The sequence below is a fragment of the Bufo gargarizans genome, chromosome 7 (assembly GCF_014858855.1).
Source record: "Bufo gargarizans isolate SCDJY-AF-19 chromosome 7, ASM1485885v1, whole genome shotgun sequence".
NCBI lineage: Eukaryota > Metazoa > Chordata > Amphibia > Anura > Bufonidae > Bufo > Bufo gargarizans.
The window spans coordinates 144,437,909-144,582,087 of record NC_058086.1 but is presented as its reverse complement, the minus strand read 5'-3'; the positions used below and the strand labels follow the sequence as shown (position 1 = coordinate 144,582,087).

At 44.7% G+C, this 144,179-nt stretch overlaps 2 protein-coding genes across 3 annotated transcripts; one reads left to right on the top strand and one right to left on the bottom strand.

The window, feature by feature from the left end:
• Positions 1–76,016: 76,016 nt before the first annotated feature.
• EXTL2 (exostosin like glycosyltransferase 2) lies at positions 76,017–105,315 on the bottom strand. 2 transcript variants are annotated; one of them, XM_044301073.1, is made up of 5 exons: positions 105,169–105,315; positions 89,739–89,788; positions 82,772–83,184; positions 81,419–81,489; positions 76,017–76,528 (listed from the first exon to the last, which is right to left on the bottom strand). In XM_044301073.1, exons 2-5 carry the CDS (start codon positions 89,741–89,743, stop codon positions 76,037–76,039), a joined length of 981 nt encoding a protein of 326 aa, XP_044157008.1. In that variant the 5' UTR covers positions 89,744–89,788; positions 105,169–105,315; the 3' UTR covers positions 76,017–76,036. The 2 variants fall into 2 exon arrangements, with proteins under 2 accessions (XP_044157008.1, XP_044157009.1); XM_044301074.1 differs by having other exon boundaries at positions 82,772–83,181.
• Positions 105,316–107,261: 1,946 nt separating this feature from the next.
• On the top strand, positions 107,262–143,217 carry SLC30A7 (solute carrier family 30 member 7). The gene is made up of 11 exons (XM_044301489.1): positions 107,262–107,582; positions 114,512–114,613; positions 116,150–116,263; positions 119,852–119,939; positions 124,265–124,394; positions 130,520–130,669; positions 132,186–132,233; positions 134,694–134,829; positions 138,441–138,531; positions 140,123–140,272; positions 141,552–143,217. Exons 1-11 carry the CDS (start codon positions 107,503–107,505, stop codon positions 141,597–141,599), a joined length of 1,137 nt encoding a protein of 378 aa, XP_044157424.1. The 5' UTR covers positions 107,262–107,502; the 3' UTR covers positions 141,600–143,217.
• The last annotated feature ends 962 nt before the right edge of the window (positions 143,218–144,179 follow it).

The window sequence follows — 144,179 nt, the reverse complement described above, 5'->3', positions numbered from 1 at the left end:
ATGGTAAGTGGCAGTTGTCATATTGGATAAAACTATTTTTAGATGTTGGTTTGTGTGGTACATATGAATTTGTCCTTTTCTATTGTTATTTGTAAATCCAGGAATTCTATTTTCGATGTACTGATGGATGAGGTGAATTTTAGGCCATATGGATTTGTATTGATTGTTGTTAGGAAAGTGTCCAAATTGTCTCTGCTGTCTTGCCATATGAATATGATGTCATCGATATAACGTTGCCAGAGCACCAGATCCGACCCCAGTCTGGGCGCTATGGTTTCATCCTCCCACTGCGCCATGAATAGGTTTGCGTAACTGGGGGCGAATCTGGTGCCCATGGCCGTTCCTTGAGTCTGTAAGTAGAAATCTGAGTTCCAATAGAAGTAGTTATGGTTGAGTATAAATTCTATGCCTCCTATTATGTAGTCAATTTGTCCTGGTAGTAGTGTAGCTTCTTTGGTTAGTTGTTTTTTAACTGCTTCTGTTCCCTGTTCGTGATTAATGCTGGTGTAAAGTGATTGGACATCTAGTGTTCCTAAATGCCAGTGTGTTTCGAATTTTAGGTTTTCAATTATTTGAATGATTTGTGTGGTGTCTTTGATGTATGAATTAATATTTTTGACTCTTGGTTGTAGAAGTGTGTCTATGTATTGTGATAAATTGCTTGTTAGTGATCGTATACCTGAAATGATGGGACGGCCAGGTGGGTTATCTTTGTTTTTGTGTATTTTCGGGAGGCAGTATAGTGCTGGTAGTCTTTGAGGCGTGTTTGCTATGAAGGGGTATTCTGTTTCCGATATGATACCCTTTTCTTTCCCTCTTTCACAGTATTGTACTAATTCTAGATAGTATTGTTCCGTTGGGTTATTTTTTAGCTTTTTGTATGTACTGCTATCTGCTAATTGTCTCATGCACTCATTATTGTAATCAGAGACATTTTGAATTACGATCGCTCCTCACTTATCTGCTGGATGTATTACTATGTCTTTTTCTTTTTGTAGTTGTTTTATAGCCTCTGTTTCCTTTCTAGATAGGTTATTCCATTTCCTTGGTTGTTCTTTCATTTTTCGTATGTCTCTCTCTACACATTGTTTAAATGCTGCCAGTTCCTGTCCTATTTCCTGTCGCGGATATTTTTTGTAGATACTTTTTAATGAGGTGTGTTCATATGTTTTGTTAATCGTGCTTTCTTTCATTATGGGATTTTTCATGTGGTATTTCTTCAGGCAGAGTTTGCGGATGAATTTTTCTATACCTATAAAAGTGTCAAATTTGTTCAGTGAGTTGGTGGGTGCAAATTTTGAACCTTTGTTTAATAGGCTAATTTGGGCCCTATTTAAAGTGACGTTACTTAAATTTATAATTGTGTCCTCGTGGTGGTCTATCTGTTGTATTTTGGTCTTGTCTCCCCTTCCTCTACGTATCTTTTTCTTGCGTCGTATTGTCTTGTTTGGTAAGTTTGGTGATTGTCTCTCCTTTGTGGTGCTTGGTGATTCTCTCCTGATTGTTGTTGTGTTCTTTTCGGGTGTTGTGAGTTGTGTTGATGATGTGTTCTGTATTCTTGTTCTTGTGATGGTTGTCTGTATCGTAGATTGTATTTGTGATTTTGAGGGGTAGGTGATGGGGAGCAGGGTTGTCTCTGTCTGGTGTGGGGTCTGTGGTGTGGGGGGGTTCGGTCTAAAAAATTATTCTGTTCTTCCAACACTTCGAATCTGTTACTCGTGGATAGTGGATATTTCTTTCGTTTTTGAGGTGCAATCTGTTGAGTATTGTCATTTTTTTCTCTGTGGTTGCCTATCTCCCTATCTATGAGGTTAGTGTTTTGTTTTTCCCTCTGTTCCTTTTTTGGGGAAATGTTGTTTCTCAGTTTTCTAACTTTTTTGTTCATGATTTCTTGTTCTGTTTTGTCTAGATTATTACAAAGTTTTTGTTGCCAAGTGTTATAGTTATCATTTTTTGTGAATTTTTTCATTTTAATCTAAATTTTATCTATTTGTGTTGTGGTTTCTTTTAACATAGTGGTTCTCCTTTTTATAATTAAGTGCATGAGTGACAGAGAGTGTTTGTCTAGTAGTGAGTCCCATTCTTCATTGAATTCCCTTTCCCATAAATCTTGGGCAGGTGTCTTGGTCAGTTGGAGTCCCTTTGGTACTTTTTTATGTTCTATGTATTGTTTTAATGATTTTATCTCCCATCTTTGTTTGAGTTGTTTTATTAGTAAGTATTCAGTTTTTTTAAAAGTGTCTAGCATGTCTGGTTCTTGATCTTCTATATCTGTTGTTTCAAAACTGTATGTCTCAGCTTTTAGACGTTTATTTTCGGAATGTTCCCAAATATTCATTTTGCCTGGGTAGTGAGCTAGCGTCTAATAGGTGATAAATAATCAAGGTAAAGAAGTGGGATAGACGGCTCTACCGCTCAGGCAAATGGTAGAGGTGCAGAGCTGCTTGATCTGACTCACCCAGTCAGAGGCATGAAATTACAATAAGATAAAGGATAAGCAGGCACACTCTTATTTGGGTACAAGGTATTAGTTTATTTATGTTCTAGTGTTAGTGAGATCTGGTGGATAGATATAAAGTGTGAATAAAAAGTTGTCCCTTTTAATAAATGTAAAAATGAAAAAATTGTAGAGTGATAGATGATCACCACTAGGTGAGAGGTGATGGATGTCCTGGAAAAAATTGTAGATACAAACAATATATAAAAATATAGAGGATACCTAGATAAAAAGTAAAAATATCTAGATAGAAATACTTAGAGGAAAATGTTCATAGAGTCTTTCATAAACAGATAAAAATACCTAAATAAATGTTCATAGAGTCTTTCATAAACAGTTTTCATATAGTGGTATATATAAAAAACGTATAACTCCGGAAAGCGCGCGCTCCTTCACACTGCACACTACACGTGCAGCAAGCACAGCAGCGCCGCAACAGCAGGACACTCTCCAGCAATTATCATCAGGTAGGCACCGATCCTCCTCCCATGCCAGCAGCCACTACAGCACCAGAACACTGGCCACAAATACCATCCAGATGCCCCATTATCAGGTTACCTATACCTTTTATCACTATAGATTAAACTTCTACACCAATGCTGACCACAAGCTATAGAAGCAAATTACTATATGACGGGCCAAAAATACATGTTCATATTGTTGTGTGCTGTTGGGTGCGTATGTATGTATGTGTATATATATGTATGTACACAACCAGGAAACCGTCCTATACAGCTATATACACCCCCAACAGGGTCTGTGTTAGCTTTTCAATTTTTTTATTTTAGATCTATAACCCATTTTACCTATATCCTTTAGCCATTTTTTTTTATCTTTTTTTATCTATTTTCTATTTTTCACTTTTATCCTCTATTTTATCATTTGTGTAAACAATCATCCAGCCAAAACACTGAACCAATTTATTACTTATGGATATATATTACGTTTATGCTTGTGTTTATGTTTATGTTTTCGTCTTCATCCATTGATCCATCCACGCATCCAAATAATTTTCTATATATAGAGATATAAATGCGTGTATGTGTGCTTGTACGCACGTATGTACACACACAGTTTCAGCTATTGTTCAACTATTAATATTAATTTTTGATTATTTATACTTTTACATTATTTACACCTTTGATTTACTACAGACCGCTGTAATATGTTTTTTCAACCATATGTTTTTCAGACTTGATAAAGGGGTCCTGAGTACCCCGAAAGGCGTCGTCTTTTCAATAAAAAATCTCGTATCTAAGCTCGGGTTGTGACTTGCGCCTTAAGTCCATTGGCTCGCCGCACGTATCCAGTGCAGACGAGACCTTTTTTATATATTCCAATACCCACCCAAGTGGCGGTTTGGCCCCCGCCCAGGGTTATTTCGGACACCATCCGGCAGCACCAACCCAGACAACCTCAACTCTTCAAACCTCCCTCCACCAAGGTTGCACCACAATCAGTGCAAACCAAACCAGGTGAGTAACTCCACTCATCTTAGTTAGGGGGAAGGGACATCTATCTGTTTACCCTCACCTATGAGCGCCTTCTCTCCTCTCTTGGCCATCTGATCATTCATATAGTGGTGACCAATGATTAGAAGATAAAATCAAGTAGAGGATGTATGGGATAGTCTTTCATAATCGCTATATAGAGGATTTTTATCCAATGTTACCCCTTTGTGCAATTGTAGCTCCGTTTATGGGCTGTAGTATAGATAACAAATTGTCGCTCCTCGATGAGTAACCGGGAGGGGCATTATATTCCTTCCGGTTGCCCCTTGGCAAGCGGCTGCCCCTCACTAACAACTATACTACCCACACAAACAGACATCTACTACTCCATCAACAAGAATTCAGTAAACACATGAGACAAAGAGATAAGAAAACAAAAAGAATTCGACACTAACTGGGTCTTTAATTCCAGGGTGTGCTGACCCCCCTACTAGAGTTGAGCGAACACCTGGATGTTCGGGTTCGAGAAGTTCGGCCGAACATCCCGGAAATGTTCGGGTTCGGGATCCGAACCCGATCCGAACTTCGTCCCGAACCCGAACCCCATTGAAGTCAATGGGGACCCGAACTTTTCGGCACTAAAAAGGCTGTAAAACAGCCCAGGAAAGAGCTAGAGGGCTGCAAAAGGCAGCAACATGTAGGTAAATCCCCTGCAAACAAATGTGGATAGGGAAATGAATTAAATTAAAAATTAAATAAATAAAAATTAACCAAAATCAATTGGAGAGAGGTTCCATAGCAGAGAATCTGGCTTCCCGTCACCCACCACTGGAACAGTCCATTCTCAGATATTTAGGCCCCGGCACCCAGGCAGAGGAGAGAGGTCCCGTAACAGAGAATCTGTCTTCATGTCAGCAGAGAATTAGTCTGCATGTCATAGCAGAGAATGAGGCTTCACGTCAGCCACCACTGCAACAGTCCATTGTCATAAATTTAGGCCCAGCACCCAGGCAGAGGAGGGAGGTCCCGTAACAGACAATCTGGCTTCATGTCAGCAGAGAATTAGTCTGCATGTCATAGCAGAGAATCAGGCTTCATGTCAGCCACCACTGCAACAGTCCATTGGCATATATTTAGGCCTAGCACACAGGCAGAGGAGAGGTTCATTCAACTTTGGGTAGCATCGCAATATAATGGTAAAATGAAAATAAAAATAGGATTGAATGAGGAAGTACCCTGGAGTCCAATAATATATGGTTATGGGGAGGTAGTTAATGTCTAATCTGGACAAGGGACGGACAGGTCCTGTGGGATCCATGCCTGGTTCATTTTTATGAACGTCAGCTTGTCCACATTGGCTGTAGACAGGCGGCTGCGTTTGTCTGTAATGACGCCCCCTGCCGTGCTGAATACACGTTCAGACAAAACGCTGGCTGCCGGGCAGGCCAGCACCTCCAAGGCATAAAAGGCTAGCTCTGGCCACGTGGACAATTTAGAGACCCAGAAGTTGAATGGGGCCGAACCATCAGTCAGTACGTGGAGGGGTGTGCACACGTACTGTTCCACCATGTTAGTGAAATGTTGCCTCCTGCTAACACGTTGCGTATCAGGTGGTGGTGCAGTTAGCTGTGGCGTGTTGACAAAAGTTTTCCACATCTCTGCCATGCTAACCCTGCCCTCAGAGGAGCTGGCCGTGACACAGCTGCCTTGGCGACCTCTTGCTCCTCCTCTGCCTTGGCCTTGGGCTTCCACTTGTTCCCCTGTGACATTTGGGAATGCTCTCAGTAGCGCGTCTACCAACGTGCGCTTGTACTCGCGCATCTTCCTATCACGCTCCAGTGCAGGAAGTAAGGTGGGCACATTGTCTTTGTAGCGTGGATCCAGCAGGGTGGCAACCCAGTAGTCCGCACAGGTTAAAATGTGGGCAACTCTGCTGTCGTTGCGCAGGCACTGCAGCATGTAGTCGCTCATGTGTGCCAGGCTGCCCAGGGGTAAGGACAAGCTGTCCTCTGTGGGAGGCGTATCGTCATCGTCCTGCCTTTCCCCCCAGCCACGCACCAGTGATGGACCCGAGCTGCGTTGGGTGCCACCCCGCTGTGACCATGCTTCATCCTCATCCTCCTCCACCTCCTCCTCATCCTCGTCCTCCTCGTCCTCCAGTAGTGGGCCCTGGCTGGCCACATTTGTACCTGGCCTCTGCTGTTGCCAAAAACCTCCCTCTGAGTCACTTCGAAGAGACTGGCCTGAAAGTGCTAAAAATGACCCCTCTTCCTCCTCCTCCTCCTCCTCCTCCTGGGCCACCTCCTCTTCCATCATCGCCCTAAGTGTTTTCTCAAGGAGACATAGAAGTGGTATTGTAACGCTGATAACGGTGTCATCGCCACTGGCCATGTTGGTGGAGTACTCAAAACAGCGCAACAGGGCACACAGGTCTCGCATGGAGGCCCAGTCATTGGTGGTGAAGTGGTGCTGTTCTGTAGTGCGACTGACCCGTGCGTGCTGCAGCTGAAACTCCACTATGGCCTGCTGCTGCTCGCACAGTCTGTCCAGCATGTGCAAGGTGGAGTTCCACCTGGTGGGCACGTCGCATATGAGGCGGTGAGCGGGAAGGCCGAAGTTACGCTGTAGCGCAGACAGGCGAGCAGCAGCAGGATGTGAACGCCGGAAGCGCGAACAGACGGCCCGCACTTTATGCAGCAGCTCTGACATGTCGGGGTAGTTGTGAATGAACTTCTGCACCACCAAATTCAGCACATGCGCCAAGCAAGGGATGTGCGTCAAATTGGCTAGTCCCAGAGCTGCAACGAGATTTCGCCCATTATCACACACCACCAGGCCGGGCTTGAGGCTCACCGGCAGCAACCACTCGTCGGTCTGTTGTTCTATACCCCGCCACAACTTCTGTGCGGTGTGGGGCCTGTCCCCCAAACATATGAGTTTCAGAATGGCCTGCTGACGTTTACCCCGGGCTGTGCTGAAGTTGGTGGTGAAGGTGTGTGGCTGACTGGATGAGCAGGTGGAAGAAGAGGAGGAGGAAGCCGAGAAGGAGGAGGTGGCAACAGGAGGCAAAGAATGTTGCCCTGCGATCCTTGGCGGCGGAAGGACGTGCGCCAAACAGCTCTCCGCCTGGGGCCCAGCTGCCACTACATTTACCCAGTGTGCAGTTAGGGAGATATAGCGTCCCTGGCCGTGCTTACTGGTCCACGTATCTGTGGTTAGGTGGACCTTGCCACAGATGGCGTTGCGCAGTGCACACTTGATTTTATCGGATACTTGGTTGTGCAGGGAAGGCACGGCTCTCTTGGAGAAGTAGTGCCGGCTGGGAACAACATACTGTGGGACAGCAAGCGACATGAGCTGTTTGAAGCTGTCTGTGTCCACCAGCCTAAATGACAGCATTTCATAGGCCAGTAGTTTAGAAATGCTGGCATTCAGGGCCAGGGATCGAGGGTGGCTAGGTGGGAATTTACGCTTTCTATCAAATGTTTGTGAGATGGAGAGCTGAACGCTGGCGTGTGACATGGTTGAGACGCTTGGTGACGGAGGTGGTGGTGGTGGTGTTGGTGGTACATCCCCTGTTTGCTGGGCGGCAGGTGCCAACGTTCCTCCAGAGGCGGAGGAAGAGGCCGAGGCGGCAGCAGCAGAATAGGCCGAGGCGGCAGCAGCAGAAGAGGTAGCAGGGGGAGCCTGAGTGACTTCCTTGGTTTTAAGGTGTTTACTCCACTGCAGTTCATGCTTTGCATGCAGGTGCCTGGTCATGCAGGTTGTGCTCAGGTTCAGAACGTTAATGCCTCGCTTCAGGCTCTGATGGCACAGCGTGCAAACCACTCGGGTCTTGTCGTCAGCACATTGTTTGAAGAAGTGCCATGCCAGGGAACTCCTTGAAGCTGCCTTTGGGGTGCTCGGTCCCAGATGGCGGCGGTCAGTAGCAGGCGGAGTCTCTTGGCGGCGGGTGTTCTGCTTTTGCCCACTGCTCCCTCTTTTGCTACGCTGTTGGCTCGGTCTCACCACTGCCTCTTCCTCCGAACTGTGAAAGTCAGTGGCACGACCTTCATTCCATGTGGGGTCTAGGACCTCATCGTCCCCTGCATCGTCTTCCACCCAGTCTTGATCCCTGACCTCCTGTTCAGTCTGCACACTGCAGAAAGACGCAGCAGTTGGCACCTGTGTTTCGTCATCATCAGAGACATGCTGAGGTGGTATTCCCATGTCCTCATCATCAGGAAACATAAGTGGTTGTGCGTCAGTGCATTCTATGTCTTTCACCGCTGGGGAAGGGCTAGGTGGATGCCCTTGGGAAACCCTGCCAGCGGAGTCTTCAAACAGCATAAGAGACTGCTGCATAACTTGAGGCTGAGACAGTTTCCCTGGTATGCATGGGGGTGATGTGACAGACTGATGGGGTTGGTTTTCAGGCGCCATCTGTGCGCTTTCTGCAGAATACTGGGTGGGAGATAATGTGAACGTGCTGGATCCACTGTCGGCCACCCAATTGACTAATGCCTGTACCTGCTCAGGCCTTACCATCCTTAGAACGGCATTGGGCCCCACCATATATCGCTGTAAATTCTGGCGGCTACTGGGACCTGAGGTAGTTGGTACACTAGGACGTGTGGATGTGGCAGAACGGCCACGTCCTCTCCCAGCACCAGAGGGTCCACTAACACCACCACGACCATGTCCACGTCCGCGTCCCTTACTAGATGTTTTTCTCATTGTTATGGTTCACCACAACAACAAATATATTATTTGGCCCAATGTATTGTATTCAAATTCAGCGGGATATAAATTTGAGGCCTAGTATTTAGGCGCTGGGTGACCGGTATGGATTTAGTGACAGAATTAGACTTGGAAATGCACAGAAGCGTGTGTGTGAAGTTATTCTGAATGACCCTATGTGCACCTTGAATATTATATACCCTTTTAGGGATAGATTTCAAATAGCTCTGATATAGCAGAAACCACTAAATTGTGAAATTGCTAAATTGGGAATTGTATTTCAACCCAGAACAAGAAATGTGCTTGAACGGACACTAAATAACTCGCCCAGCTACAGCACTAAGGACAGATTTAGCGGGATATAAATTTGAGACCTAGTATTTAGGCGCTGGGTGACAGGTATGGGTTTAGTGCCAGAATTAGACTTGGAAATACACAGTAGCGGGTGTGTGTGAAGTTATTCTGAATGACCCAATGTGCACCTTGAATATTATATACCCTTTTAGGGATAGATTTCAAATAGCTCTGATATAGCAGAAACCACTAAATTATGAAATTGCTAAATTGGGAATTGTATTTCAACCCAGAACAAGAAATGTGCTTGAACGGACACTAAATAACTCGCCCAGCTACAGCACTAAGGACAGATTTAGCGGGATATAAATTTGAGGCCTAGTATTTAGGCGCTGGGTGACAGGTATGGGTTTAGTGCCAGAATTAGACTTGGAAATACACAGTAGCGGGTGTGTGTGAAGTTATTCTGAATGACCCAATGTGCACCTTGAATATTATATACCCTTTTAGGGATAGATTTCAAATAGCTCTGATATAGCAGAAACCACTAAATTATGAAATTGCTAAATTGGGAATTGTATTTCAACCCAGAACAAGAAATGTGCTTGAACGGACACTAAATAACTCGCCCAGCTACAGCACTAAGGACAGATTTAGCGGGATATAAATTTGAGGCCTAGTATTTAGGCGCTGGGTGACAGGTATGGGTTTAGTGCCAGAATTAGACTTGGAAATACACAGTAGCGGGTGTGTGTGAAGTTATTCTGAATGACCCAATGTGCACCTTGAATATTATATACCCTTTTAGGGATAGATTTCAAATAGCTCTGATATAGCAGAAACCACTAAATTATGAAATTGCTAAATTGGGAATTGTATTTCAACCCAGAACAAGAAATGTGCTTGAACGGACACTAAATAACTCGCCCAGCTACAGCACTAAGGACAGATTTAGCGGGATATAAATTTGAGGCCTAGTATTTAGGCGCTGGGTGACAGGTATGGGTTTAGTGCCAGAATTAGACTTGGAAATACACAGTAGCGGGTGTGTGTGAAGTTATTCTGAATGACCCAATGTGCACCTTGAATATTATATACCCTTTTAGGGATAGATTTCAAATAGCTCTGATATAGCAGAAACCACTAAATTATGAAATTGCTAAATTGGGAATTGTATTTCAACCCAGAACAAGAAATGTGCTTGAACGGACACTAAATAACTCGCCCAGCTACAGCACTAAGGACAGATTTAGCGGGATATAAATTTGAGGCCTAGTATTTAGGCGCTGGGTGACAGGTATGGGTTTAGTGCCAGAATTAGACTTGGAAATACACAGTAGCGGGTGTGTGTGAAGTTATTCTGAATGACCCAATGTGCACCTTGAATATTATATACCCTTTTAGGGATAGATTTCAAATAGCTCTGATATAGCAGAAACCACTAAATTATGAAATTGCTAAATTGGGAATTGTATTTCAACCCAGAACAAGAAATGTGCTTGAACGGACACTAAATAACTCGCCCAGCTACAGCACTAAGGACAGATTTAGCGGGATATAAATTTGAGGCCTAGTATTTAGGCGCTGGGTGACAGGTATGGGTTTAGTGCCAGAATTAGACTTGGAAATACACAGTAGCGGGTGTGTGTGAAGTTATTCTGAATGACCCAATGTGCACCTTGAATATTATATACCCTTTTAGGGATAGATTTCAAATAGCTCTGATATAGCAGAAACCACTAAATTATGAAATTGCTAAATTGGGAATTGTATTTCAACCCAGAACAAGAAATGTGCTTGAACGGACACTAAATAACTCGCCCAGCTACAGCACTAGGGACAGATTTAGCTGGATATAAATTTGAGGCCTAGTATTTAGGCGCTGCGTGACAGGTATGGGTTTAGTGACAGAATTAGACTTGGAAATACACAGTAGCGGGTGTGTGTGAAGTTATTCTGAATGACCCAATGTGCACCTTGAATATTATATACCCTTTTAGGGATAGATTTCAAATAGCTCTGATATAGCAGAAACCACTAAATTATGAAATTGCTAAATTGGGAATTGTATTTCAACCCAGAACAAGAAATGTGCTTGAACGGACACTAAATAACTCGCCCAGCTACAGCACTAGGGACAGATTTAGCTGGATATAAATTTGAGGCCTAGTATTTAGGCGCTGGGTGACCGGTATGGATTTAGTGACAGAATTAGACTGGGATATGGCCAAAAAATAAACAGACTATTGCTGGTTAAATGCACTTGGTGTGACAGCTTCACCCTGATGTAGGCTTTAGCCAAAAAACAACCACACCATTGAGGGTTAAATGCACTTGGTGACAGGCGCAGCTTGCCCCTGATTTAGTATATGGCCAAAAAATGAACAGACTATTGCTGGTTAAATGCACTTGGTGTGACAGCTTCACCCTGATGTAGGCTTTAGCCAAAAAACAACCACACCATTGAGGGTTAAATGCACTTGGTGACAGGCGCAGCTTGCCCCTGATTTTGTATATGGCCAAAAAATGAACAGACTATTGCTGGTTAAATGCACTTGGTGTGACAGCTTCACCCTGATGTAGGCTTTAGCCAAAAAACAACCACACCATTGAGGGTTAAATGCACTTGGTCGCAGCTTGTGCTGGCGCACCACAAGACACAAAATGGCCGCCGATCACCCCAGAAAAATGTGACTGACAAACGGTCTGTGCAGCCTAAAAACAGTGAGCAATTGAGGATCAGCAGCTCAATGATCCACAGCTGCAGATCGATCAGTTAATCAAGTCCTTTGGAGGAGTTAATCTGCCTAATCTCGCCCTACTGTCGCAGCCGCAACCTCTCCCTACGCTAATCAGAGCAGAGTGACGGGCGGCGCTATGTGACTCCAGCTTAAATAGAGGCTGGGTCACATGGTGCTCTGGCCAATCACAGCCATGCCAATAGTAGGCATGGCTGTGATGGCCTCTTGGGGCAAGTAGTATGACGCTTGTTGATTGGCTGCTTTGCAGCCTTTCAAAAAGCGCCAAGAAAGCGTCACAAAAGCGCGAAGAAAGCGACGAACACCGAACCCGAACCCGGACTTTTACGAAAATGTCCGGGTTCGGGTCCGTGTCACGGACACCCCAAAATTCGGTACGAACCCGAACTATACAGTTCGAGTTCGCTCATCCCTACCCCCTACCACACTTCATGGTGTTCCCACATGCCCCAAATTTCGGGCTCCTATCATATTGACATTACTACCACATCCAAGGTACCCTATATCATGAACCCACCCATGCACTTTTCCCCTTGTCCTCCCTTTTTTTGAAATACACAGGGAAAGCAAACCCGGGTATTCACTGGGTCTTTTTCACTACGGACCAGTGATACAATGGACACTTCCCACTGTGTGCTGACAACTAAGATACACCAAGATTTCTAAATCTACAATGCTAAATCTTGCTTTTTAAGTTGCAGTTTTTATAGTCCTTCTCCTTTTGATACATGCAGGAATGATAAACCCAAATACTCACTGGGTCTTTCATGCTACGGACCAGTGACACAATGGGCCCATCCCTAGTGTGTGTTCACAACCAGAACACATAAGGACCACTACAAGCCTCCCATTAAGAAACATCTTTCACAACTAGAAAATACAGAAATTAGAACATGTCTGTATCTACAATAAAAACAAGCTCTTTACACCACAAATACTACCAGCAAACAAACACCTATACAGCAATTAACCCATAATGCTAAACTATATTCAGTGGTGTATTCCCATGCCAAACTATATTTAGTGGTGTATTCCCCTACACCACAGAATAGGTATTTGACACATGGGATATATGAGGGTTACTCCTGTAAAATAAAGACAGAAACCACAATACCCATCAAATCAACCAACTTGTAAAAATAACCGCCTCATTATAGGAGTGATTGACACCATCTACATACCTACACACCACTCCTAGCCTTATATATTTTCATTTTCCTATACATTTTTATTCACCTATCTATTTTCTGACAACTTGTAAATTTTTATTCTGGCCACAAACCTAATGTGCCAAACAAAACTAAAATAAAGCAACCAATCGAATATATCAACCCTATTGGTAATAATAATTGGTTGATAAATAAGTTGATCACTGCCCTATAAATATCACAGCATCCACTACAATCCTCCACTTACTGATGAAGGGATAGACTCTCGAAACGCGTTTAAGAAGCTGAGGATTACTGGAATATTCACTACTCGCAACAGAGTAGGAGAAACACTGAACAAGCTTGAAAGAAAGTTCGCGATCACGTGACCGCTTACGTCACTCTCCAGACACGCGAACCACGCCCCCCGACGTCCTAGGCAACACGAGGCACGCCGCCGATTCCTGAGAATCGGACTGGATCGTAACAGCCTCCCAGGAACAGTCGACTACTATAAGAGGATCCAAGAGAACAAGGGTCGGGAAGGGTAAGTGACCTCAGTAGCCAGAGACAGTGCGGGACGCCGCACTCAGGCACAGAGCACCCTTTCCTCCACAGCCTGATATATGGAATAAAACTACTAACAGTCATAAATTGCCATATTTGCAAATTATATTTTGCAAACACATTGAAAAGGCGCATCATCGATCCTCTGCTGAGCGGCAATTTGTTATGTATACTACAAACCGAATTCCAAAAAAGTTGGGACACTATACAAATTGTGAATAAAAACTGAATGCAATGATGTGGAGATGGCAAATGTCAATATTTTATTTGTAATAGAACGTAGATGACAGATCAAACGTTTAATCCGAGTAAATGTATCATTTTAAAGGAAAAATACGTTGATTCAAAATTTCACGGCGTCAACAAATCCCAAAAAAGTTGGGACAAGTAGCAATAAGAGGCTGGAAAAAGTAAATTTGAGCATAACGAAGAGCTGGAAGACCAATTAACACTAATTAGGTCAATTGGCAACATGATTGGGTATAAAAAGAGCTTCTCAGAGTGGCAGTGTCTCTCAGAAGCCAAGATGGGTAGAGGATCACCAATTCCCACAATGTTGCGCAGAAAGATAGTGGAGCAATATCAGAAAGGTGTTACCCAGCGAAAAATTGCAAAGACTTTGCATCTATCATCATCAACTGTGCATAACATGATCCGAAGATTCAGAGAATCTGGAACAATCTCTGTGCGTAAGGGTCAAGGCCGTAAAACCATACTGGATGCCCGTGATCTCCGGGCCCTTAAACGACACTGCACCACAAACAGGAATGCTACTGTAAAGGAAATCACAGAATGGGCTCAGGAATACTTCCAGAAACCATTGTCAGTGGACACAATCCACCGTGCCATCCGCCGTTGCCAGCTGAAACTCTACAGTGCAAAGAAGAAGCCATTTCTAAGCAAGATCCACAAGCTCAGGCGTTTTCACTGGGCCAGGGATCATTTAAAAGGGAGTGTGGCAAAATGGAAGACTGTTCTGTGGTCAGACGAGTCACGGTGCGAAGTTCTTTTTGGAAATCTGGGACGCCATGTCATCCGGACCAAAGAGGACAAGGACAGCCCAAGTTGTTATCAACGCTCAGTTCAGAAGCCTGCATCTCTGATGGTATGGGGTTGCATGAGTGCGTGTGGCATGGGCAGCTTGCATGTCTGGAAAGGCACCATCAATGCAGAAAAATATATTCAGGTTCTAGAACAACATATGCTCCCATCCAGACGTCATCTCTTTCAGGGAAGACCCTGCATTTTTCAACAAGATAATGCCAGACCACATTCTGCATCAATCACAACATCATTGCTGCGTAGGAGAAGGATCCGGGTACTGAAATGGCCAGTCTGCAGTCCAGATCTTTCGCCTATAGAGAACATTTGGCGCATCATAAAGAGGAAGGTGCAACAAAGAAGGCCCAAGACGATTGAACAGTTAGAGGCCTGTATTAGACAAGAATGGGAGAGCATTCCTATTTCTAAACTTGAAAAACTGGTCTCCTCGGTCCCCAGACGTCTGTTGAGTGTTGTAAGAAGAAGGGGAGATGCCACACAGTGGTGAAAATGGCCTTGTCCCAACTTTTTGGGGATTTGTTGACATCATGAAATTCTGATTCAACATATTTTTCCCTTTAAAATGGTACATTTTCTCAGTTTAAACTTTTGTTCCGTGATTTATGTTCTATTCTGAATAAAATATTAGAAGTTGGCATCTCCACATTATTGCATTCAGTTTTTATTCACGATTTGTATAGTGTCCCAACTTTTTTGGAATCCGGTTTGTACATCCCATAAACGGAGCTACAATTGCACAAAGGGGTAACATTGGATAAAAATCCTCTATATAGCGATTATGAAAGACTATCCCATACATCCTCTACTTGATTTTATCTTCTAATCAGTGGCCACCACTATATGAAAACTGTTTATGAAAGACTCTATGAACATTTATTTAGGTATTTTTATCTGTTTATGAAAGACTCTATGAACATTTTCAGTATTTTTATCTAGATATTTTTACTTGTTATCTAGGTATCCTCTATATTTTTATATATTGTTTATCTACTATTTTTTCCAGGACAATTTTTTCCAGGACATCCATCACCTCTCACCTAGTGGTGATCATCTATCACTCTACAAATTTTTCATTTTTTACATTTATTAAAAGGGACAACTTTTTATTCACACTTTATATCTATCCACCAGATCTCACTAACACTAGAATATAAATAAACTAATACCTTGTACCCAAAAAAGAGTGTGCCTGCTTATCCTTTATCTTATTGCAATTCTGACTGGGTGAGTCAGATCAAGCAGCTCTGCACCTCTACCATTTGCCTGAGCGGTAGAGCCGTCTATCCCACTTCTTTACCTTTCTTACAAGAGCTAGTAGTTATGCCAGGGGAGTATAGCAAATCTTCAGCGTATAGCAATCCCCCAGTGTTGATCAGTTACCCAAACACCAGCCTCAACATGATGAAGGATAAAACAGGGAATCTTTATTGAGGGCTACCCGCCCGTATTTATGCAGGTCCCCATCTGGTGGACACTCCCCTAGGGGACCAGATGGAAGACAATTCAGGATACACAGACACAATACATCCCCACAATGCATCATGGTTTCCTCCTCTCTGCCCTGGACACACCCAAGGAGCAATTCAATTATCTCTCAGGACAAAGGGAAATCGCCAATACACATGTGGGGACAACAGGACCGAAATCACCATTTAAACATACAATGTCACAAACCTTACAGTAAACACAGACATTTAACATATCCCCAGATAGCTCAAGTCTGAGTGCATATTATTAGGTGAATGGCACTCAGACTACACGAATACAATAAAATTAGCTATCTGGGTACCCTCACATAACATACAATACAATTCCAAAGACAGATTTAAGCTGTGCGGCCGGTCTGTCTTCTCCTTTAAAGTTAGTATGGGCCATAATCCTGAGGCAAGAGGCTGGTAGCCAGGCCCCTCCAAAACCCAGTGGCGAGGTTGGTTTCGCCACAACCCCCCTTTCCCAATTTTAAATATAAAAATCTGTATATAAACAATAAAAAATAGACATAACAGGTATCGCCATGTTCAAAAATGTCTATTCAAATATAAAACTATTAAAATATAAAAATATTTTATCTGCTTAGTGTACACTGTAAAGTAAAAAAATCAAAACATGCAATGATCAAAAAGTTGTATGTACCCAAAAAATGGTACCAATGAAAACTGCAGATCGTCACGCAAAAAAAATTCCTCATACAGCTCTGTGGACAGAAATATAAAAAGTTATGTCAGAAAAGGGTAATGCAAAGAAAATTTATATTTTTTCAAAGGTTATTTTTTTATAAAATGTAAAACAAAAAAACTATATGTAATTATAAGTTTGGTATCATCATAATCGTAATGAGCCGCAGAATAAGTATGTTATCTCATTTTTAGTGTGTACTGAACACCACAAAGACATTTTTCAATACAAGACATGGTAAATTAAATGATGCCATTAAAAAATACAACTTATCGCGCATAACCCTCATATGGCTATATAAACAGAAAATTTAAAAAGTTATGGTTATTGGAATGTGGGAAGGAAAAAAACTAAAATGGGTCAAGTACTTCAGGGGTTAAATCCAGCCTCATGATTGTACTGCACTGCCGTCTACATCATCATAACGCTGCATTGCCTGCCAGTTTGCGAGACCCCTGCCTTGCACATCAAAACTCATCTCGGCTAGTAATGAGCGGGAGGTGCCATATTCGATTTTGCGATATTTCGCGAATATTTAATTGAATATTCGTGTTATATTCGTCGAAATCGAATATTCGTAATTATTCCAATTATCACAAATAATATACGATTTAATTAATCGCGTATTGCGATTTTTCTTTTGATAGTATAAGGCAACGTTCCTATGACTAATTGACTATGGCTAGGCTAATGTGTATTTTACGAATATTCTAAAAGACGAAGTTAGAGCAATATTACGAATTTTCGTAAAATACACATATAGATTGTAATTTAGCTAATATAGTGCTATAATCCTTTTTTTTCTTTAATTTTTTGCCTCTTCTGAACTTAAGTTTTGTAAAATATGTACACTAAAAAAATTACTATAGCAGTATATTAGCTAAATTACAATCTGTGTGTATTTTACGAAGATTCTTAATATTGCTCTAACTTTGTCTTTTAGAATATTCGTTATATTGCTCTAACTTCGTCTTTTAGAATATTCGTAATATTCTAAAAGACGAAGTTAGAGCAATATTAAGAATATATGTAAAAATTGGAAATCGCAATTCGATTATTATAACTTGAATTAATCGAATTGCGATTTCGACTTAGCACTGCTATATTTCATATTAGGCTAGAATTAACGAATATGGTATATAGCAGTGTTAAGTTCAAATCGCAATTCGATTATTATAACTTGAATTAATCGAATTGCGATTTCAACGTAATTCTCAAATCCGACAGTACATTCTAGTATATGGAGACGTTCCCATGGTGATGGGGATGCTCCGTGAGCACGGAAGTCGGCAGAAGCGGCAACGGGCACTGACTGGAGCAGCCAGGAATCCAAAGGACAGGTAAGAACAACTTTAGGGAAGTGGGAAAGAAAAAAATATAACGATAAAAAAAATTCAAAAAAAGAATATTCGATTTCGCAAATATATAGAACTGTATTCTAAATATTTGCGAAATCTCGAAGTTACGATATTCGAGAAAAAAATTCGCAATTTGAATATTCACGCTCAACACTAATCTCCGCCAAGGGCACCCTACCTAACACTAGGCAGGAGCCATAAAGCCCGGGAATGCTCTGAAGGAAACAAAATGTGCACCTTTCCCATCACTGCACGTCCCCATGGAGCACCAGAGTGAGGAAGGAAGTCCAGAGTCAGGGCAGACAATAATCAAGCAAAGTCCATAATTGAAGTCCAAGATCCGGGGCAGGCTGCAATCAAGAAAAGTCTGTTTAATCAAGAATCAGGGTCCGGTATATAGTAAAGCAGAAACTTTTAAACACTTTCACAAAAGGAACTAGACAAGCTAGTGACCAAGATTGCTCAGGCACCTTCCTGAGGCAAGAAGCTCCTTTAAATACTTCTTGCAACCCAGCTGTAGGCTGGGGATATAGAGGGCATGTATGTGTGAAGAGACACCTAGGTATACCCTAACAAACAGTACAGGACTCAAGCAGGAAGCTCCGGCATGAAACGCAGATACAACAGTTTAAGCTACCTGCTGCCCCCCTTGTCAGCACGGCAGCAGGAGGGAGTTAGGGAGCCTTGTGCCTGCGTGTAGGGGCAGCAGCATAGGCACAGAGTGCTGGGGTAACAGAAACGAAGCATAAAGATATCCATGAAAGGTTGATTGCTGTATATGGTAATAATGCCCCTTCCTACAACCAAGTTAAGTTTTCGGGCCAAGCAGTTTAAATAGGGTAGGGAATCAATTGAAGATGACCCCCTTTCAGGGCGACCTGTCGAAGCATCTTCAGAGGAAATGTGCCATAAAGTGGAGGTCATGATTTTGGAGGATCATCGGTTTAAAGCCTGGCTATAGCTCATGAATTAGGCATTTCAGTTGGCACACTTTCCAGTATCATTTATGATGTTTTGATGATGTCAAAGGTCAGTTCCCGTGGGTGCCCCTTCCCTGCCCACACCATGCCCACAATGACTGACTCATTTCCTTTGTTTGCAATGCTCCACCCTTCTTCTGGAGTATAGCACTTCCTGTATCATGGATGCAACCAACAGGCCACATGTAACAGGGACACATATATTCTTCATGGAGCGCAAAAGAAAGTATCCTCTTTTGACTGCATAATGCTGAGATCCATTCATTCTGCTGTATCCTCTTGTCTGATGTACAGAATAAAGCAATTTTGTGGATGAACGCCGTATTGGTGAGTTCAGCTATCTGATGAGGATTGTCCGCAGTGATTACATCTGCCAGGCCAGATGTAGAGGTCTTACAGGGGATAGATCGCTATCACAACAATCTGAGTCAGAATACCTGGTGTGAGCAGGGAGAAGCCTGCACCTGAAATATGCCTGATTTAGGCATATTTCAGAATAGTAAATGACCCCCTAAGTTTAAAAAAGAAAAGGAAGAAAGATTCAAAGCTAATTAGAAGGAGTGAAGAGCACACTATTTTCTTGTAGATATTGAATGAATATATCTAGAAAGAGGGAGCGTATATAGTAATACATAAAGTTGCTGTGGACTATCTACCACTTTCAACCCCAGTTTGGTTCTGATAGTGAATATTTTTAAATCATAATAACCTCATAACTCATTATGGAAATTATATCTGTTTGAATGTAGAGTAAAACTGACTGATAAAGTAAAAACAGGCGTGTGGTGGAATAACTGGCACGATTCCCAGGAAGCAGTCACTTCAAAGAACACTTACAGACCGTTAGACATTCCATGTGCTTTAACTCAACCTATAGAAAACAACCTGCTATCTTAAACAGTCGGTGCACGTTATGCTGCTACAAAATACCACGATGGACCTCTCATGATAATTTCATGGGATTTAATGGCAACAAACCCTATTTGCCCCTGAGGACTCCCCTCTAAGAGCCAGAATGGAGAGCCGCTTGACTGGTCCTTGCATTTCATGGATAATCATTCATCTGAATGGCCACCAAGGAATACTACATTTCGCCTACAGTGGCCACTATAGGGTAATGCCCGGAAGGTGACAGCTTTTGCCAGCATAATCAGCTGTTTGGCAGGGTTGCCAGGAGGGAACCCATGCAACAAGCTGAGAGCTCTGACAACCACCTTCTAAAAGAGGATAGTCCCTTAAAAGGGTTTGTGCACTCCCGGCTACCTATTTGGCAGACTCCCCAACGTGGCTGGACATGCAGAGGGAATTATACTTACCTGATTTCCATGGCTGGGTTCTGACTTCTTTGCTCCACTGCCGCTGTTGCAGATTGGCAATCTCCCTGCGCCAACATCTGATTTGATATGGGTCAGGTGGACACTGCAGCCAATGGCTGACTGCAGTGGTGACATAACCCCCATGCGTCACGTGACCCAGAGACATGATGACCCAGGAACACGTCACCACTGCAGCCAGTCATTGGCCACAGTGATCTGCAGCGTCGGTAGAGGAGTGAATGTGCCGGAATTCAGCAGCATAGATCAGGTAAGTATGATTCCCTCTGAGGGTCCGGCCACTCTGGAAAGTCTATCCCCAAAAGGCCCAAAGGAAGTGAATAACCCCTTTAAAAGCATTTTCTGGGACTTAAATATTGATAGCCTATATTCAGGATAGGCCATCAATTTTTGATTGGAGAATTGCAACACCTAGAACCCTGCTGATCAGCAGAATGAAGAAGGGGCCTCTTGATTAACTCCACAGGAAAAGTGCTCTTCATAGGTTTGTAACTGTTCCTGGTATTGCAGCTCAGTCCCATTCACATGAATATACCCCGACCTCTTTATTTTCAGCTTGGTGTGGATTTTGGGAGTCAAATTCTCACCATTAAATTACCACTGAACCTTGAAAAATTAGACTAAAAAGCATAAAATACAGAGTGCGGATTGTCTATAGCTCTTTCTGCATGGATATCTGCAATGTGCTACAGAAAGCAGTTTTAGAAAATAGCCTGCAGTTAAAGAAATGCCCCCCCCCCCCTCCCCAGCCCCTTAATCTTCATATGGGGACTGATTCTCATCTGTTATGCAGGCGATCCGTGCCCACTGCAGCCCTTCTGTTCTTGACAGGTATGGGTGTCAGGTCACTCACTGGCTTCCTGCGTCTTTTCCAGCAGTCCATGCTTTGCAGCGTCCAGAAGACGTACTGGATTCCTGTTTTGCCTCTGTAGCCTGTGCCTCTTGCATGTAGCCTCTCGTGGGCTTGCTGGAGAGCACATATGCTCCTCTTAGACTTCTGGGGGGCCAGCTCATGCACGCCTTTGATTGTTCTCAGACTATTGCAGCCTTTCCAGATTCCTGCTGCTTCTGGTTGCTAGGTTCCTGCGAAGGAGCATCATTTTTCTGTTCATTTTTCTGTGTACCAACTCCTTCCTCTTTTCTGGATTTTACCCTTTGCTGCTTGACCTGACCTTTGCCTATTCCTTGTATTGACAGTGTGCTGCCCACCCTAATCTTTGGACTGTTTACTGGATTGCACAAATACTGCCTGCCCTGACCTCAGCTTGTATATTGACTGGTTTTGCCTGATCCTGTGGTGCTTCACATTGGTGTCTCTTAACTCCCATGGTTTAGCAGCCACTGGAAAGACTAATCCAAGAGGTATCAGCCTAGTGGTCATACTGCACCAGAGTCCAAATCCCTGTATTGGGGTTGAAAGGTGAAGGCTGAGGGAAAGGTGCCACTTAAATAACATCCTTAGGTTACTTTCACACTGGCGTTTCTGGGTCCGCTTGTGAGATCTGTTTCCGGGCTCTCACAAGCGGCCCAAAATGGATCAGTAAGGCCCCAATGCATTCTGAATGGATAAGGATCCGTTCAGAATGCATCAATTTTGCTGCGTTTGCTGTCCGTTACGTTTTTTAGACTGTCACTGAAACGCAGCTTGCAGCGTTTTCGTGACCATCTGACTATGCGGAGCCTAACGGATCCATCTAGACTTGCAATGTAAGTCAATGGGAACAGATCCGTTTTTTTCACTGACACATTATGGTGCAATTTAAAACGGATCCGTTGCCAGATTTTTGACTATTCCTCTAGTTTTCCTAAATCCTTTTCCCGTATCCCTCGAGGAACATCAACCCTGTTACAAATCTTTGTGTCATCAGCAAAAAGACACACCTTACCATCAAGGCCTTCTGCAATTTCGCTGATAAAGATATTAAACAATATGGGTCCCAGAACAGATCCCTGAGGTACCCCACTGGTAACAAGACCATGGTCTGAATATACTCCATTGACTACAACCCTCTCTGTCCCTCAGCCACTGCCTAATCCATTCAACAATATGGGAGTCCAAGCACAAAGACTGCAATTTATTGATAAGCCTTCTATGTGGGCAGTGGCGTACACACAATCCACAGGGCCCCGGTGCGAATCTAATCCATGGGCCCCCCCCCCCCCCAAACCCGCTGCCGCGTGTGTGTGTGTGTGTGTGTGTGTGTGTGTGTGTGTGTGTGTGTATATATATATATATATATATATATATATATATATATATACACTGTATATTACTATATACAAGAGGATGATATTCGGTATAACCCACGGTATTCCCACGTAAAACCAGCTCTGCTACATTATGTAGCAGTGCTGGTTTTGTCATGCATTTCTTTTGCCTTCATATAGTAAAATACTTTATTGGCCTATCAATGGCTTTATAACTAACTCTGCTATAACTAACAAGACAACAGAAAAAAAAACATTACTTCATAGCACAAGTCACCAGTCATAACTTTACATACATTGCCCAACTCTCAGCCCCCATCAGACCTCACTCTGAAAGCCGGACCGGCTTCTTTGCGCAGCGCTCTCCCTCTCCCTTTCTTTTCCGGCGCCTTCTCCCTGTCCCTGCATCTCAACGTCATGTCCGGCACGCCGCACTGCCGGCCGGGGAGGAGACTCAGGGGCAGGAGCGTACATAAAAATCACTGGGGCCCATAGCAGGAATCTAAATTGGGCCCCCATTCCCCTTTAATAGCCCCTCCCTTTGTTCCATGAACTATTCTTGCTGCTGCGTTTTATAATTTATGCCATCAGGGCCGGATTGGGATTACAAAACAGCCCTGGCACACAAAAGAGGTATAATAGATGCAGTGTGTGCAGATGTATATTATATACAGCGGTGTACAGTCATATGAGGAACGCGGTATAATATATGCAGTGTGTACAGGTATATAGTATATTCCCTAGTGTTCTGATATGTGAGGTACAGGGTATAATATATGCAGTGTGTACAGGTATATAGTATATACAGCAGTGTACTGATATGTGAGGTACGGGGTATAAAATATGCAGTGTATACAGTATATACAGTAGTGTAATATGTGAGGTATAATAGATGCAGTGTGTACAGATATATAGTATATACAGCAGTGTACTGATATGTGAGGTACAGGGTATAATATATGCAGTGTGTACAGGTATATAGTATATACAGCAGTGTACTGATATGTGAGGTACGGGGTATAAAATATGCAGTGTATACAGTATATACAGTAGTGTAATATGTGAGGTATAATAGATGCAGTGTGTACAGGTATATAGTAAATACAGCAGTGTATTGACACCTCGTACCTCACATATCAGTACACCGCTGTATATACTATATATCTGTACACACTGCATCTATTATTCCTCGTACCTCACATATATAGTATATACAGCAGTGTACTGATATCTCTACACACAGCATCTATTATACCTTGTACCTCACATATCAGTGCACTGCGGTATATACTATATATCTGTACATATTGCATGTATAATACTGTGTAATATATGCAGTGTGTGTGTGTATATATATATATATATATATATATATATACACACAAACACACACACACACACACACACACACACAGCAGTGTATTGATGTGAGACATAGAAGGTATAATACTGTAGCTGCAGTGTTTACAGATATATGTGGTCAGTTATACATTATGGTCACTGTGTGTGTGAGGTATATGAGGTAGTGGTCACTGTAAGGCTACTTACACATCTGCGTTCAGGTGTCCGCTCGTGAGCTCCGTTTGAAGGGGCTCACGAGCGGCCCTGAACGCAGCCGTCTGGCCCTAATGCATTCTCAGTGGAGGCGGATCCACTGAGAATGCATCCGTCTGCCAGCGCTCAGCCTCCGCTCCGCTCAGTGAGCGGACACCTGAACGCTGCAAGCAGCGTTCGGGTGTCCGCCTGGCCGTGCGGAGGCGAGCGGATCCGTTCCGACTTACAATGTAAGTCAATGGGGACGGATCCGCTTGAAGATGACACCATATGGCTCAATCTTCAAGCGGATCCGTCCCCCATTGACTTTCAATGTAAAGTCTGAACGGATCCGCTCAGGCTGCTTTCACACTTAGAAAAATTTTCTACGTTATAATGCAGACGGATCCGTTCTGAACGGATGCAAACGTCTGCATTATAGGAGCGGATCCGTTCAGAACGGATCCGATCGAACGCAGGTGTGAAAGTAGCCTAACTGTCTGAAGTATTATATATGAGTGAGCAATGAGTAAAAACAGGGCATGGAGGGGGGGTAAATGATGAAAAGTGGAGGACCTCCTCTTACCACTCCAGTCCAGTCTGTATGAATTAACGCAGAGCTGATTGTGAACTTCTAATACTTGCTGTTAGGGGTTGAAGGACCTGGGATGATGTCATCACAGGTCCTGGCAGATATACCTTTGAAACCTAGGAACTACACCATTTTTGGTGCAGTTCCTTTGCTAGATTCTGCAGGACCTGTGATGTTGAATATGATGTCATCACAGGTCCTGGCAGATGCACTGTTCTAACCTGGGAACTACACTTTACACTGTGCAGTTCCCTTACAGGACCTCTGATGACATCATCAAAGGTCCTTTAGCTTTAGAAAGATAAATAGGAGAAATTAGGGGGCGGGGCCTCTCCTCCACTTTGGGGCCCAGTCTGCCGATATGGTATGTAGCCACTGCTCAGGGGGAGGAGACTCAAGGGAGGGTAGGGCTGGTAGCAAGGAAACAACACTGGGGGGGCGGGCCCCGGGCCAGCCACCCGGGTTATACAGGCACAGCACTACTGCAGGGCGGGTCCACAGGCGGCCGGGGAGGAGACTTAGGGGGAGGAGACTCAAGGGAGGGTAGGGCTGGCAGCAGGGAAACTCAACACTGGGGGGCGGGCCCCGGCCGGCCGCCCGGGTTATACAGGCACAGTACTACTGCAGGGCGGGTCCACAGGCGGCCGGGCCCCCTGGAGTGCCGGGCCCGGTCGCAAGTGCGACCCCTGCGACCCCTGTATGTACGCCACTGTATGTGGGACAGTATCAAAAGCCTTACTAAAGTCTAGATAAGCGATGTCTCCTGCACTTCCGCCATCTATTATTTTAGTCACTTTGCCTGTAGAGTTGAGTCACTTTGCCTGTAGAGCTGTAAATAAGCCCCAGTTGACTGTGTACACGCTGCTTTCCTGATGCTATGTGTGTACTACAGCTGGTACTATTGGTAACACTGCTGGGACAAATGTTACTATGGTGGGTACTATGTGTTCTCTACCGCTTGTACTATTAGCACTATGGTTGGTGCCATGTGAGCACTTCTGCATGTACTATTGGTACCTTGTCTGGTACTATGTGTGTACTGCTGCTGGTGCTACTGGCACTAAGGCTCTACAGCCTCTAGGTGTAATGGCAACGCCCCCATTGCTCCTAGAGGCTAATTTGCATATATTAAAACATAATTTTTCTCAGCAGTACAGGCACATATGAACATGGGACCAACACAGATGCCTGAGAGATGCCCTATGTGGGATTACCTCCACAAGAGAGTCAATGGTAACCCAAAGCAATGTAACTCTGAAAAGAACACTTTTCTTGTAAGAGGGGTAAGGCTGTTTTCAACGCTCTTACAAGTACTAACAAAGAGTCTCGGACTTTCATACAGTATATAATAAAAGTGAACAAAATTCTCTAAGTACTATAAGACTAAGAAACTCCATAGCTCCTTCATTATGCTTTATAGGAAAAGTGTATTGGTTTTAATAAACCCTTAAATTGGCTGTGGATCCGCCGGAGTAATGAAGAGGTGCCGGACTCTACATAACTTCCTATATTGTTCACTTCTCCTGACTTCTCCAAACTCTTCACCCTTTTGTGAAATAACCCTGTGGGTGTTGTTGGTGTGTGCAACTAATGCTACTTATTCTGCTTGTAACACAGAATGCGGCGGTCAGGGGTGCGTGTAACGCAGAATGCGGCGGTCAGGGGTGCGTGTAACGCAGAATGCGGCGGTCAGGGGTGCGTGTAACACAAGGTGTGCTGGTCAGGGGTGCATGTAACGCAGGAGGTGCTGGTCAGGGGTGCCTGTAACTCAGGTTGTGCTGGTCAGGGGTGCTTGTAACGCAGGGTGCGTTGGTCATGGGTGCATGTACCGAAGGGGGCGCTGGTCAGGGGTGCATGTAATGCAGGGGGCGCTGGTCAGGGATGCATCGCAGATAGAAAAGGTACTTACAGTTCTGATGTGCTCTCTCCTAGTGCCTTCTTCCTCTAGGCGTGGTGGCATTGGGAGGGGCGCGCAACGATGTTTCCTGATGTTAAATCCCCAAGCCGCATTCTTTTCTGCCTCTGCTTGGCTGTAATACACAGGTAGCCAATGGCAGTGCTGCCCTCTCCCTCCCAGCCAATAGCAGCTAAGGTGGGCGGGGGAAGATTCACTTGGCTGCCGACTGCTGAGGAGCCCGTAGTGAAGCAGGTGGGCAGCATAGGCAGTATTTTCAGTTTGGCAAAACTGACAGATCGCGCTGTACTCAGGGCCGTCTTTAATATTGATTGGACCCTGGGCAAGAATTTACTTGGGCCCCCTGGATCCCGTCTTCCCACACCCTAGCATGCAATCACACCCTCCACCACAACACACACACACACAAAAAATCCAAGCACCTCGTAGAGTAGTAAACTTTAATAATGATGAGCGGCCACTAGAGGTGTTCCTTGGCAGTAATGTAAATCCTTCCTTTTTTCTGAAAAGGCAGTGTTTACAATAAAAAGCTTGCAGAGATATAATAGACACCAGAACTACTACGTTTAGCTGTTGTGGTTCTGGTGACTATAGTGTCCATTAATATAGAGGAGAAAAAAAGAATCAGCACAAAAGTATCAAATAAAATGGCTGCATCATTATTCTAAAAATTAAAAAAGCACAACTTCTGACACAAATATATAGTTTTTTGCAGATTACTTTTTGTTTTACATTGTGCAGATAGTACTGTACTACTAACCCCTCCATCCACCCCTACATACAGGGTAATACAGCGCCACATACCTCTTACATCCAGTGACGTCTCTTTGATGTAGATGTTCTCTTTCCTCACCTTCTCCTTTCAGACCTTCAGACCAGACCACCATTTTTCAGCCATTTGTCGTCTCTGCAGTTTGACAAACAAAATCTTAGTTTACTACTTTTCCATCATCCCCCCATCTTCTGGACAAATCATCCTACCACCCCCAATACTCTGCCTGCCGTGCTCCCCAATATTATACTGCAGAAACAGATAAACTCCCTGATAATACTAGTACCATGCAGATAGTGCCCTTCAATAATTATTGGTACACAGTGCCCTAAAATAACTGTGCCCAGCAAATAGTGCCCCTGCCACTAATAGTGTAAACATAACATCCCCCAAAAATAATTGTGGTAAGCTGATACTGTGCCAAGGTGCCCCCACAGTAATAGTGCTCCCAAAAGTCCCACAAATAGGAATAATTATCTGCTAGAGCACACAGTAGTAATAGTGCTCCTACAGTGCCCCCAACATGTCCTCACTGTGCCCCAGAAGTAATAATGCTCCCATAGTGCCCATACTAGTAATAATGTTCCCCATAGACCCCCCAGTAGTAATAAAGCCCATCATAATGCCACCCAGTAGTAATAAGTCTCCTTATAATGCACCAGTGCAAAAAAAATACCTTTTAATGCCCCCAGTTGAGCTAATGTCCCCATAGTGGCCCCATAATGTGCCAGTATAAAATACCCCTATATAGTGCCCCCAGTAAATGCCCCATAGTGCTTCTCTCCCCCCTTCTTCCTAGTGCCCCCCATAATGTACCAGTATAAAATTCCTCATATCTAGTGCCCCAGTAGATGCACTCAATGTCCCACATAATTTGCAAGCATAAAATACCCCTTCTTAGTGCCCCCATAGATGAGCCCATAGTACTCCTCTCTTCCCTTCCCCATAGTACCCATCATAATGACCCAATATAAAATACACCTATACAGAGCCCCCCATATAAAATACCCCTTCTTTGTGGCCTCAGTAGAAGCCCCCATAGTGTTCCTCTCCCCCTTCCGCCATATAAAATACCAGTAAGAAGTGCCCCATAGATGCCCTCATAGTGCCACACAAAAATTGTGCTAGTAAAAAGTGCCACCAGTAATGTGTCAGTAAGAAGTGTCCCCATAGATGCCCCCACAGTGCCCCCAATAATGTGCCAGTAAGATGTGCCCCATAGATGCCCCCCAATCATGTGCCAGTAACAAGTGTCCCCATAGATGCCCCCACAGTGCCCCCCAATAATGTGTCAGTAAGATGTGCCCCCGTAGATGCCCCCATTTATGTGCCAGTAAAAAGTGCCCCATAGATGCCCCCCAATCATGTGCCAGTAACAAGTGCCCCCCATAGATGCCCCCCAATCATGTGCTAGTAACAAGTGCCCCCATAGATGCCCCCCAATCATGGGCCAGTAACAATTTCCCCCATAGATACCCCCAATCATGTGCCAGTAACAAGTACCCCATAGATGCCCTCCAATCATGTGCCAATAACAAGTGCCCCTAATAATGTGCCAGTAACAAGTGCCCAATAGATGCCCCCACTCATGTGCCAGTAACAAATTACCCCATAGATGCCTCCCTATCATATACCAGTAACAAGTACCCCCATAGATGCCCCCCAATCATTTGCCAGTAACAAGTACTCCTATATATGCCCCCCAATGATGTACCAGTAACAAGTGCCCCATAGATGCCCCCCAATTATGTGCCAGTAACAGGTGCCCCTATAGATGCCCCCCAATAATGTGCCAATAACAAGTGCCCCCATAGATGCCCCCCAATCATGTGCCAGTAACAAGTGCCCCCATAGATGCCCCCCAATCATGTGCCAGTAACAGATGCCCCCATAGATGCCCCCCATTCATGTGCCAGTAGTAGTACCATATAAAAAAAAATAAACCCTTACCTCCATCAGGCTGCCAGCGATGCCATACAGGCCTTGCCCGGCCTGTGTCCTGCACTGTACGGCTCAGGCGGCGCAATGACGTCATCACGCCGCCTGCACTGGCCTCTGAAGGAGGAAGGGAGACGCCTCTCCTTCCTCTGCCCTGCCGCAGCACTTCCATCTGTATCGCTGTCCTGAGGACGCGATACAGATGACTATGGAGATGAGGGTGGGGCTCAATAGGCAGCTGCCCCTTTTGCCCCAAGTTTTAAAGGGAAATCAGCAGGAAGGGGGGGGGGGGGCAAGGAATAACCGAATCCCCCTGTAGTGACGCCTATAAAGGATGGTAAGGATGGTCATTATGTGAGCAAGGCTTACTATAGGGAATGAGCACATGGCACTATACTAACACATCACAGTACAACATGAGCATCAAATACAGGATACGTATAGCAGATCAATGTGTATGAATGCACAATCTGACATTCCAGCAATGCCACATTAGACTGGAGAAGGAACATGGCAGTGGATACTGCTTGTCCTTGGACTGATCTTGGAAAGAAAGATTGCTGCTGTGGGCTGAGCTGATGGTGTCAGCAAGGTCATAGGTAGCAGCCAAACTGAAGGGTCACAAACAACATCTCTTAGCAGCCATCAGTGAAAAACGCATCGCACCCGCACTGCCTCCAGGTTACATCCGGATGCAATGCGTTTTTCACTGAAGCCCCATTCACTTCTATGAGGCCAGGGCTGCGTGAATAATGCAGAATATAGAACTCGCTTGTGTGAAAGGGGCCTTATAGAATATAATATACATCACAACATATTATGGTCTGCACACAGCATTATACAGGAATTTGAAGAATTTGGGTGATGGCAGAAATTCAAAGGGAAAACTTGGATTTCTGCCACGGATTGGCGTGCAGATCTATACACAGATTAGCTCCATTGTAATTAAATGGAGCAAATCCATGGGGTATCAGTGTGGAATCCATGCCAGTAATGACTATGCTGTAGTCTGTGGCTTCTAAGAAATGCCACGTGTCATTATTCTGCGCTGTTTATTTCTGGAGTATTTGAAAGTGGCATACGGAAATGCATTGCAGATGGAATGTTGGCAGGCTCCGCAGTGTGTGAACACGGTCTGATACTATTACATTATGTTTTCCACTTACATAAAAACATTTTAGAAAAGTATCATCCTGTCCCAGGAGAATAGGGATATATGTAATGAAAGCCATGGGTGATGCCCTCCATGACATCCCTGATTGGGGAAATTAATTAACTCCTGAGTGGCCTGAGAGCAAAAACTATTGTCACAATTATTTTGCAGATACAAAACCACTTGTGAAACTATATGACGGGAGAAGACCTCCGCTGTTGTGCAGAATTTTCTACAGTCTTTGAAAGCAAAGGGCTGTTTTTCCTCCAAGTGTCACCCCAGGACTAGGTCTGACTTGGCACTGCCCTATGTAAGGAGCAGATAAAAGTTTCCGGACACCTTGTTTTATGCGTTGTAATGCAGTCAATGATAGCGGTGTGGTTTAACGGAAAACTAACTGTCCATTTATTTTGAAAGTGTTTGGAAAGTAAAGACTTGTGCACATGGATAAGCTGTATCTTTCACCGCAGAACTGAATGGTTCGAGCAAGGAGGCATAGAGAGAGTGCTAATACTATAGTGCCCCCTTGTGGATAAAATGAGCAATACAGAAAGATTTCAGCATAGGTTGTACAGACCAGTTTCAACTTTTAAAGATGTTGCGGAGAAGGGTTTGCAATTTAGCACACTTTGAGAGATCACGATCTGTTATCTGTATGGCTACAGCATAATCTTAAACCATGGTGCTAATGATGCCTAAATAATTCAGCTCTGCTACATCTGTGTTTCCCACAAAGAGTATGGTAACGTACCATGTCCGGAGATGATCTTGAATTTGAAAATGCTGAGTCATCATCAACTAAGTTTATTTCAAAAGAAAACTTTGCAATATGAAGCAACAGCAAATACCAGTATTAGGGTTGAGCGAATCGACTTTGGATGAAACACCCGAAGTCGATTAACTCATCCCTAACCAGTATGATGGTGCATTTCCAACCACACGTGCAGTTTTGTTTTACATAGTGCATATAGCTTTCTATAGACATATGTACATTGTTGTGTTTTATATATATTTTTTATGTTTGTTTTTTTTTGCAAAATAATTTATTATTTATTATTTAATAGTATAATTATTACCATACAAAAATGAATCATCAACATTATTACTTTCCTTCTTTCCCCCCCATTTAAACCTTACCCCCCTTCCTTACCCCTACCATCCCTCCCCATTGCGATGCGTCTTCTATCCCCTCCATCAAAAAGATGGAGACGGGATATCGATGAGGTGAAGGCAGGGAAGCTTAAAGGGAACCTGTCACCGGGATTTTGGGTATAGAGCTAAGGACATGGGTTGCTAGATGGCCGCTAGCACATCCGCAATACCCAGTCCCCATAGCTCTGTGTGCTTTTATTGTGTAAAAAAAAAACGATTTGATACATATGCAAATTACCCTGAGATGAGTCCTGTCCCTGACTCATGTCACGTACAGGACTCATCTCAGGGTAATTTGCATATGTATCAAATCGGTTTTTTTTACACAATAAAAGCACACAGAGCTATGGGGACTGGGTATTGCGGATGTGCTAGCGGCGATCTAGCAACCCATGTCCTCAGCTCTATACACAAAATCCCAGTGACAGGTTCCCTTTAAGACTTCATGTTTCGTTGCTTATATAGAATACTTTCATATCTCCATCTTTTTAACCAAATTTAGCCATGTAAATACAGTAAGTATCATATATTTCGTGAAAACCAGAAACAATTTAAATGACAAATTCTTCTTATACTTAGGCCCCATTCACACTTCCGCAAGTTTGGTACGCATTTTGCGTAACAGAATTGTGGACCCATTCATTTCTATGGGGCCGCACGATGTGCAGCCTGGCTCCGGAAATGCAGACCCACACTTCCGGGTCCGCATTTCCATTCCGGACAAGAATAGGCATATTCTATTAGTGACGGCGATGTGCAGTCTGCAAAATGGTGTCCGTGTTTTGAGGATCCGCGGATCTGCAAAACACGCTACGGACATGTGAATGGACCCTTATAACAATTAACTTGGGAAAGATCGCCAAGTATCCAGCATTGTTCTATGAACGGAATCACTACTTTAAATTTTTTGGTAATGTAGTTATTAATCTTAAATTAGCTAATATATTTTCCCACTCACCTAGTTGAATCGTTGAACAATCCACTCCCCAGGCTCTTTGTCCGGGGGAGAGTATATTATTAAATAGCTCTTCCAATAACAATTTAAATAATTGAGAAATCTTGACCCTCTGCCCCAAGTTTCCCATCAAATTATTCAAGGGTGTAGAAGTATCTACCTCAAACATAAACTTAACTACAAAGTGCTGAGCGTAACTGAAAATACCTAAACCAAGATAAATTATCAATGTGTTCCCTTTGTGCAAGTTCCAAGAATGGAAGTACTGCTCCATTTCTTACCACCTGTGCAACATATAAAATATTGTTTTTTGCCAATACTTATCCCCCGTCTAAAGTATTTAGTTCCTGTAGATAATGATTATTCCAGAGGGGCGTACAGTAAAGAGGTCCCTTTACTCCAAACTATCCTTTAATGGTGCTCTACGCTTTAGTAAATAACTTCCTAGAGTCTTTATAGTCCTGTTGGGTACTAGATAATCGCCCGGACTCTAATAACGCAAACATATTATTATGTGGGGAACTCCTAACCATGGTCCGACAGTAGACTTTTCTTGCATTGGCCTCAATTTACTAATCAATGGGATCAAATTGAGCTGTAAAAAATCTTCAATCTTGGGAGATATCATCATCATGCTCAAGTAACATAGTAACATAGTACATAGTAACATAGTACATAAGGCCGAAAAAAGGAATTTGTCAATCCAGTTCGGCCTGTTATCCTGCAAGTTGATCCAGAGGAAGGCAAAAAAAAAACCTGTGAGGTAGAAGCCAATTTTCTCCACTTTAAGGGAATAAAAAATTCCTTCCCCACTCCAATCAGGCAATCAGAATAACTCCCTGGATCAACGACCCCTCTCTAGTAGCTATAGCCTGTAATATTATTACGCTCCAGAAATACATCCAGGCCCCTCTTGAATTCCTTTATTGTACTCACCCTCACCACCTCCTCAGGCAGAGAGTTCCATAGTCTCACTGCTCTTACCGTAAAGAATCCTTTTCTATGTTTGTGTACAAACCTTCTTTCCTCCAGACGCAGAGGATGTCTCCTCGTCACAGTCCTGGGGATAAATAGATGATGGGATAGATCTCTGTACTGACCCCTGACCCATGATATTTATAAATATTAATTAGATCTCCTCTCAGTCGTCTTTTTTCTAAAGGGAATAGCCCTAATTTTGATAATCTTTCAGGGTACTGTAGTTGCCCCATTCCAGTTATTACTTTAGATGCCCTCCTCTGGACCTTCCCCGGCTCTGCTATGTCTGCCTTGTTTACAGGAGCCCAGAACTGTACACAGTACTCCATGTGTGGTCTGACTAGCGATTTGTAAAGTGGTAGGACTATGTTCTTATCACGGGAATCTATGCCCCTTCTGATGCAACCCATTATCTTGTTGGCCTTGGCAGCAGCTGCCTGACACTGGTTTTTGCAGCTTAGTTTGCTGTTTATTAAAATTCCTAGATCCTTTTCCATGTCAGTGTTACCGAGTGTTTTAACATTTAGTATGTACGGGTGACTTGCATTTTTCCTTCTCATGTTTTTGGCCCCTTTTTGAATATTGGCACCACATATGCCATGCGCCAATCCTGTGGGACATTCCCTGTCAGTATAGAGTCTGCAAATATCAGAAAAAAGGGTCTGGCTATGACATTACTTAATTCCTTTAGGATACGGGGGTGTATGTCATCCGGTCCTGGCGATTTGTCTATTTTAATCTTTTTAAGTCGCTGATGTACTTCTTCCTGGGTCAGACAGGACACTTTTAATGGGGAATTTATTTTTGCATTCTGCATGTCATCTGACAGTTTATTTTCCTCAGTGAATACATTGGAGAAAAAAATATTTAACAGCTTTGCTTTCTCCTCATCGCTCTCTGCGACTTCCCCCTCATTACTCTTTAAAGGGCCGACACCTTCAGATTTATACTTTTTAACATTTATATAATTGAAGAACATTTTAGGGTTAGTTTTACTCTCTTTGGCAATTAATCTCTCGGTCTCTAGTTTGGCCGCTTTTATTTGTTTTTTACATGTTCTATTTTTTTCCTTATAGTTTTTCAGTGCTTCCGTGCTCCCCTCCTGTTTCAGTGAATTATATGCTTTCTTTTTGTCATTTATTGCTTTTTTTACAGTTCTGTTTATCCACATTGGTTTCTTTTTGTTCCTTAACCTTTTATTACCATACGGTATATACCTCTCACAATGAGATTTTAGGATGTTTTTAAAGATATCCCATTTTGTGGCTGTATTTTTATTTTTGAGGACTTTGTCCCAGTTAGTTTGGCCTATGGCCTCTCTTAGTTGGCTAAATTTAGCTTTTTTGAAATTTGGTATTTTTGTTCCTCCCTGTAGAAACGCTCTTTTGAATGATAATTGGAAGGTTATTACCTTATGGTCACTATTTCCCAGGTGTCCCCCAACCTGCACATCTGTTGTTCTGTCGGGCCTATTGGTTAATACTAAGTCCAGTATGGCCGTCCCTCTAGTCGGGTCCTGAACCAGTTGGGAGAGGTAATTGTCTTTGGTTATTGCCAAGAACCTGTTTCCCTTATGAGATATACAAGTTTCAGTTTCCCAGTCTATATCTGGGTAGTTGAAGTCCCCCATAACCACCTCATTATGATTTGCCGCCTCGTCTATCTCGTTTAGTAGTAGATTTTCTGTGGACTCTGGTGTATTAGGTGGTTTATAGTAAACTCCTATTAGTAATTTATTGTTGTTTTTAGCTCCATGTATCTCTACCCACAGTGACTCCACATGTTCATGTACCTCACTTATACAGTATCTTCCCGGAGTGTGGGCTTTAGACCAGACTTTACATAAAGGCAGACCCCTCCCTCTCTCCGGTTTTGACGATCCTTTCTAAACAGACTGTAACCTTGTACATTAACCGCCCAGTCATAGCTATCATCCAGCCATGTTTCTGTTATTCCCACTATGTCATAGTCCTCCTCACACATCACTAATTCCAGTTCACCAGTTTTATTAGTCAGGCTTCTGGCATTAGTATACATACATTTGAGAGGTTTATGTATATTTTTTACCCTACACCTTTCCTTCTGAACTGTTCTAGTCCCTCCTTCCATTCCTCCCCCAGTCCCACTACCTTGCCCCCGGTCTCTATCTGCACTATCTTCCCCTCCTATAAGGGTAATCTTCCCCTTCTATAAGTATTCAAATGAATCCGTGATCTTTAACATACTCGAAGGCCCATCAATAGAATATTCAGGTCTATCTAGCGGGATAAGAGTTGTCTTTGATCAATTGATATCGAGGCCCGAGACTACACCAAAGAGATTAATTATTCAAATACGTTCTGGAAGTTATTAAATATTTCTTGGAAGGAGGGCCACCTACCTGCATCAATGTCTGAAGCTATCATCACACTGGTTCTAAAAAAAGACAAAAATGAGTTGGAGATGGGGTCATATAGACCCATCTCCCTACTCAACACTGATTATAAAATTGGTGTTAAGGCACTTGCCAATAGACTCAAGAGGGAGGTGGCTAAGATAGTTCATACTGACCAAACTTGCTTTATACCAAAGCGTTCAGCTCAGACGAATATTCGAAGAACATTAATGAATATCCACCTGGGAGAGGGAGAGCACCGCTCCATCCTGTCCTTAGACGCTGCTAATGGTGGAGTGGGACTTCCTGTGGGAAATAATGAACAGGATGAATAATGAACAGGATGAATTTTGGTCCTAATTTTATTAGGTGGGCAAAACTTTGGTACGAGTTACCTAGGGCAAGGATAAATGTGAATGGCTCTCTGTCGGCCCCCTTTGAATTACAACGGGGTACGAGACAGGGCTGCCCCTTATCCCCCCCTTTTATTTGCTATTTTTCTGGAGCCCCTGGCATGCCGTATCAGACAAGACACGCAGATTCTTGGTTTTGGGAGCCAGGATCTGCAGGAAAAAATTAGCTTGTATGCTGACGATGTCCTTATATATCTAAGGGATGGATATTTGGCCTTGCCCTACGTGATGAAGATAATAAATAAATTTGGCTTCTTCTCGGGATACGAAGTAAACTGGCAGAAGTCAGCTCTGCTCCCACTAAATTAAATTCCCCCAGTTACTGTTGGGGAGGTTAGATGCCTAAGGTTAACAGATTCATTGGAATATCTGGGGGTTCAGATCAGCCCCATGGTGAAGGAGTATACCAAATTGAATATTATCCCATTGATAGGAAAAATAAAAAAATATATATGTGTGGCAAAAGTTGACGCTGGGGCAGGCCGATAGAATTGCTTTAATCAAAATGGTTCTCCTCCCACAGATATTATATCAATTAATTCCCTGCCCGATATGGATCGAAGATGCATACTTTAGATCTCTAGAGAGACTGTTTAATGAACTAATCTGGGGCAGGAAAATAGTACGTATTAAACAGAATTATTTGTGGTTGGCAGAGGAGAGTGGCGGTCTGTCCCTCCCTTGTCTACGGGGCTATTTTTTAGCCTCTCAATTGCAGTGGTACATCTCTGCACCTCCTCATACATTCTCCAAACTTACTGCAAACTATAGAGGACCCCAGCATGATATATTTAGTATATTAGAAACAGGATATATGGGAGAGGGGGAAAAAAAATGTATTATATCGCACTCTATTCAACGTATATGGAACTCACTTAAAGCTAATTTAGGAATCACACATATATTTAAATTTACCCCAATATGGTATAATGTGCACTTTAATGAATTTAATAAGATGGGAGATATTGAATTTTGGGAAAGGAAGGGAATAACCAGGGTAGAACAACTGATATATAATGGTAATATTAGGACTTTAGTGGATATATTCGGGTATAGAGATATTAAAATATTGGAGAAGTATAAATACTTTCAGGTTAAGCACGCATATAAGCGCACGGAAAATAAAGAGTTTTTTGGGATAAATCACATTAATTTATAGACTGGTGTTTTAACTTATACCAGAATAGCACGTCCCTCTCACTGATCTACAGTAAATGGAGAATGGAAATGGCCAAATTGAACAAATTTAAAAGCCAGGAGAAGTGGGGTCAAGATATTGGTAATAATAAAACAATAAAATGGGAACTAATCTATAGGAACGTTCGGAAAAACTCCATATCTGGGAATCACAGATTAATTCAGTTTAGGATTCTACACCGATTATACTACACACCTGCCTCTCTGGCTCGGTTCTATAGGGATGCCTCAGATAGATGCCACAGGTGTAAGGCCCAATGTGCAGATTTCTTTCATCTGGTTTGGTCGTGCCCTATGGTCCAAGTTTTTTGGAATAATGTTTTTGTCCAGCTCTCCAGATGCTCTTCATCTGATTCTCAAATAGATGCAACTACTGCAGTTTTGGGTACCTCGGTATTTGATGAGCAGGGACGGGAAAACCTGCTCTGGATGAAGGCACTCATGCTGGCCAGGGTAATAATTGCTAGGAATTGGGGCGCAAGAAACCCTTTGTTGGTATCGGAATGGTACCACCTGGTGGAGAAAGTGAGGAGATATGAAAAACTTGCTATTCACAACAAGGGTCAGAAAGCCAGATGGGATAGAACTTGGCTGACATGGTCGTAAGGTCTAGTTTTTGCCATGGATGTGCTCCCCAGACAACGACAAAAGGGGTGGGGGAAGGGGAGGGGGGGAATTGGGAATAAATATGTTTCTGTTCGGTATTCATGATGGAAGAATGCATTTGGGCTATGTATATAGTGTAATGTATTTTTGTTATATCATGGTTGTTAAATCTGTTAATCTGTTAATATTTTGGAAGGAAAATAAAAACTGATTAATTTAAAAAAAAATAAGTTCTGGAAGTACAGTGTTAGTATGGTTTATAAAAAACAAAACATCATCTCCGTATAAGGAAATACGGTCCTCTACTCCTGATAACCCAAACCCGTTAATCCGAGAGTCTTTCCTGACCCTAGCAGCAAGAGGCTCAAATAGCAATGGAGAGAGTGGACATCCCTGTTAGGTGCCTCTAGTCAAAGGAAAACTCTTTGTTACACTCCCATTAATATTCAGTCTAGCCATAGGAGAATGATACAAAAGTTTAATCATATTTATGAAAAGGTAAACTATGAGGTGCTTCAGTGGAGTGGATGTAATCCAGGTAAACAAACAATAGAAAGAGAGATACCACCGCACACTCAGGGTTATCATGCAAATAAAATTATTTTATTGTGACATACCCTCCAATAAATACATAAGTAATTGCGGAAGAATGCCAGTTTTGTGACTCCGAGTCTTGACTATCTCTTTATAGAACATAACCCTTTACCTCCGACTAATGAATTTATGTTCCTTTTTTCATTAGTGACTTATGTTACCAAGGTCCGAAGTGACCGAAATGTCAAGACTCGGAGTCACAAAATTGGCATTCTTCCGCAATTACTTATGTATTTATTGGAGGGTATGTCACAATAAAATAATTTTATTTGCATGTTAACCCTGAGTGTGCGGTGGTATCTCTCTTGCTATAATCATGTTTATGAATCTGGTACCAAATCCCATTTTCCCTAAAACCTTCCAGAGGAATTCTCACTCCACCCTGTCGAACGCCTTAGAGGCGTCTAGAGAAAAAATGGAGCGAGAAACCCCCCCCCCCCCCCCCCCCCGAAGACTGTATATTCGCATATAACCGATGTAAATTATAATGAGTGCCTTTATTGGGAATAAACCCATGATCAGGATAGGCTAGTAGTCAGAATCCTTGAGAAAAGCTTCATATCTGTATTCAATAGGGAGATTGGCCTATACGATCCCATATCTAAGGGGTCCTTACCCATTTTCAATATTAATATTACTACAGCCTCTGTCATTGATTCTGGAAACCTACCCTCCTCCAATGAACTGGTGAACACCTCCAAGAGCCAAGGATGGATAACTTTCCTGTATTTACGATAGAATGCATATGGGAATCCATCGGACCCAGAGAAGGAGTTTTCATGCCTTCAAAGCTGCCTCTAGCTCTTTTAAGGATAAATCTGCGTCAAGGGATTCTCTTTGAATATCTGTAAGAGCCGGAAGAGAGATATAATCCAAATAGGAGTCCATCTCTTCATCTAGAATGGTCTTATCTGAATTATATAATTCCAAAACATGGTGCATATAGCTTTCTATAGACATATGTACATTGTTGTGTTTTATATATATTTTTTATGCTGTTCTTAACCACATCCTATTCACCTACTTGAAAGAAGCCTATTTATTTACATGGCTGTATAATGGCTTGGTGCACAAGCCATAATTTAGTGCCATACGTATGTCCAGGGTAGGGTTCCTGGGCACAGCAGGAGAAATTATTCTTGAGGCCAAACCCCTAGATCATCAATAAAGTTTAATAGGTTTTTTTCCCCTGGATCTATGGGGCCTTTTATGGTATCAGAGATTGGGCCAACCGAAGGATCCTCTGATTCTCTGGTGGGCCAGTCCAACCCTGCATACGTCTCATCCACAAATACATGGCCATGTGCACAAGCCTTTCAAGTGACAAGTTACTTAAAATCTGTGTAATGTGGTCACAATGCCAAGCTCGATGTAAGGAGCAAGTGTTCAATGTGGGATACAAGCAAATCGCAGTACAAATGGAGCAGAGGCAATCAGGTGCAGGAAGTAACTGCAAGTTAACAAGGTGACTAATAATGGAGATATGCAAGCCTTCTCACAGGGAAGGTGCAGAGCGACAAGCTCTTCCCTTTGTGATAGAGCAATTTGTAATCTTTCCCTGAAACTAATATATTTGTGGCTGTTGTAGCAGAGCATCTAGACACCTGCTTCCAGAAGTCAGGGGCCACATCGCAACCTCTTCCTCTTTGTCTCAACAAGGTCAATATGTCCAGTTAAGACTGCCATGGCATCTGCCTTCCCTACTGTATGACTTAAACCAGACAACCTAGCTTGTCACGCAGGGGTAATGTCACACTGCCTTCTCACCATGGAAGGACAACCAAATACAGTTCACATTTGACAACAAAACACATTATCGACAGTCTTAAAGTGGTATTCCCATCTGGATCATTGATGGTATATCATTAGGATATGCCATCAGTGTCAGATAGGAGCTGGTCCCAGAGGTGGAACCTGAGCTTGTCTCCAGAACGGGGTCCCCAAAGTGAAAGAGATCACACCATGCATGTACAGCATGCTCTCCAGTCACTTATGAGTTATGGGACTTCCGAAAATAGTTTTATGAGTGTACTCGGCTATTTTCAGAAGTCCCATAGTGGTGTATGGAGAGCAAGCCAAGTAAGAGCGGTCACTGCTCCATTCACTGTTATGAGATTGTCGGAAGTAGCCAAGCCAGCTCGTCTCCATTTTCGGGACTCTCATAGCAGTGAATGGAGTGTGGCTGCTCTCCCTTCACTTCAGGGGCCCCATTGTGGAGACAGAAGCAGGTCTCAGAGGTGGAAACCACACTTATTTGACAGTAATGGCATATCCTAGCAATAAGCCATCAATGTCCCCGATGGAAATGCCACTTTTTTATGGTTCAATCTTTGTTTTATTAAGGCAGAAAAGTATAAGATACAACGAAGCATATCAAGTACAAAGACATGTGTAAGGTCTAATTATTGGCTACAGATAGGACTTAAAAGTACAAAAATATACAGTAACCCATATTGAGTATGACACTACAGGAAATAGACTGTTGGAACCAGTCAAGGGGCTATAGATTGGCCAATTAATGGAGGGTATGTGCCCTATCAATTACACTGACAGGGGGGTAGGACAATACGATACAGTGACAAGTAAAGACACAACATGTACATGAGGTAAGGGAAGGAGAGGGTAATACCACTTTTTTAAAGGATATAAATACAGATGGCTATCATCATGCCAAAAAGCATAAGTTTTTTCCTTCTGTCAGTTTTTATTTTACTTTACTGGATGGAAAGGAGTAGATGTCTGCGCTTTTCCATACATCATAAAAACAGATGATGCCATGAAGAAAGCTGACTGTCCTCCCATTGACATACTCCTCGTCCAGAAATTCAGCCACTCACAGCTTACTTGCCCATTTACCAGGTAAAAATGGTAAAACTGGATCGGTTTAAAAAATGACAATGCAAAATGATGCAAACTTATACATTTTGGAATAGATCCAGTCTCCTTAAACAAAAACATGAAGTGAAAGAGGTCTAAATGCAGTGGACTATACTGTCTGCCTCAGAGCTCAGTAACGCTTGCCTTGCTAAATATTGGTACACTGAGGCACCATCAGTCTGCTGTATTCCTTCTAGTTTGATATTGAAATACATTGCGTACTTTTATTGTGTCCTTTGGCACAGATACATAATTCAGCTGTACTTATTACAAGTTCCTCATACAGCCAACATCTATGTCTCCTAACTCCCCCATATTTTAAAATGTTTTTATTTCAGGTTGACATAATAAAAAAAGGGGGCATGGCCTGATGCAGGACTGAGAAGACGCACTCTGAGTGAGCTCCGGCAGCCACAGCTCATCTATCGCTTCACACAGCAATCTCCTGCCTTCTCTGGCAGCCCAAACGCTCCCATCATCCTCTCCACCGCCTCAGGGATCCCCCATAATGACGAGGACCAAGAAAACCTCAGGGCCCCCCGACAAAACTGACCTCCTTCTTCTCAACGGTGCAAAGCCAAGATGGCGTCCGCTCCTCTCATGAAGAAGAAGCTGCAAGCGCACCGAACGCTCATAACAAGTGCACCCCCAGGTAGCAGTTATCCACAGGAGCACCAGACATCTCACCCACAGCAAGTAACTCTAAGGCCTCTTTCAGACGGGCATTGCGGGAAAATGTGCGGGTGCGTTGCGGGAACACCCACGATTTTTCCGCGCGAGTGCAAAACATTGTAATGCGTTTTGCACTCGCGTGAGAAAAATCGCGCATGTTTGGTACCCAACTCCGACCTTCTTCACAGAAGTTCGGGCTTGGGATCGTTGTTCTGTAAATTGTATTATTTTCCCTTATAACATGGTTAAGGGAAAATAGCATTCTGAATACAGAATGCATAATAAAATAGCGCTGGAGGGGTTAAAAAAAATAAAAATAATTTAACTCACCTTAATCCACTTGCTCGCGTAGCCGGCATCTCCATCTGTCTTCATCTTAGCTGTGACGGTTACATACACTACACACAGGGGGGAGGATAGTAACCACTGCGCTCCACCCTCACCCCTGGCCCTGCCTACTTGCCTCGCAAGTCCTAATGACAGGGGACAACTAGACGGCAGTCCCTAACTTAGGATACGTGCTGGGGAGACAGACAAGACAAATAACGGAAAGTGAACAGACTGGGTCAATACCTAGAGAGCTACGCAGTACTAAGGAATGAGCAGAGAATAGTCAGGAAAAGCTGAGGTCAAATACCAGGATAGAAACGAAGTACAACAGGAGTCCGCAAAGAATCGTCAGGTGGAAGCTGGGGTCAGGATACCAGGAGAGATGCGCAGTACAGGAGGAGCAGGCAAAGGATCGTCAGGGAACAGGGTCAGGTAGTATTCAGTAGTCCAACAAAATGCCAGGAACCTAGAATTAACAGGCAACCTGTGGCCAGCAGGCTGCCTGTATTTATAGTGGGGAGTGAGGGTCATGTGACATGGCCAGCATCACATGACCGACAGACCAACCAGTCGAGCACTGAGTGATCAGCTCGGCGCTTAAGGCAGACCTAGGAGCAGGGAGTCTCCCAGCTAGCAAAGCCGCTCTGGGAACGAGGTCAAACACAGATCCTCGCTCCCAAAGCTAAGCAGCAGGTCTGCGGCTGATGGGAGACCGAGTGCGCCTTCGGCACCCCGTTACAGTACCCCCCCCTTTTACGAGGGGCCACCGGACCCAAGACTTCAGGCGATGGCCTTTCAGGGGGTTCTAAATTAAATTTTCGAACAAGTCTAGGAGCATGAACCTCCCTGGCAGGTACCCAAGATCTCTCTTCAGGTCCATACCCCTTCCAGTGAATCAGGTACTGTAAGGAATTACGCACTCTCCTGACATCCACTATCTTAGACACCACATACTCGACAGCATCACTAACAAGAACCGGCGGAGGCGAGGCTTTCAACGGTACAACAGGTTCAAAATACTTTTTAAGTAGAGATTTATGAAATACATTATGAATGTGGAACGACTCGGGCAGCTCCAACTTAAACGATACCGGATTAAATCACCTCCGTGATCTTATACGGTCCAATAAAACAAGGAACACATTTTCTAGAAGCTACCTTGAGAGATAGATTCTTGGAGGACAACCATACTTTATCCCCAACCTGAAAGTTCACCCCCTTGGAACGTCTTCTATCGGCCTTGAGTTTTTGAGAACTTTGAGCCTTTTCTAGGTTTGATTGAACCCGGGCCCAAACTGTGCACAATTCGGAGGAGAGTTTATCCTCTTCAGGGATAGAGGAGGAGACGGACGACCCAGAATGAAAACGGGGATGAAAACCATGGTTATAAAAGAAAGGGGAGACCCCAGCAGAAGAATTAACACGGTTATTTAAAGCAAATTCAGCCAACGGAAGGTATTTAACCCATAATTGCTGGTCATCAGCAACATATGACCTCAGGAATTGTTCCACAGACTGATTAAGGCGTTCAGTCTGCCCATTACTCTCAGGGTGGTAGGCGGAGGAAAAAGACAACGAAATCTGACATCTTTGACAGAAAGCCCTCCAAAATTTGAACACAAACTGCACACCCCTGTCAGATACAATATTTTCCGGGATACCATGTAACCGTACAATTTCTTTCACAAAAATAGATGCCAGGGTCTTGGCATTCGGGAGTTTAGACAGAGGAATGAAGTGAACCATCTTGCTAAACCTATCGACCACTGCCCAAACAACAGCCGGCGGCAGGTCAGTAATAAAGTCCATCGAGATATGGGACCATGGTCTACTGGGAATGGGTAGAGGTCGTAGGTTACCAGCAGGGCGAGTCCTAGGTGTCTTAGACCTAGCACAAACCTCACAGGTTGACACATAGGACTTGACATCCCTAAATAGAGTGGGCCACCAATAAGATCTAGAAACCAGCTCTCTAGTGCCCTTAAAACCAGGATGTCCACAAAAGGCAGAATCATGACACTCACCCAACAGCTGGAGACGAAATTGTATGGGGACAAACAACTTATCTGTTGGGGTGGTTGCCGGTGCCAGATGTTGTTCAGCCTTAATGAGAGCCAAGATATCTTGGGTTAAGGCTGCTACGAAGATATTTGCTGGTAGGATGGATTCAGGCGGTGTCTCTGTAGGCTGAAAAGCATGGAAGCTCCGAGATAATGCATTAGCTTTCACGTTCAGGCCTGAAAGTAATGGAGAATTTAAAACGAGTAAAAAACAGTGCCCATCTAGCCTGACGAGGATTCAACCTCTTAGCAGATTCGAGAAACATAAGGTTCTTATGGTCAGTGACAACAGTTACACAATACCTTGCCCCCTCCAGAAAATGCCTCCACTCCTCAAATGCCCACTTAATGGCCAGCAACTCCCGATTCCCTATGTCGTAGTTTCTCTCGGTGGAAGAAAAATTTTCTGGAAAAGAATGCACACGGTCTCAGGTTAGTTAGACTAGCAGGACCTTGTGAAAGGACTGCTCCTGCGCCGTCCTAAGACGCATCCACCTCCACAATAAAAGGTCTCTCCTGATCTGGCTGGATCAGAATAGGAGCGCTACTGAATGCCTTTTTTAGTGTTTCAAATGAAGTAATAGCATCAGTAGACCAGTTCTCCAAATCCGCCCCTTTCTTAGTAAGGTCGGTCAATGGTTTAGCAATTACTGAAAAATTCTTAATAAATTTACAGTAGTAATTGGCAAAACCTAAGAACCGTTGTAAGGCCTTTAAGGATGAAGGCCTTACCCATTCCTTAATAGCTAGTACCTTACCAGGATCCATCTTGAAGGCGTGAGGGGTCAAGACATGCCCTAGAAACAGTATCTCCTGTACACCAAAGACACATTTCTCTTTTTTAGCGGACAACTGATTCTCCCTCAACACCTCTAATACTTGTGTAACATGAGACACATGAGATTTGAAATCAGGAGAAAAATATCAAAATGTCGTCAAGATAGACAATTACAAATTTACCTAAAAACTCTCTAAGAATATAATTCAGAAAGTTTTGGAACACAGCGGGGGCATTGCTGAGTCCAAAAGGCATAACCTGATATTCAAAGTGTCCTGCCGGAGTATTGAATGCAGTCTTCCATTCGTCTCCCTCCTTGATTCGGATTAGATTATATGCCTCTTTCAGGTCAATCTTAGAAAACCAGGTTGCCCCCAGAACCTGGTTAAATAAATCCGGAATCAATGGGAGAGTGTATCTATTCTGGATAGTGATCTTATTCAATTTCCGGTAATCGATACAAGGCCTAAGACCACCATTCTTCTTCTTAACGAAGAAAAACCCTGCTCCCATAGGAGAGACAGAAGGTCTAATGTGCCCCTTACCGAGGCTTTCCTTAATATAATCCTCCATGGCCTTGCGTTCAGGCTTAGAGAGATTATAAATACGCCCCTTGGGAAACCTGGCACCTTCTACTAACTCTATGGCGCAATCATAAGGTCTATGGGGTGGTAGAACCTCTGGGGTAGGTGATGAGAACACATCAGAATATTCCCTAATGACCGTGGGTAATATATCAGATTCTACTGAGACCCCAGCTTGTACCACAGACAAGCACGAGTCACACTTAGGTCCCCATTTCACCAACTCCCCCCTGGACCAATCAATAGTGGGGTTGTGTAATCGGAGCCAAGGCAACCCTAGTACCACCTTGACCGGTAAGTTCTCCAGGACTAAGAGGAAACATTTCTCAGAGTGGCACACCCCCACGGTTAAAGAAATCTCTGAGGTACATGACCTCACCATACCACCTACCAACGGGGCGCAAACGGAAAAAAAGTTTACAATTTTCTTTAAAGGAAAGAAACTTCTTCCGATCTCCAGAAAAGGGCTCGGGAAGCTTAATCTGGGGCTCTAAATGAAGACTGGAGGTCTGAGGGATGGAAGTACCTTGTCCTAGCTCAAAAGAACAGAGTTTCTCCCCTAGCTCCTGCACCATCTGCGTCAGGTTAGAGACATGGTCAGTCAGGGTCACCAAAGGATTCATGATACAGTGGTTAGGTTATGGCCTGTTAATCTGTGACGGTCACGTACACTACACACAGGGGGGAGAATAGTGACCACTGCGCTCCACCCTCACCCCTGGCCCTGCCTACTTGCCTCGCAAGTCCTAATGACAGGGGACAACTAGACGGCAGTCCCTAACTTAGGATACGTGCTGGGAAGACAGACAAGACAAATAACGGAACGTGAACAGACCAGGCCAATACCTAGAGAGCTACGCAGTACTAAGGAATGAGCAGAGAATAGTCAGGAAAAGCCAAGGTCAAATACCAGGATAGAAACAAAGTACAACAGGAGTCCGCAAAGAATCGTCAGAAGGAACCCGGGGTCAGGATACCAGGAGAGACGCGCAGTACAGGAGGAGCAGGCAAAGGATCGTCAGGGAACAGGGTCAGGTAGTATTCAGTAGTCCAACAAAATGCCAGGAACCTAGAATTAACAGGCAACCTGTGGCCAGCAGGCTGCCTGCATTTATAGTGGGGAGTGAGGGTCATGTGACGTGGCCAGCATCACATGACCGATAGACCAACCAGTCGAGCACCGAGTGATCAGCTCGGCGCTTAAGGCAGACCTAGGAGCAGGGAGTCTCCCAGCTAGCAAAGCTGCCCTGGGAACGAGGTCAAACACAGATCCTTGCTCCCAAAGCTAAGCAGCAGGTCTGTGGCTGATGGGAGACCGAGTGCGCCTTCGGCACCCCGTTACATTAGCTTTTTGTAGCAACAGGACCTGTGGTGACGTCACTCCAGTCATCACATGATCCATCACCATGGTAAAAGAGCATGTGATGACTGTGACGTCACCAAAGGTCCTTGTTGTTACACAAAGCTAAGATCAAGACAGAAGGAGATGCCAGGCAGCGCGAACAAGTGGACTAAGGTGAGTTAAATTTTTTATTTTATTTTTTTAACCCCTCCAGCGCTATTGTACTATGCATTCTGTATTCAGAATGCTATTATTTTCCCTTATAACCATGTTATAAGGGAAAATAATAATGATCGGGTTTCCGCTAACTTGTGACAAAAATTAAAAACTTCCATGAACTCACTATGCCCATCAGCGAATACCTTAGGGTGTCTACTTTCCGAAATGAGGTCATTTGTGGGGTGTTTTTCTACTGTATGGACATTGTAGAACCTCAGGAATCATGACAGGTGCTCAGAAAGTCAAAGTGCGTAAATTGATTTTTTTGCACCATAGTTTGTACATAGTTTGTAAACGCTATAACTTTTACCCAAACCAATAAATATACACTTATTGCATTTTTTTTTAATCAAAGACATGTAGAACATTAAATTTAGAGAAAAATGTATATAGAAATGTAGTTTTATTTGAAAAATTTTACAACAGAAAGTGAAAAATGTCATTTTTTGTCACGACCATGTTTATGGCCGTGACTCCTTGGGAGCCGCATACAGTTGCCCGCGGTTTGGGTTGTAGTGTCAACCGCAGCTGGAGGCATAATGTTGTTAGCCTCAAGTGCGGTTGCCGCGGACAACAGCTATGTGTGCGGTTCCCTTGGAGTTGTGTGCGCGTTTGTATGCATTTTGGTATGTCTGTGTGCACTCTGTGTTATGTGTGGTGTGCACTCACATCGTCCCCTCACTGTGGTTGCCCGTGGCAACGTTTGGTCGTTGTGTGTACATGTGGTGGCAGTGTCCCGGCCTTCGGGCTGACTCCCAGGACACGGTTGCCACCCATGTCGTTGCCTGCGGCAACAGCCACAGTGTGTTCGTGGTTTGGACACTTCCCCTTTAAGTTGTGTTTTCCCTTCTGTGGTTTTGGAAGGGTTAACTCCCTTTCTGTGTGTGTGAGTCACGGGGTGTGTCTGATTGTTGGGTGTGGCCTCTTGGCCCTATATAGCCTCAGTTGTAGGCAGTAGCCAGAGAGGGTGCTTCAGCCATGCTGGCTGGAGACATCCTCCTGGTTACTTACCAACTGCCAGTGGGGGCCATCCTTCTGGTCATAGCAAAATAATAATGTCGATTGGTGTTTTGAAGATGTTTGGTTTTATGCTTGTTTATTGCACCTATGGTCCTGGGTTCCCGTGTGTTGTGTGTTGTGTGCTGAGTCCTGTTGTCTGTGGGCTGTACTTCCATATGGGTTCCAGGCTTTGTGTCTGTGGCAGGTGAGAGCTATGTTTGTGGCAAGTACCTACCATTGCCATAGGTTGTATTTGTTCTCCCTTCCTTGCAGCTTGGCCAGTGAGACTCCTGTTCCTCCGTATCCAGAAGGAACAGGTTGTCTTACCCTGACTCCTAGTCCAGGGACCGGTCGGAGGGTGAGTTAGGGCTCCGAGGTTCCTGAGCATGGGTCCTCCTACCTTAAAGGTCGGCCCATGCAGCTAGGAGTTAGGGTCAGGTTAGGGACGCGTTAGGAGGTGACCTGCTCCCTAATCCTGTCATCCTGGTCAAGCAGCGACCATCTTCCACCATCGCACGGCTGAGGGTTTCCCCCATCCTCAGCCGTGACATTTTTTTGCAAAAATTTCTGTCAATTTCGATTAATATCAAAAAAAGTAAAAATGTCAGCAGCGATGAAATACCACCAAATGAAAGCTCTATTAGTGAGAAGAAAAGGAGGTAAAATTAATTTGGGTGGTAAGTTGCATGACCGAGCAATAAACCGTGAAAGTAGTGTAGTGCAGAATTGTAAAAAGTGGTCTTGTCATTAAGAGGGTTTAAGCTAGGGGAGCTGAGGTGGTTAAAGGGAGTCTGTCATCACATTTTCATCTTTTTAACCCTTCCCATAGCTTTCTAGCAGCATTACAGTTGATAAAAACGTTACCTTTATAAGCAATTGTGGACTTATAAAACTGGCAAAAATCATCTTAGTAGGATATGCAAATGACGGCTCGCAAGTGCCCAGGGGCGGTGTCAACCTCGTAGGTGCCCAGGCAGCTCTGCCTTATCGTCGCTTCCCCCCACCCAGTCTTTCCCTCTGCCCGCTCATCCTTTCCCTCTGCTGGCCCATCTTCTTACTTCTTCTCTCGCCGAGATCCCGCGCCTCCGCTCTGAGTCCGTCGGCCGGCTCATGCGCACTGAGATGTCCATTCCTGGTACGGCATCAAAGTAATTAATGCACATGCGCCGGCTAACGGCGAAAGTTAGCCGGCGCATGCGAATTAATGACTGTGATGCCGTGCCAGGAATGGACATCTCAGTGCGCATGAGCCGGCCGACGGACTCAGAGCGCAGGCGCGGGATCTCGGCGAGAGAAGAAGTAAGAAGATGGGCCAGCAGAGGGCAGTGGCCCCCCCTACATCATGCTCAGCCCCCCCATGTGCCCCCCCCAACTAAAATGTGCCCCCCCCCCAAGTGAGCCGCCGCCGCCGGGCACAGGGAGATGAGCGCTTCCATTGCGCTCATCTCCTTACTACTGCCTGTGCCAGCGGCGGTGCAGGGGAGGGAGAGGCGTGTCCCTTCCCCTTGCTCTGATAGGCTGCATATGACGTCATCTCGCTGCCTGAGCCATACAGCGTGGGACACAGGCCAGAAGAGGCCTGCATCGCATCGCTGACACTGAGGTAAGTATGTGTTCTCTTTTTTTTTTTTTTTTTATACAATAGTGATACTGAAGGGGGGGGGGACTTAATAATGGCACATGACGGGGGGGGGGGACTTAATAATGGCACATGATGGGGGGGACTTAATAATGGCACATGATGGGGGGGACTTAATAATGGCACATGATGGGGGGGACTTAATAATGGCACATGATGGGGGGGACTTAATAATGGCACATGATGGGGGGACTTAATAATGGCACATGATGGGGGGGACTTAATAATGGCACATGATGGGGGGACTTAATAATGGCACATGATGGGGGGGACTTAATAATGGCACATGACGGGGGGGGGGGACTTAATAATGGCACATGATGGGGGGGACTTAATAATGGCACATGATGGGGGGGACTTAATAATGGCACATGATTACTGGCACGTAATGGGGGGCTTATTACTGGCACGTAATGGGGGGCTTATTACTGGCACGTAATGGGGGGCTTATTACTGGCACGTAATGGGGGGCTTATTACTGGCACGTAATGGGGGGCTTATTACTGGCACGTAATGGGGGGCTTATTACTGGCACATTATTGGTGGGCACTATAGGGGCATCTACTGAGGCAACACAAAGAAGGGGTGTTTTATATGGGGGGCTCTGTACAGTAGCATTTTATACTGGGACACATTATGGTGGGTACTATGGGGAAGGGGGGAGAGGAGTACTATGGAGTCATCTACGGGGGCACTAAGAAGGGGTAATTTATACTTGCAAAATTATGGGGGACACTGAGGGCATCTACTGGGGCATTTTATACTGGTACATTATGGGGGAAACTAGGAGGAAGGGGGAGAGGAGCACTATGGGGGCATTTACTGGGGGCACTATATAGGGGTATTTTATACTGGCACATTTTGGGGGACATTAGCTCAACTGGGGGCATAAGGGGGTATTTTTTGCATTGTCACATTATAAGGAGAATTATTTCTACTGGGGGGCATAATGGTGGGCTTTATTACTCCCCATGGTATGACCCCCTAGTAGCAGCACCATCCTCTCCCTGCTCTGAGACCCCACTGCCCCTTCTCCAAATCCTTATTATGAAATCTTTCTCATTAGGATAAAACACAACATCAGCTCCACCGAGCCCCCGGCCAAAGTGTGGAAGTGGCGTCCGAGATCCCCAAGGGCCAAGCCAAGTAACTGTAAGTGTTCATGTGAAATATGTTTATGTTATACACATATAGCCTACACTGTGCCACACAATATACAGTATACCGCTACACTGTGCCACACAATATACAGTATACTGCTACACTGTGCCACACAATATACAGTATACCTCTACACTGTGCCACACAGTATACCTCTACACTGTGCCACACAGTATACCTCTACACTGTGCCACACAGTATACCTCTACACTGTGCCACACAGTATACCTCTACACTGTGCCACACAGTATACCTCTACACTGTGCCACACAGTATACCGTATACCTCTACACTGTGCCCCACGATATACATTATACCGCTACACTGTGCCCCACGATATACAGTATACCGCTACACTGTGCCACACAGTATACAGTATACCGCTACACTGTGGAGTCTGTTCTATAAGCACCCTTGTTCTGTGGCGGCGGACAGAAAATAATCTGGAAGTGCCTCTCCCGAGACCAGGCTCTGGATCCGCCACTGGTCTGGACCGCTCACAGGAGTGTACATTTCTTCTAAACTGTAATCCGTATCCTCTGACCTGCAGAAATCAGCACTTGCTCGATAACAACTAACAGGCAGTACCTGTAGGCTGTAGCCTGGCCCTGTTACCGAAGCTAGCCGAGTGGTGTAAGGTTAAGGTACTAGTAGGGATGAGCGGCTGCTGAATCCTGATTTAAAGTTAAAGTTACTGCAGGATATGGATTACGGTTTAGAAATGTCAAATGTACACTCCTGTAAGAGGCGGGGAGGGGGATATGTGGATGACACTGTTATGGAGGGGGATCTGTGGATGACACTGTTATGGAGGGGGAAATGGGGATGACACTGTCATGGGGTGGATCTGTGGATGACACATACAGCATAAGATGCTATACACTGTATGTGGCATCCACAGATCCCCCCCATAGCAGTGTCATCCACAGATCCCCCTCTCTATAAAAGTGTCATCCACAGATCCCCCTCTCTATAAAAGTGTCATCCACAGACAGCTGGACTTTTCTTCCCTGTTGCGGTTTTAGGTATTGGGTAAAGTATCGCAGCATTTCGAAGCGTACTTGTGTAAATGTATCGTTGTTATAGCTGCCCCCCCCCCCCCCTACTTTTGTCCTGGCCCCCAGTGTGCCCCCCCAAATTTTTAAAGCTAGAGACGCCACTGGCAGAGGGAAAGGATGAGCGGGCAGAGGGAAAGACTGGGTGGGGGAAGCGACGATAAGGCAGAGCTGCCTGGGCACCTACGAGGTTGACACCGCCCCTGGGCACTTCCGAGCCCTCATTTGCATATCCTACTAAGATGATTTTTGCCAGTTTTATAAGTCCGCGATTGCTTATAAAGGTAACGTTTTTATCAACTGTAATGCTGCTAGAAAGCTCCCTTTAAATACCATTAGGTCTGATATTACAGCGATTGGTGATCGCACTGCTCACCTAGAAGAAAAAAATGGAAGAGTTCAAAGAAGCTCACAACTCTATGGTGGACTCATATAATGAAACTCAAGATGATGTAGCCGCCATTAAACTAAAGCTGGCAGATGTAGAAGACCGTTCTAGGAGGAATATAATGTCAGACTTAGGAATATTCCTGAATCCGTCACTAATGATCTGCTTCAAGATTTCTTGATAAATTTATTTACGTCAATTCTCCCAGATACCCCTGAAAGGGACCTTCTCATAGGCAGAGCACACCGGGTTCCCAAACCCAAGTCAATGTAGCCAGACGTGACAAGGGACGTTCTTGTGAGACTACACTTTTTTCACTTCAAAAGCAATCTACTGAAAGAAGCAGGTCGTAAAAGCGATATCCCTGAGAGGTTTAGGCAAATCTCACTGTATGCTGACTTCTCTCCTGTAACATTAGCGAGAAGGAGAGAATTTGCTAAATACACCGCCATCCTAAGAGAAAATAATATCCCATATCGGTGGGGATTCCCAGTCAAATTAAGTGTCAACAGGAATGACTAACCATGTATTATTGTCTCCCACACAAGCTGCAGACATGCTGAAGAAGTGGTTTCCTCATCTGCCACAAGAGGGAGACAGAGCTCCAAAAAAGCAGAATCCTCCAACCCTGTCACAGGAATGGACTGTAGTGAAGAGATAAAGATGGAACTCTTGTCAACTTTGGGAGGTATTTCTTCCTCCTTTTCAACTCAGGGACACACATTCATGCTTTCGTTTTAGTTCCTGGATTCTTCTTTTATCCAACCATATTTCTCTGTCTTTGTATCAGGCATATAATCTTATTCTTATTACTGAAATAACCTGTTTGATTTTATGGCTGTTGGTTAGCCGGAGCTAACTGAACTTGGATAGCTGTTTTCCTTGTATTTTTCCTTAGTATTGTTAGTACTACTAGTATTATTCCAATACTATATTAATCTTTCCTCGTCACCCTCCTGCATAACTTCTCCAGCCCCACACATGGCAAGTGTGGAGGAGTCTGGTTATTACTTTGGAATCTTTAGATACCATACAATTCTTAGTTTTTATGTTATTGGTTTTATAAGTTATGAGGGCATTATGTTCATTGTATCACTAGGAGACATGACACAGTATGATTCTCTGACATACAACCAGGTAGTACCAATTTGGTCTTCACCTTTTATCCTCCTAAATCCACACAAGCATATAACCATATGTTCAACATGACGCTTAAAATATCTTCCCTAAATGTCAAAGGATTAAATTCCCCCTTCAAGAGATCCAGCCTATGGAAAGAGGTAGCAAAATGACAGTGCGACATTGTCTGTATCCAAGAAACCCACTTACTAACTAAAGACAATTTAAGAATCCACAACCAAAGATTTCCCCACATATTTCACTCACACCCTACCCAAAAGAAAGTCGGTGTCATGATAGCGTTTAAAGAGACAATTTCATTTAATCTTATCTCAGTTCACACTGACACCTGTGGCCGCTTTATCATTATAATTTGCTCCATAGATAACCAAATCTATACTATCGCTTCTATCTACACCCCTAATAGGTCCCAAATTCGGTTCCTTAACATATTCCTTAATACCTTTATGCCTCTGAAGCGTGGCTACTTAGTATTAGGTGGTGATTATAATAAAGTTGTAGATCCAACAATAGATAAGTCCCCATCAGACATTAGAGACAAAGACTTCTTTCTTGGAAACCTACTTCACAAAAAAGGATTATTCTATCCATGGCGTATTCTGCACGCATCCGAAAAAGATTTTACATTCTTATCCATTCCTCATAGCTCCTATTCTCGCATAGATATGATATTAGTAGATAAAATACTATATCTGTAAAGAATAAATCAAGGCAACTGGACTTCCTTAGATTTCCTGAAAACGTTTCACTCATTCTTTCAACGAGCTTTCTCCATTCTGAGTGACTGTACAAGAATTCTCTGGGAATAAATATGTAACTGAATCAACATCTGATAATTATACCCAGCATGGGGTCAGAGGTCACTATACCCAGCATGGGGTCAAGGGTGTTGATTCCATTATCCTAATTGGAGTCAGTAGGTGATAATGACCTCCCAGAAAAAGGTGTCAAGACAGCATTGTATGTGGCAGACAATAGACGTCTAACCCCCCCCCCCCCCCCCCCGCCTCTATTCAAGGCGCTACTAGTTGCTACTAGACAACACCTTAGGCTGCAGAACAGAACTTAGCCCAGACCAAGTGTGTGCCTTACTGGACCTTTGTCTGAGTACCACCTACTTCAAGTATAAGGACAAGTTCTACAAGCAAAAACATGGCTGTGCTATGGGATCGCCAGTCTCACCTATTGTAGCGAGCCTGTATATGGAGGAAGTAGAAAAGAAAACCCTGACCACTTTCATTGGAATTACACCGAGTCATTGGTTCAGATATGTGGATGATACTTGGGTTAAAATTCATAAACAAGAGTTACCGGCTTTCACCGACCACATCAACTCAGTGGATCATAACATCAATTTCACGCGGGAAGATATGCAGAACAACAAACTGGCGTTTCTGGACTGTCTTATAACAGTGGAAGAGGGAAGGAAGCTGGTAATAGAGGTCTATCGAAAACCAACACACACAGACCAGTACCTGCTATTTGATTCCCACCATCCTCTAGACCATGCATCTTCAAACTGCGGCCCTCTAGCTGTTGCAAAACTGCAACTCCCAGCATGCCTGAACAGTCTACAGGTATCAGCCTACAGCAGGGCATTGTGGGAGTTGTCGTTTTACAACAGCTGGAGGGCCGCAGTTTGAGGATGCCTGCTCTAGACCACAAACTGGGAGTCATCCAGACTCTACACCACCGGGCAGAAAAAATCCCCACCAGCACAGAGGCCAAGGCGAAGGAATTCAAACACCTCAGAGGGGCACTTAAAACTTGTGGGTATCCAGATTGGGCCTTTGTCAAAACAGAAGGAAGGAGAAGAAAGAGCACCAAGACTACCAGTGAGGGCTAGAAGCATGACAGATGCAAGAATATGGTTATCCCATATGTAGCTGGGGTGTCTGAGGAACTCAAAAGGATTTTTAATAAACACCACATCCCTGTCTGCTTTAAACCCAGCAACACACTGAGGCAACAACTGGTTCACCCAAATGACCCAACGCCTAAACACAAGATGGACAACATTGTGTACGCAGTCCAGTGCAATGAGGAATGCTCAGAACTGTATATCAACGAAACAAAACAACTACATCAGCGTATGGCTCAGCATAGAAGAGCCAAAACCTCTGGTCAAGATTCAGCCGTGTACTTACATCTAAAAGAAACAGGTCGCACCTTTTAAAGACAGTCAAGTACGTGTTTTGGATAAGGAGGCCGATTGGTACAAACGAGGTGTGAAGGAGGCCATCTACATAAAAATGGAGAAGCCAAGCTTGAATAGAGGCGGGGGGGTTAGAGAAGATGATGGTGGGGAATGGCAATTAGTGTTTCACGAGGTTGCTGATGAGGATAAGACACCGTTGTCAATAACTGAGGTTGCTGTTAGGTCAACAAATCAGGAGGATGAGTAGAGTGAGGAAGTAGAAGAGGAGGTTGTGGACGATGAAGTCACTGACCCAACCTGGGAAGGTGGCAAGCCGAGCAAGGACAACAGTACAGAGGGGGAGGGATCCACAGCACGACAACAGGCTGAAAGAGGCAGTGGGGTGGCAAAAGGGAGAAGGCGGGCCACACCAAACAGGCCCGCAACTGTTTTCCGGAGGACACCCTTGCGGAAATCTCCCATGCCAAGGGGTAGGTGTTCAGCAGTCTTGCGCTTTTTTGAGGAAAGTGCGGACGACAAAAGAACTGTAATTTGCAACCTGTGCCATGCAAAAATGAGCAGGGGCGTAAAAACTAGCAACCTCACCACCACCAGCAGGATCTGCCACATGGCATCAAAGCACCGTAATAGGTGGGCCGAACGCCTGGGTCCACAATCTGTGTCTGCGGGTCACACCACTGCCTCCTCTTCCCCGGTGTTACATGCTGGCCAATTCCCTGTCGAAGGTGCAGGCCCGGATGCCTCCCACCCGGCACCTTGACCTTTGCAATCACCATAAGCGACCACATCCACTTCCGTGTCCCAGCGCAGCATACAAATGTCCTTACCCCAGGCATTTAAACGCAAGCGAAAATACCCAGCCACCCACCCACAGGCCATAGCACTAAATGCGCAACTTTACAAATCACTGGCTCTGGAAATGTTGCCATTTAGGCTTGCGGACACTGAGGCTTGTGCCGTGCCCGCTTTACACAAGCATGTGTCACCCGTGCCATGCCCAACGCAGTTACTGGGAAGGTCCACTTAACCATTGACACCTAGACAAGTGCTTTTGGCCAGTGATGCTACATTTCCCTGACGGCACACTGGGTGAACGTTGTGGAGGCCGGGAGTGAGTCGTAACCTGGGATTGCACAGGTGCTATTGACTCCAAGGATTGCGGGCCCTAATTCCATCAGGGTTTCTGCCACCACCTACATTAGTGGCTCCAACCCCCACTACTCCTCCTCCTCCTCCACTTCCACCTCAGTATTATCCTCTTGCAGCACCAGTCAGCCATCAGTCGGTAGCTGGAAGCAGTGTAGCACTGCAGTGGGAGAGCGGCAACAGGCCGTGCTTAAGCTGATCTGCTTAGGTGACAAACAGCACACCGCAGCAGAGCTGTGGCAGGGGATAAGAGACAGAATGAGCTGTGGCTCTCGCAACATAGAACCAGGCATGGTTGCGTCTGATAATGGCCGTAACTTGGTGGCAGCTCATACACATCCCATGCCTAGCCCACGTCTTCAACTTAGTGGTTCAGCGGTTTCTTAAAACCTACCCTAATTTGCCTGAGCTACTGGTGAAGGTGCGCCGTGTGTGTGGCCATTTCCGCAAGTCATCAACAGCTTCCGCCGGTCTGTCAATGCTGCAGCAGCGCTTACAATTGCCAGCTCACTGACTGTTGTGCGACGTGAGCACACGCTGGAACTCCACGTTCCACATGTTGGCCAGGCTTTGTGAGCAGAAGAGGGCAGTAGTGGAATACCAGCTGCAAAATGGTCGTCGCCTTTTCAGTCAGCTTCCGCTCTTCACAAGCGAGGAGTGGGCATGGATGTCTGACCTCTGTGAGGTTTTAAGAAACTGTGAGGAATCAACACGGATGGTGAGCGGCGATAACGCTATTATCATCGTCAACATTCCACTTCTGCGTCTAATCAAACACTCGCTGCTCACAATTAAGGGCCGACGCTTTGCATGTGGAAGAGGTGGAAATAGGGGAAGACATTACATAGGGTGATAGCCAGACCACCCTCAGTTCGTCTTCTCAGTGCAAATTGGATGATGATGAGGAGGAGGAGCAGGAGACGGTGGCCTACGCTACAGTGGGTAGTACCCATGGAAGTTTAATTCCATCTGTTCAGCGTGGATAGGCAGAAAAGGAGGGAGAGGATGAGGAGATTGAGAGTCATCCTCCTGATGACGACAGCGAAGTCTTGCCTGTTGGGACTCTGGCACACATGGCTGACTTTATCTTAGGCTGCCTTTCCCATGACCCACGCGTTTTACGCATTTTGGACAAAACTGATTACTGGTTGTTCACCCTTCTCAACCCCTGCTACAAAGAGAAATTCTCATCTCTCATTCCTGTGGTGGAGAGGATGAGCAAAATGGTGCAATACCAGAAGGTCCTTGTGGAAAAATTGCTCCAAAAATTTCCAGCTGACAGCGCTGGCGGCAGAGTACGTAGTTTCTTGAGCAACCAAGGAGGGGAGACGAGGGGAACACACAGCAGTTCCAACAGAGGCAGAGCAACACTCTCTAAAGCCTGGGACAGTTTCATGACACCCCGCCAGCACCCTCACCCTTTCTACTCCACCAGAGAAAAGCGGCTGAACATAAAGGCACTTTAAATGTGTTTTTTATAATGCACTGAATACACTGTATTCCCATGCACCCCTTCCACAAAAAGGGTAAAAAGGGTACATGGTTCTTCCTTTTCTCGTCCTCCACCTCTTCCATCATATCAACATGCTTATTAGTCTGCTCTCGCTCCTAATGTTCTAGAGGGTCAGCTCACCTGCAGGCCCTCAACAATAATGTTTTACAGGGACAGCTCACCAGCAGGCCCTCACCTACAATCTTTTAGAGGGTAAGCTCACCTGCAGGCCCTCGCATATAATGTTTTTGAGAGTCAGCTCACCAGCAGGCACTCGCCCATAATTTTTTCAATGGTCAGCTCAGCAGCAAGCACTCGCCCATATTTTTTTCGATCCTCAGATTAGCAGCAGGCATTTACCCCTAATGTTTTAAAGAGTCAGCTCTGCAGCAGACCCTCACCCCTAATGTTTTAGATGGTCAGCTCAGCAGCAGGCCCTCGCCCATAATGTTTTAGAGGGTCACCAGCAGGCCCTTGCTCCTAATGTTTTTGAGGGTCACCAGCAGGCCATCAAGCATAATTTTTCAAGGGTGTATGATGCCCTCCTTCATGTGTAATAAAGGGAGTATTGGAGTGCCGATTCCTTGTAATTTTTGGCAGCCCTTTCACTTAGTGCATAGGCTTTATGAGTGTAGGAGTCCCACTACCTGAACAATTGTACCACAATGGGAATGAGGCCCTCCTTTATGTGATATACAGGTTGTATCGAAGTGCCTCTTCCTTGTAATTTTTGGCAGCACTTGCACTTTATATACAAGTAAATATACAGGAAAGAATGTTTCCTAACAATTTTTCCTCTAAAATCGATTTTATCTTTGGTTTCGTGCGTACAATTGTCAGTCTGTAAAAGTGGTGTACTACTCGGACAACATCGTTCCCAACAGCAACCTGGGAGTCCAAGAGGCATCCAGACATCCTCCCCAAGCTGTTCCCGAACCATTTCGGTGGTGTTTCCATCAATTTCTGTCCTTTTTCTATGAACCAGACCCCGAGCATTAAACCAGGCACCCCCTGGCTCTGAAGAGGGGAGGGTGTCTGGACTCTAGTTCGGCATAGGAGTCCCTGCTCTGACTCTATATATAGCCATGTCCATATATGGAGTCAGTGCTTGGGGACACCCCAGTGTATTTATATCTAATTTAGCCTGTATTTCAAAAAAGTTTCAGATTTTTTTTTTTAATACACTGGGGTGTCCCCAAGCACTGACTCCATATATGGACATGGCTATATATGGATTCAGAGCAGGGACTCCTAAGCCGCGGACTCACACTGAGGGATTCCCTCACTGTACAGCGATCTTCTGCATAGAAATACAGGCTAAATTAGATTTAAATACACTGACTCGAGCATCGCGCTCAAGCACACGCGGTGTTCGGCCGAACTCCGCGATGTGCCGAGCATGTTCGCTCAACACTAGTAGGGAGGAAATTTTTTCAGCTGCCTTTTTGCGTTGCAGGCGTATGTAGTTGATGATATGACCTCTGAGGACCGCCTTTGAGGTTGCCCATAAAAGTAGCAGGTTATTCAATATTATCGTCCACAAAATTGGCCCAGTGTATTCTGAGGTATTAATGGAACTCATCTGACTTGTAGAGATATGTGGGAAATTTCCATAACCTAGTTCTGATTTGTGGTTCTAAGCCTTGCATAGTCATGGTGATAGGTGAATGATCCGAAATTGCAATTGCCATGATCGAGGTGTCAGTAACAGAGTGAAAAAGGGATGCTGATTTTAATAGATAGTCGAGTCTTGCGAACCTAGCATGTGCTGCCGAATAGAAAGTATATTCTTGGGCGGTTGTGCGTTGAATTTTCCATGGGTCACATAATGAGACCGCTTCCATTATATTAGTGCGATCTCTAGAGGATGTTCTATTTGATCTCTTTCCTAAGAAGGGGTTCTACTGGACACTAACACACAGCCTTCCCCTAGCAGGGGGAAGGCTATACTGACTCTAACTTCCTTCTCTACCCATGCTGCAGGATGTGAGACCAGCCCACCTCTCCACAGAGGGGGGAGCTAAGCTGGAATAATCCATTCCAGCTCAGATACACTAAACTGCAGCTTGTACCTGCCAATGGGTTGCTGCCACCTATTGGTAACCAGGCTAATTACATGAACCATTACTTTTAACATAGATTTATATGCACATTTCTGGAAGTCATAATATAAATTACATCTGATGACAGTATAAAGGCTCTTAGTAGATAGTAGCGGGGTAGAGGCGTGTAGTAACACAACTCTGGGGTGTTACACCAGTACTTATCTTTCCTGTAGTGGCGCCGCTCCACAGCTCCTCCATCTTCTTCTCTGCGTGCTGCACTGTCATCCTGACGTCACACAGCGTCGGGTCATAGTACACCCTTACGTGCACTATGACCTGACAATGTGTCAGGATACTGTACAGTGCAGCGCGGTGCGGGCCGGCGGGTGACCACGGAGTGGTGAGTAATAGCAAACGCTTCACTCCCGCTCTGTGGTCACATGTAGGGCTGCAGCTATCGATTATTTTACTAATCAAGTATTCTACCAATTAATTCAGTACTCTAATAAGAAATAACTAATTAAAATAATGTTTTCTATAAAAACTCATCAGCCCCCCTACCATTAGTCCCCCCCCAGTGCCATCAGCTCCCCCACCCTTGTGCCATCAGTTCCCCCTCCAGTGCCATTAGTTCTTCCCACAGTGCCACTGGCTCCCCCAAGTGCCATCAGCTCCCCTCCAGGTGCCAACAGTTGCTCCCCCCTATTAGTTCCTTCAGCAGTGCCATCGCGCCCCCCAGTGCCATCAGCTCCCCCCAATGCCACCAGCACCCCCAGTGCCACCAGCTTCCCCATGTCATCAGTTGCTTCCCCTCCCAGTGCCATCAGCCCCCCTCCAATGCCACCAGCTCCTCCCTCATTGCCATCAGCTCCCCCATCCCATCAGCTCACCACCAGCTGCCCCCACTGCCATCATTTCCCGCACTCCCCCTCCTAGCCATCAGTTCCCAGCCGCAGCGCCAGTGAACTAAAATACTTACCTTTCCGACACTCCAGAGATCTTCCATCCTCTTCTTCACGTGCTGCACTGGGACCTGACGTCACACAGCATCAGGTCATAGTGCGCGCTTATGTGCACTATGTCTTGATGATTAGTGTGTGGCGCGAATATTCGAATAGCGAATATTAATCACGAATATTGGCACTTTGAGAATCTGCGAATATTTAGAATATAGTGATATATATTCAGATTTTTGAATATTCTAAATTTGTTTTCATCTGAAACCATAATCCCTCCCTGCTTCTTGCTTGTGGGCCAATGAGAAGGCTGCACTGTCTTTGTCTGAGCTTAGCAACATGCCTAGCAACCAATAGGAAAGTTGCCTACCCCTTACTATATAAGGACCTCCCCAGCAGCCATTTTCTACAGTTTTTTTAAGTTTTGAGAGAGAGAGAGCAGTGTCATTGTTGTGCTCTGTGCTTTCCACACTACAGTAGATAGTTAGATAGCTTATAGGGTGTTAGGTAGTGTGATAGGTTCTGCTGTCCATACATACATGCTACAGACATAGTGCTGTGATGTCACACCAATCATTAATATGTAGTCAGACCTACTAAAATGTGAAGTTTCACGTATTGAGCCAAAATGTGCGCATCATTAATTGCCGATTAGTGCAATCGCGAATATATTGGAGCACTTTATCTGCATATAAAGCCATTTTTAATGTTCTGCCGTGCCAACCATATTCTCCAGTCTCAGGAAACTTCTAGCAGCTTGGAAAATGTAGCAAAAGTGACCCACGCCTGTATTGAGCGCGCTTTCCACGAATATTACATTGGCGATTTTCGCAATCAAGAAAATGATAGCGAATTCTCAAATTCGCGAATATATGAAGAATATTCTACAAAATATTCATGAAATAGCGCAAATTTGAATATTGCCCCTGCCGCTCATCACTATTGACGATGTGTGTATGTCAGGATACAGTGCGGTGCGGACAGGCGGGTGACCACGGAGCGTGAGTAACAGCAAGCTCTTCACTCACACTCCGTGGTCACATGGCAAAAACGAATCATCGATGCAGAAAAATTGGCATTGAGGATTTTTTTGTGGCGAGTTAATCGAAGAATTTTGTTAATTGTTTCAGCCCTAATGGAGAGGCAGCACATATGCTCGACCAACACTCCTTCCATACAGGGGGACAGGATCTTCGTTCCAATAACAGGTGAGGGGTCCCACCAATCAATTATCCTTTATCCTGAGGATAGAGAATAAGATTCAATCTTAGGAGAAACCCCCCTAAGGACCCTGGGATTTTCCGTTTTTGCGTTTTTGCTTTTCCCTCCCTGCCTTTCCATAGTCCTAACTTTTTTATTTTTAAATTCACATAGCTTTTTTGCGGGACAACTTGTACTTTCTAATGGCACTATTTACGGTTGCATACCATATAGTAGGAAGCGGGAAAAAAATTCCAAATGGGGTAGAATTTGGAAAAAATGCAATTCTGCTAAAGTTTTTTTTTTTTTTTTTTTACACTGTACACTATGCAGTAAAAATGACCTATTATCTTCATTCTCGAGGTCAGTACGGTACCAACGATACCACACTTGTATAATTTTGTTTGCGTTTTAATACTGGAAAAAAAAAATGTAAACCTTTGAGGAAAAAAAAAATGTTTTTTTCATAACCATATTCTGACCTCTATAACATTTTTGTAGTCATGTGTACGGGGCTGCGTGAGGGCTCATTTTTCAGTGATACCAAGTGTGTGTGACTTTTTGATCACCTTTTATTAAAAAATTATTGGGTAGTTGAAGTGACAAAAAAAGGTAAATTGGCTGTTTTTATTTTTTTTCCCGCTACACCATTTGCCTATACCATTAATATAGTTATATTTTAATAGTATGGGCATTTTCTCAAGCGGCGATGCCCATGATGTTTATTTTTTTTTTATTGGTTAAGTATTTTTATTTTAACCACTTAAGGACCACAGGTTTATACCCCCCTAGTGACCAGGCCCTTTTTTACAAATCGGCACTCCACAACTTTAGCAGTTTATCGCTCGGTCATGCAACTTACCACCCAAATGAATTTTACCTCCTTTTCTTCTCACTAATAGAGCTTTCATTTGGTGGTATTTCATTGCTGCTGACATTTTTACTTTTTTTGTTATTAATTGAAATTTAACGATTTTTTTGCAAAAAAATGACATTTTTCACTTTCAGTTGTAAAATTTTGCAAAAAAAAACCACATCCATATATAAATTTTTCGCTAAATTTATTGTTCTACATGTCTTTGATAAAAAAAAAATGTTTGGGTAAAAAAAAAATGGTTTGGGTAAAAGTTATAGCGTTTACAAACTATGGTACAAAAATGTGAATTTCCGCTTTTTGAAGCAGCTCTGACTTTCTGAGCACCTGTCATGTTTCCTGAGGTTCTACAATGCCCAAACAGTAGAAAACCCCCACAAATGACCCCATTTCGGAAAGTAGACACCCTAAGGTATTCGCTGATGGGCATAGTGAGTTCATAGAACTTTTTATTTTTTGTCACAAGTTAGCGGAAAATGATGATTTATTTTTTATTTTATTTTTTTCTTACAAGGTCTCATATTCCACTAACTTGCGACAAAAAATAAAAAATTCTAGGAACTCGCCATGCCCCTCATGGAATACCTTGGGGTGTCTTCTTTCCAAAATGGGGTCACTTGTGGGGTAGTTATACTGCCCTGGCAATTTAGGGGCCCAAATGCGTGAGAAGTACCTTGCAATCAAAATCTGTAAAAAATGGCTGGTGAAATCCGAAAGGTGCAATTTGGAATATGTGCCCTTTTGCCCACCTTGGCTGCAAAAAAGTGTCACACATCTGGTATCGCCGTACTCAGGAGAAGTTGGGGAATGTGTTTTGGGGTGTCATTTTACATATACCCATGCTGGGTGAGAAAAATATCTTGGTCAAATGCCAACTTTGTATAAAAAAATGGGAAATGTTGTCTTTTGCCAAGATATTTCTCTCACCCAGCATGGGTATATGTAAAATGACACCCCAAAACACATTCCCCAACTTCTCCTGAGTACGGCGATACCACATGTGTGACACTTTTTTGCTGCCAAGGTGGGCAAAGGGGCCCACATTCCAAAGTGCACCTTTCGGATTTCACCGGTCATTTTTTACACATTTTGATTGCAAAGTACTTCTCACACATTTGGGCCCCTAAATTGCCAGGGCAGTATAACTACCCCACAAGTGACCCCATTTTGGAAAGAAGACACCCCAAGGTATTCCATGAGGGGCATGGCGAGTTCCTCGAATTTTTTATTTTTTGTCGCAAGTTAGTGGAATATGAGACTTTGTAAGGAAAAAAATAAAAATAAAAAAAATCATCATTTTCCGCTAACTTGTGACAAAAAATAAAAAATTCTAGGAACTCGCAGTGCCCCTCACGGAATACCTTGGGATGTCTTCTTTCCAAAATGGGGTCACTTGTGGGGTAGTTATACTGCCCTGGCAATTTAGGGGCCCAAATGTATGAGAAGTACCTTGCAATCAAAATGTGTAAAAAATGGCTGGTGAAATCCGAAAGGTGCAATTTGGAATATGTGCCCTTTTGCCCACCTTGGCTGCAAAAAAGTGTCACACATCTGGTATCGCCGTACTCAGGAGAAGTTGGGGAATGTGTTTTGGGGTGTCATTTTACATATACCCATGCTGGGTGAGAAAAATATCTTGGTCAAATGCCAACTTTGTATAAAAAAATGGGAAATGTTGTCTTTTGCCAAGATATTTCTCTCACCCAGCATGGGTATATGTAAAATGACACCCCAAAACACATTCCCCAACTTCTCCTGAGTACGGCGATACCACATGTGTGACACTTTTTTGCTGCCAAGGTGGGCAAAGGGGCCCACATTCCAAAGTGCACCTTTCGGATTTCACCGGTCATTTTTTACACATTTTGATTGCAAAGTACTTCTCACACATATGGGCCCCTAAATTGCCAGGGCAGTATAACTACCCCACAAGTGACCCCATTTTGGAAAGAAGACACCCCAAGGTATTCCGTGAGGGGCACGGCGAGTTCCTAGAATTTTTTATTTTTTGTCGCAAGTTAGTGGAATATGAGACTTTGTAAGGAAAAAAATAAAAATAAAAAAATCATCATTTTCCGCTAACTTGTGACAAAAAATAAAAAATTCTAGGAACTCGCCGTGCCCCTCACGGAATACCTTGGGGTGTCTTCTTTCCAAAATGGGGTCACTTGTGGCGTAGTTATACTGCCCTGGCAATTTAGGGGACCATATGCGTGAGAAGTACCTTGCAATCAAAATGTGTAAAAAATGGCTGGTGAAATCCTAAAGGTGCTCTTTGGAATGTGTGCCCCTTTGCCCACCTTGGCTGCAAAAAAGTGTCACACATCTGGTATCGCCGTACTCAGGAGAAGTTGGGGAATGTGTTTTGGGGTGTCATTTTACATATACCCATGCTGGGTGAGAGAAATATCTTGGCAAAAGACAACATTTCCCATTTTTTTATACAAAGTTGGCATTTGACCAAGATATTTATCCCACCCAGCATGGGTATATGTAAAATGACACCCCAAAACACATTGCCCAACTTCTCCTGAGTACGGCGATACCACATGTGTGACACTTTTTTGCAGCCTAGATGCGCAAAGGTGCCCAAATTCCTTTTAGGAGGGCATTTTTAGACATTTCGGTCCCAGACTTCTTCTCACGCTTTAGGGCCCCTAAAAAGCCAGGGCAGTATAAATACCCCACATGTGACCCCATTTTGGAAAGAAGACACCCCAAGGTATTCAATGAGGGGCATGGCGAGTTCATAGAAAAAAACATTTTTGGCATAAGTTAGCGGAAATTGATTTTTTTTTTTTTTTTTTTCTCACAAAGTCTCAATTTCCGCTAACTTGGGTCAAAAATTTAAAACTTTCATGGACTCAATATGCCCCTCATGGAATACCTGGGGGTGTCTTCTTTCCAAAATGGGGTCAGTTGTGGGGTGTTTGTACTGCCCTGGCATTTGAGGGTCTCCGCAATCATTACATGTATGGCCAGCATTAGGATTTTCTGCTATTCTCCTTGTATTGAGCATACAGGTAATGAGATTTTTTTTTCCCGTTCAGCCTCTGGGCTGAAAGAAAAAAATGAACGGCACAGATTTCTTCATTCGCATCGATCAATGTGGATGAAAAAATCTCTGCCCAAAAAAAAAAAAGGAGGGGAAAGGCGTCTGCCAGGACATAGGAGCTCCGCCCAACATCCATACCCACTTAGCTCGTATGCCCTGGCAAACCCGATTTCTCCATTCACATCAATCGATGTGGATGAATAAATCATTGCCGGGATTTTTTATATTTTTTTTATATATATACAAAGTGTTTGCCAAAGCATAGGAACGCCGCCTCCTCCTCAGCTCGTATGCCTCGGCAAACGTATCTGTCACTGCAGAGGAGAAAATCCCGTCTTGCAGCGCCGCATACACCGACTTTTGTGTAATCTGACAGCAGCGCAATGCTTCTGTCAGAATGCACATCAGTGCTGCAGCTGCTTGATCGCTTGGTCCACCTAGAAGGTAAAAAAAAAAAAAAAAAAAAAAAAAACCAGGCCGCAACGCAATAAATTTATTAACATTAACTTTTATAAACTTTTGAAACAGAACAATAACTTTTTTGCTTACCGGTGATTTTTTTTTTGTTTTTTTTTTTTTACCTTTATTGAACAAACCTCTCCTTCCCCATGGGACAATGTGCAAAGCGCAAATCGCCCAGAGATGCGGCGAAGTACATTATGCACTTTGTCCCAGGTGAAAGGAGAGGTTTGTGGCAGCTCTGTGTGAAAGGGCCCTAAGACCCCTGTGTGCCTGTCCTGTGTACGCAATCCCTATGCTAATAGTGTACCTGAGTGTGGAACTTGCGAAAACACTCCCCTATGCATAGGGCAGGCTGGTCAGGACAGTCAGGACAAAAAAAGGTGGTGTCACGCCTTATTCCACCCCTGCTACAGACACGACATCTTTTTCTTGTGGAACGTTGAGTTGGGGTACCAGGATAGACAGACGGGAAGTGTCTGCCATGTAGCCGGCTCACTACATCAGGGCCTTGGGGCACGGACCCTCCTGGATACAGGATTTCCGAAATGATCTCTTCCTGGAATTTTAGGAAGGATCCTGTTCTCCCAGCCTTACTGTAGAGAACAAAACTATTGTACATCGCCAATTGGATCAAATAAACAGACACCTTCTTATACCAGCGTCTGGTGCGTCGGGACACTAAATAGGGAGCCAACATCTGGTCATTGAAGTCCACCCCTCCCATCTGAAGGTTATAGTCGTGGACAGAGAGGGGTTTCACAATGACTCCAGTTGCCCGTTCAATTTGGACAGTCGTGTCTGCGTGAATGGTGGACAGAAGGTAAACGTCCCTCTTGTCCCTCCACTTCACCGCGAGCAGTTCTTGGTCACACAAGGCAGCCCTCTCCCCCCGTGCAAGTCGGGTACTAACGAGCCGTTGGGGGAAGCCCCGGCGACTAGGTCGCGCGGTACCACAGCATTGAATTCCGACTATATGTAAGTGCCGAAAGAGGGCCACGCTTGAGTAAAAATTGTCCACGTATAAGTGGTACCCCTTGTGGAATAAGGGTGACACCAAGTCCCAGACAATCTTGCCACTGCTCCCCAGGTAGTCAGGACATCCGACCGGCTCCAGTTTTGAGTCTTTTCCCTCATAGACCCTAAAACGATATGTATAGCCTGTGGCCCTTTCACAGAGCTTATACAGTTTGACCCCATACCGGGCGCGCTTGCTGGGGATGTACTGTTTTATGCCAAGGCGCCCGGTAAAATGTACTAGGGACTCGTCTATGCAGATGTTTTGATTAGGGGTATACGCATCTGCAAATCTGGATGACAAATGGTCTATGAGGGGCCGAATTTTATGGAGCCGGTCATAAGCAGGGTGGCCTCTTGGATGACAGGTGCTATTGTCCGTAAAATGCATAAAGCACATGATAGCCTCAAAACGTGCCCTAGACATTGCAACAGAGAACATGGGCATGTAATGTATTGGGTCTTTAGACCAATATGACCGCAATACATTTTTTTTAGTTAGACCCATGCTGAGGATAAGGCCCAAAAAAATTTTAAACTCGGAAACAGTGACTGGTTTCCACCGGAAAGGCTGGGCATAGAAGCTTTCCGGATTGGCGGTAATAAACTGTGTGGCGTAGCGGTTGGTTTCTGCCACAACTAGGTCATAGAGATCCGCGGTGAAGAACAGCTCAAAAAACTGAAGGGCCGATCCTAAATGAGCCGTCTCCACGCGAACTCCAGACTGGGCGGTGAAAGGGGGCAATACGGGTGCGGCGGAATCAGGGGATTGCCAATTAGGATTTGCCAGCACCTCTGGGAGACTAAGGGTTCTACGGGCCTGTGAACGCGGTGGCTGCGACGGGGGAGTTATTGCACGTGCCACCGTACCAGCTGGAACTGCCCTTCTGGTGCTCGCCACTTCACCAGGGAATACGGCAGTGCTGGTAGAAGGTCCAGGCTGTGCTGCGCTGCTGGTGTATGCCGCACCATAAACAAGATCAGCGCTAGCACCACTCTGCTGCAAATGAGGATCATCATGCAGGGTAGGCAGAACTCTTACATGGGATCGGGTACGTCTGGCCGTAGCAGGGACCTCTACCTCGTCATCCTCACTAGCCGTTAGAGTGCCACTGCTGTCCACAGGTTCATATTCTGAACCACTGGATTCAGCGGATAAGGCGTCCCTATCGCTTTCATCCATCACGGTCAGAATCCTGTAGGCCTCTTCAGCGGAATACCCCTTGTTTGACATTTTGGGTTCACTAAATTTAGGGGGTATTCCTCTGAGACTACCCAGGAAAAAGAGCAAACCTGCTTAGTAAAAAGGAGTGCTTGCGAAGTAAAGCTGCGATCGCTAATAAAGATCCAAAAAGCTCAAAAGTGATCTTTTATAGCGGCGCAGCGATTTTACGTTTTTTGCAGTGATCAGAAAAAAAAAATTCTGTCACTGCGGTGGGGCGGACTGAACGCAAGTGTGCGCACAAGATCAGGCCTGATCGGGCGAACACTGCGTTTTTTGTAGAACCTAAGGTGACCCTAATGTACTTATATAGATCTGATTGCGATCAGTATTGATCACTTACAGATACTATATAGTACTAGTGCTGATTAGCGACAGCGATGACGCTAATCAGCGACTAATCGGTGACTGCGGTGCGGTGCGGTGGGCGCTAAACTACCTAGCAAGTAGCTAACTACCTGGCAGGGGTGAGGGACCCTTACAGGGGGGGTGATCAATGACAGGGGGGTGGACAAGGGGGTGATCAGGGTGATCAGGGAGTCTAATATGGGTGATCAGGTGCTAAATAAGGGGTTAAATAAATGACAGGGTAATATGTAATGTGTAGTGTGGTGTTTGGTGCTACTTACTGAGCTGCCTGTGTCCTCTGGTGGTCGATCCAAGCGAAAGGGACCACCAGAGGACGAGGCAGCAGTTATATCAGACGCTATTTTCAAAATAGCGTCTGACATAACCATTTCATTGGACGATTCAAAAATCTACAGCCTGCCAGCCAATGATCGCGGCCGGCAGGCTGCAGATGAACTTGTGAACTATGCGTTCCTGTGAACGCGCGCTCCTGTGTGCGCGCGTTCACAGGAAATCTCGGCTCACGCGAGATGACGCCAATCGGCGTTAGCGTAGCCTGGGAGCGCCGCAGAGATGACGCCTTTCGGCGTTAGGTGTGCGGTAAGCGGTTAAGGAAAGGGGGGTGATTTGAACTTTTTTTTTTTTTTTTATATTTGTAAAGACTTTTTTTAAGTCACCTTGGGTGACAATAACTGGCAATCATTTGATAGTCTTTATTGATGGGTAAATATTCATCAGTAAAGACTTATTTTGCACTATACCAATACAAGCCTGCCACCTGGTGGCCTGTATTGGTATATACATCTAATTGACACGGAGGGGGGTGATTTGTTTTTAATATATTTAATGTTTTTTAATATTTGTAAAAGCTTTATCTTTTTTTTTTTTTTTTTTTTTTTTTATAAAAATTTTTTTTAGCCCTTCCCCCAGAGGACCTGAGCGTGCAATCCACCAGTGATGGATTGCAGGGTGGTCGTAACCATGGAAACAAGCAGTGTATAATGTGATGGAAAAATTAATCTAGCCAGCAAAGAAAGCAATATGGACTGATTAACGTTCTCTTCATGATAAATGCCATTTGCTGAAGTGAGACAACCCCTTTAAGTCATCATGCAATGTGTAATGACCGGCACTGGTCAAGTCTTTAAAGATAGCATTTGCTCCAGAGCAGGTGTCATAGCCAACCAATGCCTTCTTTTTGATGAAGCAGACACCCAGGGCAAATGTTTACAGTCAGCGATAATACACATTGCAGACATTTTACTCCCGCAGATGCTGTGGTCAATTGTAATCACTGCATCTGAGGCGGTTTTCAATGGGAGACCTCCATTCTCAGAGCCCGAACAGCTTCCCCTTGCGGAGATCGGGGAAGTTGTTCCTTGCTAGTGATAAGCCAGAGTCTTTACAAGGCTGCCAGACTTGTCACAGGTATATTCCAATGTTGGCCTGCAGATGGCAGCAGTGCATTGGAATATACAGAATTTCCCATTCATTATTGTAAAGAATAAGCAATGTAATGATTGCACGCTCGGGTCCTCTGGGGGAAGGGCTAAAAAAGTTTTTTATAAAAAAATAAAAGAAAATAATGTTTTTACAAATATTAAAAAACATAAAATATATTTAAAAAATCACCCCCTTCATAATAATAATAAAAAAAAATACTATTTAAAAATAAATGAATTGATCCCCTATCAAGAACGCCCTAATTGGGATAAAATCGAAATGGCCAATTTGCTGTTTTTTCGCAGCATCATGTCCCCAGAAAAATGTAATAAAAGTGATTAAAAAGTCTCCAAAATTGTATCAATAAAAGCTACAGAATGCTCCACAGAAAATGAGCCCTCAAACAGCTCCATAGACGTAACTATAAAAAAAGTTATGGGGGGCAGAATATGGTGATGCAAAGAAAAAATTTATTATTTCCAAAGTTTAAATTTTTTTGAGTATTAAAACACAAGAAAAACTATATAAACGCAGTATTGCTGTAATCATACTTACCTGGAAAATAAAGGTAGCAGGTCAGTTTTAACGCATAGGGAAGGCCGTTAAAGAGAAATTCCTAAAACCATGGTGTAATTGCATTTTCATCCCATTTAAAATTTATTTTCAGCTTTCCACTGCATTGTATGCAATAGTAAATTGTGCCATTAGAAATTACAACTTGTTCTGCAAAAAACAAGCCCTCATATGTGTACATGAACAGAAAAATTAAAAAGTTATATCTCCTGGAAGGCAGGGAGTGAAAAATGAAAACACAAAAATGAAAAATTGCCTGGGGCTGAACAGGTTAAAAAAGTTCATGCTCCGATGCTCTCCTTTGCCCTGCACTAAATGGCGCAGGGCAAGAGCATTTTTAGGAGTTTCGGTGACGTACTGGGGCTCTCCATGGGGCTGCCAGGAAGCCCGGTGTTGTCACCGGCACTGATGGGCGGGCTTTAGCGCTGCCCTAGCCAGTAAAACGGCTAGGGCAGTGCTAAAGCCCGCCCATCAGAGCCGGTGACGTCACCGAACACACTGACGCCCAGCAGTGTGTTATGATAAACAAAAGAGCCCGTGCCCTGTGCGATCTAGCGCCGGGCAAATGAGTGCATTGGAGCATGAGATGCTCTGATGCTAGCCTCAGGGGGGCTGCCTGGGTGAAAATAAGGGTATGTCCGGGTTCAGCTCTGAACCCGGACAACCCCTTTAATAGCCAGCTGTCCCTCATTCTCTTCCAGACTGACAGGGAGGAGGGGCTGATGTAACTGCTTATATCTCTGGTTTGGTACCAGCTATGGGCTTTGCATTATCTGAAAGCTGACATTGCAAGCTTTCAGACAATACCAGAAGGACATACATCTGTTCAGTACAGGGGAAGATATCACTGATAGAAATCGGGATGCTGTGAATGAAGATGAAAGTAAAAGCAGATTTTACCCACGATTATTCCCGACTATTTCTAACAGTGATTTCTCCTCTGTTGCTTGGACTAGAGCTGTCATTCTGATCTTGTATTAAAGCCTGGACTGTCAGCTTTCAAACAAGACCAGTTGCATATTTATAACTGCTACTATTGAGAATATATCACCATGTAAAGCAGCCCTCCCCCTCCACTTTCTGCCTCAGCCCAGCTCCAGGCTGTCAGGGCTCATCCATCTCTTGAGAAGACGGACTGCACATGGCAACGCTGTGAGATGAGAGCTGCTGAATAGGAAAGTAGCATGCATTTGTGGGAGTAATTAGCAGGTAAAACTGAAAATAGTCTAATTTCAAATCACAATAGCACTTATACAGCAGGGTGTACTATACCATTAGGAATAAAAAATGAAACGGCAGTTATACTTTAAGTGCTCTCGAATTTCTGGATTCAGAAAATTCCTTTGGGTTTGCCACGTATTAATTAAGTGCAGCACTGTATTAATTTTCACTTGGCAAAACTGAGTGAGAGGCTTGAAAATATTCCAACAATGTCTGATCTTGGGAATTACGGTCACAATGAAATCATATTTCTAGTTATTAATCTCTTATTAAAGGGGAATGTGGCCATTTTAATAGATCAGATAGTAAAACCTATTCCTTTTCTCTTATCTGCTTTTATTTTCTGACAGTATTTTGCCTGCACTGCTGTTAAAGGGGTATTCCGGTTTTACAATTTTTTGCATCAATTGACAGAAAATATCACTTGCTATCACTTTATAATAGTGATTGTTTATCAGTAATGTCCCATTTTCCTACACTCCATTATGCTCTGCCCTGTGGACACAACATCCTCAGTGACCTTACTTCTCAGGGCAGAATTCTGCTCATTCTCCTGAACCCTGTCCTGACCTGAAAATCCTATCTTTACAGCATAACTGTTATATAGAGAAGTGGGTAAGGCATCTGTTCACTGTACAGCCGGTCTGAGGTTCAAATCTTACTACTGAAACCTGTAAAGTAAAAGGCAGAAAAAAATTTTTTTTTTTTACTTTCCAACTTTTTTTCTTTTATAAGTTAATTTTTTTTCAAAGTTATTGTTACTAACAAAAAATATATATAATGAAATATCACGTAATTATAATAAGCAGTACAATATCATGAACATACTATTTATGGTGGTAGATGGTGCATTTGGTTATCTTTATCTACTTTTAGGAATTGTGTGACAATATGATGGAGTTTGAAGTCAATTTTATGCAGAATTATAAAAAAAATTCACAAACTTTCATGCTCCACTGTCTATGTGTTGCCAATAGGGAAAAATATGAAAACCACTGCCAGACACTTATGGAGGAAGATTATCTTCAGGGAGAACAAAAAGATCGAGAAAAAAATATTTAGTTCGCCTGATCTGTCTTCACATCATCAGTCAGAGAACAGTTGGTAGCCCCCCATAAACATTAGAAACTGCTAAGGGTCAGGAATGATGAGAGTTGGATCTGTCTATAATTAGAAGCTCTTATTAACTCAAAACAGATCTGAATTTTTCTGCTTTATTTCGATGGCTGAGCACTGGCGGCTATCTCCGGAGTCATTATAGAAGTCAATGGAGTGGAGGCTGAGCTTGCGCTGTGTGCTCACCATTATGAGGGACTGTCAAAATAACCAATAAAATGCCCATAGAAATGGAGAGCATGCAACACATGCAAGGTGCGCTCTCCTTCACTTTTGGGGGCTTATTCTGGAGAGAGGTGTGGGTCCCCCTCTGAGACCTGCACTTATTTGCATAATGAGCCCCCAAAAGTAAAAGGAGAGTGCACAGCGCATGTCTGGTGCGATCTCCATTGATTTCTAGCGATATGACAACCCTTTTAACAGCTAAGCCACCACACGCTATCAGTATCCCCTAAACCCCTCTGCTGATGCAGAACGTTGGCAAAGTCTAGACTCAGACTAGCCCACAGGGGAACAGATGAATTCATGGGTGGTCCCCTGAGCAAGTTTGAGCCCCAGCCCTCCAACCCTTGCACAAGTGGCACTAGATATACAGGTGAAACTCGAAAAATTTAAATATCGTGCAAAGTTCATTTATTTCAGTAATGCAACTTAATAGATGAAATTAACATATGAGATAGACTCATTACATGCAAAGTGAGATATGTCATGCCTTTATTTGGTATAATTTGGATGATTATGGCTTACAGCTTATAAAACCCCAAAGTCACATATATATATATATATATATATATATATATATATATATAGTTCAAATCACCACTCTTCCCCCCCGAAGAGGGGTGATTTGAACTTTATATATATATATATATTATTTTTTTTGTATTTTTAAAAACTTTTCTTTAAGTCACTTTGGGTGACTATAATTGGCAATCAGACTGCCCATTATGTTCTGTGATGGCTACATAGCCATCACTGAACACTTCATTTTCGATATAACAATACAGTGCTTCCACCTAGTGGCCTGTATTGGTATATTTTACTAATAGCTCAAACAGGCTTCAGTCTATTAGTATAGTATAACAGGTTCCCCGATCTCAGCCAAGGAATGCCATTATGGGACCACGGCATCTGGGGGCTGATTGCATACATCCACCGCAGGTTTGAAACAGCAGAAACCCGGCTGCTATGGCGCCCAATGCACGTGTGAGCGGGCACCATGTTTAAAGACGTGGCATCCTCCATACAAATACGGTGGTGGTCATGAAGGAATTGAGAGATTGAGACAGTGAGAGAAATATTTTGTTGCTTAATAGATCTTTGTTCCTGCCTACTGTTACTTCAGTATAATCGGGAAATTTCGCTTCTGTTGTCACCAGAAGCTGAAATCCCTATGCCTTCTCCTACCTGTCAAAATTCTATTAAAAAAAATAAAAAATAAAAAACAACAACAACAAAAAAAACTAGAAGAATATGTACCATTATTTTATTTCAAAATGTTCATTATCAAATAATTTTTGGCTCGTCTATTATGAAAATGCATAAATCATATTAAGTCACTGCTTATGTACAAAAAAAGATAGTTACAAAGCGACAAACCATCCATAAACTCTATCCCTACACAAAAACACACAGTATCAGGCCATGTTACAATAATTTGGAGGAAGACAATATGTATAAAGGAAAAATTCTCTCATTGGATGACTTGCTTTTTTTCTTGAGATTCCTGCATATAACTGCAGTCTACATCTTAGATTTGTGATTGGCATAGTTTGGAAAACCAAACTGTGATATCATTATATTGGAATATACCAAAGGCATCTTTCCATAAATGCCAGTTAACTTGTTAAGACAGTATGACCTTTGCAGTAGATGTTCTGCCCGGTGCCACATCCCTGTGTATCCACTTCCGGCATCCTTCTCCAAATTTCTCATATCTATAGGTTTCACCAGCACACCAGATGACATTCCTGTTCGATTTGCCACCAGAAAGTTCATGGTGATATCATCACAATTCTGCGTTAGGTCAATCATCTCATGGATTGAGTGGGGCAATTCCTGGAAAAGTCTCAGATAATCTTTATGAAAAAATGCCGCCCCAATGAGTATCATTGAATACTTGTCACCACGTCCAGTGTCTGGAGCCTGTAATTCAAAACTACCGTAGCTGAATATTCCTGCTGGGGAGGCAACGTGCTTCCGGGGCACATAACCCACAATTTGACTGGAGAATAGCTGTAGAATAAAAAGCAGATTACAATAATTACCTATTGGCAAAATAATTCCTAAGAAAACATGAAAAGATTAATATAAACCTTTTAAATTGACATAACCCATATGCAGAAGAGAGGATTTTGCTCGTTAACTCTGCCTCAAAGTAAAGGGGTTGTGCCAAGTTTTCTACTGGGACCCCAGAAATCCCCCATACTAACGGAGCGGTAGGCTGCACAAGTGTCACTTCTTATTTACTCCAAGTCAAACATCTTTCTTTCTTTCCAGAGGATGAGGTCTGTCTACAGCACTGCGAGCACATAATAACAACAAGAAGTAAAAATCGAGACCTGGAGAAGTTTCCTTATGGTAAGTGCATAAAAGTACTGATTCTGTAGACCCATGGAAACTTCTACCTTATCAGATACTAGTAGTAGAATAAAAAGCGAGCAGCATGTGTGTTCCTGTGCTCCCAACCTCCCCTGTCTAATCCATTCAGCACACACTTTATTACTGATATTTAATGTAAAAAAAAAAAAAAAAACTTACTAACTAAAGTGATATAAATGGATAAATGGGCAAGTAGGAATAGATAAGAGATAAAATATCTGCAAATACAGAAATTTTGAAATATTTTAAATTGCATAACATCTAGATTTTGTTTCCTTTAAATGTAAAGTGCAGATTTTGTTAAAATTGATTAAGCCCATCTGCCACAACAAGGTCAACTTATTCATATTCCCCCCTACCACTATTGAACTCTCTACCTGTTCAGTACAATAGCACACTGCATCTGTGGGCTTCTTTACTGGTGTCCACTTTTCAAACTCAAGTTCCTGCTTTTTTTTTTATTATTAAAAAGTTTGAAAACTATGCATCATTTTCTTTTCACTTCACACATACTTTGTGTTGGTCTATCACATAAAATCCCAATAAAATACATTTAAGTTTGTGAGTGTAACATGAAAAAATATGGAAAGGTTCTAGGGATATGTATACCCGATTGCATCCGCGTGACAAGATACTAAAACACTGAACGCAATTGCAGAAAAAACTGACTGCACTGCTTACAAAACCATCCGTTTTTTCCTGAACAGATCCAGACACAATACGTGTAAGGCCTCCTTCACACGAGCGTTACGGATTGTGTCAGGATGAGTTCGGTGAAACTCGGACCATTTCGCAAGCAAGTCCAGTCAGTTTTGTCTGCAATTACATTCAGCGTTTCAGTTTTTTCCTGCACGGGTGCAATCGGTTTCGATGCGTTGTTTACGCACGTGAAAAGGAAACCCGAAGATTTACAAACAACATCTCCTAGCAACCATCAGTGAAAAACTGCTTCAGACGAATGCGTTTTTCAGTGAAGCCGAATATAGAACATGCAGTGATTTTTCCTGAAAACAGAAATGATGAGTGAAAAACAACGCTCGGACTCAAACAACGTGCACAGGCCCATTGAAACGAATGGGTCGGGATTCAGTGCGTTCACGTCACACATTACACCCGCACAGAAAACTGTGAAAGAGGCCTAAAAAAGCACCGGAACCAGTGACGAGCAGTTGTAAATGTGTTCAGTCAGTACGGCATCTTGTTTTTGCTGTAGGTCAAGTGAATACGTTCTGACAACAAAAAAAAACATACACAAACATATGCAATTTTGTAGTTATCTATCCTATTTTTTAACATATACGTTTGACGAATGTGCATATGTTTCAATAAGTTTGTGCCCGTTTTTTTAACAAAAAGTATAAAAAAAATTGATATGTTTAATGGATGGAGACGTATTGTCTTATATTTCCTTCTGTCTCCCATTCACTGCAATGTAAAAAAAAATTGTTTTGTTTCAGGACAAAAGAGCGAGGTATGCTACATTATTCTGTCCTGAAAAAAAAAAAAAAAAATATACGGAAACATAAAGAATGAACTTTTGAAATACATTTGCCTATTTATACTACTTATGGGTAGGTCAAGTCTTACATTTCAGTATATTTTTTCAGTTTACAAATGTATCCGCTTGACGTACAGCAAAAACGAGAAGTGAATAGTCCCGATGCAATTTGTTTTATTTTTGTATTCCAAGAGCCACAAGTTTACTTTATTTTTTGGGCAGAAAAAAAAAGTTGTATTTTTCATGCTTTCAATAGCTTTGGGGCACCTGCAAATGACTAACTTATTTTAACTTTATTTTTATTATATCTATAGTTTTTTGATGTCTTGGTAAAGTTGTGCAATAAAAGCATGCATTATGAACTGCATTTAAGTGCTTGTTTTATTTGTGGGGTGTTTTTATTTGAACCATTTTGGGGTACATGTAATTTTTTGATTAAATTCCTATCTGGGATATTTATGGCATATCTAAAGGGACCCGCTCCTATCTCTCATAAGTGGACCATATTGCACCAGGCCACAAATGGAGAGGTGGTTGTGCACACGTGGCTCCCTCAATTCACTTTAGTAGCACTTCAGAATATAGCAGAGTGCGCTGACTCGACTATTTTTGGGACTGCCATTAAAGGGACTGGAGAGGGCATGCATGTAAGGTCACCTCTTAATTTCCTGGTCAGGCACAATAGGGTCCTCCTGTTTTCAGATAGGAGTGGGACCTGCACCTATTGGACATTTAAGGCACATAGAAAAAAAAAAAAAAATTTTGTATGTGGGGAGGGAAAGCATGTTTAAAAAAAATAAAATAAGGAAAACTCACCTTTTTTTACACCACAGATGTTAACTTTTCTATAGGTTCTTACAATTGTGTGTTTCAAAATATTTTTACTTATTTTTAAACAGACATCATTTTTAATAAAACAATAAAGTTTCATTTTTTGGAGGGGAGAGTTTTTTTTTTTGTTGCGAATATAATACTTTGATATATTGAGTATGACAGAATCCTTGCTTGCAGTATTCAGCATGGACCTCCATTGTTTACCTTGTTGTTACTGATAGCACACAATCAGGTATGGAGCCTCAGGCGGGTTTACACGGCCCGATAGTCGGGCAAAACACTTGCTTATCGGGTCAAACAAATAAATTATCGTTTCTTGGCAGAAGATCTTCTGAACAGCACTCATTTGCCCAGAAATAAAGCACCTACATGAGGAGGACTTATTGCAGTAGCAATCACTCATCCTCTGTGGAGGCGATTGCTACATGTAAATGAAGAGCTTAACCCCCACTGAACGAGTAGCCGACTGTCGGGAAGGAGAACACTGCCTTCCTGATCATCTGCTCCTCGCCCAATGTAAACCCACTATTACACTCCTTTCGTACTACTCAGATTACTGATAATATGATAACCTTCTAAACATATGGAAGCTTGCTCCGATTCTTATTTCAGATTTCCAGTGTGGGGGCTAGTTTTTTGCAGGATTTGAAGTTTTCATTGGTACCATTTTGGGGTACATAGTACTTTTTGATCGCTCACTATTATGCTTTTTGTAAGGCAAGGTAACAAAATGGCTGTTTCAACCCCTTTTTTTTTTTTTACGGTATTCATCTAACGGGGTACATCATGTGATATTTTTATAGAGCCGGACACGGTGATACCTAATATGTCTATTTTATTTTATTTTTTTGCAATCTTACAAAAAATTATTTTAGAAAAAAAATTGTGGTATTAGGTCACCATTTTTTGAGAGTCATAGCTTAAATTTTTTTCTGCTAACAGTTTTCTGTGGGGGCTTGTTTTTTGCAGGATCAGTTGAACGTTTCATTGAAACCATTTTGGGGTACGTCGGGGGTCATTTATCAGGTGTAAAGTAAAACTGGGTTAGTTGCCCACAGCACCTTTCATTTCGGACAGCTCCTTTGGAAAATTAAAGGTGGAATCTGATTGGTTGCTATGGGCAACTAAGCCAGTTCTATTTTACACCAGTTTGATAAATGACCCCCATAGTAGTTTTTGATCGCACGTTATTATTACACTTTTTGAAGGGAAATGTAACCCCAAAAATTGCTATTTTGGCGCCATTTTAAAGTTTTTTTTCAACTGACATGGTAGATCATGTGATATTTTTATAGAGTCGGTTGTTACAGATGCGGCGATACCTAATATGTTCTCCCATGCATCCCCCATACTCTGGAACTCGCTACCCCAACATATCAGACTCTCTCCTACAGTGGAATCCTTCAAAAGAAACCTGAAAACCCACCTCTTCAGACAAGCCTACAACCAGTGACCCTGCGGTCTCTATACCGCCATGATCACCTTTACCTGCACCTACTCTGTCCTTCTACCATCTCTCATACCATATAGATTGTAAGGCAGGGCCCTATCTCCTTCTGTACCAGTTTGTTTATGCTTAGTGCAATTGTCTGTGTTATGTATGTATACCGCTTATCATATGTACAGAGCTATGGAATGAATGGCGCTTTAATAATAAATAATAATAATAATATGTCTATTATATATTATTTTTTCAATTGTATATGGCTTGATGAGGGAAAAGGGGCACTTTTTTTTTACTTTAATACTTGAATCTTTAATTTTTTTATCTTTAAAAAACACTTTTTTGCTTTCTTTTTTTTACTTTTCATTTTTGTCCCACTGTGGGACATCAACTTTGGGGTTCTGATCCCCTCTACAATGCAGGACAATACATTGTGTATTGCAATGAATTGAGTGTCAGTGTAATACACTGACAGAGTGCCTATGAGACCCAGCCTGGGGACTCGGCCTCATAGGCTTCCATAGCTGGTAAGCTCAAATACCTGTGCATCGGGTTTGTCCGTGGCATCTAATGAGTTAATCCGCCGGCATCGGCGTTTCCAGCAATGCCGGCGGATATAGCATGAGCCAGATGTCAGTAACAGCAGGAGCAGGCGCAGTTTCTGCACTCGCCTGATCAGTGTGCCATACATGTACAGCAAGACTGAAAGGGGTTAAAAGTGAAATGTTATAAGAGTAGTTATAATTACCTGCCAGACAGCGAAGGCAAAGGAGATGTCATGTGCGCTAACAAGCGTATCGTCATCCATCATCAGTACAGCTGTGAAACAGATATCATGGCAAACATTTCATAAAAATCTTTTCAGGTAAGTACAGAGCCTAGACAAAGTATTCAACCCCTTGGAAATGTACATGTTTTACTACTTAACATAGCATTCATTCAGCAGGACCTGCGCTGACGTCACCGCGTGGTGAGCGCAATTACGTCACCAATGGTCCTTTTGCAGGTCCTGAAAGAAGAAGCAAGAAGAGGATGCCGGCTGCGCGGTCAATTGGGTTTTTAACACCTCAATCTACATTTTAGTAAGCATTCTGTATTAAGAATCCTATTATTTTCCCTTATAACCATGATATAAGGGAAAATAATTCAGGAAATACACTTTAATGGGGTCTGGGGTTGCTTTCATCCCGATCATCTAGAAACCATGCGTAAAAATTGCACAGCATCCGCACTTGCTTGCCCCATTCACTTCTATGGGGCCTGCATTGCGTGAAAGACACAGAATATAGAGCCTGCTGCGATTTTCACGCAACGCAGAGATAATGCGTGAAAATCACCGCTCACCTGAACAGCCCTATTGAAGTGAATGGGTCCGGATTTAGTGCGGGTACAATGCGCTCACCTCACAGATTCCACCCGCGCAGAACTCTCGCCCGTGTGAAAGGGGCCTTACAGTACAGATGTGAACGTAGCCTTAGAAATGACCCACCTGAAGAATTGCCGATGTTTGTCCAGTTGATTACACCGCCTAAGTCCTGTAGGCAGTGTAAACAATCCAAATTTTCAGCTAATTTCTCACAGTGGCTTACGTAGGTTGATACTGTATAAGTTGTCCATGGCTAGACACATTTGTCTAACTTTCTACCACATTGAATTTCTTTGTGACAGACTTTTGTGCTAAAATGTTAGCTCATTTTTAGTACAAACGGTTGCGTGTCCTTCCTCACTAAGACAAGTCCCTCAATCAGTACCATGCGGTGGACTATTCATTTTTGCTTATTGGCTGCAAAACTAGATCTAAAATGACAAGATGCAACATTTTGTGCCAAAAATGTGCAAGTTTTAGCACACAATAAACAGCCACAATAATAAATGGGGGCCAATATGTTTTCCAGCCCAGAAGATGGTAGATTTGTAGAGCGTCTGACTAATCCCCTAGCCTAGACTGTTCAATATATTTATGTAGCAGTAACATATCCGTTTGCCCCCTGGTCCATTTTCAGCACTAACCTCAGTGCACTGTGCACAAGAAAACACCTACCCACAGAGGTAAATTACCGTGATGGTAAACCTTCCTGCATTATGGTTCTGCATAACTCACCCTTGGTCTCTATCTCTGGAAAGTCCTGCAGTCTGTTCCTCATGAGATTGACGGTCTGTTTTTTGAAGAAGACAGGCACAGGATGGGGTCCTAAGCTCTCCCACAATTCCTGGGGAGGATCCTGCCCCACATTGTTCCATACCACAATCACACAGTGAAGCTGAGGCATGGCCTGGTAATGGTTCAGCATTTTAAGCAACAAATCAGTCCTGTTGTAGGTCTGCATTATGAGCGTGAAAGAGTCTTGGGGAGATGGACTGGAGTGAGATATTCTCCGCTGAACGCCCGATATTACATCTTCATGTGCAGCGGGAAGCAAAGCAGCAAGGGCACCAAGGAGGAAGAGGATAAAAATTAGGAAGGCACAGGACACACGGAGCATCTTGATCCTCAATACTCTTCCCATAAATCTGCTTAAAATAAATAGAGGACAATATAGTTACAGTCACCTGTCTTCTTATAGGAAGAGGATTTTCTTAAATAAAATCTTATTTTGCACCATTAGTATGGGCTAAAGAGTAAGGACATGTTCACATGTTGTTGATGCCATGCCTAAATCCTGGCAGAATCGGCTACCAATTCACGTCAGAGGAGTATTTTTTACTGGATTTACCAAACTATTGCAGAGGACTCACCGATTAGCTGCTTTGAGCCTTGTTACAGCTAATCCATGCTCACATCCATCCATATTTAGAACAAGGCACATAAGGGCATGTGCCTAGGGCGTCAGGAAGGAGTGGGGTGGCACTTCACAAAGAAAACTAATGATTTATGTTGTTGCAAATAAGGGGGCTCTCATATAAAAGTAGTGGATGTTGGAGGTTTCACTATACACTGAATAACCCAATACCAGAGTGTAAAATAAATAATTGTACAAATATATATATGATAGGCACTCCTCCTTCTGGACTGTATATAAAACAATAATTTATTCCAATACAATAATAAAAATCATAAAAGTACTCCAAAATATTCCAAAAATAATTATATACCATCAATCTTCCATGATTAATCCATAGTTATTCCATAATTAAAAAGGGGAAACAAATTCATGGGGCCCAAAAGAAACATATATATTACAATGTATTGACGAGTTGCTGCTGCGATGATCGAAGGGATGTTATCACACTAGATGTTGTGTCTATTTCAGCAATTCATCAAACATTATAATCTATACATGATTATTACAACCCAAAATATATGTGAAAATATTCAAACTAATGTCACAGGTAGATATAACACTTCTATAGGATATCCTGAAATAAAATTGTACTAGTTAAAAAAAAAGGTAAATATATGGCTTATTTTTATCATTTTTTTCTTTTTTTATTACCATCCATTGATGGAGATGCCTTTAGACTTGTGCATCAGGTTTATATTTTTCTGGAAGCTGTGTGAGGGTGTATCTAGAGGAGATGTTTTTAACTACACAGTCAAAATTGTATTACAAGGGGTTTTCCCATCTCAGACAATAGGGGCATATTGCTAGGATATTCCCCCATTGTCTTATAGGTGCGGCTTGGCTATTCCCGTTGGCCTCAGAGAAAGGAATGGGAGTGGTGGTGATGCAAGCTCGGTGCGCTCCCATTCACTTCTATTGGGTAAGAGCTTGGTGGTGGCCGGACCTGGGGAACTTTGTGGGGCTCCGTTCTCGATATACAGTACAGACCAAAAGTTTGGACACACCTTCTCATTCAAAGAGTTTTCTTTATTTTCATGACTATGAAAATTATAGATTCACATTGAAGGCATCAAAACTATGAATTAACACATGCGGAATTATATACATAACAAAAAAGTGTGAAACAACTGAAAATATGTCATACTCTAGGTTCTTCAAAGTAGCCACCTTTTGCTTTGATTACTGCTTTGCACACTCTTGGCATTCTCTTGATGAGCTTCAAGAGGTAGTCACCTGAAATGGTTTTCATTTCACAGGTGTGCCCTGTCAGGTTTAATAAGTAGAATTTCTTGCCATATAAATAAGGTTGGGACCATCAGTTGCGTTGTGGAGAAGTCAGGTGGATACACAGCTGATAGTCCTACTGAAAAGACTGTTAGAATTTGTATTATGGCAAGAAAAAAGCAGCTAAGTAAAGAAAAACGAGTGGCCATCATTACTTTAAGAAATGAAGGTCAGTCAGTCCGAAATATTGGGAAAACTTTGAAAGTGTCCCCAAGTGCAGTCACAAAAACTATCAAGCGCTACAAAGAAACTGGCTCACATGCGGACCGCCCCAGGAAAGGAAGACCAAGAGTCACCTCTGCTGCGGAGGATAAGTTCATCCGAGTCACCAGCCTCAGAAATCGCAGGTTAACAACAGCTCAGATTAGAGACCAGGTCAATGCCACACAGAGTTCTAGCAGCAGACACATCTCTAGAACAACTGTTAGGAGGAGACTGTGTAAATCAGGCCTTCATGGTAGAATATCTGCTAGGAAACCACTGCTAAGGACAGGCAACAAGCAGAAGAGACTTGTTTGGGCTAAAGAACACAAGGAATGGACATTAGACCAGTGGAAATCTGTGCTTTGGTCTGATGAGTCCAAATTTGAGATCTTTGGTTCCAACCACCGTGTCTTTGTGCGACGCAGAAAAGGTGAACGGATGGACTCTACATGCCTGGTTCCCACCGTAAAGCATGGGTAGGAGGTGTGATGGTGTGGGGGTGCTTTGCTGGTGACACTGTTGGGGATTTATTCAAAATTAAAAGGCATACTGAACCAGCATGGCTACCACAGCATCTTGCAGCAGCATGCTATTCCATCCGGTTTGCGTTTAGTTGGACCATCATTTATTTTTCAACAGGACAATGACCCCAAACACACCTCCAGGCTGTGTAAGGGATATTTGACCATGAAGGAGAGTGATGGGGTGCTGTCACCAGACCTGAACCCAATCTAGATGGTTTGGGGTGAGCTGGACCGCAGAGTGAAGGCAAAAGGGCCAACAAGTGCTAAGCATCTCTGGGAACTCCTTCAAGACTGTTGGAAGACCAATTTAGGTGACTACCTCTTGAAGCTCATCAAGAGAATGCCAAGAGTGTGCAAAGCAGTAATCAAAGCAAAAGGTGGCTACTTTGAAGAACATGGAATATGACATATTTTCAGTTGTTTCATACTATTTTGTTATGTATATAATTCCACATGTGTTATTACATAGTTTTGATGCCTTCAGTGTGAATCTACAATTTTCATAGTCATGAAAATAAAGAAAACTCTTTGAATGAGAAGGTGTGTCCAAACTTTTGGTCTGTACTGTAGGTGCAGGTCCCAGCGGTGGGACCCACACCTATCAGACAATGGGGACATATCCTAGCGATATGCCCCTATCGTCTCAGATGGGAACACCCATTTAAAAAAAGGCCCTTAAAACCGCACTCAGTTTTACGGGGTTTGCTGCGGTTTTGTGATGTGGTTATTTGCCATGGATTTTTTCCAACGTGCCTAGGGCAACATAAACCCTAAATACAATCCTAAATCCTTGGCCAAAATCAAATTTTAGGCTACAGATTTCTGCTGTAAATAATCTTAAAATTCCCATGCGGATTTGCCCAGCGCAAATCTTGACTATGTGAACATAACCTAAGAGTATGTTCACACTACACTTACAGCGGACAATTGGCATATGCATCAGGAAAGCTCCCGGCGCATATGCAAAAGTGATCCATGGGTACCTAACAGAGTGGATGACTAGATTAATTTCAGCTATATAAGAGATTTGTGGCGCTCTGAGTGTTCAAAAGACATGGTGAAATATCATGCAAAAGTGGTATTTCACTGTAAAAATGTGTGTATTCCGTACATTGTTGCAAAGTGCTATTAATAGTTGAATGGCACAAACATTTTAAAGAGGCCCTCTCCAGACATGTGTGATTCAGTACATACATGTCATTCCCATGAAATACCAATACTGGAGCATCTTTTTCTAGAACTCTACATTTTGCTGTTTCTGATTTTCCTCCTGAAAAAGTGTGAATAACTTGACAACGTGGCTGTTTGTTACCTGCCCTCTTGTGAATGGGGTGTGTTCTAACTAAGGCCACTTTCACATGTCTGTGTACATGATGATGTCTGGGGCAGGACGGTCAGTGTGCCATCCGTGAAGATGTCTGGGACAGGACGGTCAGTGTGCCATCCGTGAAGATGTCTGGAAGGGTCTGCTGTTCTCATGTTGATTATTTGTCCTCTGTGTCATCCGTATTCTACATGCACTGCTAGGCTGAAAAAGGGACTTCCAGAACATCTACCAACGGTCCTTGAACACCACTGACACAACATGCATGCAGTCTGTGTTCCCATGGGTGGTCTTCACGAATCGCCAGACTTCAATTGGTGTGTTTGGTCTGCAGCACGTGCATGTCACCATTATTGTTCCACTGGTCAGGGGGAAAACAAGGACGTATGAATAAACACTAGAGATGGCCTTGCGGTTCACCCGGCGGTCGGTTCGCGGCGAACTTTGCTCGTTCGCGATTTACCGAACATGCGAACATATGGAGATATTTGCATCCGCCATATTCTTTTACATTATGAAGAACTTTGACCCATGACACATCCATCAGGTGGTAGTGGACAGCCAATTGAGACGTTTCAGCACATGGACATACCCCCTACCTTATAAATAGACCCGATCTGGCAGTCATTTTACATTCAGTGTTTTGCCAGTGTAGGGAGAGGTTGCTGTGTGGAGCAGGGACAGGCTGTTAGGGACACAAATCGCTAGCTAATAGGGCCACAAAAGTCATTTTAAGGACTGGTATAGGTGTGCTATCGATAGGTGTGCAGTACAGAGGGGTGCGATATACTTATAATATACTTTCTAACATAGATAGTATATTACAGTGGATTTGCATTGTGCAGCAGTGGTGAGCGGTTCTGCAGCGATACTACAACTACACACAGTGACAAATGGTATTGAAAAAATTATTATAACTGGTGTGATATACCAGTCGCCCCCAAAACAACTGGTGAAGTGGGGTGTTATATACCAATATACTTTTTTATAGTGCATTTGGGTACTGTATAGTGCATTTGCGCATGCGCGAAAATTATATTGCCGATATTTTGCAGTGAAAAAAATAATGAATGGAGATCGCAAATTTGAATAATACATCTGCTATGTCACTGTCCATGTTGTGGGACTATTTGTGCACTTCTAGTAATTATCTCTTGGCTGAAAATACGAGCTGAAGGTTTTTCAGGTTCGCCTGCCATTAAAATGTAAGGGACACGCCGCGAACTTGCGGTTCGCGAACATTTGATCACATTCGCGAACCGTCCCGGCAGATCTTCGTCCATCACTAATAAACATGTGCTGACTGCAGAGAACATGGCTTTAAACTGCCAGGAATAATTCATCATCAGTGCATGTTGGAACATGGCCAATTGGTAAGAAATAGCAACACCTCAGTGTCTATGAGGAATTACAGAGGAATGCAGAGTTCTATGAAAGTTACTAAATCAGACAAATTAGGAGAGTTAAAGGGGTTCCGTCACCAAGTTTTGGGCTATAGAGATGCGGACATTCACGGCTAGATCGCCGCTAGCATGTCCGCAATATACCTGTCCTATAGGGCTGTGTGCTTTTAATTTCTTTAAAAAGGGATTTTATAGATAGCCATGCCCGCCTGTGAAGGAGCCCAGCACCGCCTATGTCCTCCGAATTTCCTCCTTTTATCAACTATAGATTGCTGTAATCTTGCGATGCGCGAGCTCGCGCATGCGCAGTGTCGGTATAGTGTTCCTTCCCTGTGCTGGCATCAGCCTCAGGGAAAGAACTGCGCATGCGCGAGCTCGCGCATCGCAAGATTACGGCCATCTATAGTTGATAAAAGGAGGAGATTCGGAGGACATAGGCGGTGCTGGGCTCCTTCACAGGTGGGCGTGGCTGGGCACGGCTGGGCACCAGGAAGGTTAGTACAGCCCCTTGGACACATACAAGACTAATTTACATATCTATAAAATCCTTTTAAAAATATATTAAAAGCACACAGCCCTTTAGGACGGAGATATTGCAGACATGCTAGCGGCGATCTAGCCGTGCATGTCCGCAGCTCTATAGCCCAAAACTTGGTGACAGAATCCCTTTAAGTAGGAACAATTCTCTTAATTCTTTAAAGGGCTTCTGTCACCCCACTAAACCTTTTTTTTTTTTTTTTGCTTACTTATAATCCCTGCACTGCGATTTATGGCTACATGATCAAATTAATCATTTTGGTCCTGTAGATTTAGTTTAAAACAAGCTTTTAAAATATGCTAATTACCTTGCTACCAGCAAGTAGGGCGGCTACTTGCTGGTAGCAGCCGCATCCTCCGATCGTAAAGACGCCCCCTCCACATTGTGATTGACAGGGCCAGGGAACGGGATCGTTCTCTGCTGGCCCTGCCTGTTTGCATTTAAAATCTAGCGCCTGCGCCGCGGCCGTACCTGTCTTCAATTGGCACATTGAGAGGCGGCCGCTCCATCCTCAATGCGCCTGCGCCGGGTGTAGATGTGACGTCATCAGCGCAGGCGCATTGAGGATAGAGCGGCCGAGCGAGCGGCCGCCTCTCAGTGCGCCTGCGGCAATTGAATACAGGTACGGCCGCGGCGCAGGCGCAAGATTTTAAATGCAAACAGGCAGGGCCAGCAGAGAACGATTCCGTTCCCTGGCCCTGTCAATCACAATGTGGAGGGGGCGTCTTTACGATCAGAGGATGCGGCTGCTACCAGCAAGTAGCCGCCCTAGTTGCTGGCAGCAAGGTAATTAGCATATTTTAAAAGCTTGTTTTAAACTAAATCTACAGGACCAAAATGATTAATTTGATCATGTAGCCATAAATCGCAGTGTAGGGATTATAAGTAAGCAAAAAAAAAAAAAAAAGGCTTAGTGGGGTGACAGAAGCCCTTTAAAACACAGACAAGGCAGAAAAACACACGGCTTGGACCATGAACAATGCTGACAATACTGTACAGAGATCTTACCTCATGTCCGTGAAAGAGTTCCCCTTGCTGTAGATCTCATGGAGACCTTACTAGAAATAAACAGAAAATGCTTATAATGTAGAATCCAACAGACAAAGGTATATGGCAATATAATAACCACTGCACGTGTGACTAATTTCATAATGAAAAAAAAAAAATCTAAGATTCATGTCTATACTCAAAACATTCAATTTCCTAAAACCATTTCAATTTTTTTCTCAGTCGGTTCCACTTTTGGTTTCTGCTTACCAATACTGATGCAAAATACTGCAATGTGAAAGTGTCCTAAAGGCCCCCAAACCATACACGTTAGTGGACTGTCAGCCATATCCGAAAAGAATGGTGGGTTCTGCCAACCATCTAATGTGTATGGGGGGCTCCCGACAGATGACGTAAGTGGAGAGAAGGATCGGATAAAGTGAATATTTCTGCCGAATCCTTTTGTACTCCCAGATGTCTGGCAGCAGCTTTCTCCTCAATACCCATTAAATACAACTGGAGAGATAGCTGTCGACCTCTATGTGTAGAGAGGCCTTAAGGCCTGGGCTACACTGAGACTTTTTGTAGCACGACTGATTGATTTTAACTATTGAATGACAGCTACAGCTGTAGTTAAAAATCAATCAGTCGTGCTACAAAAATTTTGCTGTGTAGCCCAGGCCTTAAGGGTATGTGTCATTTGAAAATGACCTATTGTTTACATTTTTATTTTTAACATATATTTAAAAAATTTCCATGTCAATACTTATATTTAAACAAAAAACATAAAACCCTGCAATTTTTGCACTGGCCACTAATCCTAATAATAGGTGTGAGGAATATTGATTATTGTTCAGTGTCAGCCATGTTCCCACACCAGCCATCAGCTGTAAGATAGCAGAGGTAGTGAACTCCACAGGAGGGCCCGGCTTTAAAGCCCAACCATATGGCAGAGAACCTCTAGCAGGCCACCGTTGTTTACAATTTCTCACCTCCATTCAGCCAGCCAGGAACCCAGCTAATGGAACAGGAAAAAACTCTCTGCAGGGGTCTAGGCCATTCCACAGTTCAATCGAATTTAGCAGACAGCATGGAACCGGCGGTTCATAAGGAATTATGAATTGCCCGTCCATCACAGGCATAAACCCCATACATATTGGGGTTGTGTCCCCATAGCCACGATGAACAGGCCCGTGGTCATAGCTTGGCGGTGGGATGCAAGGGAGGGGAGATACACATATCTCCCCACAGAAACCAAATAACGGTACCCTGCTTGGACTCTACTTGTAGCCAGAACCCAAGCGGGTCTGTTAGTTCCAGAACCATCTCCCTGTTGACCTTCTGGTCTGGAGCTATGAGCCCTAAGGGGTTTTGTGGGTCGTGGGGCTGCCAGGATCAGCAGAGAGGGGGGAGGGCCCTTCCCAGAGGCGCGAAGAGAAGGGGGCGGCTACAGGTTAAAAGGCTTGTGCCAGCAAGCAGGCGTTTCTCTAACGGAGAGTCACATCGTGCCATGTGTTTAGAGGGACCTGCAACCGGCGGACATCACTGCCTCCGACGTGACTGCTGCTAAGAACTCATCACTACCCAAAAGGACTCATCCATCTGGTAAAATGACTTTTGTTCTGCTTAACCCAGTTTGTACCATACCACCTGTATTTGTAACCTTAGACCACTGTATATATCCTTGAGTGTATAGTGTATTGTTTAGTGAACCCTTAAAGGGGTTGTCCGGGTTCAGAGCTGAACCCGGACATACCCTTATTTTCACCCCGGCAGCCCTCCTGAGCCTGGCATCGGAGCATCTCATGCTCCGATGCGCTCCCGTGCCCTGCGCTAGATCGCGCAGGGCACAGGCTCTTGTGTTTACAATAACACACTGCTGGGCGGTAACTTCCGCCCAGCAGTGTGTTCGGTGATGTCACCGGCTCTGAGGGGCGGGCTTTAGCTCTGCCCTAGCCGTTTTACTGGCTAGGGCAGAGCCAAATCCCGCCCATCAGTGCCGGTGACGTCACCGGGGTTCCTGTCAGCCCCATAGAGAGCCCCGGTACGTCACCGGAACTCAGAAAATGCCTTTGCCCTGCGCGATTTAGCGCAGGGCAAAGGAGAGCATCGGAGCATGAACTGCTCCGATGCTCATGTCAGGGGGGCTGCCAGGGGGAAAATGGAGGGCTGTCCAGGTTCAGCTCTGAACCTGGACAACCCCTTTAAGGCGATTAAATATATAATTTAATCTTGTGCTGTCTGGTATCTCGATCACAAATCCCCACGTCCGTGTTTCGGTCTAATTATACGCTACCGCGGGTTGGTTTCTCACCCTATATAATCCCGTTAGCGGACCGGGCTTATATCAAACAAGTAACTGGTGCCAGTATACCGGGGCTGAGAACGCGCTGCTTCACTGGGACAGTGAAAAGGCTCTCTTAGCTTGTTGCCTCTCTGTGCCCGCGTGGACAGGAGGTGTCTGTGAACACTGTACCAAGCTGACCTTACCCGCTCCTCCAGGAGGGCGTAACGTCACGCCTTGGTAACCAGTGACCATACCGTATCTCGCTGGCTCTACGTAGGTCCGACGTCAGTTGACACTTTTTGGCCTGAACAGATCACTTAATGCATTTATCTGCTTATCTGTTACTTTAATACTGCCTGTAATGATGTGACCTCTGTGTATAGATAAGACAGTATTTACTATTCACAATAGGTGAGATCATTACAGGCAGGATTAGGCTACTTTCACATTCGCGTTTAGTGCGGATCCGTCATGGATCTGCACAGACGGATCCGTTCAGATAATACAACCGTCCGCATCCGTTCAGAACGGATCCGTTTGTATTATCTTTAACATAGCCAAGACGGATCCGTCTTGAACACCACTGAAAGTCAACGGAGGACAGATCATTTTTCTATTGTGCCAGATTGTGTCATAGTAAACGGATCTGTTCCGATTGACTTAAATTGTGTCAGGACAGATCCGTTTGGCTCAGTTTTGTCAGATGGACACCAAAATGCTGCTTCCATAGCAGAATGGAGACGGAATGGAGGCAAACTGATGCATTCTGAGCGGATCCTTTTCCATTCAGAATGCATTAAGGCAAAACTGATCTATTTTGGACCGCTTGTGAGATCCCTGAACGGATATCACAAACGGAAAGCCAAAACGCCAGCGTGAAAGTAGCTTTAGAATGACAGATAAAACAGGATCCACCGTTCACAGTAGATGATATCACAGCTTATCCCTTCTTTCCTTGTACAATGAGCTCTGCACAGGTCACAGAGTATGCCCAGAAAACTCTCCCATTGAGGTCCCCTCCTGACCAGTGTGTCTATGGACCATGAAGCTGCCGTAAAGCAATTTTCTTAATGCTTTCTAAATGCTGTTAAAAACAGCTCAGGCAAAATGGCCGCCCCCATCATCATGTTCAGGAAATAGAACTTAAAAAAATCTGGAATGGGAGATTAGAAAAAAGGAATTGAATATGTGCTGCTGTCTAGTTTTAACTGCCATAAAAACCTTTGGTGACACATTTCCTTTAAGGGAGTAATCTCTCGTGCCCAGTGGCCCCAGTAGTGTCCAGCACATACAATTACCATGTGGTAAAACCAGATTGTAGCAATTTACTGCGCAGATTAATTACCAGTGTCACCCGGCACGTGAGAATAAACCTCCGAATCACTACCTTTACAAGCAGGAGCCTTCCAATAATAGATGATGAAAGCAGCAGGACGGTTCTGACAGCTTCAGAACATCTCTAATCAGTAGGGAATATCTTCTAGAAAATACTAGGGGGAATGTCTAATGACACCCATGTGGACAGGCTGTTGAGGTGAGGCAACCCCTTTAGGACTATTAAAGGGATTAGGCAAGTTTAATAAAAACTCTGGCAGCAACAGTAAATGTGCTAAAATAACAAAAGAAGTGACGATTACCTTTCCTCTGCTGCTTCCGGTCCTGCTGCAATGACATCATCTTCCTAGCTGTGAGACCACGTCACTGTGCAGCCAATCACTGGCCTCAGCAGTCATGTGCCATATACTGCTGAGGCCAGTGACTGGCTGCAGCAGTGACATGCTATGTACAGGGCATCACTGCTCCAACAAACACTGGTGGGAAGGATTGGATCATGGACAGGAAGAGGCAGGGAGGGGGAAAAGTGGTGCGTATCAGTTCATTTCTTATTTGAACATCTCCATTTTTCAATAGGACCTGTCCCCAAACCCACAAAAAATTGCAATGTATATATATTCCTGTTGGTCATTCTTCCCTGAACATGGCATAGTTGCTATAATGAATATGGTTATTATTATGAAACTGGCAGTCCTCATGAGACCGCGCTGCATCATAGCTGAAGACGGGGCGACGTCCCAATCAGACCACAGAGAGAGACGCCGCAGAAGACGAACCGAAGAGACCAGCAGCTGCCACCGCCTGAGAAGAAGAGCCCAGCAGCTGCCTCTGCAGCGTCCTACTAGTGTACATGGGCACTGCAAAAGCTTATGTTATATGTTATATCATGCTGTATTTCATTCTTATGTAGAATCCCTGTTACCAGGCTGTTAGATGCATTACACACATTTTACCACTAGATGGGGGTAGCACCACAGTATATATAGCACAGTTCAGGCCTAGTTAAGTGGTTGTAGTTAGAGTGTGGAGGTGGTAGGAGATGGAGTGAGGAGCAAGGGGGAAGGAGAGGACCCCTCTCCTCTCAGCTCTCTCTTGGGCTCCACGGCCCAGAGGAGCCCATTTATGGTCTGAGTGTCAAGCCAGGAAAATAGGCAGAGGTGAACTAAGTCTGTATTTTACCGTCTACCCTTCCGGAGAGTGGATTTTACTAAGTTTATTGTGGAAAGACAAATGAAGGACAACAGCCATTATTTTAGGCTTTAGGCGCCTTTGTAATAAGGTGAAGGTTTATTAGCTTCCGGCAGCCTCACCGTTACTTCAAGGACCGGCCATCTGTTGCATCACTTGTGTGTAGAAGACAAAGACTTGAACTACCTTTACTGAGACTGAGTACGCAACCTCCTACTATAGCCTGAGACATAACTACATGTACAGCCTGTTACTAGGATCTGCCACATCCAACCTGCATGTTCATAGGAGACTGGTTTATAACTGGATGTAAACTGCTGTCAAGATCCGGGTTAGGCCCTTTTTACACGGGTGAGATTTCCGCGTGGGTGCAATGCATGAGGTGAACACATTGCACCCGCACTGAATCCGGACCCATTCACTCCAATGGGGCTGTGCACATGAGCGGTGATTTTCACGCATCACTTATGCGTGAAAAATCGCAGCAAGCTCTATATTGTGCGTTTTTCACGCAACACAGGCCCCATCTTGTCTGGCCCTCACACGTGACGCCCGTGTGAAAGAGGCCTTACAGTAAAGTTCTTAGTTGGATTCAAACCCTGCCTCATTCTTTTATTTCCATACTACAATTGCTGGCGTCATGACATTACCTAAGTCAGGGGCCCAGCCGCACAAGCACCCAGAAACGCCAATTACCATCAAGGGCACCTCGATCCCCACCTGGCCGGTTTCCCCTGTAACAGAATGTGCCCCGGAAAATTTGGTGCTGTTCTCTCCTTTACTGCACTGCTGGCATCTGCTAACCGTGAGTACCCGATGAACTGTTGCACCCGTCGGCCCACCGTGAACCTCACACATTCTCCCCTGGGGACCGGCTCACTGCACCTCCACCTGAGAAGAAGAGCCCAGCAGCTGCCTCCGCCTCAGGAGAAGAGCCCAGCAGCTGCCTCCGCCTCAGGAGAAGAGCCCAGCAGCTGCCTCCGCCTCAGGAGAAGAGCCCAGCAGCTGCCTCCGCCTCAGGAGAAGAGCCCAGCAGCTGCCTCCGCCTCAGGAGAAGAGCCCAGCAGCTGCCTCCGCCTCAGGAGAAGAGCCCAGCAGCTGCCTCCGCCTCAGGAGAAGAGCCCAGCAGCTGCCTCCGCCTCAGGAGAAGAATGGACTGTGATCACGGGTCCATTTAAACCATTGTTATGTAGTCGCTGGATTGTGGCAGCGACGTATTCGTCTATATACTTTTATAGTCTCCTCATGAACCGTATCATTAAGGGGAAACGCGTCGAGACTCAGAGCATTAATTTATAACTATCTATGTAAATTGTGGTTTTCTTATTGATTGATCCAGGGATCCTCCTGGACCTTCAACCAGGACGAAATATTTTGTTACAGTATCGTTCCAGGACCCAGACATCCATATGGGTCGCTATGTCATAAGGGCAATTTAAGGACAGGTAGGTTAGGTACGGGGACGGAGTGCTCCCACCATTAGGGTGCATCTCTGGGCTGAGACAAGCGCAGGGACACCATAGGGACACATTAGGGACCCATGTGGTTCTGGCCCTGGTGTACCACCATATACAGCCTCCTCCACCTAGTCCTTGAATTGGCTCTTTCTGTCGGTGTGTTTTTTGTATGTTTATCAGTCCCCATGTGAGGGACCCATTTGTGTATTTTTTAAGATATTTAGATTAAAAGTTATATTTTAGGTAGTTGGCCCCAGGAGTATTAACGACCAGCTGGTCAAGGCTGATGTAGGGACTTTAAAAACGGTTAGACAGACGACACTGACAACAGGCAGTGTTGGATGTTTTCCTTGTTTATCATGCGTCAATTGCAAATACATTCTTAAAGGTAAAACCTTTGTGCATCCTCAAACTGATTCCAGCCATGTCATTTATGCGCTTGTATGCCCATGTAATCAGGCCCGTCGCTAAGGGACAGGCAAAACAAGCAATTGCTTGGGGCCCCGAGCTGGACGGGGCCAAACAGAGTAACTCAGAAGATTCGATGGTATATTCTAACCCCTTGCCTGGGGGTTAGAATATACCATCGGATCTGAGTTTTACGAGCTCAGTGAGATCGCAAAAACTCAAATCCAATGGTATATTCTAACCCCCAGGCGTTCCCATGGTGACGGGGACGCTTGCCTGGGGGTTAGAATATACAGGGCCACGCCGCTCACAGCAGTATATTTTAAACCAATCAGTAACTACTTTAACTTTATTCATTGCTCATTGCTGAGCTCTTAACTTGGATTATTTGGATATCTCTTACTTTGTCTTCGCTCCGGTAACTAACAGCAGGCAGTGCAGGCGGCGCTCACTCACTGACGTCAGGCGCCTGCTCCTCCCACTAGGCGGCGCAGGCGCGTGACGTCAGTGAGTGAGCGCCGCCTGCACTGCCTGCTGTTAGTTACCGGAGCGAAGACAAAGTAAGAGATATCCAAATAATCCAAGTTAAGAGCTCAGCAATGAGCAATGAATAAAGTTAAAGTAGTTACTGATTAGTTTATAAATATACTGCTGTGAGCGTCGGGGAGGGGGATCTGTGGATGGCACTGTAGGGGGATCTGTGGATGGCACTGTTTAGGGGGGGATCTGTGGATGGCACTGTTTAGGGGAGGGGGGATCTGTGGATGGCACTGTAGGGGGATCTGTGGATGGCACTGTTTAGGGGAGGGGGGACCCCCCTCCCCTAAACAGTGCCATCCACAGATCCCCCTACAGTGCCATCCACAGAGCCCCCTACAGTGCCATCCACAGATCCCCCCTCCCCTAAACAGTGCCATCCACAGATCCCCCTACAGTGCCATCCACAGATCCCCCCTCCCCTAAACAGTGCCATCCACAGATCCCCCCCTAAACAGTGCCATCCACAGATCCCCCTACAGTGCCATCCACAGATCCCCCTACAGTGCCATCCACAGATCCCCCCTCCCCTAAACAGTGCCATCCACAGATCCCCCTACAGTGCCATCCACAGATCCCCCCTCCCCTAAACAGTGCCATCCACAGATCCCCCTACAGTGCCATCCACAGATCCCCCCTCCCCTAAACAGTGCCATCCACAGATCCCCCCCTAAACAGTGCCATCCACAGATCCCCCCTCCCCTAAACAGTGCCATCCACAGATCCCCCCTAAACAGTGCCATCCACAGATCCCCCTCCCCTAACAGTGCCATCCACAGATCCCCCTACAGTGCCATCCACAGATCCCCCTACAGTGCCATCCACAGGTCTCCCCCCTAAACAGTGCCACCCACAGATCTCCCCCCTAAACAGTGCCATCCACAGATCCCCCCTAAACAGTGCCATCCACAGATCCCCCCTCCCCTAAACAGTGCCACCCACAGATCTCCCCCCTAAACAGTGCCATCCACAGATCCCCCCTAAACAGTGCCATCCACAGATCCCCCTACAGTGCCATCCACAGATCCCCCTCCCCTAAACAGTGCCATCCACAGATCCCCCCTCCCCTAAACAGTGCCACCCACAGATCTCCCCCCTAAACAGTGCCATCCACAGATCCCCCCTAAACAGTGCCATCCACAGATCCCCCCTAAACAGTGCCATCCACAGATCCCCCCCTCCCCTAAACAGTGCCATCCACAGATCTCCCCTCCCCTAAACAGTGCCATCCACAGACCTCCCCTAAACAGTGCCATCCACAGATCCCCCCTAAACAGTGCCATCCACAGATCTCCCCCCTAAACAGTGCCATCCACAGATCCCCCCTAAACAGTGCCATCCACAGTATTTGCACTGTAAACCTCCTTTTTTATTTATATAAAGCGTGGGTGAACTTAAACTGTATGACTATACTGTGGTTCCTGTAGGCTTTGCGTGCGTAAGGTGGGGAGGGCGTGGAGGGGGCCTCCATGTCTATTTTGCTTGGGGCCCCCAAATTCCTTCAAACGGCCCTGCATGTAATCTGGTATATATCGGTGAGACGACCACTGACTTCAAGTCACGTCTTAACAACCACCAATTTCGCATAAGGAAAAAACGACTTGATCTACCAGTGTCAAAGCACTTTTTAAACACACAGAGAAAGATCTGAAGTGTTGTATCATTGATTTTGTACCAATGCCTAGGAGAGGTGGCAACAGAACTAATCTTTTAAAAAAAGGGAGTTGAAGTGGATCCACACACTGAATTCCCTTAAACCGCACGGTCTGAATGTAGACTACAAAATTGGGGTTGGATAGGTCTGTGGCTTGCCCTGTTCCAGCATATTACGATGTCGACTGTACCTGTGTGTGTTATGTGATTATTTATACTGGACAAAACATATGTTCTTTATGAATTTTCCAAGTTTTTAATTATTTTCTACTTTTCCAATTTTTATCATAGATGGTATGCCACGGAGTATGGAGAGAGGAAGTTTGAGGCCATAACATGTAGAGGATGTCTGTTCATCTAATTTTTTTACATCTATTGTCTTTCCGGTTACAATCTGGTATTCACATGGCAGGTGGTTGTGAGGAGAACCCTCCAAAAAAAGGTGGTGATAAGTGGGTTATGATCACAGATTCAGCGCGACCCTGCACTAACATGTAGGTGCGCGGTTGATCTGTGGTCACGGATGGAGGCTCCACTTCTATTATGTTGCGGTAGCCTTTATGCGATCCCACTCAGCCACTTATTGTTTTGTTATATGGCACAAATATGTGCAAATACCACCTTGATCCTGAGTGTATCAGATTGAACCGTCATCAATGCGCACGCGCTCATCAGCAAATGTGTTATTCCCGCACCCAAAATGACCGACTCGATCTCAGAGTTGTAATGCGCAGCTACATCATGACGATCGCGGTGAAATCCGGAAGTACGAAGTATACGTCATCCAGACAGTTATGCCTCAGGCACGCCGGACTGCACGCGTTACCATGGATGGCAGCCATTCATCTCCTTACTCCTCCTTCACCCTCCGTCTGCAATACCTTCTAGTAAGCACTTGGCACCGATAATGATATTAACACCAATTCTATGTTTATGCACGAATTTCTATATAGAAAAGAATCATGAGTGCACTTTGTCATCTTGATATGTATTATGTGATCATGAATTATTGATAATCTCAGTTATACGTCATTATTATGTGATTACACTGTATTTTTTATGATTGTTTATTAATTGTTATGAATTGAACACACTTGTTATGTAAATTGCTACGATTCAGCACAATGCTATATATACTTTGCACTTTGTCTGTACACACTGCTTGAGGAAGGCTCCTGTATAGAGCCGAACGTTGCATGCCTTTTGGGTAAATAAAGCATTTTTGCAATTTTTTACTTTCTGGAGTGCTGCCCATCTTTACATTTTCTGTCTATTTGGATTGGCTTATATCCATATTGGGCCAGCTGCACCCTATTGCTTGCATCAGGGACAGTGCTGCCACTTTGTTTTCTTTTTTATATACTGTATATATGCATTAATGTCTGTGTCTGTTCTTTATGCACGGCCAAAAGACTAGACCGATCTGCACCTAATTTGGCACATAGGTACAGCAGGTGTCAGGGAAGGTTTTATCTCTCTAGGCCGTTCCTGAGATATTAAAAAAATTCAAATATGGGACCATCACATGACCTGCATTAGCCAATAGAAGCCTGATGGTCTTCCACTCATATCCCAACTGCCATACACACGTTAACATGACTTATCAGCCAACTGAAGCTCGCAGGTCCTTAGTCTCCACATACACACAGTTTACACCAGGTTTCCATGACAACCCAGCTATTTTTCTATACTGCTGTAGGTCAATGTTAAGGGGCAGGGCGCTGTGGGTGACACTGTTAAGGGAGCAGGGGTCCTGTATATATATATATATATATATATATATATATATAAAAGTGTAACAAAAGACATACAGTAGTAGAATACACAACACTCATGCAGATAGGACAAATCTTCACTTGCAGTGAGCCCCCAAGAAAGTACACCCAGCCCTGTTTTTTATACCTTTTAAACTTTTTTTTCTACGGTATATCCACCCCCCCCCCCCCCCCATGCAGAAAATCCACATAAAATCTGCACCAAAACAGCACAAAAACAAATATATCCACACTTTTTGTTTTGCATTTGTGTGGTTTTTAAGCAGTTTTTGGTGTGGATTTTCCACAGATCTTGCCCGCATGGCAGATCAGTTTCCGCACCTAATAAAAAAGCAAAGTGAACATGAGATTTCTCTAATCTCATAAACTTTGCTGGTACTATATTATGCCTCATTTACACGTCAGTGTTCGGTCAGTGATTTCGAGCCAAAACCAGGTGCGGCTCTAAACACAGAACAGGTGCCGATCTTTCCCTTAGGCCTCATGCACATGACCGTCGTGTGTTTTGCGGTCCGCAAATCGGATGGCGTCCGTGCGCGTTACGCAATTTGCGGAACGGCACGGACAGCCTTGAATATAAATTGCCCATTCTTGTCCGCAAAGCGCGGACAAGAATAGAACAGGTTATATTTTTTTAGCGGGGCCACGGAACGGAGCAACGGATGCGCACAGCACACGGAGTGCTGTCTGCATCTTTTGCGGCCCCATTGAAGTGAACGGGTCCGCATCCGATGCGGACCAAAACAACGGCCATGTGCATGAGGCCTTATACCTTATGTCTGTGGAGGCTCCAATCCTGGTTTTGGCTCACAATCACTGGTGGAAATCACTGACCAAACACTGACTTGTGAATGAGGCTTAACACTGCGGGTTTTCCACATGAAAACCATATGTAATGCGCACCGTGTGCAGGCACCCTTATGCCACAGGGTGACAATAAGTCATGTAACAAAAGGGAACAACCACACTGCGACATGTGTCGCAAGACATTTTTTATAATGCTAGTCAAGGGTGTCTCACTGCAACATGCGACATGCTGCGACTGCGATAGTCGCACATAAAAACAACTTGGATGGATTTGTGGTGACTGTTGTGACGCAGTCACAGCATGTCGTGGTGCGACACCATTGACTATTCTCATAAAAAATGTTGCTCGACTTTGTCGCCGTGTAGCCCTAGCCTTATTCACATCAGTGTTTGGTCAGTGATTTCCATCAGTGATTGTGAGCCAAAACCAGGACTGGAGCCTCCACAGACATAAGGTATAAGGGAAAGATCTGTACCTGTTCAGCTGTGTTTAGAGCCGCATGCACATGACCGTTGTGCGTTTTGCGGATCTACAAAACACGGATGGCCTCTGTGTGCGTTCTGCAATTTGCGTAACGTCACGGACAGCCATTAATGTAACTGCCTATTCTTGTCCGCAAAATGGACAAGAATAGGACAAGTTATATTTTTTTTGCGGACCACGGAACGGAGCAACGGTTGCGTGAATGGTGATGGGTGAAAGTGAATGGGTCCGCATCCAAGCCGCAAATACAGCGGCTCGGATGGGGACCAAAACAACAGCTGTGTGCATGAGGCCTAAGGCATAAGGGCTTATGCACGCGACCGTATGTATTTTGCGGCCAGCAAAACGCAGATCCGCAAAAAAGCGGATGATATCCATGTGACATCCGTTTGTTTTTTTTTGTGTGGATCCATTGTAACAATGCCTGTCCTTGTCCACAAAATGGACAAGAATAGGACATGTTCTTTTTTTTTTTTGGTGGAACAGACATATGGACAAGGAATGCAGTCTTTTCCTTTTTTTTCAAGCCCTATTGAAATAAATGGTTCTGCATACGGACCTGTACAAAAAAACGGAACAGAAATGGAATAAAAATACTTTCATGTGCATGAGCTCTTACGTGTGTGTTTCCATGTGGCGAGTCCGCTGTGGTTCTTCTGCAGAAGAAAATCTGCTGTGAAAAAATCAGCACCCAAATGATGCGGCCATTGGTTTCCGTGGGTCGGTGTGGCTTGGTCTCGTGGTCAGCTGCACAGGGTGGCAACTGGAGAGCAGATCTGGATGGAGATTTGGTTGCAGAAATGCTGCACAGATTTCATCCACTGCATTGCAAAGGGAGAAGTCCATAACAGATATTTAAAGGGAACCTGCCATCAACTTTATGCTGACCTCACTTAGGAGCACATAAAATAGTGACAGAAATGCTGATCTCAGCGGTGTGTCACTCATGAGCTAAAAGTCAGTGGTTGCTGAGAACCAGCATCATAATCATTACAGCCCAGGCCTGTAAAAGAGTCAGATCTACCTGAAAAGAGTCATGTTTATTCCTAATCTCCTGCCCATCTGCTGATGATTGGCAGTTCTCTCCTAGAGAGAAAGGGAGAAAACTAGGTAGAAGACTAACAGTCATCAGCAGGAGGGCAGGAATTCATGAATAACCAGGACTCTTCTCAGGAGGCCGTGACTCTTTTCCAGGCCCAGTCTGCAATGATTGTGATGTTGGTTCTTGGCAACCACTTACTTTTAACTTAGAAATGACAGATCGCTGAAATCAGCTCACCCGTCTATACTTTATTCTGCCGTTAGTATGGGCAGCCTAATGTGGATGACAGGTTCCCTTTAAAGTCCACACGGCATGTCAGGCTACGTTCGGATACCAGTGCAGACTCTCTTACGCTGGGTTCAGACCTGAGCGTACTGAACGTACGCTCTGTATGCGCGATTGTACGGGCGTTTGCAATCGCGCATACAGAGACAAGCGAACGCCCATTGTCGCGCGTTCCCGCTGAAGTCTATGTACGGGAACGCGCGACAAGACGCCCCAAAGAAGCTCCTGTACTTCTTGGGGCGTCGGGCGTTTTACAGCGCGATCCTACGCGCTGTAAAACGCTCAGGTGAGAACCATTCCCATAGGGAAGCATTAGTTCTTGCCTGTTGAGCGTTTTACAGCGCGTAGGAATGTGCTGTAAAACGCTCAGGTCTGAACCCAGCCTAAGCAGCGACTGGATGTGAGTCTTTAAAAATCAACCCTGCAGATCGGCAGCACGCAACTCCTTGGTGGCCAATCCAGAGCATTTATGCCACATGTGAACACTCTCTTGTTAGGCTGGATTCACACATAGAAATATCTTACACCACAGATATTCCCCATCAAGCCTGCTGCGAAGTCTGCATGTATCACAGTGACTTGCTGTGGAATTGCTGCAGGTGGGTGAAATCCACAGAAATTCTGCTACAAACCTCCCTTAAAAATCTCGACGTAAAGCCTCATGTACACGTTTTTTTGCGGTCTGCAATTTGCGGAACGGGCGGCCCATTGTAGAAATGCCTATTTTTGTCCGCAAAACGGACAAGAATAGGACATGCTATATTTGTTTTGCGGGGCCACGGAACGGAGCAACGGATGCAGACAGCACATTGAAGTGAATGGGTCCACACCCGAGCCGTAAAAAATGTGGCTCGGATGCAGACCCCAACAACGGTCGTGTGCATGAGGCCTAACATACGCAAATTCTGTGGTGAATTGGCTGTAGACAAATCTGTTTCGTAATGTGAATATTAGTGTTGAGTGAATTGAGCTTCAGATCATAGATCCGAAGTCAATTCGTTCAAACACTTTGGGGGTCATTTGTTATACTGAAATACGCCTATATTAGGCATATTTCAGGCACAGATGGCGGCGCTGCGACTTCTCACCGCTCGCGCCAGGTCTAAAATTGTAGGTGGGGAAGGGCCGGCAGGCCTGTCTCATTCATCATTTTCTATACCTGATTTAGCCGTAGAAAAGTAAGCCGTTTTACATTTAGAACTGGCGCTGGATGCGCCAAAGTTATGGAAAGGCCGGCGCCTCTTCATAACTTCGGTGGATCCTCCGCCAGCTATAAGGCTTTATTAAGACTAGTGTTGAGCGAACTTGTGTTTTAAGTTCGGCATCTAAAGTTCGGGTTATCGAAGATTCGAGTTATGGATTCCGCTACCACGGACCATAACGGAATTTAGAATCCATAACGTGATTCTTCGATAACCCGAACTTTAGACGCTGAACTTAAAACACAAGTTCGCTCAACACTAATTAAGACCAGTGTCTAAAATGCCGGTCTTAATAAATGCGCCCCTTTGTTTTAATGCTGTCTGAGACCTGTCTCCATGCAGCATTAGGGCTCTTGCACACGACGGTATGTATTTTGCGGGCCGCAAAAAATACGTATGATGTCCGCGTGCATAAAATATTTAGCGGAACAGAACAGCTGGCTCCTAATAGAACAGTAGTACCCTTGTCCGTAATGTGGACAATAATAAGACAAGTTCTATTTATTTGCGGAACGGATATACGGAAATGGAATGCACACGGAGTAACTTTCGTTTTTTTGCAGACCCATTAAAATGAATGGTTCCGCATACAGTCTGCGAAAAAAAAAAAAAACAGAACGGACACGGAAAGAAAATACGTTTGTGTGTATGAGCGATGAAAATGTATTGCCTCCGTGGAGGTAAAATCTGTTTCAGCCGAGGTTGTATGAGACTTCGGTGAATGAATTCTGCATCTTAAAAACCATATAAAATAGCGATCCGAAGTCTGGTTTTGCACCGAGGTTCCAGCGGGTACAAAACCAGACTTCCGATCCCGAAGTTTAAAGGTTTTGAAAGCTGCAGAAGTGATTACCGAAGTCTCAGGTCTTCCACAGCGTTAAAACAAAGTGCTTGAATGAATCGACTTTGGATCTGTGATATTATAGTATTAACCCCGTGGTGTCATTAGGTATTGAATAACCAAAAAAAAACACCCACTTGATAGTCTTACCCAATGCCAACGTTTGCGTCAGTTGCGTGCAGAAGCAGCATAGCAGAAATGTTCCTTTTTGTTAGAAATCCACATGAATCCTGACATCTGAGCTCGGAGTTTCTGCAGACAGGACGCTGATTTCCTGCCCCAGACACATTCCCACAATGCTCCGCTCTGACTCAGCTCAGGTTACAGCCACTGCTACCCCAGGGTGCAGGACGTGGTACCAGGATCTCAGCACTCCAGCTGTTCACAAACTACAACTCCCAGAATCCTCCTCTGACTTATCTGCCAGTTACAAGAACAGCTGAGTACATGGTAGGAGTTGTAGTTTCACTGCAGATGGAGTGCTGGAGGTTGCTGATCCCTGATCTTGTGTACTAAGGCCCCTTTCACACGGGAGAGAATTCCTGCACTGAATCCGGACCCATTCACTTTAAGGGGGCTGTTCAGATGAGCGGTGATTTTCACGCATCACTTGTGCATTGCGTGAAAATCGCAGCAGGTTCTATATTCTGCGTTTTTCACGTAACGCAGGCCCCATAGAAATGAATGGGGATACGTGAAAATCGCAAGCATCCACAAGCAAAGGAGAGGAGGGATGAGTTACCCGGGACCCCATTTACTTTATTATTTTCCATTATAACATGATTATAATGGAAAATAATAGCATTCTTTAATTTAGAATGCTAAGTAAAAGGTCCATTGTGGGGTTAACATACATTCCTATGGAAAAGAAAATGCCGGATCCGGCATTCTGGCAAGTGTTCAGTTTTTTGGGCCAGAGATAAAACCGTAGCATGCTGCAGTATTATCTCCGTCCTGAACAGTCAAAACGACTGAACTGAAGACATCCTGATGCATCCTGAACGGATTGCTCTCCATTCAGAATGCATGGGGATAAAACTGATCAGTTCTTTTCCGGTATAGAGCCCCTAGGATGGAACTCAGTGCCGGAAAAGAATAACGCTAGTGTGAAAGTGCCCTACTTAATACAGCTGAATGTCAACATTTTTGTAGAACCATTTTGAAAGTTGTTCTTTCGAATGGTTACATTGTAGAGTAGGCAGGTTGGTACAAAGCCCAATACATATGGGGGGGAAGGGGGGCTCATTTATTAAGACCGGCGTTTTAGTTGATGGTCTTATCCCCTATAGCCGGCGGTGGAACCGCCGGAGTCATGTAGAGGCACCGGCCTCTACATAACTATACCTGGCTGCGACAGAAAATTGCAGTCCTCAATGCATGGGCACCATCTGTGTAGCTGGCACGTTCAACTTGAATTTGTCCGTAATCCGACCGCACTGCCAAAAAATAGAAAATGTTTTATGTTTTTGCGGTGAGGAGGCACGGACAGAAAAATCACAGAAGCACTCCGCAGTGCCTCCGATCTGCACCTTCTGGATTGCAGAACTATTCAAGAAAGGCAATACGGGCACCGGCCAACAACGGGCGTGTGCATGATCCCTTCACCTTATGCCCTGCCAACCTGCGGCATTTAAATCACAGTGCATATGAGGCACATATCTGGTGTAGTAACAGTTCTGGAGCATCTATTCTTATGACTGTATGCTGTGCCGTTCCTTTATTATTCCTGTTAGACGTTATGAATGAATTGCTAGCAGTGATGGTCCAGATGGGTGTTACCAGTTAGGGGGGTGTCCCTGCACAGCCCAGGAGCTGACAGTACCAGACTGTGCAGGGACACACCCTCTACTGGTAACACCCATCTGTACCTTCATTGCACACTGCTAGTAATTCCTTCATAACTCCTAACAGGTATAATAAAGGAGTGACACATTACAGAGCCATAAGAATAGATGACCCAGAATTGTTATTACATGGGGAATGCAGGTCATTACTAAACCAGACATGTCAGAAGAAGTTAGGGCACAGTCAGGCTTGTCACCACTGGAGGGGTCTCTGTAGTCGGAGGAGACCCTGCTGTTACCACAGCGCTCACTCGTACCCTGCAGTCAGCCTCTCCGACCACTACTATGCGCTGACGTCAGAGTAACACTGCCGCCATCTTTGTTCCTGGCACGGCTGGCTTCCATTAATGCTCCGTCAGCGCTGCACTGAGAGGCAGCCGCACCCGGAAGTCAGCAGTCTGCCCATTCGTGCAATTGGTTGCCAAGTGCCTGTGTGTCAGGCCGCCCGGAACTGCCCCGGAAGAAGGAAGCGGCGCCCGGAGAGGACTGCAGCACAGGAGGCAGCGGCTCCCTCGGTGACCCGATAAGAGAGTGCCCGCTGTACCGTGTGCGGGCGGAAGGCGCGGGGGCACAGAAGACGCCTGGGCGAGACGAGTCAGCGGGTGTCATAGCGCTCGGGTGTCGGGCACCGGGTGTCAGGATGTTGCCGCTGTCTATTAAGGATGATGAGTACAAGCCGCCGAAATTCAACCTCCCGTGGAAAGTGTCCGGCTGGATCAGGTAGGGGTGTACACGTGTCACCCTGCGCGTCACGTGACCTCGTACATGTGCATCACCCCGTGTACGAGCCTGTGCCTCACATATACAGACATGTACGTCACCCCGTGTACGAGCCTGTGCCTCACACATACAGACATGTACGTCACCCCGTGTACGAGCCTGTGCCTCACATATACAGACATGTACGTCACCCCGTGTACGAGCCTGTGCCTCACATGTACGTCACCCCGTGTACGAGCCTGTGCCTCACATGTACGTCACCCCGTGTACGAGCCTGTGCCTCACATGTACGTCACCCCGTGTACGAGCCTGTGCCTCACATGTACGTCACCCCGTGTACGAGCCTGTGCCTCACATATACAGACATGTACGTCACCCCGTGTACGAGCCTGTGCCTCACATATACAGACATGTACGTCACCCCGTGTACGAGCCTGTGCCTCACATGTACGTCACCCCGTGTACGAGCCTGTGCCTCACATATACAGACATGTACGTCACCCCGTGTACGAGCCTGTGCCTCACATATACAGACATGTACGTCACCCCGTGTACGAGCCTGTGCCTCACATGTACGTCACCCCGTGTACGAGCCTGTGCCTCACATGTACGTCACCCCGTGTACGAGCCTGTGCCTCACATGTACGTCACCCCGTGTACGAGCCTGTGCCTCACATGTACGTCACCCCCGTGTACGAGCCTGTGCCTCACATGTACGTCACCCCCGTGTACGAGCCTGTGCCTCACATGTACGTCACCCCCGTGTACGAGCCTGTGCCTCACATGTACGTCACCCCCGTGTACGAGCCTGTGCCTCACATGTACGTCACCCCCGTGTACGAGCCTGTGCCTCACATGTACGTCACCCCCGTGTACGAGCCTGTGCCTCACATGTACGTCACCCCCGTGTACGAGCCTGTGCCTCACATGTACGTCACCCCCGTGTACGAGCCTGTGCCTCACATGTACGTCACCCCCGTGTACGAGCCTGTGCCTCACATGTACGTCACCCCCGTGTACGAGCCTGTGCCTCACATGTACGTCACCCCCGTGTACGAGCCTGTGCCTCACATGTACGTCACCCCCGTGTACGAGCCTGTGCCTCACATGTACGTCACCCCCGTGTACGAGCCTGTGCCTCACATGTACGTCACCCCCGTGTACGAGCCTGTGCCTCACATGTACGTCACCCCCGTGTACGAGCCTGTGCCTCACATGTACGTCACCCCCGTGTACGAGCCTGTGCCTCACATGTACGTCACCCCCGTGTACGAGCCTGTGCCTCACATGTACGTCACCCCCGTGTACGAGCCTGTGCCTCACATGTACGTCACCCCCGTGTACGAGCCTGTGCCTCACATGTACGTCACCCCCGTGTACGAGCCTGTGCCTCACATGTACGTCACCCCCGTGTACGAGCCTGTGCCTCACATGTACGTCACCCCCGTGTACGAGCCTGTGCCTCACATGTACGTCACCCCCGTGTACGAGCCTGTGCCTCACATGTACGTCACCCCCGTGTACGAGCCTGTGCCTCACATGTACGTCACCCCCGTGTACGAGCCTGTGCCTCACATGTACGTCACCCCCGTGTACGAGCCTGTGCCTCACATGTACGTCACCCCCGTGTACGAGCCTGTGCCTCACATGTACGTCACCCCCGTGTACGAGCCTGTGCCTCACATGTACGTCACCCCCGTGTACGAGCCTGTGCCTCACATGTACGTCACCCCCGTGTACGAGCCTGTGCCTCACATGTACGTCACCCCCGTGTACGAGCCTGTGCCTCACATGTACGTCACCCCCGTGTACGAGCCTGTGCCTCACATGTACGTCACCCCCGTGTACGAGCCTGTGCCTCACATGTACGTCACCCCCGTGTACGAGCCTGTGCCTCACATGTACGTCACCCCCGTGTACGAGCCTGTGCCTCACATGTACGTCACCCCCGTGTACGAGCCTGTGCCTCACATGTACGTCACCCCCGTCTGTACGAGCCTGTGCCTCACATGTACGTCACCCCCGTCTGTACGAGCCTGTGCCTCACATGTACGTCACCCCCGTCTGTACGAGCCTGTGCCTCACATGTACGTCACCCCCCGTCTGTACGAGCCTGTGCCTCACATGTACGTCACCCCCCGTCTGTACGAGCCTGTGCCTCACATGTACGTCACCCCCGTCTGTACGAGCCTGTGCCTCACATGTACGTCACCCCCGTCTGTACGAGCCTGTGCCTCACATGTACGTCACCCCCGTCTGTACGAGCCTGTGCCTCACATGTACGTCACCCCCGTCTGTACGAGCCTGTGCCTCACATGTACGTCACCCCCGTCTGTACGAGCCTGTGCCTCACATGTACGTCACCCCCGTCTGTACGAGCCTGTGCCTCACATGTACGTCACCCCCGTCTGTACGAGCCTGTGCCTCACATGTACGTCACCCCCGTCTGTACGAGCCTGTGCCTCACATGTACGTCACCCCCGTCTGTACGAGCCTGTGCCTCACATGTACGTCACCCCCGTCTGTACGAGCCTGTGCCTCACATGTACGTCACCCCCGTCTGTACGAGCCTTGTGCCTCACATGTACGTCACCCCCGTCTTACGAGCCTGTGCCTCACATGTACGTCACCCCCGTCTGTACGAGCCTGTGCCTCACATGTACGTCACCCCCGTCTATACGAGCCTGTGCCTCACATGTACGTCACCCCCGTCTATACGAGCCTGTGCCTCACATGTACGTCACCCCCGTCTATACGAGCCTGTGCCTCACATGTACGTCACCCCGTCTATACGAGCCTGTGCCTCACATGTACGTCACCCCCGTCTATACGAGCCTGTGCCTCACATGTACGTCACCCCCGTCTATACGAGCCTGTGCCTCACATGTACGTCACCCCCGTCTATACGAGCCTGTGCCTCACATGTACGTCACCCCCGTCTATACGAGCCTGTGCCTCACATGTACGTCACCCCCGTCTATACGAGCCTGTGCCTCACATGTACGTCACCCCCGTCTATACGAGCCTGTGCCTCACATGTACGTCACCCCCGTCTATACGAGCCTGTGCCTCACATGTACGTCACCCCCGTCTATACGAGCCTGTGCCTCACATGTACGTCACCCCCGTCTATACGAGCCTGTGCCTCACATGTACGTCACCCCCGTCTATACGAGCCTGTGCCTCACATGTACGTCACCCCCGTCTATACGAGCCTGTGCCTCACATGTACGTCACCCCCGTCTATACGAGCCTGTGCCTCACATGTACGTCACCCCCGTCTATACGAGCCTGTGCCTCACATGTACGTCACCCCGTCTATACGAGCCTGTGCCTCACATGTACGTCACCCCCGTCTATACGAGCCTGTGCCTCACATGTACGTCACCCCCGTCTATACGAGCCTGTGCCTCACATGTACGTCACCCCCGTCTATACGAGCCTGTGCCTCACATGTACGTCACCCCCGTCTATACGAGCCTGTGCCTCACATGTACGTCACCCCCGTCTATACGAGCCTGTGCCTCACATGTACGTCACCCCCGTCTATACGAGCCTGTGCCTCACATGTACGTCACCCCCGTCTATACGAGCCTGTGCCTCACATGTACGTCACCCCCGTCTATACGAGCCTGTGCCTCACATGTACGTCACCCCCGTCTATACGAGCCTGTGCCTCACATGTACGTCACCCCCGTCTATACGAGCCTGTGCCTCACATGTACGTCACCCCCGTCTATACGAGCCTGTGCCTCACATGTACGTCACCCCCGTCTATACGAGCCTGTGCCTCACATGTACGTCACCCCCGTCTATACGAGCCTGTGCCTCACATGTACGTCACCCCCGTCTATACGAGCCTGTGCTCACATGTACGTCACCCCCGTCTATACGAGCCTGTGCCTCACATGTACGTCACCCCCGTCTATACGAGCCTGTGCCTCACATGTACGTCACCCCCGTCTATACGAGCCTGTGCCTCACATGTACGTCACCCCCGTCTATACGAGCCTGTGCCTCACATGTACGTCACCCCCGTCTATACGAGCCTGTGCCTCACATGTACGTCACCCCCGTCTATACGAGCCTGTGCCTCACATGTACGTCACCCCCGTCTATACGAGCCTGTGCCTCACATGTACGTCACCCCCGTCTATACGAGCCTGTGCCTCACATGTACGTCACCCCCGTCTATACGAGCCTGTGCCTCACATGTACGTCACCCCCGTCTATACGAGCCTGTGCCTCACATGTACGTCACCCCCGTCTATACGAGCCTGTGCCTCACATGTACGTCACCCCCGTCTATACGAGCCTGTGCCTCACATGTACGTCACCCCCGTCTATACGAGCCTGTGCCTCACATGTACGTCACCCCCGTCTATACGAGCCTGTGCCTCACATGTACGTCACCCCCGTCTATACGAGCCTGTGCCTCACATGTACGTCACCCCCGTCTATACGAGCCTGTGCCTCACATGTACGTCACCCCCGTCTATACGAGCCTGTGCCTCACATGTACGTCACCCCCGTCTATACGAGCCTGTGCCTCACATGTACGTCACCCCCGTCTATACGAGCCTGTGCCTCACATGTACGTCACCCCCGTCTATACGAGCCTGTGCCTCACATGTACGTCACCCCCGTCTATACGAGCCTGTGCCTCACATGTACGTCACCCCCGTCTATACGAGCCTGTGCCTCACATGTACGTCACCCCCGTCTATACGAGCCTGTGCCTCACATGTACGTCACCCCCGTCTATACGAGCCTGTGCCTCACATGTACGTCACCCCCGTCTATACGAGCCTGTGCCTCACATGTACGTCACCCCCGTCTATACGAGCCTGTGCCTCACATGTACGTCACCCCCGTCTATACGAGCCTGTGCCTCACATGTACGTCACCCCCGTCTATACGAGCCTGTGCCTCACATGTACGTCACCCCCGTCTATACGAGCCTGTGCCTCACATGTACGTCACCCCCGTCTATACTCCAGTCAGCGGTAATGGGTGCTGTGACCGTCTCGCCACCAGCCGTCTCTCAGTCGCTCAGGTCCTTACGCTGGCTTCCAGTGCCTCGTCTTCCAGAACTGACTGATCACTTGCTCCTAATTCCACCCTTTGACGGGACGTAAAACACCCTGTTATTTAGACCAGGTTCACACCAGCGTATTTAGTGCAGGGCACGCGCTCCGATTCCTGCTCTTCTGACCCAAACTCTCAGCATCATAATAACGTACAATGCTGAGAGCTCCTGCCTGACCTCTGGTCTATTTCACTTGGATACTGCCGTCAGTACAGCGCAATAGACCTGCGATCGGGCAGGAACTCGCAGCATTTTAAGTCATGGCGCTGTGAGAGGCGCAGTGTTTTGGAAACGTAGCCATCGCTTGGAGCGGGTTTCCCGGACGTAATACACTCATGTAAACTGGCCTTACTCCACCCGTCAGTGGTGTTGAAGGTGTTATCCCATGTTACTTGCTTATCCCCCATATACTCAGGATAGGTGTCTGACCGCTGGGGCACCTGCCATCACAAGGTCGGCGTCCTGTTCCCCGTAGCAGTCGGGCAGCAGATTGCGCTTGCATTTCGGTGTTTCCTATGTTGTTGCTGGAGACAGGATGCAGCTCTTGGCGGTCTCTGTTTATCATAGAGTTGAATGGAGCAGCAATGCATGTGTGCAACCACTGCTCTGTTCAAATGGGGGCACGTGGGGGACCCCCGTTCTCTCGATTGTTGGAGCCCAGCTCTTGCACCCCTGCAATCACACTTATGCCCTATCCTGTGTCTGTGTTTCCCTGATATGACTGGTCGGCCCATGTGTGCTGGACTGGTCGGCCCATGTGTGCTGGACTGGTCGGCCCATGTGTGCTGGACTGGTCGGCCCATGTGTGCTGGACTGGTCGGCCCATGTGTGCTGGACTGGTCGGCCCATGTGTGCTGGACTGGTCGGCCCATGTGTGCTGGACTGGTCGGCCCATGTGTGCTGGACTGGTCGGCCCCTCGCACATTAGAGGAACCTGTGCTTCCCTCACTGAGGCCGGCCTCTGTCACTCCTGTGCTGACCGTCAGTACTTCTGGCATGTCAGTAATACAACAGTACTGACTACCAGCTCAGAAGTGACCATGGCAGACTGGCAATAGAGCCTACAGGGAGACTTCCCAGTTGGCCATTGTTCAGGCGCCCCCGCCCCCCCCCCCCCCCCCCCCCATTACAGCTGCCAACCGTATACACAACCTGAGGCTCCTAGCGTTACATAATGTCAGGTACTTGTGTACCAGCTGGTGGCCATGGATGTCCTCCCAATGGCTTCCTGCCCCACCACAAAGGTGCTGCTTCTAGGGTGGTATTGTGTGCTGCCCTGTGGTGGTTGGTTCTGCTGCTGTGTGTGTGTTTTTGTTTTTTACACAAGAAACCACACATAATCAGTAACGTGCAGGTGGCCTTGGGGCTTATTCACACAGTGGATTTTCCTGGGCTTATTCACACAGTGCAGAGAACCGGTTATGTCGGGGGCGATGTTTCTCCATTCTGAGCAGAGGTTGCAGCATCTCCTGTGTTCCTACGCGTGTATGCGGCGGCTCAGGATGAGGGGTAGAATAAATGATGAGAGTAGCTGTCCGAATATCTCCTCACATGCCCGAGCAGGAATGTGACTATGCTGACGGGCTGGATATCTTACAAGGAGGATGTGGCTGCATCTCCCACATACCGACACCTGGCGGAGAGACTGTTCTACCGCTGATACATGACAGCGCTGTGCCGCGGACTGTTTGCTTACCACAAATGATGTATTTGACTAAAAATGCTGAGAGGAGGTTTCTGCTGAAAAGTATCGGTGCCCCTCTGTGACCCGGCTCTTCTGGGGCCGTGCGCTCAGACAGGGGTCTTGTAGTTATGCTCCTTTTTCTGATTTCTTCCTCAGGTCAATCTTCTCAGACTCCACTTCTAGGAACCTCTTCGGCTTCCTCTGCTTGAATCTCTCCTTTGCGTTTGTGGAGCTTTTTTACGGGATATGGAGCAACAGGTAAGACAGGTCTTTGTGGCCTCGTGGTTCAGTGATGTTCTTATTCCTGTTTCATTGCATTCATTTGCCACGACTACAACTTCCATGGAGGAGGCTCTTCTCTGTCTTCAATAGGAAGCCCCTGCGACCAGATTGTGACATGCAAGTGGTCGTTATGGGGTATTGTCATGTGTGGTACCTGTGAAGAGATCTGTATTCTCCGCCCTTCCAGGCTCCACCTGATAACGTCCACATAGACGGGGCCACGTGCGCTGGTGCCAGCGGTGATGTGTCTTCGAGCAGAATGTCACAGCTGGGTCACATGCGGTTTGGGAACACACCATCGCTGAGGCCAGTCATTGGCTGTAGCATGCACCTGACCCTGACCATGGGGAAGAGCAGTGGAGCTGAAACAAAGCTGCGGAGAGCAGGTGAGTATTTATCTCTCCCTGGCTGGAGGGGATTGTCCTGGTCAGAGGGGTACCAAGCAGTTGCACACATTAATGACATGTCCTTAGGGGTATGATGTCAATGTTTAAGGTCATACCATCCCCTTGAGCTGAATATCTCCACCTCCTATGGGAATCGCAGCCTGTTTTGTTTGGCCGTTACCTTCGTCTGGTGCTGCCGGTGAGATTATTACGAAGTGGTGACATTTCCGACAGACATAACCTCTTTTGTTCCTTGGTCCACATCTCGCCAAGTTCGATATAAAGCTCTCGCTTTCATATCTTTTCCCCGCCCTTTTAATTATCAGGGTATTTAATGCTTCAACAAAAAAACATTATAAGAATGCTAAATGCCAAGAAAGTCCCAATTCAGCTCTGGCTCCTGACATGCAGGTAGATGGCATCAGGTCTGCAGAGAAGTGACGAGCTCTAGTGGTGTCGCCAACCAGTCACAGCTCTGTCAATCAGTACTGAGCCCTAAAATTAGTGTCCGCACTAGATGGGTGATGGGGAGATCAGTCGGCATGTACCTAGCTGCTCCATATGCCCTGCAGTTGCCCTTGGTGTGCAGTGTCTGGGCTCTGCCCGGAGTGCTCCGTACCCCTCCCTACTAAGTGACTGCTGCCACTGTGCAGTGCAGAGAGCTGCCATGAGGGGACTGTGTAGAGCAGGGGTGTACAATGTTATTTGGTCTGGGGCCACGGGTTGTGCACCCCTGGTGTAGAAGGTACTTGAAATCGCACTTCGAACTTCTTATGTAGAGAGTATGAACATGTGTTTCTAGTGCTGTCAGCAGTTTGATGCGCTAAAAACTGCTCACAGACTCTCTTTAGAGGGGGTGTCCCATCTGGACATTTTATGGTATATGGATAGGATATGCTACAGATGTCTGATAGGTGCAGGTCCCAGCTCTGTAACATTCTCCTACACATCTTGTGTGCATGGCGTTACAAATATCCAATGGCCCTCAGCGGCAAAAAAGTTCCCCACCCCTGCGTCAAGTGAACGTTCTTGGTTTGGGGCATTGGTGCTGTAGAAATGCATTTTGTACATATTATTTTTATACAGTGTCAGGGAAACTTCTAATATTTGCTTGTCTCTCTTTCAGCTTGGGCTTGATCTCCGATTCCTTCCACATGTTTTTTGATTGCACAGCCTTGTTAGCCGGCCTAGCGGCTTCTGTAATTTCCCGGTGGAAGACAAATGAAGCGTTCTCATATGGGTAAGGAGTCTGGCTTTATGTAATGATACTCACAACTTTGTCGTCATAGGAAATACATGCATGTAAAGAAGGCCTCACACACACTAAAACACAGGCTATTTCCACATCTGCGCATCCACTTCAGGGTCCCATTATAGTCAATGGGGTCTTGCGGGGCACAGCCCTCTCAGGCTATGCCTGCTTGATACCTTTACTGCTTATGTAAAGTAGCCTTTGGGGGTGTTAATATGGCCATGCAAAATAAAAATACTTTTCCCTGAAAGTAAGTGTACTGAACCGCAGAAAGAAGGTAAGGCTGCTTTCACACTTGCTGCATGTGATGTCCGGCAGGCTGTTGCATCAGAGAACAGCCTGCCCGTGTCCTCCGGATCTGGCATAGCTTTGGTGAGCAGAGGTCCGGCCACTCCGCAGACCAAAATCCCTGCATGCAATATATTTTTTTGTTCAACTAATTCCTTGCATATATGCTGGGGAGCGGATCCCATTATAGTCAATGTGGTCCATGAGTCAAGCAGTACTATTGGGCTGTGCCTGCCAGACAGCCATGCTGCAAGTGTGAAAGTAGCCTAACAGCGCTGTTTTACTGCATTTCCACTGTGTAAAAGTAAACCCTTAAAACAATGGCAACATTCTTTTTTTATTTTATATTTTCAATTCCACCAGATTTAGAAATATTAGGGGTCATTTATGAACAGATGTACACATTTTTGTGACCTACAGTACAGACCAAAAGTTTGGACACACCTTCTCATTCTAAGAGTTTTCTTTATTTTCACACTGAAGGCATCAAAACTATGAATTAACACACGTGGAATTATAAACATAACAAAAAAGTTTGAAACAACTGAAAATATGTCATATTCTAGGTTCTTCAAAGTAGCCACCTTTTGCTTTGATTACTGCTTTGCACACTCTTGGCATTCTCTTGATGAGCTTCAAGAGGTAGTCACCTGAAATGGTTTTCACTTCACAGGTGTGCCCTGTCAGGTTTATTAAGTGGGATTTCTTGCCTTATAAATGGCGTTGGGACCATCAGTTGCGTTGTGGAGAAGTCAGGTGGATACACAGTTATGTATATAATTCCACATGTGTTAATTCATAGTTTTGATGTCTTCAGTGTGAATCTGCAATTTTCATAGTCATGAAAATAAAGAAAACTTTGAATGAGAAGGAGTGTCCAAACCTTTGGTCTGTACTGTACTGTATATCTGGCGCGCATTGTCGCACGCCATGTTGCGGAAGAATCTGCAAGGGAGTATTTCTTCCCTCTAAACTGTCGCCTAACTTGTTTTAAGTTCCCATTATGCGGTATTATAATTGCTTGTCATACTTTAGTTATGTAAATATTTGCTCACAGTTCTGTAATTTCTTTTATTTGGACATTAGTGTACATTTGATGTTTGCACAGCTAATGCAGCGTCATCAGCCATACATGCACGTCCTCAGCTCTGTTCAGTGTGTGAGCCCTGATGTATGCAGGCGTACGCCATACAGTTTGTACTGCTTGCGTTATTCATGGACCCCACTGGTTAGAATAGCATATCAGGCTCCATATTTCAGTACGGTGAGACAGGGGTCATTCTTCAGGGAAATCCTCAAACTAACCGTAGACAAGATGCTGCTGATAGATAGATAGATAGAGATATATATATATATATATATATATATATATATATATATATATATATATATATATATATATATATATATATATATATATATATATATATATATACCTGTGTTAGGCTGAGTTCACATTACCGTTTAGCTTTCTGTTCTTCTGATCCATCAGAAGAAGAGAGGAAAAACCAGGATCAGCTGTCATCTGTTTGAGCCATTTCCATCTGAGATGCATTTTTAGACAGAAAATAGTTCTGTATGCAGGACTTTCTGCCAAAAAAAAAAAACGGATCAGACAGAAATGGCTCAAAATGAGGGGCAGATTTTCTGCCAGATGATCTCTAAGAGCGTTCGTAGCAATGCTCGTTAGCGATCGTCTGGCAGTGTAATACCGCGCTGATTTACCTGCTCATTTATCAGGCAATCCAAATCTTTTGACAGGTTTAAAAATTGTTTGCAAGCGGCAGATCATGCTGTCTAATAATGATCTGCTGCCGGCAAACGGTGATTCAGAATAGGGAAGTGCGATGGCATAGCAATCACTCGTCTATGTACTGAGGAGGCGATGGCTGCATGTAATAGCACCTCTCTCCTCCACTAGTGAGCAGGAAGTAACGTTGGCGGCGTAATACAGCCTTAACCAGCCTGTTTTGGCCATTGCTGACTAGCATCTTTTATTTATTTTTTTCGTTGTCTCCTTCCAAGAGCTACAACTTTCTTCTCTTTTTTTTGGGTCTATATAGCTGGACGAGGGCTTGTTTTTTGGGGTGCAAGTTGTAATTTTTAATGCTGGCATTTTTGGGTAACTATAACTTTCTGATTAACTTTTATTAACAATTTCTGGGGGGGGCGCTAAAAACAGCAATACTGCCACTACATTTTTGTTATAAATTTTGAAGTGTAAATAAAAGAATATCTTTATTCTCCAAGTCAGTACGATTACTGATACCAAATACATAGTCTCCTTGACGTTTTACTGCTTTTGTGCAATGAAACCCCTTTTTTTTTTTTTATCTTTTTGCATCGCTGCTTCCCAAGACCTATAACCTTCTTTTTTTTTTTTTTTCTTTTTCTTTTCTATGGAGTTGTGTGAGAACTTGATTTTATAGTATATTATTTTTTTTTTTGTGTGGCAACTAAGAAAAAATTAGCAATTCTGCCCCCCTCTCAAATGATAGAAAATGTCCCATCTTGTCTGTTTAGGGGCCCAAAAAAGCAATTTCTAGTGAAGGGAGTGAGAAAACTGCAGCATGTACACAGTGTTCGTATTTTGCAGATCCATGGTATTGTGTGCATGGTGCCTTAATCTGGGGTGAGTCCATGTCCAGCCAAGCGGTCAGTGTTTTTGGTGAGGAAGAAGTAACTCACTGATCGTCACCTCGGGCAGCAGCTTATCTCCCATAGGCACTAACTACTAACATGCCTGGTCCTTCTTTTTTCCAACATCTGTGAGGGCACTGCCATACACAATAGATAGTCGAACGGCCCTGGCATAATTTTTTGATTTGGTTATCTTGTGTCTAATCTGTGTACAGACCTTCATGCCGGTGATACAGGCTCTTCTATTGTTTTAAAAGATCCGCATAACTAACAGTGAAAAACTGTGATTCTGGTGATGGTAAGAATAAGCAAAAATTCCGATCTCGTGTCCGTTTTGTAAATACCGACATCAAATTAGTCTTCAGGTTTACAGTATATTTTCGTGGTAATGGAAACCGGATGTGTACGTACACTGTAGTTTGAGTATTTACCCCTCAAGTATCAAAGTCTTGAAAAATAAAAATTCCCAACCATTAAGATTTACGGTATATTGCACCAGAATGTTGATTGTATATTGCCTGTTCGCTTCTGTAATGGTGTCTATGAGGATGTGACAGGGGGGGTAGAAACCGGACTAGAGGTGACGAGAGTGCCACTAGATGTACCCGGCCTGTGTGTGTACTAATCCTCTCTTCTGTTCCTCTGCAGGTTTGTGCGGGCAGAAGTCCTGGCGGGTTTCGTGAATGGTCTCTTCCTGATCTTCACGGCTTTTTTCATCTTCTCAGAAGGCGTGGAGGTACGCAGCGTACAGACAGAAGCTTGGGTTATTACTAGTAAATTAAGTTATTTTCTCTCTCATGGGAGCAGCTCTTCTGAAAACAATTACTAAACATGGTAGCAGAGTTATTTACACAGTTTTTAAAGGGGTTGTCCAACACTTGTATCCCACAGCGACGGAGACATGTCACATCGGTCTGGGGGGTGGTATTTAAAAAGACGCCAGTGTTGGACAACCCCTTCAGGCGGCCATACACATTAATGTCAACCAAACCTACTGATTTTGGTGGAACTGAATTTCATCTAATGTATATGGGGTTGTCCCAAATTTCCTTTGACAGAAAAGAAAAATCAGACTGTTGGATTTTAACATTCAGTCATTTTGTTCTCAGTTGATACAAGCTGTCGCCAGTTGGGTCTGGAAGCTGCATTCTTCCCTTTCCCCATTCAGAACACAGGATGTCCTGATACGATACCAGTATCTGTATCGGGACCTATACCGGACATTTGCACGAGTACTTGTACTCATGCAAATGTCACCGATACTTGATGGCTGTGCAGCGGTGGGGGGCGGCGGCGGGTCCCGCGGCGGCGCTCCCAGCCGATTAGCGTGTCCCAGCTGATTGGCGTGGGGGCGGGACTTCTGTGCAGCGGCTCCCTCCCATGCGGTTGCCTAGCACTCTCAGTACTCTGGTGCATCCGCATGGGAAGGATTACGGCAGGCCAGGTGGGTATGGTGCACGAAATGGAGGAGAAATTCAGTTCATTTCTCTCCATTTCATGTTCAAACAGTAAATATAAAATAAGGTGGGGGGGCAATGCGCATATCATTAAGCATGCCCGGACAGCCAATGGCTGTCCAGGCATGCTGGGAGTTGTAGTTTTGCAACAGCTGGAGGCACATTGGTTGGGAAACACTGTTATATGCCCATTTATTAACCCTTGTACAAAGGAAAAGTAAAGCAGTTGTCCATAGCAACCAAATTCCAGCTTTAATTGTTTTCATTGCTATCAGCAACTGCGCCGCTGGTTCTTTTTACAAGGTGTGATAAATCTCCCCTATGACTAAATTAAATTGAAGTTTGCTGTAAAAACATTACCACACCATAATTGGTATCGGTGAGTACTTAAAAAAATGTATCAGTACTTCGTCTTTAAAAAAATGGTATTGGTACATCTCTAATGCTCAGCCAAGCATTCATCTGTATGGGGCTGTTGGCAGATTGTTTGGCCAGCTGCTAGCTAAAGCGCATAAAGGCTTCTTTCAGAAAACCCATATTAATCAATGACTTCTTCCTATACTGTACCGCAACATGCAGTCCATGGGACCACACTGTGATAGTGTTCACACAGCCAGTATCTTGGCTTTGCAGACCTCAAACACGGTTGTGTGAATGTAGCCTTAGAATAAGTTCACATATTTGAGCTCACCGTATCCAGCATAGCCGGATAGAGCCACACACCACCGGGCCCCCATTGACTACAATGGGACCAGACCTCTTTCTGGCATAAATTCCGGCTTTCCGCTGGACTTTTTGTGCAAAAGCCGGCATTTATGTAAAAAGGCGGTCTGATCCCACTATCCATAGCCCTATCTGGCTATGCTGGATACAGTGAGCTCTGGAAGTCTGTTCTTCTGGAGTTCACTTCACATATGCGACCGTCGCCCTTACAGAAGCTTTGAAGAAACAATCCTACGTCTGTCTCTACCATGAATTGTCTTTTCTGTTTGTCATTGTAGCTGAAGGAGGTTTAGATCCTGTTCAGCTAGGATCTGCTGGAGCTGATACAGGCGAGACCTGTTTGAGTCAAAAGACCTTCACGATCTTGAAGGGTTTTTCTGGCATTTTAACATTGATGCGCTATCCTTAGGATCTGTCATCAGTATCAGTTTGGCGGGGGTCTGACACCTGGCACCCCTGCTGATCAGGTGGTTGAAGAGAAGGCTGCACTCATGCGGGCATTGCCTTCCATTCATTGGTTACCTGCTTGCTGTCAGCCGTCCCATTCACTTCAGTGGGATGCTTTTCCTATTCAAGCTTAAACTAAAGAGTCGTCCTATAGAAGTGAATGGGACAGCTTGCACCTCCTCACAGCAATGGAGGAAAGCAGCAATGGAGGGAAGGCAGCGCTCACATGAGTGCAGCCTTCTCTTCAACCAGCTGATCGGCGGGGGTGCCGGGTGTCAGACCACTGCCGATCTGATCCTGATGACCTATCCTGAGGCTAGCTCAATATAAAAATCACGGGAAACTCCTTTAACTGTATTTCATGACTGTCCAGTTTCAGGAGAAAAGCAGACGACACACGCAATAAAGGATAGATTATTACTAACCTGACAGATCCCACACTTCCTTCCCAACAGTCAGCTTTTCCTAGGCGCGTGTAAAAGCGCCTTTTAAACTGGTTGAATTGTTGAAGACTCTACTGGTAAAAATGGCAGATGCAATGATGGCGTTCATGAAAGAGCTAGATTCATATCTAAATAGTTCTGTCTGTTATAATGCAGCAGTAAATGATATCTGCTGGATCTGAGAAGGTGAACTTGATGGACCTGTCTTATTTCAGCCTAAATGACTGCACCTAAGGTGCTCATCCGGCGGGTGTCCAATGTGTTATACCTGAATACATGTAATATAGGTTATACGCCATATGTGTCGGTCGTGTGAGAAGCCTGTCTCTACCTGTAGTGGTCTGCTAAACCAGGCCTTGTAATCATCTGACCGGTGGGGGTGTCAGGTGTCGGACCCCACAAACCTACTATTAATGGCCTGTTATAAGGAAAACTTTTTTTAGGCTATTTTCACACTAAATTGAGAAAATGCTTAGAGAAGGCTCACCTCCTAGGCAAAAAATGGAGTGGGTGCACCTGCAGGAAGATTACACCCAATCTTCAAGGGAATTTAGTGAATAGAAAGTATAGTAGGGCACACCTACACTTGGGGTCACACAGGAGAGTATAGTAGACAGTAATATATTTTATTTATACCAAGTATATTACAAAAAATACAGAGAATAACTATAAAATTATTAAACAATATGCTATATAGACTTATATTCCTCTAAAATGGGTATCGCTAAAAATATAAAAACACATGTGTGATCCTATAGGAAGGATATCCTGATGGTCACGTTCCTTACTACTAATAGTGTCCAGTACACTTGGTATATTCAGGTTTATAATACCGAAGTTCACAGATTGAATTCAATACAGTCAGAGTGCCGATCACTCCAGTTTCTTTTACTGTGAGTTGACAATGCAACAGATAGCTCTGCCTGTGTATACACTCGTTCGGCACTATTGTTACTTACAGTTCTGTAGGTTTGTGCCGGCTGTGCTGCAATTTCACGTGGCGTCCCACGTGTGATGTGTTTTACAGGCTGCGGTATATCCTCCAGGAGGTAAAGTCAGGGATCCACGGTAGTTGGTTGTAGAAATGCCGTCTCAGTAGTTTTGTAGACTTCAGTTCCTGCACAGGTGCTAATTCAAGCAGGCAGGTCAGATGTTACTGCGGCTGACTATTTTTGAAATTTTTATTTTTTATTTTTTTCTACCAAATTTCGATTACCGATCCCGCTACTCCTGGTCGACTTGAAGCGCTTCAGTGCATCCTTGGTCTCATGGGATTATCCTACTAGACGCATTTCGGAGTTAACTTGACTCCTTCCTCAGTGGTTGCAATATTTTGTAATATACTTGGTATAAATAAAATATATTACTGTCTACTATACTCTCCTGTGTGACCCCAAGTGTAGGTGTGCCCTACTATACTTTCTATTTTCACACTAACTAGTGTTTCTATTTTCCAGTATGGAGATCTGTCATAGGGTCTCAATACGCTTCCGTTTTGTCCCCATTCATTGTCAATGGGGACAAAACATAACTGCTCCAAAATGCATTCCATTCCGTTCTCATACCGGAGAGCATACTTCGGTTCGCTTTCCGTCCTGGGATGTGGAGCAAGACTGATCCGGCATAACCCACAATGCAAGTCAATGGGGACGGATCCATTTTCTCTGACACAATTTAACACAATAGAAAATTCATCCGTCCCCCATTGACTTTCAATGGAGTTCATGATGGATCCGTCTTGGGAATGTTAAAGATAATACAACCGGATCCATTCATAACGGATGCAGATGGTTGTATTATCAGTAACGGAAGTGTTTTTTCTGAACCTTGCCAGATCCAGCAGAAACGCCAGTGTGAAAGTAGCCTTAATGTAGGAATAATTGAACAATAATCATAGAGGAGATTTAAAGATCAGACTCCATTCGCAGTAATGCAGCTTTTAACTTTTCTGTGCAGAAGGTCTAATGCATGTGCTTTATTTTTCTCTCCAGCGGGCACTGGACACACCTGAGGTCCACCATGAAAGGCTACTTCCAGTTTCTGTCCTGGGGTTCCTTGTAAACCTCGTTGGAATATTTGTGTTCCAGCATGGCGGAAATCATGGACACTCACATGATGGCGGTATGTTGGGCAGAAGTCCAATCGTTTTTCTACCTGCATTTCTAAGATGTGCAAAACGTTATATCTCATGATTATGATTAGTGATGAGCGAACTTCTGTTTTAAGTTCGGCAGTCTAAAGTTCGGCTTCCGGTTAGCGGAGAATCCCGATATGGATTCCGACTTCCGTTGTGGTCCGTGGTAGCGGAATCAATAATCGGCCTGATTATTGATTCCGCTACCACGGACCACAACGGAAGTCGGAATCCATATCGGGATTCTCCGCTAACTGGAAGCCGAACTTTAGACGCCGAACTTAACCTCCTCACGACCACCGTACGCAGGATTGCGTCTTCGCGGCGGTCGTGCTGCTCTGGGTGGACGCTCCGGCGCGTCCTCACGCGAGACGCAGGATTTCCGGGTATGCCGGCCCGCGCATGCGCATCGCGGGCCTGGCAAAATTCAAAGAAGAAGTTCGTCATCAACCTGCCGGCCACGATCATTGGCTGGCAGGTTGATGATTTTCAAAAAAAACAATCAGAAGCCACATAACCCATCATATTAGTAAATATGATGGGGTTATATGGCTGCTGTGCTCCTCTGCTCCTTCTTTTGGTCGGTTGGTTCCAGGAGAGGAGCAGAGGAGCACATCACTGTGAGTACCCACTACAGTACACTTAGCCCCCAGATCACCTCCCAGCACCCAATTAACCCTTTGATCACCCCTTCTTGCCCCTGTCAATCACTAGTGAAAAGGAAAAAAAGTGATCAGTGCAAACTGTCACTTTTTTTTTTTTTTCACTGGTATTGACCGTTAGGTTTCAGTATAGTTTAGGCCCCTTGGTTAGGTAGTTTAGGGATCGGTTAGCGCCCAGCCCACCGCACCGCAGTCCGTTATTCGCTGATTAGCGTATCGCTAATCAGCATTTGTACTTTTATAGTATCTGAAAGTGATCAAAACTGATCACGGTCAGATCTATAATAGTACTAGTGTCACTTTAGTTCGCCCTCCACCCAAAATGCAGTGTTTGCCCGATCAGGCCTGATCGGTCGCCCACACGTGCGTTCGCCCACGCCCGCCCCACCGCAGTGACAAAAAAAATTTTTTTTTTTTGATCACTGCACATTCACTTTACACGCACTGCGGCGATAAAAAAATCAGTTTTGATATTTTTTATCAACCGCAGCGGCCTCCGGTACTTCGCTAGGCTCCCCTTTGTAAGACAGGCTTGCTTTTTTTTTCTTGGGTAGTCTCAGGGAATACCCCTAAATTTAGTTGCCCACATGTCTAACAGGGGGTATTCTTATGAAGAGGCCTACAGGCTTCTGACCCAGTCGGATGAGGAGTGGGAACCCTCATCTGATGAATCCAGCCGGTCAGAATACGAACCTGTAGAAAGCAGTGGTTCTCTGACCCAAAGTTCGGACGAGGAGGTTGAGGTCCCTGATAGCAGCAGGCGTACCCGGCCCCGTGTCGCTAGACTGCAGGATCCGCTTCAAGAGCAGCAGAGTGGGGCTGGTGCTGTCGGATTACGTGGTGAGGCATACACCAGCAGCCCAGCCCTTCCTGGACCTAGTACCAGCACTGCCGTACAACCTGGTGAAGTAGCGAGCACCAGAAGGGCAGTTGAAGCTGGTACGGTGGCACGTGCAGTAGTGACCCCGTCGCAGCCACCGCAAAGACGTGCCCGTAGAGCCCCTAGAATCCCAGAGGTGCTGGCAAACCCTGATTGGCAGTCCCCAACTTCCGCCGCACCCGTAGTTTTCCCTTTCACTGCCCAGTCTGGAGTTCGGGTTGAGACAGCTCAGATCGGTTCGGCCCTGGGATTTTTTGAGCTGTTCTTGACTGCGGAGCTTTTAGACTTAGTTGTGGCCGAAACAAACAGATATGCCACACAATTTATAACCGCTAACCCGGGAAGCTCTTATGCCCAGTCTTTCCGGTGGAAACCAGTCCAAGTTTCCGAAATTAAAACTTTCTGGGCCTCCTCCTCAACATGGGCCTGACAAAAAAGCATGAATTGCGGTCATATTGGTCCACGAACCCAATTCATCACATGCCCATGTTCTCTGCTGCTATGTCCAGGACACGATTTGAGACCATCCTGCGTTTCCTGCACTTTAGTGATAACAGCACCTCCCGTCCCAGAGGCCACCCTGCTTTTGACCGGCTCCACAAAATTCGGCCCCTCATAGACCATTTCAACCTGAAATTTGCAGATATTTATACCCCAGAGCAAAACATCTGCATAGACGAGTCCCTGATACATTTTACCGGGCGCCTTGGCTTCAAACAATACATCCCAAGCAAGCGCGCCCGGTATGGGGTCAAATTGTATAAGCTCTGTGAAAGGGCCACAGGCTATACCCACAAATTTCGGATCTATGAGGGAAAAGATCAGACCCTGGAGCCGGTCGGTTGCCCTGACTACCTGGGGAGCAGTGGGAAGACAGTTTGGGACTTGGTGTCACCCTTATTCGGCAAGGGGTACCATCTTTATGTGGACAATTTTTACACAAGTGTGGCCCTCTTTAGGCATTTGTTTCTAGAACGGATTGGCGCCTGTGGTACCTGCGCGAACTAGTCGCGCGGGCTTCCCCCAACGGCTCGTTACCACCCGTCTTGCAAGGGGGCAGAGGGCCGCACTGTGTAACGAAGAACTGCTCGCGGTGAAATGGAGAGACAAGCGTGACGTTTACATGCTCTCCTCCATTCACGCAGACACGACAATCCAAATTGAGCGAGCAACCCGTGTCATTGAAAAGCCCCTCTCAGTCCACGACTATAACCTCCACATGGGAGGGGTCGACTTCAATGACCAGATGTTGTCTCCGTATTTAGTTTCCCGCAGAACCAGACGCTGGTATAAGAAGGTGTCTGTATATTTAATTCAATTGGCTCTGTACAATAGTTTTGTTCTCTACAGTAAGGCTGGGAGAACTGGATCCTTCCTCAAATTTCAGGAAGAGATCATCGCGAACCTCCTGTATCCAGGAGGTTCCGTGGCCCCATCCACCAGTGTAGTTAGCCGTCTACACGAGCGACACTTCCCCAGTGTCGTTGCTGGTACCTCAAACCGACCGCCACCCCGAAAAAAATGTCGTGTCTGTAGCAGGAGTGGAATAAGGCGTGACACCCGCTATTTCTGTCCTGACTGTCCGGACCACCCTGCCCTATGCTTTGGAGAGTGTTTCCGGAAGTACCACTCACAGGTACACTATTAGCATAGGGATCATCTCACCAGGATAGGCACACAGGGCTATTAGGGCCCATTCACTCACAGCTGCTGCAAACGTCTCCTTTCACATGGGACAAAGTGCATAACGCACTTCACCACATCTTTGGGCGATTTGCGCTTTGCACATTGACCCATGGGGAAGGAGAGGTTTGTTCTATAAAGGTAAAAAAACAAAAAAAAAAAAAACACCAGTAAGCAAACACGTTAATGTTTAGTTCAAAAAGTTAAAGTTACATGTTCTGTTCCAAGGTTAATAAAATTATTGCGTTGTGGCCTGGTTTTTTTTTTTTTGGTCTTTTTACCTTCCAGGTGGACCAACCGATCTACTAGCTGCAGCACCGATGTGCATTCTGACAGAAGCATTGCGCTGCTGTCAGATTACACGCAAGTCGGTGTATGCGGCGCTGCAAGACAGGATTTTCTCCTCTGCAGTGACAGATACGTTTGCCGAGGCATACGAGCTGAGGAGGAGGCGGCGTTCCTATGCTTTGGCAAGCACTTTGTGTGTGTGTGTGTGTGTGTATATATATGTGTGTATATATATATATATATATATATATATATATATATATATATATATATATATATATATATATATATATATATATATATATAAAAATATATATATATATATATATATATAAAAATATTCCGGCAATGATTTATTCATCCACATCCCTTTCCCCTCCATTTTTTTTTTTTTGGCAGAGATTTTTTCATCCACATTGATCGATGCGAATGAAGAAATCTGTGCCGTTCATTTTTTTTCTTTCAGCCCAGAGGCTGAACGGAAAAAAAACATCTCATTACCTGTATGCTCAATATAAGGAGAATACCAGAAACTCCTAATGCTGGCCATACATGTAATGATTGCGGAGACCCTCAAATGCCAGGGCAGTACAAACACCCCACAACTGACCCCATTTTGGAAAGAAGACACCCCAAGGTATTTGCTGAGGGGCATATTGAGTCCATGAAAGATTTAAATTTTTGTCCTAAGTTAGCGGAAAGTGAGACTTTGTGAGAAAAAAAAAAAAAAAATCAATTTCCGCTAACTTATGCGAAAAAAAAAAAATTCTATGAACTTGCCACATTGGATACCTTGGGGTGTCTTCTTTCCAAAGTGGGGTCACATGTGGGGTATTTATACTGCCCTGGCTTTTTAGGGGCCCTAAAGCGTGAGAAGTCTGGGATCCAAATGTCTAAAAATGCCCTCCTAAAAGGAATGTGGGCACCTTTGCGCATCTAGGCTGCAAAAAAGTGTCACACATGTGGTATCGCCGTACTCAGGAGAAGTTGGAGAATGTGTTTTGGGGTGTCATTTTACATATACCCATGCTGGGTGAGATAAATATCTTGGTCAAATGCCAACTTTGTATAAAAAAATGGGAAAAGTTGTCTTTTGCCAAGATATTTCTCTCACCCAGCATGGGTATATGTAAAATGACACCCCAAAACACATTCCCCAACTTCTCCTGAGTACGGCGATACCAGATGTGTGACACTTTTTTGATGCCAAGGTGGGCAAAGGGGCACATATTCCAAAGTGCACCTTTCGGATTTCACCGGTCATTTTTTACAGATTTTGATTCGCAAAGTACTTCTCACACATATGGGCCCCTATATTGCCAGGGCAGTATAACTACGCCACAAGTGACCCCATTTTGGAAAGAAGACACCCCAAGGTATTCTGTGAGGGGCATGGCGAGTTCCTAGAATTTTCTATTTTTTGTCGCAAGTTAGTGGAATATGAGACTTTGTAAGAAAAAAAAAAAAATCATCATCATTTTCCGCTAACTTGTGACAAAAAAAAAAAAATTCTAGGAACTCCCTATGCCCATCAGCGAATACCTTAGGGTGTCTACTTTCCGAAATGGGGTCATTTGTGGGGGTTTTCTACTGTCTGGGCATTGTAGAACCTCAGGAATCATGACAGGTGCTCAGAAAGTCAGAGCTGTTTCAAAAAGTGGAAATTCACATTTTTGTACCATAGTTTGTAAACGCTATAACTTTTACCCAAACCATTTTTTTTTTTGCCCAAACATTTTTTTTTTTTTATCAAAGACATGTAGAACAATAAATTTGTATATGGATGTCGTTTTTTTTTGCAAAATTTTACAGCTGAAAGTGAAAAATGTCATTTTTTTGCAAAAAAATCGTTACATTTTGATTAATAACAAAAAAAGTAAAAATGTCAGCAGCAATAAAATACCACCAAATGAAAGCTCCATTAGTGAGAAGAAAAGGAGGTAAAATTCATTTGGGTGGTAAGTTGCATGACCGAGCGATAAACGGTGAAAGGAGTGTAGTGCCGAAGTGTAAAAAGTGCTCTGGTCATGAAGGGGGTTTCACCTAGCGGGGCTGAAGTGGTTAAAACAGAAGTTCGCTCATCACTAATTATGATCTAGTTATTCATAGGCACTGACTTTAAAGTTCATGTTGGTCATCTCTATGGCACTGCCAGAGTTAGCCCAGCGCTGTACTTGGCGTTTCTTGGGCAGTCATATAGAGTTACATAGCGCAGCAGCGCCTAAGTGTGCCTGTCCTCCCAGCATTGTACCCTGGTTGATCAGATATCTATCACCTATTCTATGGATAGGTCATAAGTTATCATGATTGGATAGCCCTTTAAGATCATCGGATTGTATAGACTGGATGCAGTTTGCAGATTCTGGTTGTAAGCTGGAATTTTATTTTTCTTTCGCTGATTGCAAATGGAGATCTTGAAATGGCAAGGAATCAAATGGCATTCAAAAGTTGCATGGAATTTTACTATACAATGATTATGCAAAACTTGCATGAAACAACCATTCTAAGTACATATTTTTATTTTATTTTTTGGGTTTGTTACTAGCTTAGTTGAGTGTGTGTGTGTGTGTGTGTGTGAAATTTTATATTTTTCTTTCAGGTCATGGGCATAGCCATTCTTCAGTTAATGGTTCCTTGAGTCACGGGCACAGTCATAGTGGAGGTCACGGGCACAGTCACGGAGAAGATCATGGACACAGCCATGGAGGGAATCACAGCCATAAACATGGTTTTGGTTCCTCTTGTCCAGGTATGTTCTGTCACGGGGCTGGTACATTATTTTTCTCATACAGAGGCAAAACTAGCTTAAAGGGGTTGTGCAAGAATGTGGGGGTTTTGGCAGGACCTGTAAAGGGATGCCCCTTCTTCTGGCCCGCAATGCTCCTCTCGGCACTGTGACACAGTGAGAGGTTTGGTCTGGGAAAACAGGTATTTTCCTCCCAGCATGTGCTGCTCGGCTGATTTACAGCCAGGTGAGGTCAAATGCCGGTCCGGGTTTTGGCAGCACCTGGCTGTCCTTAAATTGGCAGCTGAAGCCATGTCTCTGTGTTGGGATCTGGGAGCCCTGTGTCTGGATGAAGGCTTGTTACCTGTTTGGCGTGACAACAGGTTGGTGCTGCTATCAGCAAGGACTCTTTGAGGCAGAATTGCCTCATAGTGTGAATTACCACCAACACCGTAAGGTGACTTTTTGTTCGACTATGACTGCTTGTTTTGTCACTTGCCTAAAGTGTGAATAAAACACTGAACTGTTTGATCCAAAGAACTTGTTGCCTCTATACTGCGTCCACTAATCCTGTCTACCAGACCGAGTCCCCACAGCGCCCTCACATTCAACATCTGGCTTGACTTTGCTGCAGCCAATCACTGGCATCACACATTCGTGGGATTGTATATTGAGACCCTGACACCTCTGAGGGTCCCAGTTACCACTAGGCCTCCACCTTTCACAGGAAGTACCTCCTGACTACCTACAGCTCCATGCACAGTGCAAACAATTGTATTTCTACTCTGGTTTAATTATGGCTTTTCTAACCTAAGGCTACTTTCACACTTGCGGCAGTGTGATCTGGCAAGCAGTTCCGTCGTCGGAACTGCGTGCGGATCTGCCGATCTGGATGTGACTGAAAGAATTTGAGACTCATCCAGATGTGGATCCGTCTCACAAATGTATTGCAAGAACGGGATCCGTGTCTCCGCTTGTCATGCGGACAGACGGATCCGTCTTGCATTTTAATTTTTATTTTTTCTCTTCACGTTTTTACCGGTCTGCGCAGAACGGATCTGGCATTCCGGTATTTTGAATGCCGGATACAGCACAAATACATTCCTATGGGGGAAAATGCTGTCTTCAGTTTTTTTCACCGGAGATAAAACCGTAGCATGCTGCGATTTTATCTTTGGCCTGATCAGTCAAAATAACTGAATGGAAGACCTCCTGATGCATCCTGAACAGATTTCTCTCCATATAGAATGCATGGGGATATGCCTGATCAGTTCTTTTCCGGTATAGAGCCCCCGTGATGGAACTCTATGCCGAAAAAGAAAAACGCAAGTGTGAAAGTACCCTTATTTTGACAGTATTTCAGGTTTTACGCCAATCAATAGCTATTTTACATTATATTATTTTTATTGGTATTAACTTGATGTGTTTAAAAAAATATATACTTTTTTTTTTTTTTTCTGGCTAAAATGAGCACTGATGATCTAGAGATCACATAAAGGTTTTACATACGGAAACTGACATCTCTCTCTCCTGTTTGTAGATGAACCACCTGAGGAGCATAGAGGATCTAGCAAACAGATTTTAGAAGGTAAGTGTTAGTCATGGATGCATATGTTACAAATGGTCATCCTTCTGAAGATTGCTGGTAATTTCCTTATCTAACTAAAACTAAAGTAACAAAGTACAGAGGATCCAGATAACTAATAGCACATGAATCTAGCAACCTTAGGTCTGTTTAAGATGCTTCTTACGGCATGTTTAGATGCTGCAAGGAGCAGCCGATTGTCAGGAAGGAAGCGTTCTTTCCTGACAATTGTCTGCTTGTTAAATGGAAGTGAAGCGCTGCATGGGATCACCTCCACAGTATGGGGATGAGTGCTGGCTGCTGCTATGCTCGTCCCCATACAAAATCATTGTTCCTGGGTAGCAGAGTGCTGTTTAGACCAGTGATTGAGGTGTCTGCAACTCTGATCATTTTACCCGATGAGCGAGCGTTTTAGCTTGTTTATCAGGTGATCCGCAGCACTTTTAGACAGGCAGATGATTGATTATTGAGAATGGGCTTTCGTAGGAACTTCAGGCCGTGTCAATCCAGCTTAAGTGAACCCTTGAATTTAATATACCATAGATCAGCAGTCATCTCCACCTAACGTTTCCTGTAGCTGCAAAGCAGATTTGCATAAAGTTGAGCAGCGCTCTCTGTAAATGCCGCACCCTCTGCACTTTGACTTTAGGAGAAGTCAGGGCCAGGTGTGATCTTTTCACTACCTTGCCCTGTCAAAGTACAGAGGGGACTGCATTTACGGGGGCGCTCATCTAGGTGTAATGTAACGCCCCCATTGCACCTAGAGGCTCATTTCTCAGCAATGCAGGCACATATGAACATGGGACCAACACAGATGCCTTCAGCTGCCAAGCGCACATGCAACAGGTCAGCCAGTGTCATAGGTACAATCCTGCTGAGAGATTTGTGCATCACTATAAATGTCCAGCAGGGGGCAGTATAACACTAGTGTGCAGCCGTTTGGATTCAGACTTTGAATTTCTGAAATTTAGAAAAATCCAAGTGCTGAAGTGTAATGAATGCTCTGAAAAATGCAGTATTTAACGCTGTCAATTGTGACTATGATCTGCCTTGTCACAATGGGCCTTATTCTGAAGGATGACATTAGGCAGACTCCTGCAGACAGTTAATGGTTTTTGTCTCCGTGAACACTGCATACACTAGAGGCAAAAAAACTACTAAAATTATGAGCCACAAAATGCCAAAAATATGAAAATCTTTATTAGTGAACAGTTCATTCCAAAGTACAATGCATCAAATAAGGATGAGAGGCAGAAAAAGGCGTCCTCACCGGTAGCCCCTGCCCACACCACCCGGGAATAGATAATAATGGTCACCTATATTGAAAGGAGGCTGGAGGCATACAGGGTATGGCAATAAGGAAACAAATAGGACATCAACCCCCAGACACAGAGCTATGTTTAGTAATATAGAGGACAGGGATCAGCAATTTTCGGTACTCCAGCTGCTGTGAAACTACAACTCCCAGCATGCAATCATGCTCTGCTGCTCTTCTAACTCCCATAGATGCGAATGAAGCATTCTAGGAGTTGTAGTTTAACACCTGGAGGTTGCTGATCCCTGGTATAGGAGGCCCACAATCTAAAGAAAAGAACTAACTCACTAAGCCATAAAATATGATTAAAGTAACATTACCCACGGTGCATGCAGCCAGGATGACGCCAACCCCACATTTCGGCGTAACTTCCCCGGTGGGGTGGGCTCCCAGTGATTAGAGAAGAATCGCTTCACTCCAATTATATAATGCAATTATAGTGTCACTTTATTTTACAGAAACATCTAAACGTTCTGATCCAGGCATAAATGTAGAGTAAATCCATCCACGGTACAGATCAGTGGACGTTTCAGCCCAGCGGGGCTTTCCTCAGCGGTATAATCTGTGATGTGGAGGTGGCATCTCTGGAGGCTGAACCCAACATCTGGGTTCTGGAGAACCCTTCTAAATCCCGGCGTCCACAGGGATTTGGAGCGGTGTATCACAGCAATGGCGTTCTGACTCTTCTAAATATATATTAAACAATTGCAAATGTGCACAGTGTTCAGCTAATCGACAGCGGAGAGAGCAACGACATAGAGCCGGCCCTAATGAAGCTCTGTAGGCTTTAAAAGGTTCTTTTAGATACACACAGGACTTGTTCATGTCTTCTTCATATGGTCCCTGAAAATGAGACTGTAGGTAATTATACATATAAAAATCTTCACATGTGGCTGGCAATCTGGTTGTATTGTGTCAAAGAATGCTGATGGCAGCATTTTTTTCGATCCAGAGGTAAAAGGTTCGGCACTGTGCCCCACCTGAGGTATGGTGCACCAGGTATCTAAATTGTCGTCAGTTGCGTCCTGTAGCTAGACACCTTGATAAACACAATGTTGTCTCATGGTACACATTATCTATGTCTAAGAAGACCCTGGTTTACAGTGTAACGGATACCTGCGCTGAATGTTTGCATTCTTCTCTTAAAGGGGTATTTTTGCACATTGTTGCGGACACACTGGGGAGCGTTGGTGTGATTATCTCCACTATCCTGATGCAGCGGTATGGATGGATGATTGCCGATCCAATCTGCTCAATGCTGATCGCTTTACTTATCTTTGTCAGGTGAGTGCAGCAAATAATCTAACCAGACAATCGGCATATCATTGCCGTGTGTGTGTGGTGTTCTCTATACAGCCCTGTGGTCCAGAAGTTTTGTTGGTTTTAAAGAGGACCTTTCACCTGGATATCCTTAATCAAGAACAGAGTTCGTCCACTGTGGTCCCGGTATTTTTTGGTGCCTTATATGCTAATGAGGTGACACGGTTATACTAGGCGTGGACTTGTATTTCTCCTGGTCGTGGTTATCTTCTCCCTGGCTGCGAGTGCATCCAATCAGAGCGCACCGCTCTTAGCCAGGGAGAAGGAGCTCAAGTTCTCGCGAGAATCGCAGCTCCTTCTCCCGTGAGAACTTGAGCTCCTTCTCCGTGGCTAAGAGCGGTGCGCTCTGATTGGATGCACTTGCAGCCAGGGAGAAGATAACCACGACCAGGAGAAATACAAGTCCACGCCTAGTATAACCGAGGCGCCAAAAGATATGTGGAGGAACGGGCGGTTCGTTGGAGAGAAAAAAAAAAATAAGACATCAGTGACCTCATCACTGATAAGACATCAGCGGGGGCCGTACTATAAGGTAGGATAATAATTAGATTAAGGATATCCAGGTGAAAGGTCCTCCAAGTCTAGAAAACCTGATATTCTAGCACATAACTAAAGGACTAGCAAAGTTTAAAGGGATTATCCCATTATTAAGGTAGAAAATAGACCTCACATAGTACATGACACCCTCTAACAAAGCTAGAACCAGCCTTGCACCTCACATGGATCCAGAGATTTCCCCCTTCATTGCTCCAAGTGTTCTGCTAGATTTGTTTCAGGCTGGCAGCTTAGAGGGTGCGTCCTATTTAATCTTGCTGCTGTCTACCTATAACAGCTCAGGAGGCAGTTGAACGATGGATCTGAGCCTGTGCGACCTTTTCAGTGAGGTAGACAGAAAAATAGGGGGGAAAAAAAAGGTTGTGCTACACAAATCCATTTTATTGAATACCTCAGTGGCTATAAAAAAAACTTTTAAATTGCATGAAATTACCAAACTATTCCGATGCAGCTGCTGGTTTGAAAACGGCTGAATATTTTCAGTGTGACGACGCCTTTAATCCAACAGTCGGGGCAGGTCATGACGTTGCATGTCTCATTGTTTTAGGCCTCCTTCTGAAACTCTGTTCTGATTCGCCATTAGCAAAGTATAAAATTTTTATAATTGTGTTATTTTAATAACTTAACACATCTCCGTTCCCATTCATATTGCATTAAGGGAATATTCCAGTATGTAGATTAGTACCTGTGACTCAATGCTTGCATGCCTCACTACTTCCCCCAACATCCTTTTTATATAGAGTGGGCAATACTTGATCTTGTGGCACTTTAAGAAACAAGGTCACGCCGGTCTGCGTTTAGTCAAATTTTAAATGTCTCAGTTCCTCAGTACATGGGCGCTAGATGTTCTGCAATCCCTGCTGTAAATGTGTTCTCACTGAAGGTAAAGGGAGAAGTGCTCCGTGACCTCCTGTACGACTACAGTTCACGTGGTATTTCTCCAGTACCGGCAGGAGTGGATGCCTTCGGTGAAGAGCTGACACGTGGCTTCACTTTTATGATCTGTGTTTCCAGGGGTTATAATGTTAAATAAAAATCGATTGAAAATGCGGTGTTTTATACTTTTTGACTTGCTCCTTACCACATGACTGTTCCATGGTCTGTGGGCAGACAGCAGCACTGCACCCCATCACCATCTTGCCCATCTATCTGCCTGTATTTTATCGCAGACCTGCATGGCGGAGCTTCGTTTGACAATAAATAGTGCATCACCCGATCCCTTAGAGCCCCCTCTGCTCCAGAACAAATTAGTGATCTGATATTGAATTGTGCCCTAAGCGCCTTCTCCCCACCCGTGTAATGTAGAGGGAGAGACGCACATGGGTCACATCTGCCTGTAAGGTGGGCACTGCTTTCAGCAAACAGAAAACTAGTGGGCGCTATATTTTAACGTTTGAAATGACACGCGATTTGCCGTTTTAGTTCATTTAGATTGTGTGATAATAATCCTGCTAATAAATGTCATTTCTTTTACCAACCCTGAAGTACAGATGTAGCAAAGGTTAAAATAGCACAGTCGCTCAGGTGTCCAGTATTGAAAGATCAAAGGGCCGGGTGCTCTCAGATGACCCCCTCGTGACTAGTGATCAGCGGCAGATTTTGAAATAATTCCCCAGAAGAAAGCGATTGTTTCTCTCGTGCCCATCTGCAATCTGGCAAATGAGGAAGTAGAAGTTATAATAGGCCCACCTCTTTCTTCACCCGCCTTTTAACTTCTTAAGTGCTGGACTGGAGGAGTATTAGTATCAGTGTAAAATGATGGCGTGGAGAGAACACTAAGCGTATATATTTTATGCACTTTAACGCTTTTGTTAATTTTTAGTGTTTATTTTTTTTTTTTTGCTGTCCTCCCCGTGTGGTATGTTCTTGTATACGGCTTTGAGGGTTACATCTAGTGCAGTACCGGTAGTTCCTGCTGTGGTTTATTGTAGCCAACGCCCGAACATCACCCTAATCCTTATGTAAATGCAAAGAGTATCGTAGCTGATCAGCAAGCCGTGACCGCGGGTAAATGTGCGTTCAGGTATCTCGTGTCAGTCGTGGGAAGGATAGGTTATTGGTGTGATACCCTAAAACTGCACCCCCACCATTTAAAGAGGACCTTGCAAGACTACTTGCATTCCCCATATAATAACTTCTAGCAGGAATAATAAAGGAATAGCACAATTGTGAATGGTTATCAATGACTTGCTAGCAGTCTGACACTATCTGTGCTCCGTCATTGCTACCGGATTTATACTTAAAAGAACATGAAACCTGTAAGTGAGTCCTTAGAGTAACCAAGAAATACACCCGTCCCGATGTCAGTCTGTAGCACTTTCTGCCCGAGTCCTCATGCGCACAATCGTATCAGTTTTGCTTTCCTTAAATCATAGATCCGCAAAACATGCATGCCACCATTTCTTTAACTTCTGTAGTAAATTGTCTGCTAAATGAACAAGTATAGGACATGTTGTGTCTTTTCGCCGTGTCGCAGAACGGACATACAAATGCTGACTGTGTGCATGAGGCCCAATCCTGATACAAACAGGTTTGCAGAAATCGGACGCCCCCCCCCCACCCCCACCCCCACTATGCAGAGGGAGAGGCTTCTGCTGAAGCCAGCGGTCTTACAGCCAGGCCCCAGATAGTGAGGAGGAAGAAGGGGAAATGGCTGATCTTTGGGACACCTAGAGAAGGTTTCTTGACAGATGCCTTAATTTTAATTTCATTATGAAATAAAATGGGATCAAAGGGAAGGAGGCGATGATGGGAGGAAGTTTGGGGATATTTTTTGCGCGTTTGTTGTGTTTAGCTTTCCTTTTAAGTAAAAATAGACATTTTAGTCTTGGCAGGACTGCTCTCACTAGTTTGTAGGGAAATTCTTTGACTTCTGCTGATGGCAGTATGTACTACACGTTGCTGTAAATGGACTGGTATTCGGGGAATATGAAGACGTGTTTATAGACGCAAGTTACACAGCTATTTCAGCACTTCCTAAATATTCGGTTCAGCTAACCAATTGCCGTTTTGCCTTCCAGTGTTATTCCGTTACTCAAGCAGTCTATCGGTATCCTGATGCAGAGAACTCCCCCAGTTTTGGACAATTTACTTCCAGAATGTTACCAGCGGGTATGCATGTTTGGTCTTCTGTATCATTGTGGATGTTTTGAGTTGGAGTACTTTCACACTAGCGTTTTTGTTTTTCGGTATTGAGTTCTGTCCTAGGGGCTCAATACCGGAAAAAAACTGATCAGTTTTATCCTAATGCATTCTGAATGGAGAGCATTCCGTTCACGATGCATCAGTTCAGTCCCTGGACAGAGAAAATACTGCAGCATGCTGCAGTTTTCTCCGGCCAAAAATCCTGAACACTTGCCAGAATGCCGGATCCGCATGCGCAGACCTTTAAAAATGAGAGAGAAAAAAAATACCGAATCCGTTTAGCCGGATAACAACCAGAAAGACGGATCCAGTATTGCAATGCATTTGTGAGACTGATCCGCATCCGGATCCGTTTCACAAATGCGTCCGGATTGCTGGATCGCGAGTTTGAAAGTATCCTTAGGTTGCATTCACATCACCGTTTTTAGCTTTCTGTTCTTTGGTTCCATCAGAGGAAGAGAAGAAAAAAAAACGGATCCTGTTGCATCAGTTATGCATAGGATTCTTTTTTTTTTTTTTTTGCTTGCACCCTAAAAACAACAAAAGACGGATCCGGCATTCAAGCAAGTGTTCCGGAATTTTGGATGGAGATAATGTTGCGGTATTATCTCCATCCAAAATTCCTGAACACTTGCTGGAATGCCAGATCCGGCTTTTGTTCCCATTGACATGCATTAATTCTGGTTCCGGCCCTGAGTGTTGCGGCAAAACGGATCCAGCATTGTGGTCTACTCATGCTCATACCACAAAAAAATTAGAAAATAAATAAATGCCGGATCAGTTTTTCCAGACATTGGTACCTCAGCGATTCCAGAAGTAGGATCTCTCTTAGGGCTCATGCACATGACCATATGTATTTTGCAGTCTGCGAAACACTGATCCGCAAGAAAATACGGATGACATCCGTGTGCATTTCGTATTTTGCGGAACAGTTGGTTCCTAATAGAACACTACTATCCTTGCCCCTAATGCGGACAATAATAGGACACGTTTTTTGCGGAACGGCTACGGAATGCACACTGAGTAACTTCTGTTTTTATTTTGCGGTCCCATTTAAACTAACTGTTCCAAATACGGTCCGCAAAAAAATTAAAACGGACACGGAAAGAAAATGTGTTTGTGTGCATGAGCCCTTAAAAAAAATAAAATAAAATAAAGTATTTTATTATTATTTTGTGTGGGTGATTGCCAGAGTTTGGCTCACTGAATCAGTACATGCTTTGGAAAATTGGTATAATTTGGTGAAGGAAATATGAAAGCACTTTCTCTAAATGATGATCAAATTGTTATATTCTAGACAGAGCAGCTACCGTGGCAGGCCAGATGTTCTGAAACTACAATTCCCAGCATGCTCTATTCATTTCTGTGGGAGTTCTATGCATGCTGGGAGTTTTAGTTTCACAACAGCGGGAGTACCAGTGGTTCCCTACCCCTGCTCTTAGATATTGAAGTCTTGGTTATAAAATAGGGGTTTTTTTTTTTTTTTTTAAGTTTTCCATGTATGGATCTTATAGAAGAAAATACGATTCCAATTTTAGTTTTTTCCTTTCTCTTGTAGGTGCAGCAGCTGCAGGGGGTTTATCATCTCCATGAGCCACATTTCTGGACTCTCTGTACTGATGTTTATGTTGGGACCCTGAAACTGGTGGTAGGACCTGAGGCGGACGCTCGCTGGATTCTCAGTCAGACTCATAATATTTTCACCCAGGTACGACGTTTTACCCAAAAGGAAATTTTAAAATGCCCTAAAAACAACAATTTTATGTGTAGTGTATAGACTGTTTCTTTTTCAAATCACAGCATATTCTGGGTCTGGGTTTTCCCAGAGACTAAATAAAAAGGCCTAAAGCTTAAAATGTGAAAATGTCCCCAAAATGAATACCTTAGTCAACATTAAAGTCACCTTGAAGGAGTTTCTAATGTTTTGTTACATCTGTACTAGCAGTATGGTGCCATAGAACCAGCAATAGAAATATATAGGCTGCCAAAATGCGCTCCAATCATTTGAAGTTATGCAGTGGGCCCAGCCAGTAGATAAATTGCACAAATGGCCTCCATTTTCACTATATAAACATACGTCAATGGTTTGTTTTGTCTCATATATTTTGTAACAAAAAATAATTGATAAAATAAAAATAAAAAATTTTCATGTTTTATTTCCTAAATATAACTTATTTTTAAATATATCTGTCACCTAATGGCACAAAAGAAAGGTCTAGGGTGCCCTGTGAAAAATAACATTAAATTTTAGGTTGGCTTAGAAATTAGCTATTTGCAGTTATGTAGGCCCATTGCTATAACTGAAAAATTGGCCTGGTAACGAAGGGTTAAACACTCCGGTACTGAAGTGATTAAAGAGTAACTAAACCTTTTTTATGAAATTTTAATGACATCCCTAATGCCCTAATAACACATTTTCTAATCTACTTAATTAATTTAGTATTTTTCTTAGTCTTTTCCCTACCTAAAGTGCACCATTCACTGTACGCTTAAAATTCAGTTCAATGTAAACCGCTATAAGGACTGTGAAATCTATGAGTGCATATTGCTGCTCCTGCCCGTGCTCTCTGCTAATCTAAGAGGTGACATGCAGTTCTTTTAGCTTAGCGGAGCAGGCAGAAGCAGGAGCCCGCACCGCTCAGCTAATCCCGGCATAGTACATGGGTACCCATGTGCTATGCCAGGAATTGGTAATCCTCCGGGGGGACACGGGCAGCAGCAATGTGTGCTCCCGTCCGTACTCCGTACACCGCTGAGTTTTAAGCACGTAGTGAATGATGTGCTTTAGGGAGGAAAAAGACTAAGAAAAATACAAAATTAATGAATAAAGTATATTAGAAAAAGTTTTATTAGGGCACTATGGACATCTTATTAAACTTTTCATACAAAGTTTTAGTTACTGTTTAAGCTAAAATTGTGGGCTTGCTAACTTCTTCTTTACCAACTGGGAGAAATTTATATTTCTTTTTCTCCTCTTTTTTCCGTAGGCTGGTGTCAGGCAGTTGTATGTACAGATAGACACTGCAGCCATGTAAACCTTCATCTGACCTCCTCCTCCGGACCAAAGCACCAACGTTAACACTAGGACCTGAGCTCATGCTCTGAAAAAGCCACTGCAGGGATGCACCCATTGGGACCAAGTATCTCCACATGATGACCTTGTTTGGAGAGGGGTCTCCCATTAGTGCCACATTTCTTCAAATACAAGTCTACTTTTTATACAGAATACGGACCGCATGTCAGACGTTGCCTTCTTCTCGCATCTTGTTGGGTCGCTGTCCACAGGATACCCGTTGCCTTGTTTGGGCTTATATTTAAATGTAATACCATCCTAAATACAATCATTCTCCCAGTCGTACCATCTAGTGTATAAGCACCTTAGGCATATTGACTCTGGATTTACTTGTACTGTGAAGTCACATTGGGACCTTCCACATCTAGAAACTGAGGGCAGCACTAGAATTTATTTAAAAAAATCTCATGTCCAGGTACGAATGTTTTTAATCTGGCCGTCCTTCCTATCAGCACATAGGAGGCTGCAGTCTATTGCATGGCAGGGAATGCTTTGTAATCGTTTGCAGCCCTCTGTTTCGGAATCTCCTGCAAAAGGAAACAAGGATTTTTGTAAGAAGTGTAGATATCTGTGACCAGTGTTAAACATAGCTGAACTATCCACACTGCCAGTGAGGAAAGTGATCCTAGACTATGTATGTAGTTATCGCCGCCCCCCTCCCAAATGGAAACTGGACAGAATTCTTACCCAAGTGCCTTCCCCAACCGTAAAGTTGGGAAACTTGAAGTTCCGGCAGCACGAGGAGGGGTGAGAGTCGCTCTTAACGTCGCCTTGCTTGTGACTTACTATTCTACATATCGAGCTTGGAACATGATGCAAAATGAGGTGATGTCCGCCTGTTGATCTTGCACAGACTCTACTTGCCTTTTTTTATGGGACGTAACAGCAATCTTCTGGCAATGAGGTTTAGACCATGGGATAACTATTCTCATTCCAGGGTGTACAGCGTTCTCCGTGGAGGTTCAAGTTCAGCACAAGGGCTAGAGAATTATGTCCTGGGACGTGAATACTTAGGTGAAAATGCATTCTGCTTTTATCCTCCACCACGGTTATTCTTTTTTTATTTTTTTATTCTTTGTATTTTGAAATCAATGGCTTATTGATGGGATAGGCCATCAATGTCAGACACTTGCGGGTCCCACCTCTGGGACCTGCTCCTATCTCCAGAACTGGGCCTCCAAAGTAAGAGAAAATGCCACGCATCCACAGTCGCCTCTCTATTCACCACTATGGGAGTGCCAGAAATATCCAAGCCAGCGCTCGGTATGTTTCGGAACTCGCATAGCATTGAACGGACGGTGGCCACTCGTGTTTGGTCGCTCTCCCTTCCCTTGGGAGGCCCGTTCTGGAGATGGGAGTGGGGCCCAGGCATATCCTGAGATAGGAATATCCCCTAATTTTGCTTTTCTGTGTTTCCTTGTGTGTGGTATAAAAGTACCAGATCCACTTGTGTTATTGAACCGTGCCATATTTTCCGTCTTTCATTTTAGGACAGCTTGTTTTACACAAACATGTTATTTCCGTGCCTCCCTTGTTTTAATTTATTTTCCCTAAAAAAAAAAAAACACACTAGGTGGTAATGAAACTTTACATCTTGTTTCCCATTCTGAAGGAAATAAGAAGATAAAGTATGCCTGTAAAAATACCCTAAAGCAACATTTCACAACTTCAGTCCTCCTTTAGTCGCGGTTTACAGTGCCCTATGCATACCTGTACCATGCTATAAAAGTCCTGTTTTGGGGGCACATAAGGACTGGAGGTGAGAACATTCCCAAAACTTTTAATGTTTATGCTGTTGGGAAGACATACATGGCCGTATACATTGACCTTGTGTCTTCAAAGCAGGACATAGACCCCCAACTGAAAGATGTTTTAATCAGGATTTCACATGTGAGGCCCCCCCCCCCCCCCCCCCCCCCCCCCCTCCAATCTTGGTTATTGTAGAGGTGGAGCAAGAGGCTTACACCTTCTGATGCCTATCCTATTGGGACAATAGGAATCCACCTGTAAAATCAAATGTTAGTCCAGCTGCCCATACACATGACGTCCACAAATTCTTCTGAAAGTGTTTCAGCTCAGCTCCTATGAAAGACTTGGTATTTATCAGCTCGTCACAGAGCTACAACCCAAGGCCAATGCAGACTACTGTGTGGACCGACCAGGAGCAGGATAGACGGTGTGTCTTTATCTGACTTCATAATGAAATAAAGAGCTGGAACTGTTTTACATCTTATGGTGTTTTTGGATTCTTTTTGCACTTGTGAAATGCTAACCTCTAACCATGCACATTGGTCACAGTGAATGGTTCCTGGTAGTTAAAGGGATTATCTGATAATATGGGGGATGTGGTGAAAAAACTAATCCTAATAATGAAAACCCAACCTGGTAACGTACAGGACGTAAAGGATATTGCGGCATTTGGACAAGAAATCAGTCTGTAGGATGATTTGTAGAAACAATCCCACAGGAGTCTAAAGTGGCCGATCCAGGAAAGAACTATGGTAGTTTATAACACCCCTGACGGAACGTGCTGGATAGTGAG

Excerpts from the sequence above, each read along its gene's own strand:
- EXTL2 (XM_044301073.1), bottom strand. Across the intron at positions 81,490-82,771 it reads TCCAGAGATAGAGACCAAGG|CTGTACTGATGATGGATGAC; the intron begins GTGAGTTATGCA and ends TCTGTTTCACAG. Across the intron at positions 76,529-81,418 it reads TTGCCTTCGCTGTCTGGCAG|CTATTCTCCAGTCAAATTGT; the intron begins GTAATTATAACT and ends TTTATTCTACAG.
- SLC30A7 (XM_044301489.1), top strand. The coding sequence starts at position 107,503 with ATGTTGCCGCTGTCTATTAAGGATGATGAGTACAAGCCGCCGAAATTC. Across the intron at positions 107,583-114,511 it reads AAAGTGTCCGGCTGGATCAG|GTCAATCTTCTCAGACTCCA; the intron begins GTAGGGGTGTAC and ends TTTCTTCCTCAG. Across the intron at positions 119,940-124,264 it reads TCTTCTCAGAAGGCGTGGAG|CGGGCACTGGACACACCTGA; the intron begins GTACGCAGCGTA and ends TTTTCTCTCCAG.